Source organism: Schistocerca serialis, chromosome 4 (assembly GCF_023864345.2).
Source record: "Schistocerca serialis cubense isolate TAMUIC-IGC-003099 chromosome 4, iqSchSeri2.2, whole genome shotgun sequence".
In the NCBI taxonomy this organism is placed as follows: domain Eukaryota; kingdom Metazoa; phylum Arthropoda; class Insecta; order Orthoptera; family Acrididae; genus Schistocerca; species Schistocerca serialis.
Window position 1 is genome coordinate 812,256,681 of NC_064641.1, and position 144,179 is coordinate 812,400,859.

Consider the following 144,179-nt stretch of genomic DNA (forward strand, 5'->3'; position numbering starts at 1 on the left):
ATTATACAAGTGACTGTCTATCATATGCGACATTTTAAAGGATATGATTTTTAAATTACGGATTACTTAACATTTACTCCTTATTTCGCTTTGTATATCGAGCAATAATAATAATTTAGTCCTTCCCATATACAAAACTTCCCCACGTTCACCTTTCAAGTCCTAAACCTGTACATTACCGATGACATGATGCAAACCAAGAATCAGGATAACATTGTAACTGAAGTCATTTCCACAACAGCCAGTATGTATTCTATACCATTTATTCATTGCTATCATGAATCGAATCTTCTAAAACTTCCTTCATCTCTTAATTTTCTAGTATTGAAATGGAGATACTTAACAAACGTTCTGAAGAATGCAGATGCACTAACTCTGTAATCACATACAAATTAGCTAGCACAATGTTGTAACTTTTTTCTGTTTCCTCTTCCAGCGTTATAGCAAAAGTATCTTCATGAAATACAGCTGAGCTAACTATGACACCGCCAGAGTGAATTTTATACCAAAAGTATGATAGAAAATTAGGCCAGCTTTCTCTAAAGCTTTGTTAATGTTACATTCACCCATCCACACGTTACCAACATCAGGTGTTTATTGTCTCTCCACTGCCTAAAGCAACTGCTGATGGTTCTCTACTGATACTGTCTTCGATGAGGTGAATAATTTCTTATGTTTATAAGGTTAAGCCGTTGTTCATTTACACATCAAACCTCCAGGCTGATATCGTGTACCATTGACTGTAGATACTGTGACTGATGTTTTGAACTGTTTTTGTAGGGAAGACTGTAGTTATGAACAAATAGGTGACAACTGTAGTATCTGAAATTTCCCTAAAGTATTATGGCTTAATGATCTGGCATTAAAATATCATTCAACATCGACAATGAATGGACTGGACATTTAATTATTTGTTTCTAGTCTTTATCGGGTGGTAAATCCAAATATGATACTTAAAAAAATATATCACCCACCATTTCTTCAAATTTTACAGTTAAATTTATAAAATTAAGCGATTTTTAAATATTTTAACACCTTTTATATAGTCAAAATAATTTGAAAAGGAGGTGAAATGAATGTAGATGTCGTTGGTAGCACTGCTAAAAAACATCTGCTGGCAAAAAGAGGTCGATTCAATTTTTTTGTTAACAGATAGTGTTTTTTTTACTGTCAACCTAACCTCACTTTCCCATTTCCTGTACATGTGTTCAGTACAATGACTAATTGTGGTTGTCTGCTGACAGCTTTTGTTGTATTTGTGATAAAGTTATGATTAAAAAACACCAAAGAAACGTTACAGACTTTGTGAAAAATGTTTACCCATCATACTTTGGATCTGAACATAGTGATCAAGAAAAATCTTGGGTGCCACATAAGGTATGTCAGGTGTGTGTTGAAGATCTGATAAAGTGTCCTTTACAGTTCCTATGATATGGAGAGAGCCTAGAAATTATTCTGATGATTGCTACTTTTGCAGTGTTTATATTGCTGGTCATAATTCGAAAAACAAGAAGGAAATAAGCTACCCTAACCTTTTATCTGCCATCTGACCAGTAGGGCTTGGTGTAGATATGCCGGTTACTGAACTACCAGATGATTTAAATTCTATTCCAAAAGAAGTATTTTCTGGTGTAAATGAACCAGATGATGATGAATTGCATTGTTATACAGAAAGTCTAGAGCCCAGACTGTTTACTCAGAACAAGCTTAACGATTTGGTTAGCGAATTGCCTGGCTTTAGATTAAAAGAAAAGAACTTATTGGCAGTTGGAACCAGTGTATACGTGTATAGAAAGAGAGGGCAGCAATTTACCAAGTTTTTCGACAAGAAGGTTATTTAGTGTACTGCTCAGACATTCCTGGTCAGATGGATAAGTTTCGTTTTGAATACAAAAAGGAAGACTGGAGGCTGTTTATTGATTCATCCAAAACTAGTTTAAATGCTATTTTATTACACAATGGTAACATGTATGCATCTATACTTTTTGGACATTCTGTACATATGAAAGACAGCTATGAAAACCTAGAAATAGTGCTAAATAGACTATTCTGCTTATGGATGGATGATATGTGGCGATCTAAAGGTAACATGCATGCTCCTTGGTCAGCAAGGTGGCTTTACCATCTTTCCATGTTTCTTGTGTGAATGAGACAGTAGGGCTAGGGATCAACACTGGTGCAGAAAGAACTGGCCTGTGAGGGTGTCTTTAAAACTAGGTGAGAAGAACATTCTACACAAAAATCCTGTAGACCCAAAAAACCTACTCCTACCACCTCTACATATAATATTAGGCCTAATGAAACAGTTTGTAAAGGCTTTGCCTTAAGATGAACCATGTTGTAAGTATCTCTGCCAAACGTTTCCCCACCTTTCAGCGCTAAATTAAAAGATGGCGCCTTTGTCGGACCTGACATTAGAAAATTCATGTTTGATATTAACTTAGAATCCACAGCGACCTTAAATGAGAAAAAGCATGGATGTCATTCATGCAAGTCATCACAAAGTTTTTGCGACATGAAAAAGACCGAGAATGGTTTCTATTATAGCTACAATGGTTAAGAAGTTTAAAGCTTTAGGATGTTTAATGAGCCGCAAAGTTCACATTTTGAACTGTCAACTTGATTACTTCCCGGACTATATGGGAGATGTTACTGAGGAGCAAGGAGAGGGTTTTCACCAGGACATTAAAGTGATGGAGAAATGCTACCGAGGTCGCTGGAACACCAAATGATGGGTGACTACTTTTGGTCACTTCACCGAGGAGTTCAGCAAGCGACTGGTCGTAGAAAAAGCAAAAAAGGAAGTTTCAAAGAGAAAAGAGAAAGAACATACAAACCAATTCCAGCTGACAAGTAAAACCTCTATTAACACATATCACTGTTATAAGTAGCTTACTGTAAATACAAACCACGCTTATGTTGTAACAAAGCGTTTCATTAATTTCCCAGTTTACCGTATAGCATAGGATTTTTTGTACTATATAATCAAAAGCACATTCCTGTAAAACTATGGGTGTTACAAAGAAACTAAGGCTACATTTGGATTCAGCTCATAAACGTCTATTAAGATTAGCTATCAAAGTAAAAAAAGCTTTTTAAAAAAAATTTCGTCGGCCTGTGGTAATTATTGGTTGATGATAAAGTGGCCAATCGTGCCATAGGTTAGTCGTCATACATATCGACACTTGGTCCAGTCTCACTAGTGTACAGAAAAAAAATCTGGCGCTCTCCTGATAATTTACAGTGCTAATCACTGGCATTTCGGGAATAAGTACAAATTTTACAAGCAACGTCTAAATGTAAGATCAAGAGTGGTGGCAAATTGGATACAAAAATCGAGAAAACATACCATACAGCCCATGCGATTTCCTTCTTTTTTTCCTTTTTTCGATTAAGATGACTGCCACGATATTTCCCATCGTTAACTTAAGTTCGATATTATTACCCCTACTTACCTGTGTAAGAAAGTTATCCGCCTTTCACTACTCCGTTGTCAGGAGACACAAAACCCGGACCACCGGTGTCATGTCTTCAGACATATAGTGTTATGTAGACTAAATATGTTTGTCAGGTACTTCTAACATATGCACATGACGGGAGAGACACTGGAGCTCAAATAATTTTGTCCATAATGAACGACATTACTTCGTAATGGTATATTATATTACACATTCACCAATCATTTTGAAAGAAAACGTTTCAGTAAATACATTATATCATTTTGGTTCTTCCCAAGCATTATAAACAAAATTTTCTTCCTAAGACAACACGTGATTCTGTGTTCATAATACAGGGAAAATTTTGAGCTATGTTAAATAATGCAAAATTTTGCAATATTCTAGACTGAAACTGTTCTTGACTGATACTATTTATTTTCTGAAACTTGTAATTATTTCACTGCAGGAATATTTATTAGACGATATTACGAAGCATGTGTGCAGTGTGAAGAAATATTTCACGACATCTTTAATGAATGATGTGGCCCTATAGTCAACTGTCATCTCACGTTCTCCCATTATGATGGCGTAGTCTTCAGCTATGCTAACGAACAAGGAACAAGTTTGCACTTTTCTTTCAAAAAAGTTGTAAATGACGGAATAGTTTAACAAAATCTCAAAATAATTTTATGCCATGGCATACTGTGGAGCTGGTTTTGGCTTCCAGCTCCAGTACTTCTGTTCTTTGCCGAAGACGGCAGCATCCTGTAATGACTCTGGTAACCTCTGCAACGCCGATTCTGGAAGGAACGATATTGCAAACGCTGTCCCCAAGTTCAGAGCTGCGAGAATGGCGTAGGGCGTCCGTCTGTCACTCTGAAAAAGGAAAAGGGCATGAACGATGCAAATTAAATTTGTGAGTCAAAATAATTCTCATAACATGGTGCAGGAGGACAAGGTCAGCCACTGAAACACTCCTAATTTCGTAACGTCACTTTGGAGTTATATCAGAAGTGTCCACAGCACTATGTTCTTATCTTTAACAGTTTTTACGGTTTTTATATATTAAAATATGACAGTACAGAAATTCTACAACTAATTGTTCAGTGTAGCGGAATATAAGCAATTACGAACTTCTTGACTGACTAAGTGCGAGTGTCGGACCATGATTTGAAACTATTCACTTTTCTTCCCAAAGGAAATACACCGGGCTATGTCGCTGCACAGGTGTGCTTTTAAAATTGTGTTAGGATATGTTTCTGACCGAGACTGCACAAAAAGCAAGAGAGGTAATTTTTATGTTCATGCAAATTGTTTTACATATTCTGTGGAATAATAATTGAACTCTCACTAATATAAAACTAAACTTTGTCCGAAAAAGACTTCAAGGTCTAAGGGTGCCGACCGACCTCCGTGTCATCGTCAGATCACGGTTGTAACTGGATGCGAACATGGAGAGGCACGTGGTCAGCACACCGCTCTCCTGGTAGTTGTCACTTTTCATGACCGGAGCCGCCCCTCCCCCATCAAGTAGCTCCTCATTTGGCATCACAATGGCTCAGTGCACCCCGTTTACCAACAGCGCTCGGCAGACTGGATGGTCTCCCATCCTAGTTCAAGCCGAGCCCGATAGCGCCGACTGCGCTTGACTTCGGTGATCTGACGGATATCGACGTTAACAATGCGGCAGTACCTTTGGACACCACACAGTATGTACTCTGAGATTACTGCTATCCATTCTTGGCCACTCAAAATTTCTACGTTTACTTCTTACCTACTGTATCAATGAATGACACATACGTTTAAAACTCTAAGTCACACTAGAAATGTATTTGGTTTCAGAAAGATATTACACAAATTTTCGCAGTTATTGAGTGTGTCGAAGTAAAGACTATTGTATTTTTTGCCTATAGAGTATCTGCATCCCAACATGGATACGTTTCTGTCCTATACTACACAACACACGAAAAAGAAAATGACTTTGTAGTTTAGTCATAAAGTTGCTACAGAATTATTTGTGGCTTAGGTGTCACTGAAAATGTTCCACTATAATTGATATTCAGAATAGGTGAAACGTGCAAACTGGGAACGTGCCTATGACGCCCTGCATCTGCAAAGTACGTACTAAGATTGGTAACGAAAATGGAAAATCGTATAGTACACACGATTTTCTGACATTTATAGTAACTGTAGAGAAATAGCGAACACTGAAATTTACTTAGGTACCGTACATTGAAAATGTTTATTTTTTCTTTAGACATACACCTGCTATATGTATACTAATTACAAAACTGTAAAAACCGACGTGTCTGTCTGTTTCTCTATTAGAACGCACTAACTATAAAACTGGTAGGGGAAGTGATAATTAATTAAAACCGTCACCTGCCGACAGGTGTTGTTGATATACCTCGATGGGGACAGCTGAAAATGTGTGCCCGTGGCCGGGACTCGAACCCGGGATCTCCTGCTTACATCGCAGTCGCTCTATCCATCTGAGCCAGCGAGGACTCGTATGAATAGCGCGACTGCAGGAACTTATACCTTGCACGCTTCCCATGAGACCCACATTCCCTACTGTCCACAATCTACATACGTAATGTACCTAATATTTGCCCATCTACTCATTACTCGCTCGCGCTAGGTGTTCGTTAATTTCATTTTCCTGGTGATAGATGTTTACTTTGTTATATACGTTCGCATCTGATTTGCTTCAGCTTTTCCTCTCCTATTTTCCTTGCTCGTTTTATTTTTGTGTATCGCTCCAGTTCTGTCGTAAAATTTGTATACATGAACTATATATAGACATGAGCCTATACTATCCTTGCAATCAAATTGGAATTTTTCTTAGTGTGCTATTTAGAATATAAACTTTTTCATTCTCTTTCTACTTTAGATTCTGTACAAAAATTAAAAAATAAAAACAAATAAAAAAATTTGAAAAATTAGTAAAGTATATAAAGCTATATAAAAAACTGTTGATACGTATCGTGAGGGCTTGGTGATGATTTGTCGGAGGTGTTCTCGGTTTCTTTTCCTTTCACTTTTCATTTAATATTCTGTTATCATAATTAATTTTTCCTCCTATTTGCGGTTTATATTACATGATGATTTGAGTATGGTCCACTGAAGTTTCATGATACTACCAAGTCATGCTGACAATAAAAGAGAGAAAAAAAATAGCAGTAGTGACAGATACGACCGCTCGCGACAAGTGGGAAATAATAATAGTAGTAATAAAAAGTAAAGGTGGCGCAGTTGTTATTGTAACTGCCTAAGATTGAGGAGGTCTGAGGTCCGAGTCACGGTCCGGCACACATTCTTCCTCGTCGCCCGTGATTCCGCACATAATCCCGACGCATCTGTCCTTCCATTTCCTTTCCTTTCTCCTTCCCCCGCCTTCAGTTTACATAATGTGTATCACAGCTGCGGATCCCGCACGGTATTTGTTTTTTCGGACATTTGCGATGGAGGAGACACCACGCATCCATGTAAAACATTTTATGATGAACCGCGATGTTTAGTTCAACACTCTCAGAAGTCAAGTGTTTCCCTTTCTTATATCTCTCCATAAGAGTATACTCTAGAGACTGTTGTCTTCCAAGATGACAAATACTGTGTACACAACACTGCCAGCTCACGTTCCTAGTTTGAGAAACAATTAAAGAGCCTGTCACACGCTGAATGGCTCGCTACATCTCTGGGATCTTAATGTTGTAGAAAATTCTAAGGCTACTTCGTGCAGCTGGTGAAACGTAGAAGTGTATGTACCCTTACTTCAATCACTGGCTTCAACTATTTATGGCAGACCAGCAGACATACGTACATACCAAAGTATGGGCATTATGGAGAGTAGATGGAGTTGATAAGCGATTGAGGAGTGGCGGTATTAACTAATAAGAAATACGTCCTGGTTCCCGGGTTCGCACTTCGTTACTGCTTAAATTCTAAATAAAAATCCGAACTATTGGTGACTGAAGACTTACGGCATAATAATTCACCTTCATTCTGAAATCTGCCTTGTCAAAGAGGGCGGAGGAGCGAGCAGACTTTCAGGGCATTCTCATGCCCTTGGTTGGGATATTATACCTAAATGAAGAAGACTATGGAAACCACTGCATTACAGTATATACAATGTGTATCCACAGGATTTAAAAAGTGTCATGATGATCTCTCCATTGGCAAAAGATTTCGCACTACTCTTCCATTCATATCTCGGGGAGGACACAGCGAAGGTAGAGGTGACCATGAGAAAAACCAATGAAAGATTAACTTTCTGCGAATCATGGCTTGGAATATCAGATGTTTGAACGTGTTACAGAAGCCTCAAACTGGATATAGTGTGATCAATGGAGTCAGGCGACTATAGGGAAATATGAATAGCAGCGTAAAATGGTAAGACAAGAGTAAAATTCGTTATGAAAATGAAGTAGTGCCGAGAGTGAGTTACTGTGATAGAGCTGTTCTCGTAAGCAACAACAGCGTACCAACACCGACAACAATTGTTCAATTATACACGACGACGTCGCAAGCAGAAGATGTAGTGATGGAGAAAGTACATATATCAAAAGATTTTTGCACTACTCCGTTTTCCAGAGATCCTGAAGACAGACGTTGACTGTGGACATTGTATCACAGACCCAGTCCCTTTGACCGTTCAGAGATGTCACTAAACCTGCCCAAAGATGTAAACAACCATGTATGACCAGCGCCAATTAGACGTAGGGGGTCCGACAGACGATTAGTTCCACGCATTCCACCAGGAAAGAGGTACACGGCTCGTGTTGTTTGTAGTTCTAACATGCCTAGAGGGTCAATATCGTAGTTCGATCGCGTCCGCATTGTTACTTTCTGACTGGAAGGATTCTCAACAAGGGAAGTGTCCAGGCGTCTCGGAGTGAGCGAAATCGATGTTGCTCGGACATGGAGGAGATACAGAGAGACAGTAACAGACAATTACACGCCTCGCTCAGGCCGCCCAAGGGCTACTACTACAGTTGATGACCGCTACCTAAGGATTATGGCTCGGAGGAACCCTGACAGCAACGCCACTATGTTGAAGAATGATTTTCGTGTAGCCACAGGACGTCGTGCTACTACTCAAACTGTGCGCAACAGGCTGAATGATGCGCAACGTCACTCCCGACGTCCATGGCGAGGTCCATCTTTGCCACCGCGACACCATACAGGGCTGTACATACGGGCTCAACAACATGCCGAATGGACCGCTCACGATTGGCATAACCTCTTCACCGATAATTGTTGCATTGCCTTCAACCAGACAATCGTCGGAGACGTGTCTGAAGGCAACCCGGTCAGGCTGAACGCCTTAGATACACTGTCCAGTGATTGCAGCAAGGTGGAGGTTCCCTGCTGTTTTGGGATGTCATTATGTCGGGTCAACGTACACCGCTGGTCGTCATGGAAGGCGCTGTAACGGCTGTACGATACGTGAATGTCATTTTCCGACCGATAGTGCGACCATATAGGCAGCCTATGGGCATCACATTCTTCATGGAAGACATTTCGCGCCCCAAACGTACACATGTTGTGAGTGAGTTCCTTCAGTATAACGACATCGCTCGATTAGAGTGACCAGAATGTTTTCCAGACATGAACGCTGTCGAACATGCCTGGGATAGATTGAAAAGGGATGTTTGGGGACGACGTGACCCACCAACCACTCTGAGGGATCTACGCTGAATCGCCGTTGAGGAGTGGGACCATCTGGACCAACAGTGCCTTGACGAACTTGGGGACATTGTGCCACGACGAATACAGGTATGTTGAATGCAAGAGGACACGCTACTGGGTATTAGAGGTACCGGTGTGTACAGCAATCTGGACCACCACATCTGAAGGACTCACTGTGTGGTGGCACAAAATGCAATGTGTGGTTTTTCATGAGCAATTAAAAGGGCTGAAATGATGTTTATGTTTCTCTATTCCAATTTTTTGTATAGGTTACGGAACTCTCGGAAAAGAGGGGATGCAAAACTTTTTCTGATTTGTGTATATAAGGATAATGAAAGGGTTACTCTTTACATAAAGGGGGATAAAATGCAAGTCATAGGGCACTGGAATGAGTTTGTATGGGAAGGACGAGAAGAAAGACTTGCGGGAGAATATGGACTTTGTAATTAGAATGACAGAAGAAAAAGCCTAATAAAATTCTACAAAAAATATTAACTAGTAATAGAATCTACTAGTAATAGCGAATAATGTGTTCAAGAATAGCAAGAGGCGAAGATAAACTTGGAAAAGTCTGGAGGATACGGAAAGATTTAGGTTAGGTTACATCATGGCCAAGCAGAGATTCTAGAATCAGATATTCGATTGCAAGGCGTACCTGGGATCAGATACTGCAGTGGTTCCCGTCCTTTCTGCCAACATTGCTCTGATTTCAACCAGATATAAAATTGAACCCCATCCTCTACCCCAACTCTCCTCCCCTAACCCCACCAACCTCAGCATAAGGCCTAAATAAGCTTAAGAATGAAAACATATTTCTTCGACCAGTTATGTTTTTAAAATGATGAAAAATAAATAACATTTTGTTTTTTTAGCTGTTTTTTTAAACATGAATTAATACAGATCAACGACACAGTTGGAAATGCTTATTTCTAATAATCCTTTCTCATACGACGATGAAGCAATTCAGAATGAATCGTCAGTGCTACCAACAACTCCTTTTCGGAAAGGGAAGATAACTACCAACGTTGAAGGTAGACACTTTTTACAAAACATGAGTCCCCTGTACCACTCCTCTTCTTACTGACACTTGCTTCACCCAAACCACACATACTCATTTAAAATCAACCAAATTGAAATGTATGTACTATATATGTCATTTGTGAATCACGTGATATCAGGATTCCATACTTCTTAATTGTGCAGAAAAATCTTCATGCTGCGAAAGTATTTTGTCTGACCATTGCCACTAATAATAATAATAATAATAGTAAGGAAGTGTAAGCGCTACTGCAGTATAGTTGCCATTACATAGATTGAGGTGACAAAAGTGATGCGACACAACCTAATATCCTGTCGGACATCCTTTTGCCTTAGTGCAGCAACTCGACGAGATATGGACCCAACAAGCCGTGCGTCCCTTGGAGATATATTGAGCCATATTGGTTCTAAAGCTGTCCACAATAGCGAAAGTGTTGCTGGTGCAGGTTGTGCACGAACTGAGATCTCGATTATATACCATAAATGTTCAATGGGATTCTTGTTGGGCGATTCGCATGTGAAAATCCTTCGCTGGAATTGTCCTGAATGTTCTTGGAACCAACCGCGAACGGTTGTGGCCTGATGAAATGGGGCATTGACATCCATAAATATTCCACCGTTGTTCAGGGACATGAAGGCCAAACTTCCTTGCCGCAGTGGTAACACCGGTTCCCGTCAGATCACCGAAGTTAAGCGCTGTCGGGCTGGGCTCGCACTTGTATGGGTGACCATCTGGTCTTCCTGGTGCTGTTGGCAAGCGCGGTGCACTCAGCCTTGTGAGGCGAACTGAGTAGTTACTTAATTGAGAAGTAGCGGCTCCGGTCTCTGAAACTGACATACGACCGAGAGAGCGGTGTGCTGACCACATGCCCCTCCATATCCGCATCCAGTGACGCTTGTGAGCTGAAAATGGTCTTTAGATAGCCGAACACAACCATTTCCAATAAATGTTCGGTCCAGTAGGACCAAAGGAACCAGCCCATTTCACGTAAACACAACATACATCAGCTGGCACAGTGCCTTAATGACAACCTGAGTCCATGGTTTCGTGGGGTCTGCGCCAGACTCAAAACCTACGATCAGATCTTACCAACTAAAATCGAGGCTCATCTCTCCAGACCAAGGTTTTTCAGTAGTCCATAGTCCAACAATTCTGGTCGCTAACCATAGCCGACTAATATATGAAGATGGTTTCTGTTCTATCGGACATGTCTGAAAGAACAGGTACCATTGATGATCTTGCAGCTCTCGAAGAGTGAAATTACAATGAAATTAAACGATTGGCTGCTTATAGACGTTGATAAATATCAACAGTGACGGTTGAAAATGTGTGCTCCAACCGGGACTCGAACCTAGACGCCCTACTTACATGTCAGACGCTCTATCCGACTGAGTCATCGGGGATACAGAATAGTACGACTGCACGGACTTATCGGTGCCACGCTCCGTGAGGTCCACTTTCCAACTTACTGTCCACACACTACATTTGTAGTGCCCCTGCCCATTACACTCATTACTAGCGCCAGTCAATCTACATTTGAGCAGAATATCCCGGATTCGAGTCCCAGTCGGGGCACACATTTTCAACTGTCGCCGTTGATATTTATCAACGTCTGTAAGCGGTCAGTGGCCGGGATTTCATTGTAATTTCATAACTGATTAACGTCAAATTTCCCGCACTGTCCTAACGGATACTTCTGCGGTTATTTCACGCACTAACGCTTGTCCGTCAGTGAAACTCTACACAAGCCACACTGCTCTCGGTTTTAAGTGAAGGCTGTCGGTTATTTGTCTGTGGTGAGAGGTAACGCCAGTAGTTTGGCATTGTCGTCACGCTCTTGACACTGTCGATCTCGGAATAATGAATTCCCTGACGATTTCCGAAATGGAATGTCCCACGCGTCTAGCACTAACTACCATTCAACGTTCAAAATTTGTTAACTCTCTTCGTGCGGTGATAAAGACGGCGGAAACCTTTTCGCATGAATCATATGAGTACCAACGACAGCTCTACCATTCCACTACCCTTTTACACCTTGTGTACGCGATACTACAGCCATGTGTGTATGCGCATCTCGCTATCCCATGATTTCGGCATCTCAGTACAGTTTCTCTTGTGGTGTCACTTAGTTCTTTTATCGTCGCGAAGTGCATAATGAAGAAACTTCTGGTGTGTTCTGGGAACTATCAACAACTCTGAAAAAGCATTTTACTAAGATATTCCTGTATACGTGATGTACTGCACAAAGAACAATGTATTGCTTAGTGGGTGCGCTACGTGAAGGAAATGTCGTTCATAAATTCGTTTGATAAGGTGTAACGTCCGGCACACGGTGTCCTATGTTAAAGTAGGTATTTTAAAATTAATTATAATTACTGATAATTTATGTACTCAATATTACAGTCTTACGAAACAGTGATAATAGTAATGGTCTTTAAAGATTATTCAGCTTCGCGAATGAGACGTAGTTGAGCCGTTATGTTTTCACTTCTCAGACAACCCTTAGGTGGTTGTTACCCCCAGGTTGAGGACCGCTGAGATAGAGGCTCAGATCATAATTTTGTAGTGATGAAGAGTAGGCTAAAATTTAAGACATAACTAAAAGAAATAAATGTCCGAAGAAGAAGAATACGGGTGTATTAACCGATTAAGAGATACGCTAGAAATTCTTTGAGGCTATAGATACTGCGATAATGAATAGCTCAACAGACATTTCACCTGAAAAAAAATCAACATCTCTAAAAAGGGAAGTCACAAAAGTTGGAAAGAAAAACAAAGGTACAAGTACAATAGCTGTGACGTAACCAAGGAAAACTGAAGAAACACGTCAAATTTTCGTTTAAGGAAGGAAGTACAAAAATTTTAAGGGGAAGTCGGTAATACAGAAACACAAATCACTTAGGAATGAAAGGAATGAAGGAAATGCGAAGTACTAAGAAACTAAGGCGAAACAGTTGCACGAGCTATGTGAAGAAATTTAAGAAGGTAAGATTCTCGGTAGAACTAACTCAGCGTGCAGAGAAATCAAAACGATGTTTTCCGAACTTAAAATCAATGGCGATAAGACGAATAGTGCAATGGGAACTTCACTGTTAAATGCAGAGTAGAAAGCGGATAGAAGGAAACAGTACATTGTAGGTTAGTATGAGAGGGAGGAGTTGTCTGATGACTTGATGGAAGAAGAGACAATAGTTGACAGGCGAGATATAGGGGATCCAGCATTGGAATCTGAATTTAAAAGATCTTTGGACGACTTAAGATGAAATAAGGCAGGTATATCTAAAATCAGAGGGAGTGGTGGCAACAAAATGTCTATTCGCGTCGGTGGGTAGAATTTATGTGAGTGATGATGTACCATCAGAGTTTCGGTAAAGCATCAGCCACACAATTCCGAAGACAGCATGATCCAACAAGTTCAAGAATTATCGCACAGTCAGCTTAACAGCTTATGCAACCAAGTTGCTGAGGAGATAGTATACACAACAACGGACTGTTACATGAATATCTGTTTGACTTGAGGAGATGTGATGGCACCAAGGAGGCAGTTCTCACTTCCTAAAATGGCCTATAAATTCATCCAATTTAACGCAAGATCGCCTTTCGATATTATCTGCTCGAAACTAAAGTAGACATTTGTGCCATCACTGAAATACAGTTAAAACCAAACGAACTGTTCGCATACCTGGGATACTCTGTTACCAGTCGCAATAGAGATGATGCCTACGGCGATGCAGCGTCTTTGGTATTCACTTTTCTGCTGTTAATATTGGTACACACCATGATACATTACAAATCGTGGGTATGGGCACACGGATCAAATAGTGGTATACAGAAAGTGGCCTCGAAATATCTGTTAACAAGTTTGCTGTAATTACCTGTCCTTGCCAGACTATACCACTTCTCCAACTCTTACCAGAGTAGAGAAATGTCTGTTGAGCTATTCATTATTGCAATATCTATAGCCTCAAAGAATTTCTAGCGTATCTCTTAATCGGTTAATACACCCGTATTCTTCTTCTTCGGACATTTATTTCTTTTACTTATATCTTAAATTTTAGCCTACTCTTCATCAGTACTAAATTATGATCTGAGCCTCTATCTCAGCGGTCCTGAACCCTACCAGAGTAGGACAGGAATAGATATGTGACCTTGATCGGCGGACAGCGATAACTTTACACTGGTCCCTTGTGGTTACGGAAACATATGCTACAGATCAGGGACACACAGCACACCGCATGATCTAGACACTGTTTCTGTTCTTGTTGTGGTCTTCAGTCCTGAGACTGGTTTCATGCTGCTCTCCATCATATTCTATCCTGTGCAAGCTTCTTCATATCCCAGAACCTACTGCAACCTACATCCTGTATCTGTTTAGTGTATTCATCTCTTGGTTTCAAAAATGGTTTCAAATGGCTCTGAGCACTATGGGACTTAACTTCTGAGGTCATCAGTCCCCTAGAACTTTGAACTACTTAAACCTAACTAACCTAAGGACATCACATAAATAGCGGTTGCGCGGTTCCAGACTGTAGCGCCTAGAATGACTCGGCCACTCCGGCCGGCTCATCTCTTGGTCTCCCTCTACGATTTTTACCCTCCACGCTGCCCTACAATACTAAATTGGAGATCCTTTGATGCCTCAGAACATGTCCTACCAACCGATCCCTTCTTCTAGTCAAGTTGTCCCACAATCTTCTCTTCTCCCCAATCCTATTTAATACCTCCTCATTAGTTATGTGATCTACCCATCTAATCTTCAGCATCTTCTGTAGCACCACATTTCAAAAGCTTGTATTCTCTTCTTGTTCAAACTAGTTATTGTCCATGTTTCACTTCCATACATGGCTACACTCCATTCAAATACTTTCAGGAACGACTTCCTGACCCCTAAATCTATACTCGATGTTAACAAATTTCTGTTCTTCAGAAACGCTTTCCTTGCCATTGCCCATCTACATTTTATATTTTATATCCTCTCTACTTGGACTATCATCAGTTATTTTGCTCCCCAAATAGCAAACCTCCTTTACTGATGTGTCTCATTTCCTAATCTAATTCCTTCAGCATCACTCGACTTGCTTTTGTTCATGTTCATCTTATATCCTCCTTTCAAGACACTATCCATTCCGTTCAACTGCTCTTCTAAGTCATTTGCTGTCTCTGACAGAATTACAATGTCATCGGTGAACCTCAACGTTTTTATTTCTTCTCCAAGGACTTTAATACTTACTCAGAATTTTTCTTTTGTTTCCTTTACTGCTTGCTCAATATACAGATTGAATAACATCTGGGACAGGCTACAACCCTGTCTTACTCCTTTCCCAACCGCTGCTTCTTTTCATGCCTCTCGACTCTTATAACTGCCATCTGGTTTCTGTCCAAATTGTAAATAGCCCTTCGCTCCCTGTATTTTGCCCCTGCCACCTTTAGAATTTGAAAGAGAGTATTCGAGTTAACATTGTCAAAAGCTTTCTCTAAGTCTACAAATGCTAGAAATGTAGGTTTGCCTTTCCTCAATCTATTTTCTAAGATAAGTCGTAGGGTCAGTATTGCCTCACGTGTTCCGACATTTCTGCGGAATCCAAAATGATCATCGCCGAGGTCGGTTTCTACCAGTTTTTCCATTCGTCTGTAAAGAATTCGCGTTAGTGTTTTCAGCTGTGACTTATTAAACTGATATTTCGGTAATTTTCACATCTGTCAACACCTGCTTTCTTTGGGATTGGGATTATTAAATTTTTCTTGAAGTCTGAGGGTGTTTCGCCTGTCTCAAACATCTTCCTCACCAGATGGTAGAGTTTGCTCAGGATTGGCTCTCCCAAGGCTGTCAGTAGCTCTGCTCGAATGTTGTCTACTCCCGGGGCCTTGTTTCGACTCAGGTCTTTCAGTGCTCTATCAAACTCTTCACACAGTATCGTATGTCCCATTTCATCCTCATCTACATCCTCTTCCATTTCCGTAATATTTTCCTCAAGTACATCGCCCTTGTATAGACCCTCTATATACTCCTTCCACCTTTCTGCCTGTCCTTCTTTGCTTAGAACTGTGTTTCCATCTGAGCTCTTGATATTCATACAAGTGGTTCTCTTTTCTCCAAAGGTCTCTTTAATTTTCCTGTAGGCAGTATCTATTGTACCCCAGTCACATAAGCCTCTGCATCCTTACCTATGTCCTCTAGCCATCCCTGCTTAGCCATTTTGCACTTCCTGTCAATCTCATTTTTGAGACGTTTGTATTTCTTTTTGCCTGCTTCATTTACTGCATTTTTATATTTTCTCCTTTCATCCATTAAATTCAATATTTCTCCAGTTACCCAAGGATTTCTACTAGCCCTCGTCTTTTTACCTACTTGATCCTCTGCTGCCTTTACTACTTCATCTCTCAAAGCTACCCATTCTTCTTCTACTGTAATTCTTTCCCCCATTCCTGTCAATTGTTCCCTTATGCTCTCCCTGAACCTCAGTACAGCCTCTGGTTTAGTCAGATTATTCAGGTCCCATCTCCTTATATTCCCACATATTTGCTGTTTCGTCAGTTTTAATGTACAGTTCATAACCAATAGATTGTGGTCAGATTCCACATCTGTCCCTGGATATGTCTTACAATTTAAAACCTGGTTCCTAAATCTCTGTCTTACCATTATATAATCTATCTGAAACCTGTCAGTTTCTTCAGTTTCTCCTGTCAGTTTCTTCCATGCATACAACCTTTTTTTATGATTCTTGAACCAAGTGTTACCTATGATTAAGATACGCTCTGTGCAAAATTCTACCAGGTGGCTTCCTCTTTCATTTCTTAGCCCCAATCCATATTCACCTACTACGTTTCCTTCTCCCCCTTTTCCTACAACAGAATTCCAGTCTCCCATGACTATTAAATTTTCGTCTCCCTTTTACCTCTCTGAATAACTTATTTCATCATACATTTCATCAATTTCTTCGTCATCTGCAGAGCTAGCTGGCATATAAACTTGTACTACTGTAGTAGGCGTGGGCTTCGTGTCTATCTTGGCCACAATAAGGCATTCACTATGCTGTTTGTAGTATTGACCCGCACTAATATTTTTTTATTCATTATTAAACCGACGCCTGCATTACCCCTATTTGATTTTGTATTTATAACCCTGTATTCGCCTGACCAAAAGTTTTGTTCCTCCTGCCACCTGACTTCAATAATTCCTGCTATGTCTAACTTTAACCTATCCCATTCCCTTTTTAAATTTTCTAACCTATCTGCTCGATTAAGGGATCCGACATTCCACGCTCCGATCCGTAGAACGCCAGTTTTCTTTCTCCTGATAACGACGTCCTCCTGAGTAGTCCCCGCCCGGAGATCCGAATGGGGGGCTATTTTACCTCCGGAATATTTTACCCAAGAGGACGCCATCATCATTTAATCAAACAGTAAAGCTGCATGCCCTCGGGAAAAATTACGGCTGTAGTTTCCCCTTGCTTTCAGTCGTTCGCAGTACCAGCACAGCAAGGCCGTTTTGGTTAGTGTTAAAAGGCCAGATCAGTCAATCATCCAGACTGTTGCCCCTGCACCTACTGAAAAGGCTGCTGCCACTCTTCAGGAACCACACGTTTGTCTGGCCTCTCAAGAGATACCCCTCCGTTGTGGTTGCACCTACGGTACGGCTATCTGTATCGCTGAGGCAGGCAAGCCTTCCCACCAACGGCAAGGTCCATGGTTCTTGAGGGTGGGGGGGGGGGGGGGCGGTTGCCTAGACACTATGCGGTACAAATCATTACGTATAGTTTCTGGGGCTGTCACGTCAGTATAGTTACTGGTGCGTTCACGTCAATCCTAACGAGCACATTATTGCCTGAAGGGAAAGTAGCATCGTTCATGCAACGATGAATATTTCTTTGCAAAATTCTTCCTGCATTTCTTTCTCAATGAATGCGGGCCTTTAACAAAGAATTCTGAGAATTGTCATCCTACTCTGTGAGCTAACAATATTGGATAAATAAGCAACTGTCACCTGTCGCAGCTGAATACATGGCGATGCAAGCATTAAACCATAGGGTGTACAAAAGTCTACAACAGATCATACGAAACGTCGAGTCCGCAGATTGATACCAGTGACGCTTTAACGTTTTAGAGCGAAGACCCAACTAACGGAACAGCTATGGACTTCCTATCTCACTATCACGGTGCGTGGCATGGTATATGCAGATGGGTCCAAACTAGATGACGGTGCTGTTAGTGTCTATTGTGTACAATGAAGCAAACGGCGAAGTCCATACAGGCAGAATACGCTCTCCACTATTATGTCAGTCGAGATGGTTGCCGTGTTGGAGGTCCTGCTCTTCGCACAGACGACCACACATGACACAGTAGTCATAGTCTGTGATAGTATGTCAGACCTGCAACTGGCTAGACACCATTATAATAGTTCTTCCAGACGCACAGTAGCAAGATCTATCAATGTTGTGTTGCGGGTGTAGTGGAACGATCACAACATCTTGATAGTATTGATAAAACGCCACTTAGTTGCATCAGTTGCCGACGTTGTGTTTGGAGTGCAGTGAAATGATGGCAACATCCTGATGCTATGGGTGAAAGACCACTCTGGGATAAATGGTAATGAACAAGTGGACGCCCTAGCAAAGCATGAATCCCGATACGGAGCTACTAAATATTGCAGAGATGATACCCATGCACAGAAAGCGGTTATCATAAGATTGGAAAGAGGACTGGTCGAGGGCACCTAAAATCAGTGGCAGTCACAGTGCACTAATTCATCCCACTATTCCAAGAGCACCATAGAGTTAGACAAAAGATCAAGAAATTTCACGACAGTTATAACACTGCTGAAATTTAACCATTGAAAGGTCAACAAACACTACTATCGCCCAAAATTCAACGCCAAACCTCTAGGTGTTTGCGGAGAGCCTAAGGATCCAAATCATATAATCCTACATGTCCTCGGAACACGTTCCACACAATTGTAATTAGAATGCCAGGGGAAGACCAATGGTCAATTAAGTGACCGTATTCCCATGTGCTCCTCAGCAGGGTATGGAACGATTAGCTTCTACATTAATCGGAATGGTCACTTCACAAATATTCCTCTGACATACGGGCCCTGCGTGACGTACTAAACTAACAGTTTTAATCGTTGAACACCGAGTCAAAGCTCTTCAGAAACTTTTATATAGTGATGCAGCTTAGAAGTCGTTAAGCAGAAGTCTATGACCATTAATACAACTTCCTGAGTCGAGCTCGTGAGAAGGCTTAATGCGTAACGGTTGTTCAGAGTCTGTAAAACAGTTTCTCCTAACAATTTGCAACTCACTTAATAAAACGGAAAATTATAACTTGGAGTGCACGTGCTTGCACCGTCCTTGATATGTTAGGACATGTGCAGGTCACACGGCTAACGAGACGTTGTTGGGAGCGGGTCTCTCTTTCTGATAGCAATATTGGTCGCTGGGCCTCATTATGAAACAATAAAGTAACAGTTGTTACTAAGGTGAAGCATGGTATTCGTGGAAATCAGATACTAAACTTTCTATCTCAGTGTGTCATCTCATATGAGGACTACGTAGCAAAAGATAAGAAAGTGGAAAGGGAATGCCAAGTCAATTTAGCGGAACAATTCAGGATCATGAAAGGAAGTCCACTATCATAGGATTGCCAAATATTTTCAACAATGTAGCCAATTATGAGCTGTTCTGCGGGTAGTTACGTAGAAAATTGCTTGTCGTGTTTGCCTTCCAAGGAATCTTTGAGGGGAGGCTCGAGCAACGTTGGTTCTTATGCAGAATTATCACTGATTCGTTCTGGTGTAGCCTTTCAGGCTATCTGTTAGTATATTTAGGACAATCAATCAAATTTGGTCTCGAATTCATCGTTTCTGATGATTTCTATCGTGCTGTTTACTCACGTGTCATTTAATTCTGCCACAGGGACCGCAAAGCTAATGATATTAGTTTGCGCAGATGCTGCTTACGGCGTGTGAAATGTTGACGTGCACAATTTTTCGTCACAGTTACACGTTCCACAAGGAAGAGATTAATTAAACGCTTACACTGTTTGCAACGGAAACTGATTTCAAACTAATAAACGTTAATTGCAAATCATCCTTGCCCCACATGTCAGGAAACTGTGCACCTCGAAATCGACTGTGTCCTCGTGAACTCTTATGCCACACCGAAACTGAATTTCACAACTACCACAATAACATAAAGGAATATAGGTTGGGGTGGAAGTACCACAAGGTCATAAAGGAATATTGGTTGCAATGGAAGCAATAAAGAAGGCTGTTTACTAATTATTCCATGTGACGCATAAGCAATTCATTTGAGCAATCTGAAGAGAACAAACTGAAAATTATATTCGATAACCCTGAAACGAAACTGTACATACGGGAAGTTTTCCAAACTGCACCTTAGTGCGTTTTTCATACATAAATCTGTACTAAGTAGCGTGCCCAATGCTTTCGTATCTCTTCCCTCTCCTTTTGTCCCTAAATCATGAATAGGTCCAAACCTTTGCCAATGACTGTTTTTTTGAATATTTACAGTAACTTAATTGAGCGTTGTTGATTGGTATTCGTAAAGCAGGCGGGATACCTGGTCCCGCAGGGTACTGGCTGAAATTGCCAGAAGGCTTACGAACTGGATGCAAATACAAAATTCACAAATAAAACACGCACTTGATTACCTGAAATTTCCATGTTAGCTGCGTAAAGAAAACTGAAAAGAAATACTAATTTATTCACTGCCATAAAGCATTCTAACTTCATTACAACAAAACATGGTCTTCCATTTACAATTGTAACACTATAGACAGCAGGTTAGTCAATGGTAAACCTATTCTTCGTCCCAAATTCATTGCTGTCTATAACAGTTGCTGCGTTTGTACATATTCTGCTGTTGAATAATATACTTAGACGACAATTTATCCGTCGTCACATTGTAAAATCAACACAAATCGATGCAGAGTTCTGCTTGCGTCACCGGACTTGTCATCTTCCCCTCCCGCCGCAGGTTCGAGTCCTCCCTTGGGCATGGATATGTGTGTTGTTCTTAGCATAAGTTAGTTTAAATAGTGTGTAAGTAAGTCTAGGGACCGAAGACATCAGCAGTTTCGTCCCTTAGCAATTCACACACATTTTATCGTGTCATCTTTCTCACGGTATTGCCCTGAAAACGAGGCACCAATGTAAAAGTGCGTATTGTGCATAGCGAAACGTCGAACGTTCCTCTCTTCCAGATTCACGGGTGATACGCATCGTGATCGAATAGTGACTGAGAAACTGTTGGTAATGAGCAATTTATAACAACGAACGATAGTAAAAATAATAAAGTGACTTTGAATAAAATTTGTTGCAAGGTTCACGATTAAATATGAAAATCTACAAAAAATGTGTGACCCTGAAGTTGGTGGAACAGACAGGTTTTCTCAGCATTTTCTTACTGAACCCTATTCTGACTCTTTGCATGGTAAAACAAAAAAAAAAAAAAAAAAAAAACAGGAGCTGTACACTTCGGTAGTCCAGCGAGAGCTTAACCAGAAAACTCATGAGACGAGCATGGCCTCATGTAGTAAATATGACACTGCTTCGTTTGGGCCTCTGCCATTGGTCTGGTGGTACTTAATATTGACATTTCACATCATGAAACACACAATTAGTTGAAATTATCAGTGGTTCGACGTTCGTAAGATGGAAAGATTAATCTGACGATTTCGGCGTCATATAAAGGCAATAGCTACTCAGATTACTTCGTCAGTATGAAAAGAGAATATTAAGAGAGTCTAGCACGGTCACTCAGCTACAAGACCGAATGATAATAAACGACCCCGACTTGCCAGACATCGTTACCAGTATTTCCAAGTCTCAGATGAAGTAGCAATATGAAGAACTTCCTGGAGAGCTCACAACGTCCTCACTGCCAACTACAGTCTGCTCCAGCCAGCCGTCAGTGGAGTTGTTCTTCGAGACACCGACCTAAAGCTGATGAACAATACGAACTTGTACTTAAGGTCAAAAAACAGTGACATACTACGGACCACTGACCTCAAATGGACCATTTCTATGTCCGGTCTTGCCTCAGACACGCTTATATTATCAATTATATTACCAAAATATGTAGATAGTAGGGATAACAGACAAATACATCGGTGCAACTGGGTGTTTCAAAAAGAATGTTCGTATTACAATGTCTAAACTCTCGATCGCTACGCCTGCGCTCAGCTGTTGGAGAAACGAATACATAGTCTAGTTTATATTAATATCCGCTATACGTCAGGTGTCTTCTGTTTTGCTTGGTAATCGTCATATGTTTAAAATGGTACTACCCAGCAGAAATCATTTTGTGTTCTCGAGTTTGCGAAGAGCAATTCCGTGATTACAGTGCAAAGATGTTTCAAGTTGAGGTAGCCAATTCATCATCCCAATGGGTGGAACATTCTTAGATTAGTATCGACGGTTTCTAGATAAAGGACGTTAATGTACAGGAAAGAGTTCTGGCAACCCTCGTGTTCCTGAAGAAAATGTTTCAAGAATTCTAATTGCTTTCCAACGCAGTCCTTCAAAATCAACTCGTCGTGCCAGTCTGGAGTTAGAATTGCCTACAACAATAATTTGGCGTGTTTTAAGACGTGGGTTGGTTATGAAGCCGTACAACTTACAGCTGTCAGAAGCTCTGGGTCCTAATGTCAAACGAAAACGTGTGGCATTTTATAATGAGATTCTTGATGCTATTGACAATGATGACACTTTCGCACAACGCATCGTGCTCACCGATGAAGTGACTTTTCATATTAGTGGTCAGGTAAACAAACACAATGTTCGAATTTGGGGCCTACAGAAGCCACATGCAGCCACTGAACATGTACGAGATTCGCCCAAAGTCAATGTGTTTTGTGCGATATCCCGATCATTTGTATACGGCCCATTCTTATTTCATGGAAACACAGTTAACGGTCAGCAGTATCTCGCCATGTTACAAAACGGTTGTTTCCGAGGCTGCACGAAGACAACTTCATTTTTCAAGAAGACGGTGCAACCCCTCACTGGAGTCGCTACATGAGTGAATATCGGAATGAAACTCTACCGAATCGTTGGATTGGTCGTCAAGGAGCTGGCGACTTAGCATGCCTCAGCTGGGCTCCACGGTCACCGGTTCTGATACCCTCTGACTTCTTCCTGTGGGGTTTCGTTAAAGTCAATATTGATGTACCACCACTCTCACAGAACCTGGAAGAGTTGAAGAACCGGATCTGTACTGCCATTACATCAGTGACGAAGGATATGCTTGCCCGACTATATGAGGAATTTCAGTATCGATGTGATATTGTTCGTGTCGCTGATGCAGGACATTTTGAACATCTGTAATCTGAACTTGAGAGGTTCGTAAATATGTGTGTAATGTTTATATTCGTATGTCTTAAAGTTTAATAAATACACTCCTGGAAATTGAAATAAGAACACCGTGAATTCATTGTCCCAGGAAGGGGAAACTTTATTGACACATTCCTGGGGTCAGATACATCACATGATCACACTGACAGAACCACAGGCACATAGACACAGGCAACAGAGCATGCACAATGTCGGCACTAGTACAGTGTATATCCACCTTTCGCAGCAATGCAGGCTGCTATTCTCCCATGGAGACGATCGTAGAGATGCTGGATGTAGTCCTGTGGAACGGCTTGCCATGCCATTTCCACCTGGCGCCTCAGTTGGACCAGCGTTCGTGCTGGACGTGCAGACCGCGTGAGACGACGCTTCATCCAGTCCAAAACATGCTCAATGGGGGACAGATCCGGAGATCTTGCTGGCCAGGGTAATTGACGAATACCTTCTAGAGCACATTGGGTGGCACGGGATACATGCGGACGTGCATTGACCTGTTGGAACAGCAAGTTCCCTTGCCGGTCTAGGAATGGTAGAACGTTGGGTTCGATGACGGTTTGGATGTACCGTGTCCCCTCGACGATCACCAGTGGTGTACGGCCAGTGTAGGAGATCGCTCCCCACACCATGATGCCGGGTGTTGGCCCTGTGTGCCTCGGTCGTATGCAGTCCTGATTGTGGCGCTCACCTGCACGGCGCCAAACACGCGTACGACCATCATTGGCACCAAGGCAGAAGCGACTCTCATCGCTGAAGACGACACGTCTCCATTCGTCCCTCCATTCACGCCTGTCGCGACACCACTGGAGGCGGGCTGCACGATGTTGGTGCGTGAGCGGAAGACGGCCTAACGGTGTGCGGGATCGTAGCCCAGCTTCATGGAGACGGTTGCGAATGGTCCTCGCCGATACCCCAGGAGCAACAGTGTCCCTAATTTGCTGGGAAGTGGCGGTGCGGTCCCCTACGGCACTGCGTAGGATCCTACGGTCTTGGCGTGCATCCGTGCGTCGCTGCGGTCCGGTCCCAGGTCGACGGGCACGTGCACCTTCCTCCGACCACTGGCGACAACATCGATGTACTGTGGAGACCTCACGCCCCACGTGTTGAGCAATTCGGTGGTATGTCCACCCGGCCTCCCACATGCCCACTATACGCCCTCGCTCAAAGTCCGTCAACTGCACATACGGTTCACGTCCACGCTGTCGCGGCATGCTACCAGTGTTAAAGACTGCGATGGAGCTCCGTATGCCACGGCAAACTGGCTGACACTGACGGCGGCGGTGCACAAATGCTGCGCAGCTAGCGCCATTCGACGGCCAACACCGCGGTTCCTGGTGTGTCCGCTGTGCCGTGGGTGTGATCATTGCTTGTACAGCCCTCTCGCAGTGTCCGTAGCAAGTATGGTGGGTCTGACACACCAGTGTCAATGTGTTCTTTGTTCCATTTCCAGGAGTGTATATGCATTGGAAATAGGTATGGACTTTTTGAAACACCCTGTATACCAAATGGTGGGTTCCGAGGGGGAAAAAATGAAAATACGACTGCTGAAGCAGAAAAAAGCTGAAGTGAGTTGTGCACACTCATATGTTCTCCATCTCCATATAAATCATAGATAATGAACACTAACAAGCTTCCTCCATGCATCTGTAAATTTTCTCTTCTTGTATGATACCGAGATGATGAACAAAATTCAGTTTCAGGTGACTGACATTCCGTAAAACATGTTCAGAGACTTTTTTGTCATGTAACTTGGTATCCGCGGGGCAGCTGACCAAGGCTACTAGAGTGATGTTTCCAAGAGATATATGACACGGACGTTTAAGATTCATCACTTATTTGTGACTGTTAGCAATCCCGAAAATGTAGCAGTGAAAGGAAGTGAGAATATACAGCTTCTTCACCAAAAGCAGCTACCGTTTTAGGAAGTGAGCACTTTACAATTATACGGACAAGGTACTGCTGCTGCGAACACTCTCTCAATGGCATTATCGCACCTGAGGAAGATACCTTGCAGCGTAAAATATGAGAGCAGGGCTATCTTATAGATGGAACGCCTTTCTTGTAAAATAAATACACTCCTGGAAATGGAAAAACGAACACATTGACACCGGTGTGTCAGACCCACCATACTTGCTCCGGACACTGCGAGAGGGCTGTACAAGCAATGATCACACGCACGGCACAGCGGACACACCAGGAACCGCGGTGTTGGCCGTCGAATGGCGCTAGCTGCGCAGCATTTGTGCACCGCCGCCGTCAGTGTCAGCCAGTTTGCCGTGGCATACGGAGCTCCATCGCAGTCTCTAACACTGGTAGCATGCCGCGACAGCGTGGACGTGAACCGTATGTGCAGTTGACGGACTTTGAGCGAGGGCGTATAGTGGGCATGTGGGAGGCCGGGTGGACGTACCGCCGAATTGCTCAACACGTGGGGCGTGAGGTCTCCACAGTACATCGATGTTGTCGCCAGTGGTCGGAGGAAGGTGCACGTGCCCGTCGTGTCGTATTCAGCGATGAGAGTCGCTTCTGCCTTGGTGCCAATGATGGTCGTACGTGTGTTTGGAGCCGTGCAGGTGAGCGCCACAATCAGGACTGCATACGACCGAGGCACACAGGGCCAACACCCGGCATCATGGTGTGGGGAGCGATCTCCTACACTGGCCGTACACCATTGGTGATCGTCGAGGGGACACTGAATAGTGCACGGTACATCCAAACCGTCATCGAACCCATCGTTCTACCATTCCTAGACTGGCAAGGGAACTTGCTGTTCCAACAGGACAACGCACGTCCGCATGTATCCCGTGCCACCCAACGTGCTCTAGAAGGAGTAAGTCAACTACCCTGGCCAGCAAGATCTCCGGATCTGTCCCCCATTGAGCATGTTTGGGACTGGATGAAGCGTCGTCTCACGCGGTCTGCACGTCCTGCACGAACGCTGGTCCAACTGGGCGCCAGGTGGAAATGGCATGGCAAGCCGTTCCACAGGACTACATCCAGCATCTCTACGATCGTCTCCATGGGAGAATAGCAGCCTGCATTGCTGCGAAAGGTGGATATACACTGTACTAGTGCCGACATTGTGCATGCTCTGTTGCCTGTGTCTATGTGCCTGTGGTTCTGTCAGTGTGATCATGTGATGTATCTGACCCAAGGAATGTGTCAATAAAGTTTCCCCTTCCTGGGACAATGAATTCACGGTGTTCTTATTTCAATTTCCAGGAGTGTAGTTTAATAACCCAGTGTAGTATCTTGAGTCAGAATATTTCATCGAGTAGATAGCAAAATGTGAACCAGAGCCGCAAACCACTGTCACGTTCGGATCCGAGCAAGGATGATTCTAGCAAGAAAAATGTGTTTTGATGCCACTGTCATAGTCAGAACTTGGTAAAACCTCAGGAATTTTTTGGCAACTCTGTTGTCATAATGACGATTTGCGTGTGTGGGAATGATTAATCCAACTAAATTAACTTGAACTTTCCCTTGTTATATTAATGAAATATTCGGAAAAATTCTGACTTAGGATATGACCCTGAGTTAGTTTAGTAAGCATTTTTGGTTCTGAGGAGGTCGTTTTAGTCATACGCTACACCTGTCTTCATCTATCGCGTTGCGAGGTATATACTTGAGCCATCATTACGGGATTGAGACACCGTTTATTGCAGCAGTGCCTCGTGTGCTCAGTTCCTGCATCGGTAGCTTCTTTGGAAATTATTCCGAATTTTGGTGAAAAAGTCTCCCCACGTTCTATCGCTCCTGATTTAATTGTGCTTCTATGTCTCACGATTCAAATGAGGAATTTTAACCCTGCATGTCATATGCCTCCTGACAACAGCGCAAGAGTATACACAGACATCTAGTTCACGAATACCGCGTTACATCACTAGCAGAAGAGGACAAACTCTCTGAATACAAACTAAAGAAAGGTCAGTGACACGAATCTGAAATTTGTTCGTTATCTCGGTATCAGAAAAGACGGGAAAAACTACAGAAGCAATGAACAATTTAGTAAGTAGGCAGTATGTAAGGTAGATCTCGAGATGAATAACATATGAAAGCACACAACTCACATTTGACAATTACTTCGTTTTTGTTTGTGCTTCAGTAGTCGTACAACCAATCTGCTCCTTAGAATCCGAAATTTGATTTAATACTTTCTGACGTCGATATTAGTCTATTAAATATAGTATCTCCTCATTTCGGTGATATTCTTGATGTTGCACTTGAGTTTGATACAACACATGACGTAAATATGGTCCATTCGAGGTCAATGGTGTTATTCATTTATTTACTTTTTTTTTAGTCCGTCATCTATATAAAAGAAGAGACCTGACCTTGACATGAATTTCCATGACTAATGAACAAAATATATTAACATAATTGAAAACGTGTTATTAGTGAATAAGAGTTATTCTATTTAAGATAGAAAAGACCTACATAGAATAACAAAATTAAAACAAAAATAATGAAAGCTAGAAGAAAGTCTGCATACTACCATTTGGCAATCCGACGCACTGATATCAGAAGGTACACGTTACTGGTCTATTACAGCATGCAGCATTGGTAGATCACAAATTTCGTAATTTATAATTCTGGACTACACTACTACAAAACTGTACTACATGGCACAACTCTACACCACGTTACTACACCCGGTATTAGACAAGGTGTATCTCGCGTTCGTCAGGACAGTTGGGGCGTGCTGAAGTGCCATTCAGGGCTTACAGGCCTGCGCTGCTGTGCCACCAAAGGCTTAGAGAGTGGGGTCTCAGGAAATCTTACCTGGCTCTCCGTCAGGGTCTTTACCTCCCTGCTTCCAAAGCTTCTTGTAGATGGGTATGCTGCCCTGGCGAATCCCGTTATCATGAAGTAACGCCTCTTTCTGGTTGTCTCTCAGACATGTAAGTTTGCAGTTCGTAAGCTGATATAATAGCTGTGAGAGAGTACAGCTTGCGCCTCAATTCCTCATACCTTATTATATTACAGTCTGTTGCATTTCTAAATGCGCTCCGGTCATGGTCGATAACATCTTCTCTAATGGAACACTCCCTGGCGATGTCATTCGAACTACCGATCGCTCCACATTCACAAGTGCAGTATTGACAGTATCCCGACAGGTAGTATACAGCTCCATTCGTTGGATGGAAGTATGTCATTCTTATTCTTCCCTTTATATTAGGAAGGAACTGGTAAGTTCTTCTCCCCGTTTCGGTCCTATTCCAGATCTCTTGCAATTCTATGTCAATGCATGCTTTTCTTTCCTTATTCAATACGGCTCTTATGCCCAGTATCTCTTTTACCTTATCATACTCTCGCTTTTTGAGCCAATGTTGTGCACCTCTCTTTCTCACTGCCAGGTCTGGAGAAAGCAAGCGTAATATCACCAGCAGCGCCTCAGTCGATTTTCTATAGGCGCATGTCAGGCGCAGGCTTGTAATCCTCTCTGCTCGCCGTAGAGCTTGTGCTGTCACTACCTTTATGGCTCTGAGCCCAAACTCTCGACACGTAGCCCACAATAGCAAGCAAGATAGCGTTGTGGTACGTTCGCATTGCACTTACTGGCAGCTAAAAGCTTTTTCGGCCAATTGTTGCTATGTTATTGGTAATTTTAATGTCTTCTTGTGGATGGAAGATTTGCTTGATGTTAATTCCAAGTTACCTATAAACTGTTTTCTTTTCATAGGTTGGTCATTTATTCTGATTGTGGACTTTCTCATTCTTGATAATGTTCCTTGTAGTAACATATAAACTGTTGCGTGCGCTGCTATCGTTAGTTTGTTCTGAATGCTCCCAGTCATTCACTCCTTCAAGAACTGCCCTAGTATTTTCCTCTAATTTAGCTCTTGTTTTAGCAGATTAATCAGTACATCATCTGCGTAGGCGATAGAGACTCTGGTGATTGTTTATTTTGAAGCTGATTCATTAACGGTCAGTATCCCAGAATTCCGGTCCAAAGACAGGGCCCTGTGGGCAACATTTTGTAACGCCTTCCGCAATTTTCTTTCCATGCACCTGCATGTCTGTGCAGTAATTTCGGAGGCTCTTATACAAAGGCATCCGACAGTCCATCTGTTTCAGTCTTTGGAAGAAGGGAGGCCAATCCAAGTTATCAAATGCCGCAGCTATATCAATCATTATGAGTGTGACATACTTGTCGTCTGAGGTATTCATAATATTCATTGCGTGCATTTAGCGTCCCTGGAGAATCCCCTTGTTTTGAAATCATACTGCAAGTGTCTCATCCCTACTAACTGTCTGTGGTTCGTCAGAGACTTTTTCTCTTTTTTGGGTAGAGTATTTATCAATCAGATACTCCTGTAAGATCTCTAGTGTCTTGGGTCTTTGTCTTCCCCTTCTTTAGTGTAATAATATTCGAAATTGTCCTGTTTCAAGACACCTGACCTTGCAAAAGATATAGCAACATTGTTATATATAACAGAATTTGCTTCACAAACTAATACAACATTTCGGCCAGCATCTATGAAGTCCTGGTGCTTTCCTCTTCTTTAAAATTTCGTAGCTGCCAGTCTTACTTCCTCCTGGGCAAATAGGATAACAACACAGTTATTCACCTGCTCGTTTAGTAATACAGAGCGAAGATGCTAATGGAAGTCCGTATCTTCCATCGTTATATCGTCTGGAAACAATGTTCTGAGTAGCTACTGTACAGATGTTTTCAAGTCTGTTGTCCTCGTGAAGTCGGATCATATCAGGATTGATAATACAGTGTGTAATCGAACCCTATTTGTTGTATGTCTGTGTGGAAAGCACCTAACATCTATTACCATTTGGTACTTAACGTATGCGTCACATTTTTGTATTCTTGTTTCGTGAATCTGTCCTTAATATGGTTGTTTGACTTCTCGATAGAAAATCTTTGTCATCCTATTTCCCCTGAAGATCTTTGGTAGTATTTCCACGCCTGCCTTGCTCTACGTCTTAAGGACTGTCTGCGGGACTACAGAGAATTTTAAATCCTTGTGACTTCCTAACAAATGTTGGGATCGCTCTATCTTAGCCATTTCCAGCGTCCGCACAATTTGTCCGCTTTGGAGTCAACATCAAATCCGCCACCTAGAAATGTATCATTCAGTCTGCGTTTAAGTTCCCAATGTACACTGTGTGGACTGTGTAGTCGCTTGATTAGGATCTACATCTACACACATACTTCGCAATACACCATACGGCGCGTGGCGGAGGGTACCTCGTACCACAACTAGCATCTTCTCTCCCAGTCAGTGTCCATGTAATTTTCTGCGTTTATAATTGTGAAGTAAATGAGATTATGTTCACGTGCTGTAAGTCCATTGCTAACATTTCATTTTCAATGTGGTTACTGACTTTAGAGTCTGAGAGTGTGATATCTATATTTGTTGCCACACGTGCGCGATTTTGGACAGCAGGTGGGTTGAGTGCCCTATTCATGACAAGCTAGCCAATTTTTTATATAATGTCCTAAAGGCAGAGTCTGCTATGCCTCAATGTTGATTTTGCGTCCATTACGAAAAGTATCTGTCGTGTCGACCCAGTAATGCCGTTGTTTTTAAGTTTTCTATGTGTCGTTTGATAATATTGATACTCACTTAAAATTTTCCTAAAGCAGTCATTATTTCTATTATCACCGCCTGTTCGTCACAAAGCTGATGTATCTCTGTCACTGTTATGTGGCACCACAATAACGGTCATTAGATGCCGACCTAATGGCATGTAGGTTAATGACTGATTTCTGGAATATGGCTACTGTATGACTAGTATGTCTAGGTCCTACTCTTATAACACTTACCTACGTTGTTGCATCACCATAGTACTGCGCATCGCATTTCTCTGGCCGATTTTAATAATTTGTCTCTGTTCCATTGACGCTCGGTTTCGATTTGAATGTAAGTGAATGGCACGGGAACCTCGTGAGCTCATAGCTAATGATACCAGTGTAAGCTTTAATCACATCTAATTTAGCCATGTGTTATCACTAATTCCCTGTATAGGTGCTCAATATCGTCTTCTGTCTCCCCTTAAAGACAACATCAAGTAGAGTCTGAAGATCCTTCGGTTTTGTAGGAAAGTAGTTGACACCGAGCTGAATATGATCAACTTATTTTAAGACGGAAATTTATGGTACAGCCTTTTGGACGACACTGCACAACCAGTTGTCTTATTGTTATGGCTAACACATGAAAATCCTCTAATTTAGCCAGGCTTTACGTTTTCGCAGGTTTTGTGTACAGGCTGCAGGTTTGGCCATGAACTTCTTTCATTTTTCATGTCATGTCCATCACTGTTTGTATCCCTATCGTAATTCCTGTTGCCATTTGTAGATTTTTTCATCTGTTTATTATCATCATCTTCCTGTATAGTCTGTACGTCTTATCACACTCCACTACTCCAATGTGTTGCGTGCTGTCACGCCTTGAATTTATTGCACTTAAAATTTTTCTCAATTTGATATTATGACCTTCTTTAAGTCTCCCTTGCATAGAGGTAGGCATGCGGTCCATTTCTTGTTTTCCATTCCTTTTAGTCATTTCCAGATACTTCACTCCTTGTCCCCACTATTGTTACCAATGACCTTTTTTTGTCCATCACTTTATCACCCTTGTCTACACTATCGGTCACTTTTTCGGTTTGTGTCGCTATATCTGTTCTTGTTCTGAACGTCACACTGGACAACCGAATTTTGACTCTTTCTACATATCACTTTGTTTTTGATGGAGGTTTCTCTTTCTTACAAGATGACATGGAACTTTATAATCCATTCGATCAGTGGGCTCTGATTTAATCGTTTTCTTCCTGGACAGTGCCTGATCTTCCACGACTGTCGACGTGATATTTGCTGTGTCTGTAATTACGCTGTGGTTTTCTGTGATGCTCTCCAGTCGAATACAAAATAGTTCAGAATCCATATGCGGTTCCTCGAATTCCCCGCTCTAAGAGCGTTTGCCACGTCACACAGTTTTTACCTCGTTGACTGAATGATTTCTTCCATTTCGCACATGGAATGCACACTGAAGCTCGCTATGTACTTATACAGTTCTCTTTTTAGATGGTCCCACTCTCCACAATGAGAGCATGTCATTTTTTTCCTTACAGTACTTTGCCATGTGCCCAGAGTTGTCACACTTACGGTATTTGCTGATGCAACACTGTCCTTCATAGTGGTTGGTCGAAATCCGACCTATATTTTTTTCCGCGTAATCAATTGTTCTCTGACTTTTGGATTTACTCCAGTGCATAATTTAATCTGATCCCGTGTCCTGTTTTAAAACTGTTATGTTTTTTTCTAAGAACTGCTATCTATAATTGCCTCCAAGTTTTTTTCGTACAGTAACTCTGTTAACTGACTTTCCAGCAAGGTAAGTGGGACGTCATGTACTATCATTTTCGCCCCACGCTTCCTATGTGGCTCGCATATGATTCATTGATTGAGCTCCGAATTTTTTTTTCAGCTTCCTGATTTCCTCTTCTGTTTCTGATTCAGATCAGACTACCTTGTTTCCTGTATTCATTATCCTGATTGTTATCTTTTCTTTCTTCTGGTCAATTATCGCTGTCACACGGGTCTACATTTCTTTTGGATCTTACTCGTTCTTCGATTTGATGGCAGTCTTCTACCTTCCTAGGATTGTGTGGTCTCAATCCTTTATTCTGAGGCGACCGCCTGAACGTGTGGAGTAGTGGCTGCCACACCAATGGATGAATGGACCGTCTTGTTTTTGGATTCTTCCCTAAGCTTGCCTTTTCCTTTCTCTAAATATTTTATACTCCCTGTCCGCTTTGCGTGTGATATTCCCCAGCGAGTTAGCTGGTATGTCAACTAGTCCGCAGCTCGTGGTCGTGCGGTAGCGTTCTCTCTTCCCACACCCGGGTTCCCGGGTTCGATTCCCGGCGGGGTTAGGGATTTTCTCTGCCTCGTGATGACTGGTTGTTGTGTGATGTCCTTAGGTTAGTTAGGTTTAAGTAGTTCTAAGTTCTAAGGGACTGATGACCATAGATGTTAAGTCCCACAGTGCTCAGAGCCATTTGAACCATTTGGTAATTCAACTGTAGTAGTTCTGCGGCAGTAACCTATACGCTTACGCGGAATTCCTCATCAGAATATTGTATTATCTTCTGAGTGTACATTATTTATTTCAGAGTGCTCTCAAGATTTTGCGGAGGGCTTTGTTGCACTCTATGAATCACTCTTTGCCTCATCCATGATTCATAATGAGTGGATGAGTTACGTCGCCCCTACTGTGCTGTTACTGACGTGTACGTAGAGACGATGTTGCTGCTGACGCCTCTGCTGCCTCCGAGTCGCCAACGTCACTCTCCTTCTCCGCCGCCGAAGACGAGACCTCCGGTGACTGGCGGTGTGGCAGCCGGTGGCGGAGTTGCTGCTGATGTGACCTGCGCTCCACTTGGCCTGGACGCTGACTTTTCGCAATCTGACGTGGCCCCAGCCGCAGAGTCTTTATACCTCTCTTATTATCACCGTAACGTCAGCACGGATTATACACGACGAAACTGATGCCATTACATGCACTCGCTAACCGAAAGCGAAGGTTAGTCTATTCGGTTATCCAACACAAATGCGCAATACAAACCGAGCGGATCTTACCAGGAGGTCAGTGGTGTGTGGTACCTTCCTCTTCCATCACCTTTCGGACAAGGCTGTATTGTATACATTTTCAGCTTTTATGTAATAAGCTTTAGCCGCAAAGCCGAGCAGGGTAAGTAAGCATACCATCTACATCTACGTGGTTGATCTGCAATTCACACTTAAGTCCCTGGCAGTGGGTTCATCGAACAATTTTCATATTACTTGTCTGCATTCCACTCTCGAATGGCGCGTGGGAAAAATGAACACCTAAATCTTTCCGATCTAGCTCTGATTTCTCTTATTTTATTATGATGATCATTTCTCCCTACGTAGGTGGGTGTCAACAAAATATTTTCGCATTCGGAAGAGAATGTTGGTGATTGAAATTTCGTGAATAGATCTCGTCACAAAGAAAACCGCCTTTGTTTCAGTAACTGCCACCACAACTCGCATGTACATATCAGTAACACTCTCACCCCTATTGCGCGATAACACGAAACGAGAGGCCCTTCTTTGCTCTTTTTCGATGTCCTCCGTCAATCCCACTTGGTAAGGATCCACTCTGCGCAGCAATATTCCACTAGAGGACGGACAAGTGTAATGTAGGCTGTCTCTTGGTGGCTCTGTCGCATCTTCTAAGTGTTCTGCCTATAAAGCGCAGCCTTCCCCACAATATTATCTATGTGGTCTTTCCAATTTAAGTTGCTCGTAATTTTAATTCCTAGGTATTTAGTCGAATTGACAGCCCTTATATTTGTGCGGTTTATCGTATACCGAAAATTTATCCGATTTCCTTTAGTACCCATGTGGATGACCTAGCACTTTTCTTTGTTTAGTGCCAAGCCACCTTTTCGCACCATATAGAAATTCTCTCTAGATAGTTTTGTAATTGTAATTGATCGTCTGATGATTTTAGTACACGCTAAATTACAGCTTCATCTACAAACGATCTAAGGGGGCTCCTCAGATTATCACCTAGATCATTGATGTAAATTAGGAAAAGCAGAGGGCCTACGACACTACCTTGCGGAACGCCAGATATCGCTTCGGTTCTGTTCGTTGATTAACCGTCTATCACTACGAACTGTGACCTCTCTGAGAGGATATCACGAATCCAGTCATTCTACTGAGGCGATACTCCATATGCACCTAATTCGGTTAATAGTCGCTTGGGAGGAACAGTATCAAAAGACTTCTGGAAACCTAGGAACATGGAATCGATCTGAGATCCCTTGTCGACAGCACTCATTACTTCATGGGAATAAAGAGCTAGCTGTGTAGCACAAGAACGATATTTTCTGAGTCCGTGTTGGTTATGCATCAACAAGTCATTTTCTTCAACGTGATTCATAATGTTTGAGTACAGTATATGCTCCAAAATCATACTGCAAGTTGATGTCAGTGATATGAGTCTGTAATTAAATGGATTACTCTTATTTCCTTTCTTGAACATTGGTGTGACCCGTGCTACTTTCCAGTCTTTAGGAACAGACCATTCGTCAAGACAGCGGTTGTATATGATTGCTAAGGAAGACGCTATGTTTTGGCATAGTCTGAAAGGAACCTGATTTGTATACCATCAGGACCGGAAGACACGTTTCTTAAGTGATTGAGTTATTACGAAACACCTAAGATATCTACTTTCTATCATTCAATGGTGTAATCGTCTGTCGATACGATGTCTTACATTAGATCGGCGTCTGGTAGCGCATCATCACTGACGGCTGGCTGGAGCACTCTGTAGATATTAGTAAGGACATTGTCATTCCTCCATGAAGTTCTTAATATTTCTGGTGCAGTCGTCACTTGGAAACACTGCTGAGGATTTTTGAAACCACATGGTCGTTCAGTTACTTTCCGGGACATCCTGGTAGAGCCTCGCAACATTATCTTTTCATCCAGACGAATCACTTATTCATCACCGAATAAGTGATTGCATATATATGACATCGAAATCCTCAGTTTAATTGTCCGGTATTAGATTCTTCCACTGTTAAATTTCAACTGCTTTTGTATTTAGTTAACAGCAACCAGATCGATGGCAGACAGCTGAACGAAGCAGTGTAATGTTTGCTACATAGAGTCATGCTTGTCATGTGATCTAAGACAAGGATAGCTGTTGGTTCATATCTCGTTGGGCCACCAATTTGTGTCGCTTCAATATTTTTTTACTGTACTAAGAATCAGTATGGAATTCAGTAAAAACATCCCAAGAGAAACTTTGTATTCGGCCAATGGAAGGATGAGCCTCTTATCTTAGTAAGCACATTTCGTCGTCAACCTTCCGCAGTAACGCAAGAAACGCCATTTAGATTAATTTGCTATTGTTAATATTTTTTGTTCAATGGTTCATCGCAACAGTTCAACAGCTATGCAATCACTATCTCGTATCGATGCAAGCGACCAGTGAATCTGGGAGGGTGGAATATTGGATGTGCCCGCATCTCGTGGTCGTGCGGAAGCGTTCTCGCTTCCCACGCCCTGGTCCCCGGGTTCGATTCCCGGCGGGGTCAGGGATTTTCTCTGCCTCGTGATGGCTGGGTGTTGTGTGCTGTCCTTAGGTTAGTTAGGTTAAGTAGTTCTAAGTTCTAGGGGACTTATGACCACAGCAGTTGAGTCCCATAGTGCTCAGAGCCATTTGAACCAATATTGGATGATTTGCCTTACGGAACATACAAATTTATCTCGGCTTCTCGTGTTCAGCACAATGTGATAAGCGCAAAAGAAAGGACGACCGCGAGTTCGGCGATGCAAGCAGAACTAGGCAATGCTTTCTGTTGATACAACACCGTGACGGGAGATAAATTTTCGTTGTAATTCATTACTCAATAAGCGAATTTGTGGTATGGACCCTGCCCCAACAACAGATAGCTATGAATTAGTAACCATGACCATTTTTTTTCCATCGGTTCAGTAGTTGGTTATAGTGTTAGAGTTGTAAATGGGAGACTGTTCGAATGAGTTATGCCAATGGATACAGAAGGATTTCTTCTCGCTTTTATTAATGTAGCTACGAAAATTAACATGGAAATTCCCAGTTATCAAGTGACTGTTTAATTTTTCACTTTTGATTTCGAATACAGTTCGTAGGCCTTCGTCTAACCTCGATCTAATACCTCGTGTGAGTAGCAATAGTGGTCTGCTATACGAATACCAAGGAACAACAATGAAAAGAGTCACTGGAAAATAATCTAAGGAATCGTCAGCGATAACTGGCAAGAGCTTTTCAAATATTCGGCAAACCTCTGATAGTACATTTACTTCCTCGTGTTGTTCTGAATTGTTAAGTTAAATTCATCTGGCAGTGCCTTTCCGCTTTGATGACTTTTCCTATGTACTCCTCACGAAATTTGATATCTGACCTCCAGGAATGCCATACTTCAACTGTTACTTTAGAGGTTCATTATGAGGCGAAGGGACCAATATTCCCATCAGAGAGGGCGTCTCGACGTGCACTCCCAAGTTCTAATTGATCGTATTATTTAATGGAACTGCAAATTGCTGGAAGATACTCTCTAACAGAATCTGAACAAAATCTTCACACATTAAGCCTTTTCACCATCCAAACTCATTGAGCTCTGTTAATGGTCATGGATGGCGGCTTCAGTAGCTATAAGTCACGTCACTACAGAAATGCCTATAAAAAGCTTAGACTCGACCAACACCGACACGAATGTGGGTTTTGTTCGTCACGTAGCCCGAAAGTCAGAGGAATAGTGATGAAGAGAAGATAGCTATTAACACAGCAGCGCTGCGCTAGAACTATATAATAGTAATTAGGCATCCCTGTATCCGTTTGCTGACAGCTGTGATGGCAACGTCCCTCCACTCTGGGTGGTTACAGAAAAGGCAATTTTGTAGGTTTACATCTAACTATATACCTTAAATATCATTAGACTAGTTTCAAAAACGCCATGAACCCATAAATAGATCAGAAAATGTGCAGTGTGTCTACTGTGCTACAGAACAAGCACTGCAATGTATTTATACAATTTATCACACAGATTTACAGTAAAGAATCAAATAATGACATAAAACCCATTACACTACACATACTCACTGCGGACTGGCGAAAACATGCGAAATCCGGAAGAAAACGTGCGTGAAGAATCGCTTCTAAAACAAAAATTAACGAGATCTACGGTATTAACGACGACATTAATTAACATATTTATGTATTCTGATTGGACCATAATATACGGAAACAATTTTTAGCTATATGAATGTCTTCCATATTAGTGTAATACGCGTTCTCCGCATTAAGACAGGTCGTCTGCCTCCGTTGCCAATGAGAATGAAATGCAAGTCGCAGACATTTTATAAGGGGAATCTATCAACAACAGTAAAGTATTTTATACTATCCAGACCGATGATTCGACACAGGGCGAAGGATCGCATCGCCTCTGTTGCAGACACTACCGCTTCCGAGCTAATAGGTTCCAGAAATCTCTGGTGGATGTGGCGGTCAACGCAGACAGCCTGCCAAGAAATAATTTCCAAACATTTTTTAGGTTTCAACTGTTGTTACCGGCGTGACAGATTGTAAAATACACTGTATCTGTGCTACCATTTTACTCATGACCTCGGTAATGTCTCATTCATTTTTATAAGACTAAAAATTGTGACCGAGAGCTCATTTGTTTCAATTCGAAGAGAAGAGTTCTTCCAGACAGTGCCACAGCCAACGATGTTGCCATACTGTGCAGACAACCGGATTTAAAGAGTATTATCTTCACGGTCGTGCTGTTTTCCTGAGGTCCCGATGGGCGCTGACTGAAGCTCTTTGGCGACCGGCCGCCGACCAGGTTTTATTTCAAAGAGTCTACATACTTAGTGGATATAATTTACTTGCTGTGAATTTCATTATCTCTTATTCTACTAGATCAGCAGTTTATTTAAATGAAAGCGAATAGGTTAGCGTTAACATTGTGCAACAGTCCGTTAGAGCTCTTGGGCTGCCGGAACACAATGTCGTCTAGGTGTACTTCATGAATCTCCACAAAACGAATGGAACATCGTATGCTTCTGTTTTGGGAGGGGGATCATCAGTTTCAAAAATGGTTCAAATGGCTCTGAGCACTATGTGACTTAACTTCTGAGGTCGCCAGTCGCCTAGAACCTAGAACTAATTAAACCTAACTAACCTAAGGATATCACACACATCCACGCCCGAGGCCGGATTCGAACCTGCGACCGTAGCAGTCACTCGGATCCAGACTGTAGCGCCTAGAACCACACGGCGATCATCAGTTTCCTGACTGGTTTGATGAGGCCCATCCAACTTCCTCTTCTGTACCAACCTCTTCAGCACAGCACTTGCATGCTGCACCCTCAGCTGTTTGCTGAATACGCTCCAATCTCTAGCAACCCCTACACTTCTTACCTCTTACAGTTCCCTCCAGTTCTCTAATGTGTTCAACACACGCCCTAAAAATCTGCCCCTTCTTCCTGTCAGTATTCTCCGTTTTTCCTGTCCTCTCCAATACTGCTGAATACTTCCTCGTTTCTCGTCATATGAGTCCACCTAATTTTCAACATCTTTCTACAGTACGATATTTCAAACGCTTCATTGTCTTCTTCTCCTGTTCTCTGCAGTCCATACTTCGCTTCTTTAGAATGATGCCACGCTGACTTCCACTCGCAGAAATTTCTTCCTCAAATTAAGGCTACAGTGTGATAGAGGTGGCCTTCCTTTGGAAAGAAATGCTCTCTTTGCTTGTTCTGAACCACTTTTACGTCATCCTTGCTTTGTTTGTCATACATTATTTCGAACACAAAGTGCATTTCGTCAGCTTCTGGGTCCCTAATGTTGATGCTAATTTTATGACTTATCTTGTATCTGATAGCCATAATTATTTTCGTGTTTCTTCTGTTCACCCTAATACACAATCTGTTTTTTATAAACTGTTCATTCCACTCAGTATTTCATCTAATAAATCTACACTCTCACTGCAGATGCGAGTCTCATCATCAAATCTTATCGTTGACGTTCCTTCATCCTGTATTTTAATAACACTCCAGAATCTCCATGCCACACACCTTTTTCAGTTCAGTTACTTCGACCTCGGTATTCCATTCTTATTGTTGCGTTATGGTTCATACTGCTACTGTGTATTTCGTTTATTTCCCTATAGCTCAGATTTTCTGAGAAGTTCGAACACATTGCACTGTTTTACATTGTGGAGCGGTTTCTCTAGGTCGGAAAATTCTAGTTCTTGTATCCATTATCGAGAGCGAAGCCATAAGTTCCTCTATGGTACCTTTACAATTCTTAAGGCCAAAATGGTGGCCATCTAAGAGACGCTTTTTCTAGTCTCTAGCGACTATTCAACGGATCTGGGCTGGCGTTTTCTGAGAAGGACAGCCTGGCGGTGTGACCGAGCGGTTCTAGGAGCTACAGTCTGGAACCACGCGTCCGCTACGGTCGCAGGTTCGAATCCTGCCTCAGGCATGGTTGTGTGTGGTGTCCATAGGTTAGTTAGGTTTAAGTAGTTCTAAGTTCTAGGGGATTGATGACCTCAGCAGGTAAGTCCCATAGTGCTCAGAGCCATTTGAACCATTTGAGACGGACTGATTTTCTTCAATAATCCATAATTTTTAGATACAAGGATTAGACGGTTTATGTCCTCACCGAGTTCCTTTTCGTCTGATATCATAAGACAAGATGTAGAATAATACACCAAGGGGACAAATTACACTGGAGGAGATACAAGGAGCATTAATACAGATGACGAATAGAAAACTGGGTGGGCACGATAATATGAATGCAGGACTCATCAGATGTGCAGGACTTCTGTTATAAATGAGGCTGTTGCATTTATTACAATAACGTAGGAAATGATGTGTGATAACCGCTTCTTGTAGCGTGGAAGAAGTATTATTCTATAAATGAAGATCTATATACAATATATGATCAAAAGTATCCAGACATCCCCAGAAACATACATTTGTCATATTAGGTGCATTGTGCTGGCACCTACTACCAGGAACTCCATACGACCTCAGTATTCCATAGGCATCGAGAGATGGTAGAAAGAGGCGCTCCGCGGATATTACGGACTTCGGACGTGGTCAGGTGATTGAGTGTCACATGTGTCATACTTCTGTACGCGAGATTTCCACACTCCCAAAAAGTCCCTAGGTCCACTGTTGGAGACGCGATTGTGAAGTGGAAACGTGAAGGAACACGTACAGCACGAAAGCGTACAGGCAGACGTCGTCTGTTGACTGACAGAGACCGCCGACAGTTCCCAAAGGGTCGTAATTTGTAATGGACAGACATCTATCCAGACCATCACACACTAATCCCAAACTGCATCAGGATCCACTGTAAGTTCTATGACAGTTAGGTGGGAGGTGAGAAAACTTGGATCTCATTGTCCTGCTCATAAGCCACACATCACGCTGGTGAATGTCAAACGATGCCTCACTTGCTGTAAGGAACGCAAACATTGGAGGACTGAACAGTGCACAAGCGTTGTGTGGAGTGACGAATCACGGCACACAATGTGGCGATCCGATGTCAGGGTATGGGTAGGGCGAATGCCCGGTCAACGTCATCTGCTAGCATGTGTAGTGCCATAGTAAAATTTTTAGGTGGTGGTCTTATGGTGTGGTCGTGTTTTTCTTGTAGGGGGCTTGCACCCGTTGTTGTTTTGCGTGGCACTATCACAGCACAGGCCTACATGGATGTTTTAAGCACGTTCTTGCTTCCCACTGTTGACGAGCAATTCGGGGATGGCGATTGTATCTTTCAACACGATCGAACACCCGTTCATAATGCACTGCCTATGGTGGAGAGGTTATATGACAATAACGTCACTGTAATGGACTGGCCTGCACAGAGTCCTGACCTGTATCCTATAGAACCCCTTTGGGATGTTTTGGAACGCCGAATTCGTGCCAGGCCTCACCGACCGACATCGATACCTCTCCTCAGTGTTGCAGTCCATGGAGAATTGCCTGCCATTCCCCAAAAAACATTCGAGCACCTGATTGAACGTATGCTTGCGGGAGTGGAAACTGTCATCATGGCTAAGGGTGGGCCAACACCATATTGAATTCCAGCATTACCGATGGAGGGCGCCACGAATTTGTAAGTCATTTTCAGCCAGGTGTCCCGATACCTTAGGTCGCATAGTGTATGCTTGTGAAAACTGTAGAAGTCACCTGAAGACTAGCTGTGAATTATATGCAAAAATAATTAATAATATACCGACAATAATAGCTGACGCCCTGTTACTAGGTGAGCAAAAGGACTATCTTGCTGCGGCTACAATATTTCTGTACACAGAGAGTAATTTGGTTTGTATTTGTAGATTGTGAGCAAAGTGAAGAGGCATGTACTATAGAATATAATGGAAAGAAGAAGTTGTGCTAGGTGACGAAAATGTTCTCCTTCAATAAAGAAATTTTAATTATTACAGGCAAAGAGAGAACAGACCAACAGTGGTTAAAATATTAGTACGAGATGGGTGCAATCTCTCACCCACCTTATTTTATATATACCTTGACGACTCTATTAGGCAATGGAACCAAGAAGTTTTGTGAGAAATGAAATTAATTTTTAAGGCACACATTCAAATACTGTACTCTTTGCCCATGACCAAATAATTCTGCGAAAGTTAGGTGATACTTTTCAATTTGCTCTAAACCGCCTTGACTTAATACGCAAACTCTGTACATCGGAAATTTCGCAAAATATAAGCAAGGTGGCAGATTTTACAGAAAAATGCCCAGTACTTTCTAACATAATGCTAAATGGAAAATAAGTTGAACAGGTATCTCAATTTTAGTTATTCTGCTATTATATAATTCATGAATATGATAATGATAACTACAATAACTTAAACAAAACTGAAAACTGAAGTGATATGTTGCACTATTCATAGCACATTTGCCCATATGCAGCGAAGCCACAGAGACAAGATTCTAAAAAATATTAGCAATACCTATGCTCACATACGGGAGTGAGAGCTGGACATTAACTAAGAAAGAACAAGTAAGGATACATTCAGCTTAAGAGAAATTTTCAAGGAAAGTGAGAGGATGTTCTGTGAGAGAGCAAGTAAGGGATTTTCAAATAAGGAAACAATGACATATATTTTGCTTGGATGAAAAAATATAATACGAGATAACAAAATGGCTGAAGCGTGTACAAAGAATGGAGCATACAACATACTCAGATATGTAATGGACCAGTAACTAAAGGAAAGATATACGAAGATGTCCGCTAGGGTAGTTCTTGTGCAGACAAAACAGGCTGTAAGCTACCTCCTTCAACTGAGGAAGAAGAGAAAAAGAAGATCGTTTTAGCTCTAAATAATGCTGCAATGAACCGAGAGGGGTAGCGCAATCGTTAGCACACTCACCTCGCATTCGGGATGACGATGGTTCAAAGCCGCGTCCGGTCATCCAGATTTAGGTTTTCCATGGTCTCCCTAAATCGCTTAAGGTAAATGCTGGGATGCTTCCTTTGAAAGGGCACTGCCGATTTCCTTCCCTAATCCGAGTTTGTTCTCCGTCTCTAATGGCCCCGTTGTCAACGGGACGTTAAACAATAATCTCCTCCTCGTCCTCCGCTGCAAAGAACATGATAACGGTGCACCAAATAAAGAAATCCAAACTCTTGTACATGGCTGCACGTTCAGAGATCGTGAATAGTTACAATTGAAAAAAAATCATCCCTCGGTCACTATTTTTAACAAATTAACCTGGTTTCGACAATGCTAGGAGTGTCTTCCTCAGAATTTAAAACAAAGAATGGTCTATATTCTGTAACATGATCACAGAATTACGACTAAAAATGTATGATAGAGTATAAGTACGGAATCGCGTTGAAAGACTGGCAGTACTTGCACCAGCCCTTAGTGGCTCACCATCACAGTTTTCATTATCTTATATATCTTTATGACTAATGCCCTTTTGGCATATTTATTATTTTATAAATGACATATAAGTACCGCCAGTCTTTCACGACGATTCCGTACTTATACTCTATCATACATTTTTAGTCGTAATTCTGTGACCATGTTACAGAATATAGACCATTCTTTGTTTTAAATTCTGAGGATGACATTCCTAGCAATGTCGAAACCAGGTTAGTTTGTTAAAAATAATGACCGAGGGCTGATTTTCTTTCCGTTGCATATAGAAATCCGCTGTGTTCCAAAATGCAGCCATACGAATAAACCCAAGATCACGCCAGAGCCTACACGGTTAGTATCCCATGGTTAAAACTGTTGAGATTTTATCGTCAGTGATTCTGAGGAAATGCCGGCGTGTATGAACAACGTGAATGGGTTAGCATTGAGCAGTGCGTTGAAACGGGTACTTACTACGAAGAGGCTGTATTGGAGTATGCCCCGAATCACACAGCCAAATTTTCTGACGTTGTTCACTACTATTTTACAGTGTTCTCTTATATGGGTACCGTAGTCTCCGGCGGCTAACTGCAGAGTGAGAATGAAACTATTATTTCATCAGTTTGTTATCTTCCTTTCCTTTGTTCCTGTGCAAATATCTGCACAACAAAGATTAAGCCTATAATACACAGTCGGTCGTACATCAACGCACAAGTTATAATGAAACTCTTAAAGTAACGGGAAAATACTATGACGTGACTCCATAGCTGCTGGGAAAGTTCAGCATAGCGTCATGGTTCCGCTCTTCCATTGTGTTGTTTGACGTAATTCTGGAAGTACTCACTGGCAAACTCTTAATTAGTAAACCTATCCATACTCATGTGCATGACTGTTAATCTGAAGCCAATTCCACCAGAAAAACAAACCCGTGACAGAACTGAACAATACTGAATGAGAGGTTACGGACGAAATGTGAAGTGGGCGTTTCTGTTCCTAATATCATCTAGTATGAGTAAACGGAACAAGTTTGTTTCCAAACAAGTCAAGCAGCGCATATTGCCGATATTTTCAGTGTTCCGCTGATCTTACCAGTGGAATGCACATACAGAGTTTAAGGGCATTTCAAACGACATGCTGTTACTTTGTGACGGAGCCAACCTTATACCGAATATTCACAAAGTTTCCAAGCATACACCTTGATGGAAACTAAGCCCCAGCGTTTGACGTCGTTGGATCACATGTAATCGTTGTTTGTAGTGAACAAGAATACATCAGTAATGTCATAGTAGCTCAAGTACTTCTCTGACAGTCAGTGGCTTTTTGACGAACTCAGTGGTGGATATCACCGAAACAGCGGGCGATGTCCTAGAATTAAAGCTGCGAGGGTACTGAGAACATTTCCTACTGCCTAAGAAACAGTTCGATGGCTTCTTGCTCTAATGTATGTTCCTTCCAGGTTGGTGCACCGCGTTAGATCGTATGCGTTATGGTCTTTATTATAAACTCGTCATTGTTTCTCTACCAGGTCACGATATAATGAAGAGGTTCCCCTAAAGAACTGCGGCAGTGGTAAGATAGGCGGAATGGTGAGAGCGAATATCTGGCATCATATATATATATATATATATATATATATATATATATATATATATATATATATATATATATTACATTTAATTTACCTAAGATTCTGTGGTGATGAAACGTAGGTGATATGGGCCTTTCATTTAATCTTGACCTGTTATTGGAGGAACGCACGTGTTTTCTGATATCTCTAGAAAACAGCGGCCGGATTGTTGGCAGTGTAGTAATGGAGAGGGCATAGAGGCTTGGTAGGCACAAGAAATAAGCTTTCGTGGCTGAGATATTTCCGTCGAATTCCCGTAGCGTCTTATGATCCACTGTTTCGTCATTCTTGTTGATACGTTCCTGTGGCAACTGACTACCACTGTAGCAGGTAGGTCGAAAACCTATAAGTATGCTACAAGTGTGAGAAGAGAAGTATGCGAGTTCTTTAAAAATGAGATTGATATGCAGTAAGCATGGTGTTCGTGAAATAGTTGCTCAGGAAAACCTGATCCAATATTCTATGGTTGAAACGTTTGTGTTGTTATTACTCTCATTTCCTTTTCTTTACTGTCCTTTCCTCTGCGAACCACTTTTCTCCTGCTGTCTGTGTTGCTAGGCTATTGACAACTGACAACATTTGGAGGTCACTCATGTAACAGACATTGAAAATAGGGGTATAGATGCCACGCTCGTTTCGCTTCACTTACCATGAGGGCCACGTATGGCAAACCAGACATGACGACCCCAGCTGCGGTCCACTCGACACAGGCAGCGATCTGTCGCAGACACGTGGGGTGCACCTCAACACTCTGTAGGTTGGCCATGGCGATTGTGCCCGTCGTGAAGAACTGCGTTACTACCACCATCACCGTGATGGCCAGTCCAATGATGCCAGCTGAATCAAAACATGCATCACAGCAGCTACGAGAAATGGTTAATGAGAGAAGGGCACACATACACGCACACGCACACGCACACGAACACGCACACGCTCTCTGTACCTCATACGTTACTGCACGTTCTGTCAACTTAGCGGCCAAACGTTATGTGAAGGGCTGTCCGATTTGCGTATTTACCGTTTATGACATACGAATGTTGCGTATGATATGACCATAGGCTCAGCCTGTTACAGATGGGTGTGTAGTGATCACGTTAGTTAACCTACCTTTGACTATGGGATTACAATTGGTGCGAGACGCGTTGTTCATACTATATGAAATACTGGACATGAATTAAAGCATCAAAAGGTCGGGCTGTTTGCTATGTATCTTCAGTATCGCATAGACAATGTTTCCATACATGTAAACCGCCGTACAGGACCACCACAAGTGTCTGACGAACGTATATCATGTTGGATAAGAATGCAGAGTCCCGCTGAGATAACAGTGCTTAAAATATTCTCCGCTTTCCAACCGCGTTTACATACCACGAACGTTCGATCGAGTACTCCTTAGCCACTGACAAGTGAAATGACTGCTAATTGGCTTCTGGTACCCCCTTACCCACTCCACCTGCCGGTTGTAGCGTCATTGCTGCCCACGTAATCTCTGTATATTGGTACAAGCTGACTCTTCGTTGGATGCGCCCGGTTCAACTTGACGATCGCTGTATCACACTCAGCACAGAGCTGTAGCCCTCTGTCACTACTGATTGCGTCCCTCCTTCCCTACTGAGCGTGTAGTGATTTTTACTTCTGTGGGTTTCTTATTTACACTGTTCCAGCGGCCATTAGAGTAAGCCATGATAGAAGATTCGTTACGTTTGATCTGCTGACCATTTACAAGAGCATACTCAATTAAACAGAATTTTTGGGGGTTCCATTTGCAATAAAACCTGTATCGTGTTGTTCTACAATGCGAAATGTTTGTAAAACGTAAAACTGGGCACACTCATAAGGCGTTTTGTATAACTTAGTGGCTATGTGAACTGCTGCATCTATTACTGGTCTCACTTATTGCGGAATTTTTGACAGTAGTCTGGAGATCGATTTTACTTTGTGTCTTCCCAGCAGATCGCTTGTCTTACTCGTCTCAGAGCCGCAGGACTTTAAAAAGTCAATCTCATTATCGTTGTCCTCCTCTGTAGTCTTATGAGGATTCTCACTGTGATATCATTTAATTTTTCTGATGACTTTTGAAGCCATTGTACCGGAAGACTTTGTGTAGGTAGCTGAATTAGTCAGGAACACCTCCTACAAGAGGCAATATTAAATAGCATTCACTAGGATACTGAAGAAACCGCTATGCATTAACATGTATTCAGAAATGGAGACGTGTTCACAAGTGTTATAGATAGTAAAGAAAGATGAAACAGAGCATATGTTTTCAGACGAAGAATACATAAAAAAAGAGAGGGAGAGAGAGAGGAAAGTTGGAGCAATGGAATGTAAAAACCAGTGTCAGTAAATGTTCGCTATCCTTTCAAGAAATTATAGCTTGGGATCTTTAAGATACAGAGAATTGTGGTTTGTTGCAAAACGTATAGAAGCAGTTTTTAAAGCTATTTCTCGTACGCCAGGACTTCAGATTTGCCTCACTCGTCGGTCGCATAAATCAAGGTGGTGTAGATGACAGTATTGCAGCATCAAGAGTTGTGGGTACTTATTGATTTGCTTAAGTATGTAGCAAAGTATTTTGTACACGCGATCGTTAACGTAGATTGGCAAAAGATCTCTAATAGCATGAATTGCGCAGACCTCAGGGGCCATGCAATGGGGCCGTTTACCCCTCACAGGCTGATGTAGAACAATACTAACTAAGGCGTTGCTTGTGATGTTAGGTTTGCCACATCTGGACCTAGAACTAAGGAAGAGAGCTACACAATTTCAGTGATAAGATACAGGAAATACTGGGCACAAGAGCCGTATCTAAGATGGCAATGAAAGCACACATTAATAGAGAATGGCGAGGAATCAGGTATAGGGCAGACACACGGATGAGAAACTACTTGTGCCTTCCTAACTCAAATGGTAACAGCGGAAGGGGTATGGTAAGGTGCCAAGCCACTTTATAAACCTACCTTAAAAACACGTTTATTGTTTGTCTCGTGAAAACTTTTAAACACTTGAAAACTGGGGGGACAGTTCAGAAAACTATAAAGAACTCTGGTAACAAGCATTAAGAGACATTTCCTATTTTATAACTTCGACTGCTGAAAGTAGAATAATACTGACAATAAAATATATGTACAAAGAATCCCAAGAATTTTCAAGTATGACATTTTCCCCATAAAAAGAATAATTTCAGCTCACGATTTACAAACAGCTGGCTCAAGAAACTAATCAAGACCATCAGTTTAACAAAAGATAAAATTTTTACGAGTCCATTTACAATTTTGGTGGGTGGGGGGGAACGCGTAAAGGGTTTATGCGCCACAATATTCGTATTAGTTTTAGAAATGGTAGGTCCTTAAGTGCACTAGCCTGTCTTCCTTGTTACAACAGTCCGGCTCCTAGTGCTTCTGCTTAGTATAACTTACGATACCTGTAACATAAACCTACTAGCACCATTCATATACAACGAGTCTTAGCGTTTAGTTAAGATGTTCAATAACGGAAGAAACATAAGTAAACCTACTTCCCCGCCATCCCCCCCCCCCCCCCCACACACACACAGAAATATTGCAATGAAAAGCAAATACAGGTATTTGAATCATCCTTGGCATTAAGTGACATGAACACATTTAATTTTCACCTTTAGTTTAACTGTTTGTAAATTAAACCAATAGATGATTGCTTCCTCTCATACTAACTCAACAAACTAACAATCAAAATGATTCCACACACTGCAACTAAGAAGTAACTATTTGACCAATAAAAGAGCAAGACCACTTGACTTTATGAAAGAATCCAGCAACAGTAGCAACGCAAACAGTTCGAACCAGTTACATGTATTCCACACGCACTCAGTATGTCGACAGTTAGTGGACTAACATATCTTTGGTATACGAGAAGCAACAGGCACAGCCCACTTAACCGTACTAGAATTGTAAACTAATGAGTGATCATCCACACAGCCAATCTTTACATAATGCCTGAGTAAACAAAAACTCCCTTTGAAGCACAAGATACGTAAAGTACAGCAAACAGGAACAACAGCACACGGCAGTTCTTTATATATGAACACCGCGCTAAATTACAGCCAACTGAAGTTACGACTTTTCTTAACGGGTAAAAGAAACTAGAACAGTAAAACGTGGAAAATTATTAACATCAAATCACTTAGACCAAGGTCCGCCCCTAATCGCTGAGTGGTCAGCGCTGCGGAATGCAATACCAATCGGCCCGAGTTCGATTCTCAGCAGGGTCGGAGATTTTTTCTGTTCAGGGACTTGGTGTTATGTTGTCCTTATCATCAATTCATCCCAATCGACACGCAAGTCGCCGAAGGGGTGTCAACTAGAAAGACTTTTACGAGGCAAACGGTTTACCCGACGGGATGGCCTAGCCACACCGCACTTCCAGTTTACTTAGACCAACCAGCTGTTCCGTAACATATACACTCAGCAGTGCAATCCGGTCCCAGAATAGTATACAATAGCGGAACTGTACTCGTACTTCTTCTGTAACCAGTCTGTGGAGCACCCTAATACTCTAAACAGCCGTTTGGCCACCAAACCCACAAAACTAATAAACGGTCTTCACTGTTTGTGAACACGAGGTGAAATTGGTCACTCAGACACCAGGGCTCTCATCAGGGTCGTACTGTGCGACCAGGCCGGCTTCGGACAATCACAGCGGACAACACGCCCCTCACTGCACCGTGCGCTCTCTCTCTCTCTCTCTCTCTCTCTCTCTTTATCTCTCTCTCTGCCAGCAGGCGCGTGACGTGCCACGTTCCGTAGTATCTTCGCATCACAGCGGAATCAAACTTGAAGGCCTCGAGAATTACCTTCTTTTTGTGATATGTTGAAGTACTGCGTCACCGCTGGATCTCGGTCTTGCTGTCTTGGTGCAAAGGTAAAATCGTTTTATGCTACAATAATGCCATGGCAAGGACATAATTGGAGTGCATGTTCAAGGTGTGGTGGTGTGACTTGAAGTCCCCTAACATCCTTTGACGGCTAAAGTTCAAGATGCAGGCAGTAGGAAACACAGCTACATTTGGTACCGATATTAGTGGTGTGTATTTAAAATTCAAATGGCTCCAAACACTATGGGACTTAACATCTGAGGTCACCAGTCTCATAGCCTTAGAACTACTAGTACCTAACTAACCTAAGGACATCACACACATCTATGGCCGAGGCTGGATTCGAACCTACGACCGAAGCAGCAGCGCGGCTCTGGACTGAAGCGCCTAGAACCGCTCGGCCACAACGGCTGGCGAGTCGTGTGTGATGGTCGACACATGCCGTGTGGTCGTGTGAAGACTGACACTCATTAGTGTACTTAACCGGGCTATCATTAGCCATGGTCAGAATCAGATTCCTCAAGGATGGTCAGAAGAGCAGGATAGCGGTACCAGTGCCCGGGGGTCGTGGTGCCAATGTCATCGAGAGCATCGACACGCAGCATGCGCTTAGGTAGCCTTACAGTCAAAGACTCTCAGTCCAGCGTCTCTGGTCGGAAGACTAAGCCACGGGCGACCATCGATATCCAGACAGGACTACTCTGTTGAGAAGCCAACGCTCACCGCAGAGTAACATAAAAGATAGAACAAGAATGACAGACTTCCCTCCGACAAAGAGCGCTATACACTTCCTGTAGGGTCATGGTCGTTATCCCAGCTACTTAACAAAAATACGACAGCACACCATACACACTTGTGTATGTGAAGCAAACGGCCGCTGGGAAAGTGCTATTACACAAGATGTTACAAACTAATACAGCAGGTCTGTAATATAATAAAGAATGAGGAAATGTGGCCCAAGCTGAACTTGGAGACATATAAAATATTAGCTTCTGATCTATAAGTGAACATGGCAGGGAGGCAACCAAGAACAGAGTATACTTTATGACAACGAGACGCGCCACGTTGGAACATTCAGCTAAAACAAGTCTCTGGAAGCAGTGAGGGAATGAGCCATGTAGAGGAAGAACTTCGTGAGGCCATGACAAACATCTCCACATCACTGCGCCTTATGTGGCAATGCAGTATTGCAGCGTTGAATCCTGAGCTAACTCTCAGTGCGCCTGGGGCTAAACATTTAGACAGAGATCCAGCTACATTGTGATACAAGATACAGTAGTGTAGTGTAGTGTTGTTTAGTACTGTAGTCCAGAACAGTGTAATGGACCACTAGCCAATAACTTCAGGATTCCGGAAAAGCAGATAGTTGTGCGCCAGATAGCCAAATGGTAGCGTGTAGAGCTTTTCATTTCTCTTGGTTTTTTTATGACATTTCATTATGTAGATATTCTATGTAGATTTTTTCCATCTTAAATACCAGAACGTTTAGTTACTACTAAGACATCTGAAACTAATTAAATCTTAGATGATACATTCTAAAGGTGGCAGGGGTAAAATACAGGGAGCGAAAGGCTATTTACAATTTGTACAGAAACCAGATGGCAGTTATAAGAGTCGAGGGACATGAAAGGGAAGCAGTGGTTGGGAAGGGAGTAATACAGGGTTGTAGCCTCACCCCGATATTATTCAATCTGTATATTGAGCAAGCAGTAAAGGAAACAAAAGAAAAATTCGGAGTAGGTATTAAAATCCATGGAGAAGAAATAAAAACTTTGAGGTTCGCCGATGACATTGTAATTCTGTCAGAGACAGCAAAGGACTTGGAAGAACAGTTGAACGGAATGGACAGTGTCTTGAAAGGAGGATATTAGATGAACATCAACAAAAGCAAAACTAGGATAATGGAATGTAGTCGAATGAAATCGGGGGATGCTGAGGGAATTAGATTAGGAAATGAGACGCTTAAAGTAGTAAATGAGTTTTGCAATTTGGGGAACAAAATAACTTATGATGGTCGAAATAGAGAGGATATAAAATGTAGACTGGCAATGGCAAGGAAAGCGTTTCTGAAGAAGAGAAATTTGTTAACATCGAGTATAGATTTAAGTGTCAGGAAGTCATTCCTGAAAGCATTTGTATGGAGTGTAGCCATGTATGGAAGTGAAACATGGACGATAGATAGTTTGGACAAGAAGAGAATAGAAGCTTTCGAAATGTGGTGCTACAGAAGAATGCTGAAGATTAGATGGATAGATCACATAACTAATGAGGAAGTATTGAATAGGACTGGGGAGAAGAGAAGTTTGTGGCACAACTTGACCAGAAGAAGGGATCGGTTGGTAGGACATGTTCTGAGGCATCAAGGGGCAAAAATCGTAGAGGGAGACCAAGAGATGAATACACTAAGCAGATTCAGAAGGATGTAGGTTGCAGTAAGTACTGGGAGATGAAGAAACTTGCACAGGATAGAGTAGCATGGAGAGCTGCATCAAACAGTCTCAGGACTGAAGACCACAACAACAACAACAATGATACATTCACACCAATTCATGTGCAGCATTCAGTCTGTTCTGGTTCAAATGGCTCTGAGCACTATGTGACTTAACTTCTGAGGTCATCAGTCGCCTAGAACTTAGAAATAATTAAACCCAAATAACCTAAGGACATCACACACATCCATGCCCGAGGCAGGATTAGAACCTGCGACCGCAGCGGTCACGCGGTTCCAGACTGAAGCGCCTTTAACCGCACGGCCACACCGGCCGGCAGTCTGTTCTTTTATGTAAATAGCAGACTAAAAGAAAATAGCGAATAAAGTGAAAAAGAAATAACTAGGCCACAGTCAGCTGACATTTATTAAAACGCGGGGCATCAACTCCTGCTTTGGCACCAAGGAAGGTCGTGCTGACGAGGTATAAGCAGAAGTGAAATGTGGCATGAGCTCTTTATCAGTGTTGCACGAGAAGAGTGGTATACTGGATGGGCTTGGAAAAAATTCGAGGTGCTGACGACTGTGTCTGGTTCTGTTTCAGTGTTTGTGTGTCACTGTTCTATTGTCATTAAAATGGGACCACTGCAATGCCTATTACTGTTATCGGAAATAAGATCCAGTAAAAGAATCTAGGCAAACTATGCCCCAGAGCGTACTTTACTTTTGTCGATTGTGCGCAACTGATTTATTTCCGGATACATAATAGCAGGCCTTATTTGAATTACAGCTCCGAGTTATATGGTCCTTTTGTCAGTATAAGAGGAGGCTGTTTCCATCTGGTCTAATCGTCTCATATCTATTGTCTATTTTTGATCAGTAGAATTTATATTAGTTTGGGGTTCTACTGTCTACTCAATTATTTTGCTTTGTTTTTCATTATTTACACTTCTTTTAGTGGGAGAGTAGCTTATTGCTGTCAGTGTTCTGTGTTATTGTAAAGTTACATCTTCCTAAGGAGCAAGAACTTCACGCAGTTAGAATGTTATGTTATATATTAAGTTCATTTGAATTTATTATCTCAGAGGAAAACTTTGTCTGTTGTAGGTTTAACGTTTGGAACAATGGGCAAGGTTTCATTTCAGATAATTTATCGTTTCTGTGGACCTGCATACAGGCACGATTATTGTAGGTTTATTTTTTGGTCTGGGATCTGGTCATCTTTCTTGTACATCAATTTTTCCCATCCTCTCAGATTTGTTGAATTATGTTTAAAAATTTGTTGAGCAACTACTCCCACACAAACCTTAGCCACTTTTCACAGCTACCATTTTCTGTGCCACAACTACAAGACTAAACATCATTGTAGAATACCATTGTTATTACATAGGATGTGCCAGAGTGTCACCAAAATATGTGAAATTTCAATACATTTTGAAATGAAGACATAACTGGGATATTTGCTTAGTTAATAAAATATAACTTGAGTTCTAACTCATGCTCAGACCGAAATGTCAGAAGGTATTCATTTCGTCACTTTCTTTCCACACTGATGTCTGTATCAGTACAGGAAATCGGATTATAAGTACGGCTTCATTTTATTTTAGTGAAAATGTAGACTGACATGTTAACATTTAGTGAACAACATATATCTACTACCATCCGATATTTGAGCTTTTCCTACTGGCCTGATTGTGGTACAGTCAATCAATTTCATCTATATCACTTTCATTAATGAGAGCAAAAATTCAGTGATGGATACATTCCGAAAGCAGTGTGGGGTGCAACGAATAAGACGCTGCTTTGCACTGAATTCTTACCTTGAATTTGTGTTGGTTACAGGTTTCTGCACAGGCGCTTTTTGACACCAGGACCAGGACTAACAGAATCGCAGTTATCAACATATCGTATTGAATAAGATTAAGTTATTTTAAATTAAGTACGGTATTATGAGACGCTAATGAGTGGCTTCAACGGTTACTCAAGAACAGCCAAGTGACAGGAAGGGAACGCAGAATGTCATACACCGTGAGAGAAATACTGCACTACAGAACAGAGCATCCAGAGGAAATTTTACTTGACTAGAAGAAGGGCTCGGTTGGTAGGACATGTTCTCAGACATCAAGGGATCACCAATTTGGTATTGGATGGCAGCGTGGAGAGTAAAAATCGTTCAAGGAGACCAAGAGATGAATACATTAAGCAGATTCACAAGGATGTGGGTTGCAGCAGGTACTGGGAGATGAAGAAGCTTGCACAGGATAGAGTAGCGTAGAGAGCTGCATCAAACAAGTTTCAGGACTGGAGACCACAACAATAACACGGCTTACCCCTCAGCACACAGAAGGTGGCTGCGCAGGTGACCCCTGCCAGCAGAGCGCAGCCCACAGCGGTCCAGCGGCGGCCGAAGCGCGCCGCACACACGTGGACGGCGCACACAGAGGGCAGCTGGACCGCGCCCTGCGCCACCACCGTCAGGAAGGGATTAATGCCCACACCACCAGCCAGCAACACCAGCGAGAACCGCGTCAGTACGTGCGCAGATCTGCTCGAAGCAGTAAATAGTTTGAGGTAAAAAGTAAGTCATCTGCATGCTCTCCGGGTCATAACTTTCATATCCAGCTATCATGTGGACAGTTTGAATTGTGTAAAAAATTTTCTGGGTCACTTGTGTGTACTTGACTGTCTTTTACACTAAAGATAAGAAGATGATGGAGAGTTTGACCAGAATTTTTGTTTCTCATTTTCGGACATTTATCTCATTATAAAATTAGCTATTTTCTGAATAAAATGATGATATATATCACTTATAAACTCACATGGGAAGTATTTTATTTTATTTAAATATAATCTACACCGGTTGATAATGTTACAGTTTTTACCTGCATCACTTCAAGATCTAATAAAATTGGTAATTTTTTATGTAGAAGATTATTGATTTATAAAGGTCATAACCAGAAGAGGATGGGCACCAGGTTTAGGAAGCTGAAACAAAGTTTGAGAGACAAGAAACTTTCTGATGGTAAAACCATAAGAGGCAGGCTGACAAACAAAGTGACTGATGAACTACAGCTGTATTATTGGGTGGCCATTAGACATAATACTGAGGATTTGTTGAAAATGAAGCAGGCAGTATGGGCTACCTACCTCCACAGACTGTCAACTGATGAAAAACCAGTACACCACCTTTGCCCCCCTAGACCTGTTTCATGGCACAATTATGGCAATGCCCAGTACTCAGACAGTTCATACAGCAAAAAACATTCCATCACATCAGCAGTCAAGAATATCATAAAACCTATTTACAGAGACCTGGCATAACCTCAATTACTGAAGAATTGACTGCATGGTAAGACTCAAAATTCCAATGATTCGTTCAAGAATTTTATATGTACTCGTTTACCAAAATATGGTTTTATAGGAATGAGGGTCACTGATGCTGTTATTTGCTTTTAATGATGGCAACAGTGGTACTGTGAAAGTGCTACAGCATATGGGAGTTAATCCTGGAGCAAACTGCACCAGAGATCTGGTTCGCTTTGGTAACGCAGAGAATGCCGTACAGTTGGCCACTAAGGTGTACAGAAAGAAGAAAAAACTTGGAAAAAGATCAAGAGGAGATGTGCAGTATTGCGCATGGTGCTTCTGAGTGACTGAAAATAAAATAATTAAGTATATATTAAGCGAATTACAGTCTTTGGAAACTTTAGAAGCCATTCCCCAAAATTTACATTCTCTGTTGCATTTTTCCCTAAATGTCAGAAACCACTTCGACTATAGTACTCAAATTTTCAGGGCGTCATATATATACTGAGTATACTGAACTAAAAGAAGAACTTAATATTACATATAATTAAAATTATTTACAATAACGTACAAAAAAGTATACAAAATTTTAACCGTGTAATTTCCGAATGCAGTGGCTGAAATGCAATTGTTGTAGTTCAGTAGACTCAGAACATACTGTTTAACTTCCTGTAAATGTTTAAATTCAGTGGCTACAGTGGTTCCTGAAATGCAGGGAAGCCAAGTCACTAAATTTAACATTGTCAAGATAGGGCGCTCCAACTCACCTTAATTTTCTTAGTACCAGTGAAGATAGATGTAATTCTCATCTCTAAAATATCATTATTATTTTACACAGGGGTGATAAAAGTCACGAGATACCTCCTAATAATGTGTTAGACTTCCTTTCCCCGACGTAGGGCAGCAGTTCAACGTGTCAGCTCGTTGGAAATCCCACGCAGAAATTTTGAGCAATGTTGTCATTATAGCCGTCCATAATTGCAAAGATGTTCTCGGTGCAGGATTTTGTGCACAACGTCACCTCCATATTATGTCCCACAATGTTCGATGCGATTCATGTCGAGTGATCTGGGTGGAAATATAATTTGCTCTAATTATCCAGAATCTTGTTCAAACCAATCACGAGCAATTTATGACCGGTGACAAGGATGAGTAGAAAACTCCATCGTTGTTTGGGAACATGAAGTCCATGAATAGCAGCAGATGCTGTGCAAGTACCCAAACTTAATCATTTACGGGAAATGATAGGTTCACTTGGACGAGAGGATTCAGTAAATCTCATGTAAACAGAGCCCTCAGCATTATGAAGCCACCAGCAGGTTGCGCAAGGCCTTGTTGACATACTGGGTCAGTGGCTTCGTGGGCTCTGCGTCAAACTCGAGCCCTATCATCAGCTCCTACGAACCGAAATCGGGACTCATCTGACCAGGCTACGATTTTCTAGTCGACTTGGGTCCAACTGACAAGGTCACAAGCCCAGGAAAGGCGCTGCAGGTGATGTGGTGGTGTTAGCAAAGGCACTCTTGACAGTCGTATGCTGCCATAGCCTATTAACGATAGATTTCGCCAAACTCACCTAACGAATAAGTTCGTTCCACGTCCCAGATCGGTTTCCGTGTTTCTTCCACACAGTTTTGCTTCCCCTATACCAGTGACAGCTCTGCGCAAACGCTGCTGCTCTCTGACGATAGGTGTGTGGTGTCACCGCCAGACACCACACTTGCTAGGTGGTAGCTTAAATCGCCCGCGATCCATTTAGTACATGTCGGACCCGCGTGTCGCCACTGTGTGATCGCAGACCGAGCGCCACCACAAGGCAGGTCTAGAGATACGGACTAGCACTCGCCCCAGTTGTACGACGACTTTGCTAGCGACTACACTGACGAAGCCTTTCTCTCATTTGCCGAGAGACAGTTAGAATAGCCTTCAGCTAAGTCCATGGCTACGACCTAGCAAGGCGCCATTAGCCTTACATAGTTTGATAGTTGTCATATGAAATGTCTCATCCGGAATGCTGTATTCACAACAAGGATAAAAGTTAAGTATTCGAGGAGCTGCATACTTTTCTTATTAGCATTCAATACTTATCCTGTTCCAGAATTCACGCCCGTCTGCGTTAGATAGCTTCCATTTCGGCCTCCTCTATCTACAAGGTGTTGGCACATTTACCAACACATCAAGGTGAACATCGTCAGCCATTGCATTGCAGGTGGTGAGAGACAGTGCATGAAATTTGAAATTCTCGACACACTCTTGACAATGGAGACCACGGAATATTGAATTCCCTAGCAATTTCTGATATGTGATTCGAAATGTTATGTCCCATGCGTCTAGCTCCAACTACCATTCCATGTTCAGAGTCTGTTAACTCCGGTCGTGCGAGTGTAATTCCGTCGGAAAGCTTTGCATATGAATCACGTGAGTACTACAAATGACACATCAAGAAATGCACAGCACTTTTATACCTTGTATACGCGATGCTACCGCCACCTCTATATGTACATTTCGTTTTACCGTAACTCACCTCACTGTATTCCTATTTATTTTCCAGTGTCTATTCTTCATTCCCAGCATATGCAACTGTGTCTTATGTAGAACGAGCTATGGCGTTGTCTGAGAGCAAAAACTGCTGAGACAGCAAACCGCGCAACTATGTCTTGACAGTCTGCAACAAACCTGCCACGAGATTTCCATAGTACGCACTTGTGATGGTGTGCCCCTTATGAGCATAATCTGTTACCATCAGATCATGACATTCCCAAAAACACACAACGTTACTTTATGGTGCGTACACTCGAGGCCAGTGAAGGCCAACAAACGACAGAGCCAGGATTCTGCAGAATGTTAATTGCTTGTGGATTGGCCTTCGGCTTCTCATCCTCACCAAATCAATGTCTTGGGGTCAAGGATTCAGCCGTGTGGAATCGCAGATGGCTCTGATAACTTGTCGACATAGCTCCCGTTTTGTTAATGTTACAAAGCAGCGTTTTAAATTCAATTTCACCTGCCGGTGTTATGAGGGAATACTAAGCTATAGCAGTCGTTGCATGCGCGGCATTTATTTTACTGCAAGAAGATGATCACCAGAAGAAACGACACTGGTGGACGAACTCTCTTTTAAAAAGTAGGGAGCAGTGTGGTGGGTCAAAATTAATGTCTACCTGAACGCCGATTCGTAATTGGGCCATTTCATAACTTTTTTTCCGGCGGGAAGCTACAGATTTCGATTTGTGATAGGATTGTCTAGATCCTAAAATTTCCAAAAGTGACACCTGTTTTAGGAGAGATGCACCTGGTGCACAAACGTTAATGGCCACACCAAGTTTTGTTTCTTTCTCTTTGTCGTTCAAGGCAAAAAAAAAAAAGTCAATAAAAACAGAATGTTCTTTTTAACGTCCTATATACACTCCTGGAAATGGAAAAAAGAACACATTGACACCGGTGCGTCAGACCCACCATACTTGCTCCGGACACTGCGAGAGGGCTGTACAAGCAATGATCACAGCGGACACACAAGGACACACAAGGAACCGCGGTGTTGGCCGTCGAATGGCGCTAGCTGCGCAGCATTTGTGCACCGCCGCCGTCAGTGTCAGCCAGTTTACCGTGGCATACGGATTTCCATCCCAGTCTTTAACTCTGGTAGCATGCCGCGACAGCGTGGACGTGAACCGTATGTGCAGTTGACGGACTTTGAGCGAGGGCGTATAGTGGGCATGCGGGAGGCCGGGTGGACGTACCGCCGAATTGCTCAACACGTGGGACGTGAGGTCTCCACAGCACATCGATGTTGTCGCCAGTGGTCGGCGGAAGGTGCACGTGCCCGTCGACCTGGGACCGGACCGCAGCGACGCACGGATGCACGCCAAGACTGTAGAATCCTACGCAGTGCCGTAGGGGACCGCACCGCCACTTCCCAGCAAATTAGGGACACTGTTGATCCTGGGGTATCGGCGAGGACCATTCGCAACCGTCTCCATGAAGCTGGGCTACGGTCCCGCACACCGTTAGGCCGTCTTCCGCTCACGCCCCAACATCGTGCAGCCCGCCTCCAGTGGTGTCGCGACAGGCGTGAATGGAGGGACGAATGGAGACGTGTCGTCTTCAGCGATGAGAGTCGCTTCTGCCTTGGTGCCAATGATGGTCGTATGCGTGTTTGGCGCCGTGCAGGTGAGCGCCACAATCAGGACTGCATACGACCGAGGCACACAGGGCCAACACCCGGCATCATGGTGTGGGGAGCGATCTCCTATACTGGCCGTACACCACTGGTGATCGTCGAGGGGACACTGAATAGTGCACGGTACATCCAAACCGTCATCGAACCCATCGTTCTACCATTCCTAGACCGGCAAGGGAACTTGCTGTTCCAACAGGACAATGCACGTCCGCATGTATCCCGTGCCACCCAACGTGCTCTAGAAGGTGTAAGTCAACTACCCTGGCCAGCAAGATCTCCGGATCTGTCCCCCATTGAGCATGTTTGGGACTGGATAAAGCGTCGTCTCACGCGGTCTGCACGTCCAGCACGAACGCTGGTCCAACTCAGGGCCAGGTGGAAATGGCATGGCAAGCCGTTCCACAGGACTACATCCAGCATCTGTACGATCGTCTCCATGGGAGAATAGCAGCCTGCATTGCTGCGAAAGGTGGATATACACTGTACTAGTGCCGACATTGTGCATGCTCTGTTGCCTGTGTCTATGTGCCTGTGGGTCTGTCAGTGTGATCATGTGATGTATCTGACCCCAGGAATGTGTCAATAAAGTTTCCCCTTCCTGGGACAATGAATTCACGGTGATTTTATTTCAATTTCCATGAGTGTATTTCTTTCTTACAGATCACTTGCTCCCCTCAAAGCGTTCAATATTTTCCATTTCTTTTGATAATAACTGTTCGTAGGGCCAGTTTACGTGACAGTTCATAATAAAGCTGTATTAGTTTTAACGCTCTCTCCATATTCCAGGCCATACTTCATTAATTTTGAACACACGGTACGTACACTCTTATCCATAGCCGGCATTGCCTTCACAGTAAACAGAAACGCTTTAAATAAAGTTTTTCAGGACAGGCACGAACCGAACTGAATATGTTTTATTGGGCAATTTCGCTCTGTAATTTAACAGTCAACTACTGTAGCTTGACACATAAATTGTAGAGTTTATGATGATTCTCTTGTAAAATTAAAGAGCCAAATCGTGGAATAAATAATAATAAGTGCATAGAGCCGAACGTGGCTCGTGTTCCCTCCAATTATGCATTTTACACCCTGTTTCTAACGTACTTCCACCTCACTGCGTTTATTTAAATATCCCGGTCACTGCGTTGTTGCTTTGCCTGACCGTCAGCGGCGTTAGCAGTGCGTACCGATATATCCTCTCTCGCGGTATCTGTGCTTGCCTGCTATGACTTCCCGCTCTTTGCTGTCGTAGGGGAGTTCGTCGCGAGTTCGGGTCTGCCAGTCGGTTGGGGACGCGTCGGGAGCCCAGTCCGAACCTGCCAGTCGGGGAGTTGTAATGCGGCACTAGTGCAGTCGGGTTGGAGCAGCAGTGAGCTCTACATCGACATGGCTCGCCCGACCATTGCCGCCACACACCACTTGAGCCGTGCCACGGCCTTGGTGGATCGTCTTAATTACTGTTGTGTATCGTTCAGCTCTTCGTGCAAGTGTTTGTCAGGTTGTGTGTGTAGTTGGCGTTATGTCTACTATCAACGATTTTAAATGTTGTCGGCATTCTGAGTGGAGTCGGTCGGTTGTTGCGAACGAGGGAATTTATTTCCGCGCGATGCAGCCGCCTGGGGCCGTTGGCAGTCCTAGCGCAGTGTCAGAGCGTGTGTCGAGCTGTCCGATCTCTACGAGCCTCATGGTTCACCGACCCAGGACGTCAATGTTGAGTAGTGGTTTCAATTACCCAAGCCACGTCTATTCATGTTGTGGTGGTTCGCTTCGGTGGTTTACTGTTGGGGAGGTTTTTCAGTGAGCAATACTGAATGGTTCTACTGCTGAGATTTAGCCGCCATGCGGTGCAATTAACTATTCTGGTCGACTATGATTTAAGTGCACCAGTCGAATATTCTGTCTTGTGGCCGTTAGTGTACTGGTTACCTGCCATGGGCACTGACGTAAATTCTGGCAGTGTTCTTCTGAGGCAAGGTAACTATTACCGTCTTTAAAATTCAAGTGTACCAGCGGAATTCTCTGCCTAGAGGCCATTGGTGTTCCCGTTACCTGCCCTGGCCACTAAAGTAATTTCAGGCAGCGTTCTTTCGTCACCTGTTGTCGCTGTCCAACATGGTGTGTAATATCGACAGCTAATACATACTCCATTGTGGATTTTCACGTTTGTAATATTGCCGGTTTGAGTTCTCATGTACTGATTGACGGGAAGCAACTCGTGTCGGCCGGTCTGTGGCCTTCCCCTGGGTTGGTTCCGACGCATCAAGTATAGTTGGGCTGACCATCTGTCTCACCTAAGTGAACGGGGGCAGACCGACCTCCCTGGAAGCCTTGTGAGTGCCACCGGTGTTCAATTATCTGTTGTCAGCTATTTTAAATTTTAGGCTTATGGTTATCTGTTTGTTTTCTTAAAATTTTGCAAAATTAATTTTTAAATTTATCTTTCACGCTTAAATATTGCGGTCTTCTGCCTTAAGGGTCCATGGTAATATTTTCTGAAGTTTTGGAATTTAATTGTGGCCCTTAACCATTTGTATTGCATTTAGCGTATGTTGTGTTTTGAATTATTTTATTGCTATCTTAACTAGATTTTTATCTTGTTAAGATTTGTTTTTGGAGGTCTTCAGCCGTAAAAGAGTTGCATTCGGCAAAGATTCGGCTATGTGCCGTTTTGGTTGTAAAGCTTATTGAATTACAATAAATTACAATTAGAAGCAGAAACTGACCTCAATCCTTGGCCCTTTCCACAATCCTATTACCTGTTCTGCCCAGCGGGTTTAGCGGGCGGTATCACTGTGTGGAACAGTGCTGGGCCCATAACCCAGAGGTCCGTGGATCGAAACCACGCTCTGCTACCAATCAAGGCGTACAACCCATGTCCCATTACTACCTAATGAGCAAAATACTAGAGATAGAGAGAGATAGGAACTGTCGATGACATGCCTCGCTCTGGCCGCCCAAGCGCTACATCTACAGTGGTTGACCGCTACCTACGGATTATGGCTCGGAAGAACCCTGACAGCAACGCCACCATATTGAATAATGCTTTTCGTGCAGCACAGGACGTCGTGTTACGACTCAAACTGTGCTCAATAAGCTGTATGACACGCAACGTCACTTCCGACGTCCATGGCGAGGTCAATCTTTGCAACCAAGACACCATGCAGCGCGGTACAGATTGGCCCAACATCATGCCGAATGGACAGCTCAGTATTGGCATTATGTTTCCTCACCGAAGAGTATCGCATATGCCTTCAACCAAACAATCGTCGGAGACGTGTTTGGAGGCATCCTGGTCAGGCTGAACGTCTTAGACACACCGTCCAGCGAACGCAGCAAGGTGGAGGTTCTCTGCTGTTTTGGTGTGGCACTATGTGGGGTCGACGCACGCCGCTGGTGGTCATGCGAGGCGCCGAACGGTTGTACGATACTTCAATGCCATCCTCCGACCGATATCGGAAGCATATTGGCGAGGCATTCGTCTTCATGGAGGACAGTTCGCCCCCCCCCCACTCACCCCCACCACCCTCCGCGCACATCTTGTGAATGACTTCCTTCAGGAGTACGACATCACTCGACTAGAGTGGCCAGCGTGATCTCCAGACATGAACCAAATGGAACATGAATAGAATAGATTGAAAAGGGCTGTTTATGAACGACGTGACCCACCAACCACTCTGAGGGATCTACGCCGAATCGACGTTGAGGAATGGGACAATCTGGACCAAAAGTGCCTTGCTGAACTTGTGGATAGTATGCCACAATGGATACAGGCAAGCATCAATGCAAGAGGACGTGCTACTGGGTATTAGAGGTGCCGGTGTGTACAGCAATGTGGACCACCACCTCTGAAGGTGTAGCTGTATTGTGGTACAACATGCACTGTGTGGTTTTCATGAGCAATAAAAAGGGCGAAAATGATGTTTATGTTGATCTCTGTTCCAATTCTCTATACAAGTTCCGGAACTCTCGGAACCGAGGTAATGTAAAACGTTTTTTGGTATGTATGTATTGCCCCTCGCCAAAAGCCTTAAAGACAAAACTAAAATTATTTGGGTCGACAAGGGAATAGCGTCTTTGATTAGTCGTCAAAATGCCCTGTATTCCGCGTTCGACAACCACCACCCCTTAAATTTTGATTAATAATCAGCACTGGCGACTGAAGACTCCCGGCATATGAACTCATCCTCATTCTGCTAATGGTTTTCCCAAAGAGGACGGTGGAGCATACACAGGTTTAGGGGAACTATCTTCTCCGTGCTATCGGAAACTACACCTACAGGGTAGAAGAGTCATCAATGATCAACGGCATGACGACGTAAACAGGTATTGAAACCACTGCCTTAAAGACATATAGCGTGTATCCAGAGGCCATGAGGCCTGTAATTGAAAAAAGTGTACTGATGATACCTCCATTGGCAAACGACTCCAGAACAGTCCCTCATTCGGACCTCCGGGTGGTGACTTCCAAGGGAGAGGTGACCATGAGAAAATATTGAATAACCAACGAAAGGATACGAGACGGGGTGTGGAGCGTCGGAAGTTTGAACATGTTAGGGAAGCTAGAAGATCTGAAAAGGCAAATGGAAATGCTTAATCTAGACATTGTAGCGGTCAGTGAAGTGACGTGGGAAGATGACAAGGATTTCTGGTCAGATGAGTATAGGGTAATATGGACAGCAGCAGAAAATGGTATAACGAGAGTAGGGTTCGTTATGAATAGGAAGGTAGGACAGAGAGAGTGTTACTGTGAACAATTCAGTTATAGGGTTGTTCTTATCAGAATAGACAGCAAACCAATACCGACAACGATAGTTCAGGTATACATGGCGACGTCGCTATCTGAAGATGAAGAGATGGATAAAGTGTATGCGGATACTGAAACGGTAATACAGTTTGTAAAGAGAGATGAAAATCTAATAGTCATGGGAGACTGGAATGCATTTGTAGGGGAAGGAGTAGAAGAAAACGTTACAGGAGAATATGGGCATGAGACAAGGAATGAGGGAGGAGAAAGACTAATTGAGTTCTGTAATATATTGCTACTCGTAATAGTGAATACTGTGTTCAACATCCTTAAGAAAAGGTGTTATGCATGGGAGAAGCCGGGTGATTCTGTTAGATTTCAGATAGATTACATCATGGTCAACACTGGACTCGCATTCGGGAGGACGACGGTTCAATCTCTCGTCCGGCCATCCTGATTTAGTTTTTCAGTGATTTCCCTAAATCGCTCCAGGCAAATGACTTCCTTTGTAAGGGCACGGCCGACTTCCTTCCCTAATCCGATGAGACCGATGACCTCGGTGTTCCGTCTCTTCCCCCAATCAGCAAAACCCAACATCATGGTCAGACAGAGATTCCGATATCAGATACTGTATGGTATGGAGTACCCAGGTGTTGATATAGACTCAGATCACAATATAGTAGTGACGAAGAGTAGGCTGAAGTTTGATTGATTAGTCAGGAAGAATCAGTACGCAAGGAAGTGGGATACAGAAGGACTAAACACTGACGAGATACGCCTTAAGTTAGCTAAGGATATAGATACATCAATAAGGAACTGTTCAGCAGTCAGTGCAGTTGAAGAGGAATGAACATCTCTAAATCTACTATCACAGAAGTTGGAAAGGATAACATATGTGCAAACAAGGTAACTGCGAAAAAATCATGGGTATTGGAAGAAATATTCACTTGGTCGATGAAAGAAGAAAGTAAAGAATTGTTCAGGGAAATTCAGGAATTCAGGAATACAAGTCGCTGAGGAATGAAAAAAGAAGGAAGTGCAGGGAATCCAAGCGAAATGACTATATGAGAGATGTGACTGAGCATACAGAAAAGCATATAGCAAAGGCCAAACAAATATCGGTGAAATTAAAAGGAAGGGTGCTAACGTTAAGATTGCTACGGGAATTCCACTGTTGATTGCAAAGGTGAGAGGGCATGGGTGGAAAAAGTACATTGAAGGTCTCTGTGATGGGGAAGATTTTTGTGATGTGATAGAAGAAGAACCAGAATTCGATTTAGAAGAGATAGAGGATCCAGTATTGGAATCAGAATTTAAAAGAGATGGGAGGATTTACGATCAAATAAGACAGAAGGGATAGATAGTATTCCGTGAGAATTTCTAAAATCATTGGGTAAAATGGCAACAAAACAATTTTTCACGTAGGTATGTAGAATGTATGACACTGGCGACATACCTTCTGACTTATGGAAAACATCATACCCACATTCTCGATACTGCAAGAGCTGACAAGAGCCACAATTATCGCTCTATCAGCTTAACACCTCATGCACCCAAGATGCTAACAAAAATAATACACAGAAGGATAGAGAAGAAAACTTAAGGTTGGTTAAATGACCATCAGTTTGACTTCAGGTAAGGTAAAGGCAGCAGAGATGCAGTTCTGATGTCGCCGTTGATGATGGAAGCAACATTACAGACAAACCAAGTCATGTTCACAGGATTTGTCCACATAAAAAAGCATTCGACAACGTAATATGGTGCAAGATGTTCGGAATTCTGAAAAATATAGGGGTAAGCTATAGGGAGAGACAGGTAATACACAATATGTACAAGACCCAAAACGGAATAACAAGAATGGACAACCGAGAACGATGTGCTCGGATTGAAAAGGGTGTAAGAAAACGATGTGGTCTTTCGTCCCTACTGTTCAGTCTGTACATCGAAGAAGCAATGATGGAAATAAAAGGAAGGTTGAGGAGTTGAATCAAAAATAAAGTTGAAAGGATGTTAATCCGTGGTGAATGTGAAGAGGAATTGCATGATCTGCTGAATGGAATGAGCAGTCTAATGAGTACAGAATATGGATTGAGAGTAAATACAAGGAAGACATAAGCAATGAGAGGTAGTAGATATGAGAACAGGTAGAAACAGCATCAGGGTCGATGATCACGGATTAGATGAAGTTAAGGAATTCTGCTACCTAGGCAGAAAAATAACCAATTACAGAGGGAGTAAGAACGACATCAGAAGCAGAATAGCAATGGAAAAAAGGGCATTCCCAGTCTAGAGGGTTTACTATTGTCAAACACAGGTTTGAGGAAAACTTCTGAGAATGTGGTTAGGAGTGCGGTATTGTGTGGTAGTGAAATATAGACTGTGGGAAAACCGAACAGAAGAGAATCGATGTTGTGCTACAGACGAATGTTGAAAACTATTTGGACTGATAAGGTAAGAAATGAGGAGCTTCGGAGCAGAATCGGAAAGGAAAAGAATCTGTGGAAAACACTGACAAGGAGAAGAGATAGAATGATGAGATGTCTGTTAAGACATATGAGAATATGTTCAATGGCACTAGAGGCGGCTGTATAGGGGGAAAACTGTAGACGAAGGCAGAGATAGGGACACATCCTGCAAATAAATGGGGACGTGGGTTGCAACTGCTATTCTGACATGAAGAGCCTGTCAGGAGGAGAACGTTCGTGGCGGCCCGCATTAACCGGTCGTGAGTCTGCTGGCTGAAAAAATAAGGGGGCAGAGGTGATCAGCAATCATTCTTCCCGCACAGTATCTGTGACTAAAACAGAAGGTAGGAAAATGACAGCCTAAACTACACACACAAAGGTGCTTGCGCAGTACAGATGTAGACGTGTCTTACTTCTTGTCTGGATATGTTCGCTCACACATGGCAGTCTTATTTGTTTACACTACTTAATCTGGTGAGGACAACATTTCGGGTAGATTACATCTCACGACGGCATATGTCTGCACCTCGATGTGTATCACGTTTACCATGTGCTGAGGGAAGTTGTGTTGCGCTTGAGACAGGCTCCAAAGCTGTAATTACGGTAGGCATTAAAATTTTATTACCCTGAAATGCAGGGAATGTTCGCACAGAGAAACTTAAGAATGACTTCGGTCCGAAAGAAATAAAGGGCGGTTCTTAATTGTTGATGTAGCTCCCCATTCATGTCGATGTACTTAAGTTCAGTATGTTCAGTTGTCCCTCATTCTCTCTTCATTTCACGATGACATTAAAGCAAACAAAGCAAGTTGGTGTAACATCACTCTCTTAGCAATCTCCAAATTACATTAAAAGTGATTGTTCGATGCATGAACTGAACACTCCTATAGAGCTCTCTGTTGCACATCTTGCAAATTGTGACAAGTAGAATTGTGTGGTTTCATCAAAACACCTCGTAATATTTCATTCTGGCTCAATTTTAGGGAAACTGATTACACGTACCGTATTATTTTCCACTACAATGAATTTGTGTTAGCGGCTCAACCTCTGTTTAAACAGCAAGAGGAGAAAACTGTCAACGATACCCCTGTGACGTTCTGCATTTACAATGATTCGTCAAATAAGTTCTTTGGCCGCCTTTTTCCCGTCCTCACATACCTTGCAGTGATGAGCAGCATCGTATTCTTGAAGACGTTCCAGCTGGAGAAGAGGCTGAGGAAGCCCTTCCTATCTTTCTGGGCCTTGGCCACGGTCCGCATCACCCGTGGACCGAACGGAGGCAGCTGTCCACCGTTGGTGGTGGCGATGCGGCGCAACTGCCTCAGGGCGTCCTCCTCGCGACCTCTACACGTCAGCCACCGCGGTGACTCCGGGAACCACCTGCGAGCACGAGAGTCAGTCACCTGAAAATTTTCTCCATGAAATAGATCGTAAAGTCTCGGTCTTAGGTTGCGAAAGAAGTTGTGAGTACAGTCGGTGATAAGGAATAGGAGGTAATCAATAGTCACACCCAGAACAGTCATCCCTATCGATCAGTTTTCATATCGATATTTTACAGTAGAAGGTATAATTTTATCACCTTACCGTCCGTCGTAGCAGTATATCTCTGCAGGACAACATGAATTTTCATTAGACTCAAACCAACGGTACACAGTGATTCTTGAGTTCCTCCCGGCGTATTTGAAAATCAAAATATCCATGGGTGTACTGCCGGTCTGCAGTGTCCAACGGGCACAATATTTCGGCGATCATACATGTCGCCATCATCAGGTGAACTGACGGACTGAGCTCCTGTGAACGTGCCGGCACGGAGATCCGTACGCTAAGGGTGCTCAGAGGGAACTGGGTTCGGTCGCGGCGGCGGCCGATTTAAGTACCCTCCGCACGCGGCGCGCTCCCTCCGCTGTCCGCGCCCCGCGTCACGGTCGTGCGGTGGAACAGATTAAGACGGCGTCTGAGATGACGTCGGTGTGAAGGCTCAGTCCGCCGTGGTCGTCACAACTATACGTTTGCTCGATTTTCTCTTGATGAACCCAATCACTAGTTCCCAAGCCTTGCTAAGATTATAGCCACAGTCACGGTTTATGAGGTCGTCATTGGTGCGAATTTCGATGGCCTCTCTAACAACGCTGTCCCAGTATCTCGACGTCTGTACCAGAATCCTCGTGCGTTCATATTCCATAGCGTGATTTTCCGACAAACAATGTTCAGCGACTGCCGACTTGCTCGGATACATCAGTCGAGTGTGCCTCTGGTGTTCACGGCATCGATCCTCGACGGTACGCATCGTCTGACCAATATACCTCTTGCCACATTGACACGGAATCTGGTACACGCCGGCCTTCCTCAAACCGAGCTCATCTTTGGCGCTCCCCACCAGTGCACGAGTTTTATTCGGAGGACAAAACACAGTCCCGACCCGGTGTTTCTTCAAAATGCGGGCGATTTTCCCCGAGAGTGCGCCTGTGTATGGTATAAACGCAGTGCCTACCTCCTCCCTCGTGATTTCATGCATCTCAACAGGTTGTGCTGTAGTGGTTGGGTGGAGAGCATGTTGAATATGCCACTGTGAGTACCAATTTTTTCGAAATACGGTTCTCAGATGTTCCAATTCCTGGGGAAGACTCTCTGCGTCAGAGATAGTGCGCGCCCTATATACTAGAGTTTTATGTACCCCATTCCTCTGTGACGGGTGGTGGCAGCTGTCTGCGTGCAAATGCAGATCAGTGTGCGTTGTCGTCCGATACACCCCATGACCTAGGGTGCCGTCAGCCCTTCTCTTGGGGTGTATGGAGTTTAGATTTTGGACAGTGTAGACCGGCAGTACACCCGTGGATATTTTGATTATCAATGGTACACACTTTGCTAAAGGACGTAAGATACAGTGATTGCAATACCATGAAGGAGATGTGTGACATAAATGAAAGTTGGCTGATGCGTTTCTACATCTGAAAAAAAAGATATCTACTCAAATTTGGCCTCAGTCTCCTAGTAGCGGCGCTAGTAGTGCCACTACGAGGATGAAAATACACGTCATAACAGTCGTGAGTGTTAGCTTTGAGACTGGCCGATGTGAGTTGATGTTATTAAAAAATGCCTTTAGTGCGACAAAGATGACGTTATGAACATCCCACTGAGCTTTAACGACGTCGCGTAACAGGACTACGGGACGCTGGACGTTCCTTCTGCGATACTGCAGAAAGACTTGTGAGGAACGTAGCCACTGTACATGACTGCTGGCAGGGGAAGTTATGGTAATGTAAGGTCGGGAGGAGGCCGGGTCCTGGAGAGTCGCGTGGTTCTACGGAGAGCTCGGAATTTCGTTTTCGGCGTGGGGCTCTGGCGCATCGTACTGCAACGTCAGCAGCGATTTGACCAGCAGTTGACACCACAGTGACACAACGAACTGTTACATGTCGCCTACTTCAAGGACAGCTCCAAGACAGGCGCCCTGTAGCGTGCATTCCATTGACGCCAAGTCACCACCATCTGAGACTTCAGTGGTATAAAGCGAAAGAAAGACATCATTGGAGGCAGGGTAGAGGACTGTAATGTTTTCTGATTAAAGCATCTTTTGCCTTGGTTCTAGTGAGGGGCGTCAATTAATCACAAGGATGCCAGTTGAGGGCATGCCACCAACCTGACTGCATGCTGGGCACACTGGACTACACGTGGCATTATGGCCTGTGGTGCTATTTAGTATGGCAGCAGGAGCACTCTTCTAGTTATCTCACACAACCTGACTGCTACTCTGTGTGCAAGTTTGGAGACTGCACTTGTTCTGCTGCTATTCGTTAAAAGCATTCCAGGCGGTGTCCCCCAACAAAATAATGCTCACCTGCATACTACTGTTGTAACCCATCACCTTTCTACACGTTGCCTTGGCGTGTCGACTAACATATCTGCCTCCAGCAGAGCGCATATGGGGCATCATCGAATAACAACTCTAACATCATCCACGATCAGCATCAACAGTCTCTGTATTGATCGACCATATGCAACGGGCATGGATCTCCACCCCACAAACTGACATCTGGTAACCGTAGAAGGCAATGCATGCGCGTTTCTTTTCTTGCATTAAGCATTCTGGCTGTTAAACCGTTTTTTAACGTACCAAAATTTCACATTTGGAATAGGTTATCGCGCTTGCGTTAATTGTGATTTGGAATGTTAATCCCTTAAATAAGGTAACTAGAAAAATGTGTTCGTGATATTTTATTACTCTAAGTAACCACTTTTTTGTTTGCTATTTTTTCCGTTCCCCTAATTTAGAATGGCCGCATCAACTGCTGAGCTAACACGTATCGCTAATTCAAAATGTATGTGTTACACTGCAATTCAAGTCACCGCATTGTTCTCTCACACAACTTTTACACATCTACATCTACATACATAATCTTCAAGCCACCAGATTATGCATGGCGGAGGGTGCGTTGTACCACTTCTAATCATTAGCTTTCATGTTCCACTCGCAAACGACTGTCCATATACTTCCTTTGTGAAGATACCGGCAATAAGGGTTCCCTTTCCCCCGCTGATAAGGGAAACTGGAGAAAGTACGAATGGTATAGACCGCCGTTTTCCCTCGCAACATTTGCAAGTGAAACAGCGAAGGGACTGACTGGGAGTGGTACTGGGTACCCTCCCCTGCACCGTGTGGTAGCTTTCAGATGATGCATCTAGATGTAGACGAACAGAGGAAGTGTGACAGAGCAATTGTACCAATAAATAATGTTGTAGTTCTGTCAATAAATTAGCGAATACAGAATGTGGTACCGCGGAAGAAAAATATTAAAATTTTTTGATACTGTTTGAAAGAAAACAAAAACGTAAGCTTCCCAACAAATCTCCTAAATTCACTCAAAGCTTCCAGAGCGCCCTTGTAAAAAAATTCTGTACAACCTGACACAACCGACAAATTGTACACGGAAAAGAAGAAGGATAGTCAGTAGCCACAACACGAATTGACCTTGATTTAACTGCCGTGCCATTCAGCATTAAAAGCCGGCCGCGGTGGCCGTGCGGTTCTAGGCGCTTCAGCCCGGAACCACGAAACTGCTACGGTCGCAGGTTCGAATCCTGCCTCGGGCATGGATGTGTGTGATGTCCTCCGGTTAGTTAGGTTTAAGTATTTCTTAGTTCTAGGGGACTAATGACCTCAGATGTTAAGTCCCATAGTGCTCAGAGCCATTTGAACCATCAGCATTAAATGGTGTTATATTCCGATGCCATCAACAGATATCAAGGTAAAACTTTCCATTGTTGCGAAGTAAATTAAAAAGCATAGTGTTCTCGCATGGACAACTATACGCAGCGTGTTCATGTGATGGACAATTGTAAAAATTATTCATCTGTTCTCCAGAAAGGAAAATACGAAGTATCGTTTGTAAGAACACACAATGAAAATGTTTGGTGCTATTCGAATGAGATTAATGTCACGTTCTTTCGCGACAAAGAAAAGAAATGGAAGAAATTACAGAGCGCGACAGATCCTTTTGGGCTAAAATTTTGCTGAAAGATTTCTACGTTGCCATTGTCAAACACACTTGTTGAAAATAGCGAACACTACGAAATCAAATATTTTCTAACGTTAACAGCCATCTCTGTATTCAATACTGCTATATACGCCTCAGTGTATTGAAAATAGTAGTTTCTTTTTTTCTTTCGTCGCTAGAAAGTTATCAAGGGCACTACATGTTATCTGTAGGACATATACAGGGACAAATTACACTTTAGTAATACTGTTAATAATTAATGAGACATAAGAGATGTGTATGACGAAACCTTGAAGTTTCGTAACGGAATGTGATACTGAAAAATGGAACTGCAAATATATAATCCTTACTATAAAGCGTATTTAGAATACACTGGTTTCCTTAATATTTCTGCGGTTCATAATACCTGAAAAATAAAATCAGTGCGAAGAAAAGCGCTGCAGTACAATACATAGAGTAGTTCCAGTTGCTCAGACCCCAACGTAAGAAGCCAGCTGCCATAACGCCAGCCCCCAAGCAACAGCTAGAGAAATAGTTCAGGGTCGTGCGATGTCTGATATCTGTCAGTTCCAAGCCTGGAACACAAAGAAACTACATGGAATTTTATTTGAATTTACTGTCATGTAATGAAGTGTTAGCATCCGAAAACCAAACGGTTTTCACAAATCATATATTTACATCTAAATCTATATCCATTCTCCACAAGTCATCTTACAGTGTCTGGCCGATAGGGAGGGAGAGGGGGGGGGGGGGGGCGAGGAGTGAGGAGGAAAGATGACTTCGTGTTCCGCAGCACTCCCCATTCTCTTCTGAATGTTGTGAGGGATGCGAAATACTTTCTAAGCCTACGGGTTCGCTAGTTATATGTAGGAAGACGCAGTATACTAGTTGCCCATTCAAGGGACGTATACACTCTGAACTGTAACAGTGAACTGTTAGCTGTTGGGTATAAACTATCCTGTGTCGTCTAACACCGTAGTTGGATATCTGCGTGATGCGTTTGTGCTTACTAAACGAACATATGACGAAAGGCGCAGCTCTTCTTTATATCGTCTGTATTCACTCTATCACTGCTGTCTGGTAACTGTCCAAGACAGAGTAGCAAAACTTAGGGATAGGTGGAACAAGGGCTTTTCAAGCAGTCTCCATCAAATTCGGCTATTCACTGAAATTCTGTTTGGCATCAGCCTTTCAAGTGGTTAGTTTTATTGTATTTTTACCTTATTTATTTAACGTGATCTGTTTTGGGCCATCAGGATATCACAAATACAATATCATTTTTATGTCATAGTTACCAAAGAACTGTTATATGGTAAATAATATTAAAATTACGTGAATATCTATAGTGTCAATATGAGTAAACAATAAAGTTAATACTGGTAGTACGTCTACTACGGGTGCTGCTGCACACTAACAGTTATAATAATAATGAAAAGCATAATAATCATAATAATAGTAGTAATAACAACAACAATAATGACAATAGTAGCAGTAATGTTAGTGGAAGACACTAGAATCCTCTGTAGTTGGTCTGCGGAAAGTAACATTTAGGAGAGTGCATCTCCTAAGAATACTGGGACATGAAGAAGGTAAGGTTGCAAAGTAGGATGTACAGGGATCGGTGGTAATCGTTATTGTAGCTTTAATAGCTATGTCATTATCAGTCTTCTGAAAGTGGGGATGTCATTCGGTTGTCCAGCATAATACGGGAAGTCATTGCAGTTTCAGGTCCCTGCTACTGAGAAAGACTTCAAGATTTTAGCTGAGGGTTGGAGTGAAAGATAATTTACTTTGCTGTTTCTGCCTTGGTAATCAGAGAAGAGCATTAAGGTCGAGGAGATATATAAGACTGTAGATAACACAGAGTGTATGGAAACCTCTCGTTTGCATGCAGCCAAGGTAGCAGTGCATGTGATGGTGAATTGTGATTATAAAGTCGAACCACAGATATAACGAAAGCACACACTTGTAACTAGTTCCAGGTTCCGCGTGTGTTTCTGAGATAGAACTTGCTGTCTTCAAGTTTATTGGTTTTGCACGTAAGTAAAACTTGAGATCATCAGCGTGCATGTGGTATTTGCGAAGGCGTTGACACACAATTGACATACAATAAAAGGCTGTACTATCTTATGCCGGAACGTGGGGGACGAGTGTCGTTCTCTGTCTCTACTGTGACGTAATGGTGCCCGACATGATGCGTTGCTGGAGAGAAGTCAGCTATGATCGAAACTATTGCACTGCGCTTTGCGAGAAATCTTGGCCGCCTGTTTCATCTGCGGTCTAGGGATAGGGTGTCTGATTGCTAATCAAAACGTAATCGGTTCTGGATTCGAACACCGCTGCCGCTCGTATTTTGAATAAAAATTAGCACTGGCTGTCGAAGGCTTAAGCATAAGAAACGACCCTCATTCTGCCAACGGTCATGTCAAAGGGGGAGGAGGAGTGGAGAGAGGTTCAGGGTACTCTCCTGCCCATGGGGTGGGAAACGGCCCTAAATGCTGAAGAATTAGCAATGAACATCGACACTGAGACCATGTAAACCACTGCATTACAGTCACATAATGTGTATTCGCAGGACATGTGACCTGAAATTTAGAAAAGTGTCATGATGATCTCTCCACTGGTGAAAGATTCCGGAATCGTCCAACATTTGTATCTCTGGGAGGAGACTGCCAGGGAGGAGGCAGTCATGAGAAAAAGATTGAATAACCGACTAAAATATAACATACTCCAAGTCGGGACATGGAATGTCAGATGCTTGAACGTGTTAGAGAATCTAGAAAATCTGAAAAGGGAAATGCAGAAGGCTCTATCTAGATACAGTATGGGTCAGTGAAACGAAATTTTAAGTCTATATATATTTCTGGTCAGATGAATATAGAGTAATATCAACTGCGTCAGAAAATGACATAATGGCAACAGGAATCGTGATGAATAGTATGGTAAGGCAGAGAGTGTGCTGCTGTGAACAGTCCAGTGGTAGGGTTGTTGTGATCAGAACCGGCAGCAAACCAACACGGACTGCGACAGTTCAGGTATACATGCAGCCGTCGAGAGCTGAAGATGAAGAGATAGGGAAAGTATATGAGGATACTGAATGGGTAGTTAAGTACGCAAGGGGAGATGAAAATGTAATGGTAATGACAACGGGAATGCTGTTGTAGAGGAAGGAGTATGAGAAAAAGTCACGGGAGAAAATGGGCTTGGTACTAGGAATGTGAGAAGATTAATGAAGATCTGTAACAAATCTCAGCTAGGAACAGTGAATACTGTGTTTAAGAATCGCAATAGGGGGATGTTTTTTTGTTTTGTTTTTGTAGCTTAAATTACAGTGGAACTCTCTGTTACAGATTGGTGTAGAGGTAAGATGTTTTATCTAACAATGATGTCAATTGAGGGCACGTTGAATGTGTGGGGGTGGAAGTTCAAGGTGCAGGCAATAAGTATCACAGCTACATTAGGTACTGTTATAGCTAGCGTATGATGGTCGATACATATCTAGTGTTCGTATCAACACTGACAGTTCAGTAGCGGCCGTAACAGGGCTATCGTTAGCCATGGCCTGAAGCTGATTACTCGAGGATGGTGATAGGAACAGGGTCGCAGTGCCAGAGCCGGGGAATTGTGGTGCCAATGTTCCGTAAGCCAGCGAGCGTGTCGCGCAGGGCATCCCCTCTGTTAGTAGTGATGAAGAATAGGCTGAACCTTAAGAGCCTGATCAGAAAGAATCAATACCCAACTAAGTGGGATACGGAAACAGTACGGAATAAGAGATAGTGGAATAGTTTAGTAGGCAGTTGAAGACGAATGGACACCTGTAATAATGAGAAATGTGCCGTATGGGCAGTGGTGCCACTTGCAGCTCGGGTTCGTGTCCGACGCCAAAAGAGGACGCGGCTGTTCGCTGGTAGTACTCTCGCTGGCGCGAGCAAGGTGGTGCGCGAGACGTGGAATGACGCGAGGAGAGCAGTGAGACGATGCGCCTCGACCTCGGTTACCGTGGCGCCTTGGACGAACTCAGAATTTTCATGTTTCACAGCAACTGGTTTGGAGCATAATTTGTGGATTCTGTGGCCAAGATGTTATTATATTCAAGAGATTAGGATATGCCACTATGGATGCTGTTTCTGATACTGAAAATTGGCCGTGGTCGTGGTGTCACAGTAAAACACTTGTAGTGCTAATTGTGCTTCCAATGAACTGGCCTTGTGGGTTACTATGGAAATGAATACCTTTCAACATTTTAGCTGCAAGTTATTTACTCAAGTTTGATACAGGTATCATTTTATTGCCCTATGTTGTTTCGCATGCATTAAAGCAGACGTGCGTGAGAGACCTATTATTGGCGGGAGAAACAAGAGCCAAGAGAAGAGATTGACGTCGTATGGAACTATTTGACTCCGTAGCAACACACTTTGCTTTATTTCATTAATACTTGGGAGTATGGTCTCTGTCAGCATGATTTCATAGTGCTGTGCAGTTGGTCCAGTGTATAGCGTTTAGAGATAGTATGCAGGAGGTCGAGGGTTTTATTGAGAGTAGAGGTGTATTTCTTATTATATATAATTTCCATTCTGCCATATAACACCGTTTCTTAAGCCACACATATCAGATATTTACGGGTACAGTGTTTTGTAACGGTGAGCGTAACAAAAACGGGGTCAGACAAGTCAGAAATAGACAGCTGGAATGAATGACATAAAGCAGAATACCTACAGAAACCATATTAGTTACGAGATGATAACGATGATTGCACAGTTATATAATTCACCATCTTCTAGTCATTTATACCATACTTCCGCACCGATGTGACACATTAGTAACCAGTGAGAAAAATTATTTCCCTATTAATGACCGAATGACGTTTACAAATAAACACATTGTCCTCAGAGCATATGCTCAAAGTGACTCCCCCACACACCCAACCTTTCACATTCCTCGAAACGAGGTATCGTACGGTTCTGGACGGTTGCATTCACAGATACAAGAGCAACATGAACATATGTTATCAGTTCTTCTGCATGTGTCGGCTGAGTGGGCCACACGTGCCCCTTCAAGCGCTCCCACTATATCCCCCGGATTTAGGTCACGTGAATGCGGAGGATATACAGGTCGACCTCTTCGTCCAAGCTGTTTCCCTGGAAACGTTCTGTGTAAAAACAGTCGCACGTTAATTCCAAAGGGTGGAGGTACACCATCATGTTGGTAGCATAACCTGTGCCAAACATGAGGTGCAACATATTTCAGTGGGTCAGGCAAGTAGTTTGACAGAAACGCATGATACCTCAGTGCAGTCAAACGGTCAGGAAACAGGCAAGGACCCAACTCTTGTCTCCCAATTTTCCGTCCTAGAAGTTAATGTCAAGGGGAACTTGATATCCACGGTCATAGTGACGTGCATATTGAAGGTACCCTCATGAGTGAATGCTGCGTCATCCGATCATATTAAAGGGTTCATGATGTCGTTGTTGGCCTCCTGTTGTTGTTGGAACCAGTCACAGAACTCCATCGGCAAACAGCACTCCTTCGATGGAGGTGTTGTTTTAAAGCATAATAATAGTGGTGCGCACCATACTCGTGCAGCATGTCAGCGACCGTCCATTGCGAGACACGCAGGTGTCTTGATACGCTACGTGTAATTCCCTGGGGTTCTTGGTGTATGGCCTGCATAGTAAGTGTCTGAGTAGTAGGATTATGGCGAGTCAGTGGGCAACCTCTGACACGCGATGGTGAATGGAGAGACTTAGCTTCGGATGATGAAACAATTTTTATCTGGATGAGGTCGAACAGGAACTCTAGCAACATATTCACGAACAGCAACATCAGCCCGGTTCTCAGAGTCACCAATTACCAAAACCATATTCACATGTTCACCGTTTGTGTATTGCACACAACTGCCACGATGTTTTAGAACACAAGACGGAAATACAGTATGTATACTAATGTACATGGAGTCTACCACGGGTGCTTTACTCCGCAAGCAACTAGTCCTCGCCTGGTGAACACCGCATAAAGTATAAACACGTCATTAGTGAAACAGACTGCTCCACTTAACGTGCGTCACCAATCTTGCAGCATTTGCTCTGGATGATTCATCCCAACTCAGCTAATTGCGAAAGGTTCGTATCAACTTACACAGTTTACGTAATGATAACGGACGTGATATTTCCACATTTCCATTGATAATAATAATAATAATAATATCGCATGAGGTACTTATTAAGCAGTATGCGCTTATCACCCTAAATTCTGAAATGGGTAATTAGTGGATCCGTGGTGATAATATACATAAATTATAACAGATTTCGAAAATAATATGCAAAGTGCGTTGCTAGCCCTATTGGTGCGGTAACGCCCTTACGAAATGAAATGGTCCTGAACGTGGACGGAATAACAGTGGAAATTATTAATGAGAGGGTGCACAGAAAACCAGACAGTGATGCGAAATAGTTCAAGTCCATGACGTGCAAAAGGCGTCTTTAAAAGCTGACCAAAGAAAATAATTGTATTTACATTTCCATGTTCACAGCAGTTATTTGCAAATGTTCTGCAGAAGATCCACAGTAATCATAGTATGAAGATTAAGACTCCAGATACCGTACCACGCAGCCTACATTTAATAAATAAAAGCAAATACGCCTAGACTCGCAATCGAATCCACGGCGTCCTGCATGCTAAGCCAAAACACTATCCACTGCTCTAACTGTGCAACACTAATTTCCTCTGCTGTCAGTGTAATTACCATATCTGTGATTACAATGTTGTCAGACTGCTAAACTTTATCGTCCATTTACTGCGGGAAATATGCACAGAGCGAATTTTATGAGAGACACTTTTGTATAGCTAGTATGTGAGGAATCACGCAGCGAAGTCCGAGTGCGCAAATTTTTCTACACTCTGTATATGTCTACTTACAAGATTTATTTTTATTCAATGCTAATGATACTGTTTCTCTTGAAGGACTAATTTTATGCACCACAATTAAATTCTGTTCTGCCTTTTACGTAGGTCTCTTAACAGTATCATTGAAAAGAAAAACCGAGTGAATCACTCTAGCAATGATGAGCTGTTGCTTTGTCACGTTTTGTAGTATTGTTACGATTAATTATACAGAGTTCGCCAAGTCATTTCAGAGAAGACTTTGTGTAAATTTTCTTATTGCCAGCTGGTGATGTTACATGAAACACCAGTTTATATTTAATAGTTGGAATACTTTCTTATTTAACGTTTGCGTATGTCGAGGAACCTAAGGGCTGCTACTGTGTCGTTTAATATATATGTGTTTGCTGTTGGGGTTATGTGTAACTTTTGTTAATGAACGATTAGGTACAAAGAAGGTAACTACGAAGAAACCAACGGTAAGACAAAAAAAATGCATCAGTTGATCTATGAAAGAAGTACAAAAATTTTCAGGGAAATTCAGGAATACAGTAAAAAGTCACATAGGAGCGAAGTACATGGGAAGACCCGTTCATGGGATTTGTCGGCCTGGAAACAGCATTTGACAATGCCAAACGGAAAAAGGTATTCGTAATTCTGTGGAAAATAGGTGCAAACTGTAGGGAGAGACGGGTGACACACTACATAGACAAGAGCCAAGAGATCATAATAAGAGTGGAAGACGAAGAACGAAATGCTCCGATTGAAAAGGGTGTAAGACAAGGATGTAGTATTTCGCCTCCTACTTTTCAGCCTATACATCGGAGAAGCAATGATGGAAATAAAAGAAAGGTCCAAGAGTGGAATCTAAATTCTGGTTGAAAGGATATCAATGATACAATTGCCTGATGACATTGGAATCTTTAGTGAAAGCGAAGAGGAATTACACGATCTGCTGAATGGAATGAAGAGTCTAACGAGTACAGAATATTGATTCAAAGTAAATCGAAGAAAGACGAAAGTAATGTGAAGGAGCAGGAATGTGAAGTGCGAGAGACTTGAAATCAGGAAGAAGGTGGAGTTAAGAAATTCTGCTACTTAGGCGGCAAAATAACCAGTGACAGACGGAACAAGGAGGACATCAAAATCAGACTAGCACTGGCAAAAAGTACATTACTGACCAAGGTAAGTCTACTAGTATCAAACATGGGCCTCAATTTGAGGAAGAAATACCTGATAACGTACGTTTGGAGAACAGCTCTGTGTGGTAGTGGAATGTGGACTGTGGAAAAATCGCAACAGTAGGGAATCGAAGCACTTGAGATGTGGTGCTACAGACAAATGCTGAAAATTAGGTTGAGTCATAAGGTAAGGAATAAGGAGCCTCTGTGCTGAATTGGAGAGGAAAAGAATATACAGAAAACACTGACAAAATGAAGGGAAAGGATGACAGGATATCTGTTAAGACATCAGGGAGCAAACTTCCGTGGTACTGTAACAAGCTGTAGAAGGTACAAAAAGAAAAAAAAAAAGAAATTGACAAGTCAAACGTCGAAGTCGAAAATGTCAAAGGCTTTGCTGATGTCAAAGAAGCATACATCTTCGGCCACCTTCACTAAGCTGTTCTTGTTTCCAAGATTGTCTGTGCTTACGTAGTTTGTTAGTTGGTCGTGGAGTACATATTCTAAGGCCTTTGACAGTGCAGGAAGAATGCAAATACATCGGTAATCAGAGGTTGCAGCGGCTACGTCCTCTTTAGGTAATGGGTTAACTAGCCCCTGTTTCAAGGCTTGAGGGAAAAATAACTTATACTGCAAGTGTGAATTGAAGTCACGTATGAGGTATGCAACCTTTATGATTAATGTAGCTGCTCTGAGGTTCATGAGCTGCTTAATTATTTACTTCCACTGTGAAGGTTTTCATCTTACTTTTCCGGTCATTGGAGAAATATATTCATCATACGACTGAGTACTTTGTTAGTCAAATCATTACTGTTTCGTTATGTGCCGTAGAAGGGTGGTTCAGTTGCTAGTTCAGATAGTGCGTTCCAAGTTTCAGTATGTAGTCAGTAATAGTTTCTTTCTGGGGCATTATAGCGAGTACCCCACTAAATTATTCATAAGCAGATATTTTACGTGTAGATATTTGAGCGGTAGGACTTTCTCTGTTTGTGGCTATCGTGGAAAATATATCTATAAGTGTGTGACTACTGTTCGTATGCTGGGTAGGAGTAAGCGAAGTAGTGACACATTTCAGCAAGAAAGCGTCCGCTTCAGTTTACATAGGAAGGACTTCTGTACAGAAAATTTATTTAGTGTCACAAGCTATATGCATTTGCTCGTATGACGATTCGAGACTTGATAACAGTTTTGAAGCAGCCAGCAGACAGACTTAACTTAGGATGTTTGTAGAGGACAATTATCAGGTAATTTTTGTTAAGGGACTTGATCGCAGTGAAGATATACTCCACCTGTTTATCTTTATTATTGTTGGATGTTTGTAGCACAGTACGTTATAAATCAGAGCGTATGTACACACCTGCTCCGTCTCCTCGCCTGTTACATCTGTTGTGTCTTATAAAGATGTAGGCATCTAGATATACCGAAATTGTGCAAATACTTGGCTTCAGCTACGTCTCCGACAGAACTATTACACGGATGTGTATATCTTTTCACATACAACGGACCTCGTTCAGATGCAACATGGAGCTAGGTGTGTTCAGGTGAAGAGCGTGCGAGGATGCCAGTGTTGGACACTTGCGGCTTTGGGTGAGTGCTGGTGACGGAACAAAGCAAAAGGGAAAGTGCTAAGGTGAGGGAAAGAAAGTTCCTGGAAGTGGTAGTGGTAGGTATCTTGAGGAAAGAGGGAGATTTTGTGGACAAGAGCACTGGAGTTTTCAGCAGTCATTAATCAATAGGTGACAGGAAAAGAAACAATAAAGAGAGCTGAAGTAACCTTTGCGTAACAGTACTGGAAGCAAGACAAACGGATAAAAACAAAGTGCTATATTAATAGTACTAATGATGAGTAACACGATATTACGGTAATTGATTGCATGGAGTAAGACTAAATTGCTACAGTAATTACGAAATTAAATAAGCAGTAAAAACCAGGAATTATTAATAAAGGATAAGAAAACAGCGAATACACTAGTTACATTATTGTTAACTATAGCCTAAAACAACAATATAAACACACAAACTACTCGTAGCAAGACCTGACATGATGTTAGCTCCTAAAGCAAAGACTTTCGAATAATTTGCATTGAAAATTGATCTTTCTACATTTTCGGCCATCGTCATTATTCTGCCATTAATTAGTCTTCATTCTCACTGTTATTCTCTAGAGTCCCGAACAATCGGGGACTATTGTGTCTTTAATATTGTTCAAGTTCGTGAGATTTGTCGGTCGATACGTTTCGAATCATGATGCCTTATTCTCAGTTTCTTTTAATGATATGTCCTGATTACGGATTTCAATTGCATTCGGATCCAGAGTTTTCTGTATTTTCCCCGTCACTGCTGCAGTGACAGCCTCATTGATTGTCTGAAAAACAAGCCAAAGTGTGTCCTGTGCTTGTAGAGCGACGCTAGCCTGAGCGTTGATGATTACGGTGACGTCAGAAAAAGCCCGTCTAAGCAGACGCAAATCGCGGTGTCAGCTCGACCCCCAGTGTTGTCAGTGGCCGATCCATTGGCAATGTTGCAGGTTACTCGATGATTTTACATTTTAAGAGCAGATTCAAGTAGTTCAAGGTGTTCAAAAAGAGTGTCGAATACTTTTAGATGTAGTAGTACTCACTAAAACAAAAACGAATAGGTCCAATAAACGTGGATCTGGAAACCCATACTTTCTGAGAAAAACACTTGTTCATAGGAAGGGCTCCTCGAGGATTTGTTCCGGATATTAGCTCCGTCATATGTGTCGGTAGGGTGTTACGATGTCTTACTCATAGGACTCTACCTACCATTAAGAGGTCTGCAGTCAGCTGTGTGGTTCGAGTCCTGTTTGTGTGCCACATCGTATAATATTGTCAATCCTGGGTACGCATCATAGTGTTTAACCTCCTTACTAAGGCGGATTCACTTATTTCTTCACTTTTATTGCACTGTTTGTACGTACAAACAGCGTAATACATTTACAGTTTTTCTCTTCCACCATCTGTTACTAAACGGAAGCTAACTAGTCGTCAAGTGAAATGATGGATCCGATAATCCGCTACGGTTTAGGAAATGGACTTAGCCTGCGAGCCTGTGCCCTCTACGCTGAAAAAGTCCGTTGCACAGAGAGCCCTCTGATGAGTTGTTTAGCAGACTTTCCAGGATCTAAAAGACACGTGTACCTTTTCACCTCGGAAGACTGACAGTTTAACGCCCCGCACAGTGCGCCCGTCTGAAATACAGGAGCACGTGCCATGTTCGGTGGGAGAAACCCTTGGCACCAGTGTGCGACGAATAACAGCAGCAGAAGGTGTGTCTTACTTTCTTGTGTTGTGGGGTACTTCGTGAACAACTAATGTACCAATATGGCCGTAGGTCGACAGGATCATCATGGCAGACGGCGGTTCTGCCAATGGCTGCTGCAGAACTGTGCGCTGATTGACTGTTAACATCCCATATTTTATTTACCGATGGAGCCGGGTTAACAAGACATAGCGTTGTGAATCTCCATAACAAGTATGTATGGGCGGATGTGAATCCCCCAACCAATTCAGCAAAAAAGGGCACCAACACTGAGTCTCAGTCGACGTATGGAAAGGCGTATTTGGCGGTAGATTAATAGGGCCATACGTGCTACCACGAAGGTTAAGTGGGGCGCATTATCTGGGCTTTCGCATTAATGTATTGCCTGTCTTGTTGGAGGCGGTGTCATCTTCAGTGTCACGCTCTAATTATAAGCTATTTCGGTATAAGAAAAATAACATCACTAAAATACTTACTCAAAAAATAAAACTTAAAAGATAAATCTTAAAATTTGAGTCATATCAACGCACACCACCACACTATCATCAGAATGTGCGCACAAACATCTGACTCAGATATTTCGGGACTACTTGATTGTTCGATGAGAGAGGGGGAGGGGGCACTCCTTGACCTGCTCGATTTCCCATAGATTTTGGTTATGGGGACACTCGAAGGAATTGATCTACGCCACCCCAATCAACGATGTCCGAACATTACAGCGTCCCGTCTCCAACGCGATCCAACAGGTACAACAACAACCGTGTACACTTTAAATAGTGCGTCATTCCTTACCTCGGAGGGCATGGATAGATGAAGGTAAAACAATTCAAAAAATCGCTCTGAGCACTATGGGACTTAACATCTGAGGTCATCAGTGCCCAAGAACTTAGAACTACTTAAACCTAACTAACCTAAGGACATCACACATATCCATGCCCGAAGCAGGGTTCGAACCTGTGACCGTAGCTGTCGCGCAGTTCCAGATTGAAGCGCCTAGAACCGCTCGGCCACACACACCGGCGGGTGCCTGTAATACCACGATAACTCACTTAAATGTTGATAACCTGCCATTGTAGCAGCGGTAACGGATCTAACAACTGCACCAGACACTTGTTGTCTTAGATAGGCGTTGCCGACCGCAGTGCCGTATTCTGCCTGTTTACATATCTCTGTATTTGAATACGCGTGTCTATACCAGTTTCTTTGGCGCTTCAGTGTACATGGAGAAATATCAGCACATTCTTCCTGAAGAGCCGACACCACAGATGACGGTGATGCTGGACAATGGGATCTGGAGCGAGTCGACGTTCTGTCTCATCCCTAAGGTGCTCCATTGCGTCCAGGTCGGAAATCCGGGCATGTCAGTCCGGTACAGGAATGTTATTGTTCAGAGATAGTTGACTCAGAGACGCTGCTTAATGACAGGTTGCAACGTCATGCTGATATCTCCGATGTGTTCCTCTAACGTGCGCAGAACACTGTGGTGTAAAATGTTCTTATATCTTTCTCCATTACAGTTTTCTAAGCATAATGTGTGGACCCACTGTGTTACACGCTCTCCTCCGTACTTCGCTCTTGGCATTATATATGGTAACAGGTAACGTTCCCCAGGCATTTCCCAAACCCAAATAATTACATCAGATTTGCACAAGCTGCAGAGTGATTAGTGGTCCCAAATCACTCGTTTCCAGTCATCCGCTGTCCTGTGGCGTCACTCATTACAGTACATTAAGCTCAGCTTGGCACTGACTACAGAAATGTTTTAGTTATGAGGAGGAGCTTGACCACTGTACCCACTATTCACTGTGTTAGCTGGGCTTCTGGTAGCACAGTGGTAATAAATAGGGATGACTGAGCATTTTCGACATTTTTTTATATTCCCAAATAAGGCATTCTGTAGAGTTATAAACGCGGAAGCTGACATATGTCAAAATAGTTGGCAGTTATACAGCATTTATTATTGTCTGGTACGTAAACGATTTATTGATTTTTCAGAAGAAAATATTTCAATCTTACCACCGTAAATTGAGTAGCTACGGCATTCCGATCGAAAATATCTTATTTTTGTAATAGGAGCGTTTTAAGTCAGCTACTCCCTGGTTTTACCTGGCTTGTTTCCTATCCTGATATTCTACTCCGTTTGGAAGGCCCTTCAAATTTTCTAGGATACACTGACGAGTAAAGCATTGAACTGAGTGAGAGACTCCACGCACGTGGACGTCACGACCAAAACATAGGCTGTTCGATTTCGTTGCCTTTTAATGTGCTGATTCAATGGCATGTAACTCCATTTATTGATACTTATCCTCAAACTGATAGAAGCCGACCTCGGGGAAGATCAGTTTGGATTTCGTAGAAATGTTGGAACTCGTGAGGCAATACTGACCCTACGACTTATCTTAGAAGAAAGATTAAGGAAAGGCAAACCTACGTTTCTAGCATTTGTAGACTTAGAGAAAGCTTTTGACAATGTTGATTGGAATACTCTCTTTCAAATTCTGAAGGTGGCAGGGGTAAAATACAGGGAGTGAAAGGCTATTCAGAATTTGTACAGAAAGCAGATGGCAGTTATAAGTCGAGGGGTATGAAAGGGAAGCAGTGGTTGGGAAGGGAGTGAGACAGGGTTGTAGCCTATCCCCGACGTTATTCAATCTGTATATTGATCAAGCTATAAAGGAAACGAAAGAAAAGTTTGGAGTAGGTATTAAAATCCATGGGGAAGAAATAAAAACTATGAGGTTAGCCGATGACATTGCAATTCTGTCGGAGACAGCTAAGGACTTGGAAGAGCAGTTGAACGGAATGGATAGTGTCTTGAAAGGAGGATATAAGATGAACATCAACAAAAGCAAAACGAGGATAATGGAATGTGGTCGAATTAAGTCGGGTGATGCTGAAGGAATTAGATTAGGAAATGAGACACTTAAAGTAGTAAAGGAGTTTTGCTATTTGGGAAGCAAAATAACTGATAATGGTTGAAGTAGAGAGGATATAATATGTAGACTGGCAAAGGCAAGGAAAGTGTTTCTGAAGAAGAAAAATTTGTTAACATCGAGTATAGATTTAAATGTCAGGAAGTCGTTTCTGAAAGTATTTGTATGGAGTGTAGCCATGTATGGAAGTGAAACGTGGACTATAAATAGTTTAGACAAGAAAAGAATAGAAGCTTTCGAAATGTAGTGCTACAGAAGAATGCTGAGGATTAGATGGGTAGAACACATAACTAATGAGGAGGTATTGAATAGAATTGGAGAGAAGAGGGCTTTGTGGCACAACTTGACTATAAGAAGGGATCGGTTGGTAGGACATGTTCTGAAACATCGAGGGATCACCAATTTAGTATTGGAGGGCGGCGTGGAGGGTAAAAATCATAGAGGGAGACCACGAGATGTATACACTAAGCAGATTCAGAAGGATATAGGCTGCAGTAGGGACTGGGAGATAAAGATGCTTGCACAGTATAGTGTAGCATGGAGAGCTGCATCAAACCAGTCTCAGGACTGAAGACCACAACAACAATAACATCATCCTCAAATGTGTCCGCCTCGATAGCTGAGTGGTCAGCGCGGCCGTCTATCACGCCAAGGGGCTTGGGTTCGATTCCCAGCTTGGTCGGAGATTGTCTCCGTTCAGGGACTGGGTATTGTGTTGACCTCATTATCATTTCACCATCATCAGAGGAAGGCTACAAGAAACCACCACTGGGAGCACTTCCCTAGACGCTCACGCGGTGGACCTCCCTGATGCGGCTTCCGCCATGACAAGACCTGCCTAAAGGCATCCTCAAACATCTCCCATAAATTTTAAGATACCATTACGGTGATTTTTTGTTGTTACTTCTATCTCTTGAAGTTCTGCGCACAGTGAGTATGTTACACCTTAGTGTTAAAACTTTAATCTAATGACACCAGCTGCGTATGTTGATGCACTTACCAACAGACAAGGCGGACTCATGCATGGGTCCTGAAGCTGCTGATACGAGGGACTCTGCCAGGATGAACAGCATCTGGATGTCCGGCGTGAGGACCAGCAGCAGTCTGCTGATCATGTGAGCAGCCAGGCAGAGGAATTGCAGCAGTCGTCGTCCGTACCTACAGTCGTAAACGAAAATGAGCAACGATGGCCAGTGTCGGGGGAGTCAATTTCGTACTTATTAAGACGCTCATACTGTGACTACTTATCCCTTCAAGAGATTCAGTGAAGCTAACATACTATTCTGCTGTTCTGTCACGATGTATCACACTGGGAGCAGCTCCATTGACGATTAAGGATTCCATCTATGGAGGAAGAGTCATACTTTAGAGTTATAGATGCCTAATAATCTCCGCAACTTGCCTTAGTTAGCAAGTATCTGCGGGACACTAATGTTTCCCGTCACCATTCTCCTTGAAGAGGGTACCTAAGTCGCTGATGGCCAGTGGGTCCGCGATAAGTAAGTTTCTGCTGAACGTGCTCTGATATTTGGTCAGCTATTGCGAATAGAGAATTAATACACTCCTGGAAATGGAAAAAAGAACACATTGACACCGGTGTGTCAGACCCACCATACTTGCTCCGGACACTGCGGGAGGGCTGTACAAACAATGATCACACGCACGGCACAGCGGACACACCAGGAACCGCGGTGTTGGCCGTCGAATGGCGCTAGCTGCGCAGCATTTGTGCACCGCCGCCGTCAGTGTCAGCCAGTTTGCCGTGGCATACGGAGCTCCATCGCAGTCTTTAACACTGGTAGCATGCCGCGACAGCGTGGACGTGAACCGTACGTGCAGTTGACGGACTTTGAGCGAGGGCGTATAGTGGGCACGCGGGAGGCCGGGTGGACGTACCGCCGAATTGCTCAACACGTGGGGCGTGAGGTCTCCACAGTACATCGATGTTGTCGCCAGTGCTCGGCGGAAGGTGCACGTGCCCGTCGACCTGGGACCGTACCGCAGCGACGCACGGATGCACGCCAAGACCGTACGATCCTACCCAGTGCCGTAGGGGACCGCACCGCCACTTCCCAGCAAATTAGGGACAGTGTTGCTCCTGGGATATCGGCGAGGACCATTCGCAACCGTCTTCATGAAGCTGGGCTACGGTCCCGCACACCGTTAGGCCGTCTTCCGCTCACGCCCCAACATCGTGCAGCCCGCCTCCAGTGGTGTCGCGACAGGCGTGAATGGAGGGACGAATGGAGACGTGTCGTCTTCAGCGATGAGAGCCGCTTCTGCCTTGGTGCCAATGATGGTCGTATGCGTGTTTGGCGCCGTGCAGGTGAGCGCCACAATCAGGACTGCATACGACCGAGGCACACAGGGCCACCACCCGGCATCATGGTGTGGGGAGCGATCTCCTACACTGGCCGTACACCACTGGTGATCGTCGAGGGGACACTGAATAGTGCACGGTACATCCAAACCGTCATCAAACCCATCGTTCTACCATTCTTAGACCGGCAAGGGAACTTGCTGTTCCAACAGGACAATGCACGTCCGCGTGTATCCCGTGCCACCCAACGTGCTCTAGAAGGTGTAAGTCAACTACTCTGGCCAGCAAGATCTCCGGATCTGTCCCCCATTGAGCATGTTTGGGACTGGATGAAGCGTCGTCTCACGCGGTCTGCACGTCCAGCACGAACGCTGGTCCAACTGAGGCGCCAGGTGGAAATGGCATGGCAAGCCGTTCCACAGGACTACATCCAGCATCTCTACGATCGTCTCCATGGGAGAATAGCAGCCTGCATTGCTGCGAAAGGTGGATATACACTGTACTAGTGCCGACATTGTGCATGCTCTGTTGCCTGTGTCTATGTGCCTGTGGTTCTGTCAGTGAGATCATGTGATGTATCTGACCCCAGGAATGTGTCAATAAAGTTTCCCCTTCCTGGGACAATGAATTCACGGTGTTCTTTTTTCAATTTCGAGGAGTGTATGTAAAAACTGTGTAGCTGAATCAAGATTAAAGTGAGTAGTAACTGTGAGGTTACATAATTTGACTCATTAAATTCAGAAATTAACCCTTGAGCGTTATTGTTGCGCAATATTCTGTATCCTCCTCATCTTTAAGCGAGCAAGCATTTGTACAGTTACTTTCCTTACAACATTTATGTTAATCAAATAGGAGAGAAAGATGTTACTTGAGGTAGATGAGACCCAATAAATGTCTAAGTATTTGTTTTAAATGATTAATGGAAAATCTCATATAAGATGTGAAACAAATACTAACAAAGAGATAGAGGGGCTGGCCAGTACTGACCTCAGCTCAGTACAGCCGATAGATACACATAAAACAGAACTGAAAATTTACATTCCTAGCTTTCGGAACTTTGTTCCTTCATCAGGGAGGAGAGAGGGGAAAAAGGGAAGAAGGGAAAGTGGATTCAGTTACTCACAACCCAGGTTATGAAGCAACAGGGAAAGGTAAACAGGGAGGGTAGCAAGGATGGAGGCATGGTTGTCAGAGGGAAGCCAACGATATTCTACTGTAAGTACTGTGCCAGCTTCAAACCAAAGAGGATGCATACAGAAGTAAAGTATAAAGATAAACACAACTATGTAGGATGAAAAGATGCGTGAATGGCTAAAGAGGAAAGGGAAATAGGAGAAGACTGAAGAGTGAATGGGAGTGAGGTTGTTTAACGTAGGTTCAGTCCAGGGGGATGGCGGGATGAAAGGATGTGTTGGAGTGCAAGTTCCCATCTCCGCAGTTCAGAGGGACTGGTGTTGGGTGGGAGAAGCCAAATGGCACATACGGTGTAGCAGGTTCCTAGGTCCCTAGAATTATGCTGGAGGGCATGCTCCGCTACTGGGTTTTGGGCATCTCCTAGGCGGACAGTTCGTCAGTGTCCGTTCATGCGCTCAGCCAGTTTGGTTGTTGTCATGCCGATGTAAAAGGCTGTGCAGTGCAGGCATGTCAGTTGATAAATGACATGTGTAGTTTCACACGTAGCCCTGCCTTGAATTGTGTATGTTTTACCAGTAGCGGGGCTGGAGTAGGTGGTTGTGGGCGGATGCATGGGGCAGGTTTTGCAGCGGGGTCGGTTACAGGGGTAGGAACCGCTGGGTAGAGAAGGTATTCTGGGAATATTGTAGGGTTTAACAAGGATGTTACGGAGGTTAGGGGGGCGACGAAAGGCAACTCTGGGTGGTGTGGGGAGAATTTTGGCAAGGGATGATCTCATTTCAGGGGTTGACTTGAGAAAGTCATATCCCTGGCGGAGTAATTTGTTGATGTTTTCGAGGCCAGGATAATATTGGGTGACAAGGGGGATGCTTCTGTGTGGTCTGGGGGTAGGAACATTGTTGTTGGATGGGGAGGAATGTATTGCTCGGGAAATCTGTTTGTGGACAAGGTCTGCAGGATAGTTGCGGGAGAGGAAAGCACTGGTCAGGTTATTGGTGTAGTTGTTGAGGGATTCGTCACTGGAGCAGATACGTTTGCCACGAATACCTAGGCTGTAGGGAAGGGAGCGTTTGATGTGGAAAGGATGGCAGCTATCAAAGTGAAGGTACTGTTGTTTGTTTGTGGGTTTGATATGGACAGAGGTGTGGATGTGAGCTTCAACAAGATGAAGGTCAACATCCAGGAAGGTGGCTTGGGTTTTGGAGAAGGACCAGGTGAAATTCAGATTCGAAAAGAAGTTGAGGTTATTAAGGAAATTAAGGAGTGTTTCTTCACGATGAGTCCAGACCACGAAGATGTCATCTATGAACCTATACCAGGCCAGGGGAAGCAGCTGTTGGGTCTTCAGGAAAGCCTCCTCCATGCGGCCCATGAAGGGGTTGGCATAGGAGGGAGCCATCCTGGTTCCCATGGCCGTTCCCCTGATTTGTTTGTAGGTCTGGCCTTCAAAAGTGAAGTAATTATGGGTGAGGATGAAGTTGGTAAGTGTGATAAGGAACGAGGTTTTTGGAAGATCTTCGGGTGGGCGTTGGGAGAGGTAGTGCTCAAGGGCAGAGAGACCATGGGTATGTGGGATGTTTGTGTAAAGGGATGTAGCATCTACGGTGACAAGAAAGGTTTCAGGTGGGAGAGGAGTGGGAATGAATTTGAGGCGTTCTAGGAAGTGGTTTGTGTCCTTGATGCAGGATGGGAGTCTGCGGGTGATAGGTTGTAGGTGCTAGTCTACCAGAGCTGAGATACGTTCGGTTGGGGATTTGAAGCCTGCTACAATGGGACGGCCAGGATGGTTCTCTTTGTGGATTTTGGGTAATAGGTAGAAGGTAGGGGTACGTGGATCATAGCCAACAAACCTAGCCTAGCCACCCTACTCAATCTCCCCATCCCAGCACATAGCCCACACAGACCCAATCTCAACTATAACCACAGTCAAATGCCACATATCACCAGTCCCAATTCAGTCCTAAACCTCTCATCCAGATCCCTCTCTCCTTCAGAGACATCTGTTCTATCAAAAGGCTTAACCTTTAGCCCCACACCTAAATTCAACCACACTGCCCTGGTTAAAGATCTCCTCTCATTCACCTGGAACTTCAACTGGAAATATCACTTCACTACCCAAACACAGCCCCCAAGTACTAGACCCAGTGTTGAACCCTGTCTAGAACAGTTCCGACTGCCTTCTCAAAGGGATCCTCCTCCCCTCCCCCAAAACCATCCCTTGCAGACATATCAGGAATTCCTCACATCCAGTGTTGCCTCCCAGTCCTTCTTGAAGAACATCCCGACAACCCCCAACATCACCCCAGCTGAATCCCATGCCATTAAAGAGCTGAAAATAGACCACTCTATTGTCATCCTCCCGGCGGATAAAGGCTCCACAACTGTAGTACCTGACCGTGTGGAGTATGTGGCAGAAGGACTGCGTCAACTGACACCTCAACCTACAAAGCTGTTACCCAGGATCCCATTCCCTCCATCCAGACTGAGCTGCAAAAAATCCTAAAAATCCAAGGTCCCTCACAAGGCCTCACAACGGCTTCCATAGACTTACTCACTCCACCTGAGCCACGTACCCCTACCTTCTACCTATTACCCAAAATCCACAAAGAGAACCATCCTGGCCGTCCCATTGTAGCAGGCTTCAAATCCCCAACCGAACGTATCTCAGCTCTGGTAGACTAGCACCTACAACCTATCACCCGCAGACTCCCATCCTACATCAAGGACACAAACCACTTCCTAGAACGCCTCAAATTCATTCCCACTCCTCTCCCACCTGAAACCTTTCTTGTCACCGTAGATGCTACATCCCTTTACACAAACATCCCACATACCCATGGTCTCTCTGCCCTTGAGCACTACCTCTCCCAACGCCCACCCGAAGATCTTCCAAAAACCTCGTTCCTTATCACACTTACCAACTTCATCCTGACCCATAATTACTTCACTTTTGTAGGCCAGACCTACAAACAAATCAGGGGAACGGCCATGGGAACCAGGATGGCTCCCTCCTATGCCAACCTCTTCATGGGCTGCATGGAGGAGGCTTTTCTGAAGACCCAACAGCTGCTTCCCCTGGCCTGGTATAGGTTTATAGATGACATCTTTCTGGTCTGGACTCATGGTGAAGAAACACTCCTTAATTTCCTCCATAACTTCAACTCCATTTCGAATCTGAATTTCACCTGGTCCTTCTCCAAAACCCAAGCCACCTTCCTGGATGTTGACCTTCATCTTGTTGAAGCTCACATCCACACCTCTGTCCATATCAAACCCACAAACAAACAACAGTACCTTCACTTTGATAGCTGCCATCCTTTCCACATCAAACGCTCCCTTCCCTACAGCCTAGGTATTCGTGGCAAACGTATCTGCTCCAGTGACGAATCCCTCAACAACTACACCAATAACCTGACCAGTGCTTTCCTCTCCCGCAACTATCCTGCAGACCTTGTCCACAAACAGATTTCCCGAGCAATACATTCCTCCCCGTCCAACAACAATGTTCCTACCCCCTGACCACACAGAAGCATCCCCCTTGTCACCCAATATTATCCTGGCCTCGAAAACATCAACAAATTACTCCGCCAGGGATATGACTTTCTCAAGTCAACCCCTGAAATGAGATCATCCCTTGCCAAAATTCTCCCCACACCACCCAGAGTTGCCTTTCGTCGCCCCCCTAACCTCCGTAACATCCTTGTTAAACCCTACAATATTCCCAGACTACCTTCTCTACCCAGCGGTTCCTACCCCTGTAACCGACCCCGCTGCAAAACCTGCCCCATGCATCCGCCCACAACCACCTACTCCAGCCCCGCTACTGGTAAAACATACACAATTCAAGGCAGGGCTACGTGTGAAACTACACATGTCATTTATCAACTGACATGCCTGCACTGCACAGCCTTTTACATCGGCATGACAACAACCAAACTGGCTGAGCGCATGAACGGACACTGACGAACTGTCCGCCTAGGAGATGCCCAAAACCCAGTAGCGGAGCATGCCCTCCAGCATAATTCTAGGGACCTAGGAACCTGCTACACCGTATGTGCCATTTGGCTTCTCCCACCCAACACCAGTCCCTCTGAACTGCGGAGATGGGAACTTGCACTCCAACACATCCTTTCATCCCGCCATCCCCCTGGACTGAACCTACGTTAAACAACCTCACTCCCATTCACTCTTCAGTCTTCTCCTATTTCCCTTTCCTCTTTAGCCATTCACACATCTTTTCATCCTACATAGTTGTGTTTATCTTTATACTTTACTTCTGTATGCATCCTCTTTGGTTTGAAGCTGGCACAGTACTTACAGTAGAATATCTTTGGCTTCCCTCTGACAACCATGCCTCCATCCTTGCTACCCTCCCTGTTTACCTTTCCCTGTTGCTTCATAACCTGGGTTGTGAGTAACTGAATCCACTTTCCCTTCTTCCCTTTTTTCCCCTCCCTCCTCCCTGATGAAGGAACAAAGTTCCGAAAGCTAGGAATGTAAATTTTCAGTTCTATTTTATGTGTATCTATCGGCTGTACTGAGCTAAGTACTGGCCAGCGCCTCTATCTCTTTGTTAGTATAAGTATTTGTTTTATGTTACGTTATTTGTTTGAGGTACTTCGCGGGTGGTGTGCGTCGGATGCAGTTCCTCAGTAGACGTCCCTACTTTGCAGCAGGTGCTACATGGATCTAACAACGCTATACAGAGAGCCTGAGATGACCTGATAGTTCTATCTCATAAGACTCGTCAGTGGAAATGAAATACAGCTACTTCGTTGAAAGAAGAAGAATGAACTATCTAAAAGCGTATGGTCTGGTTCCAGCTTCGCACTAGATCATATACGTGCACTCAGTTATGTAATAACAGTTAATCGGTACTCACAACTGCTACACGTCATCTCTAGATAATATTAACAGGAGATAATTAATTAACTGCGATTAATTGAATTTTGAGTGGCATAATTGTTTCCACTGTTGATTTTATAACCGCGTTGCGAGGCAAATCTGCCCAGACTTTAATAATTCTATACTACGTTGTTATGAGAAGTTGTGCTACAATAGAGGCTACAGTAGACTGGTCAAGGCTGAGCAAGTGTAGAATATAAAAATAGGTGAAGACTTGTGATCATTTCCGTATTAAACATAGAACGGCAAAGTGCAGTAACAGTTTCCTCTCTAAGTTAGTTGGCTATTTAATAGCGGCACTGATGAGTCGTAATTCGGTTGTGTGCGAGTCACATTGTTCAGAAATAGAGGAAAGCTTATGTAAAACACAAAGGCGTGTGTTTCAATGCGTCACTACTTGAATATTAAACAGTTTTCAAATTATATTGTTACATTCAAGGAATATGTTTTGTGATTCCGTGATGAAGGGACAAACTTTCATGAATGATGGAGAAGGAAACTGACCAGCCAGAACATTATGACCAATTACCTAATCGCCGGTATGCCCACCTCTGACATGGATAACAGCGACGACGCGTCATGGCACGGAAGCACTGTGGTGGTAAGTTCCTATGGGACCAAACTGCTGAGCTGATCTGTACCCTAGGCTTACAAACTACTTAATCTAACTTAAACTAACTCTACGCTAAGAACAACACATACACCCATGCCCGAGGCAGAACTCGAACCTCCGACGGGGGTAGCCGCGCGAACCGTGACAAGGAGCCCAGCCACACGGCTACACCACGTGGCAAACAATGAGGCCACCACATACGTATGCACAAGTAACCTAATTCCTGTAAATTCCGGGTAGCTATGATGATGCCACGTTCGTCCATATCCACGATGTGTTCGATCTAGTCCAGATCTAGCGAGTTGGAACTCGCTGCTGTGTTCCTCGAACAACACGATCTCGCTCTTGGCCTTGTGACATGGCGTTTTATCTTGCTGAAAATTGCCTCTGCCATGTGGCAACATGACATGGTGTACATGGTCTGTAACCGAAGTACGATACTCCTTGGCCGTCGTGGTCCCTTGCACGAGCTCCACTGGCCCCATGGATTTCCACATGAAGATCCCTTGAGCATAATGGAGCCGCCACCAGTTTGTCTTCGTCCCTTAGTACAGGTGTCAAGGAGCTGTTCTCCTGCAAGTCAACTGATTCGTGCTCTCCCATCGGCATGATGAAATATCGGCGTTCATCAGACCATGCAACGCTCTACCACTGCACCAACGTCCAGTACCGATGGTTACGTACCCATTTCAGTCTCATCTGCCGATGTCCTAGTGGTAACATTGGCACATGCATGGATCCTTAGCTATGGGAACCCATAGTTCGGAGTGTTTGATACAGTGTGTGTTCAGACATACTTGTACTGTCGCCAGCATTATAATCTGATGTTAATTCCGCAACAGTCAGCTGACTGTCTTGTTTTATAAGACTGCCCAGCATACGACTTCCGACATCTGTAACGGCGGGTGGTCTCCCAACACCACGACGTCTGGACACAATTTCACCTTGGTTTCGGGCATGGATGTGTGTGATGCCTTAGGTTAGTTAGGTTAATTTATTCTCTTTCGTTTTCGTTCCCCATCCCTCCTGCTTTAATTATTAATTATTTATTATTTACATATTTTACACCCACATTGGATCACATTTATGTCTTAATACTAGTTGTTGGTTAGGCTTTCCTTTTCTGCTCCCAAAGATTTTTCATCCTTTCCCACCTGGCAGCCCTTTCTTAATCAGTTATGGTGTACTTTTTGCGCGTAGATGTCCTTAGTTTAAATATTGTGTCACTGCGTTTCAGGATCATCTTCTCTTCTCTGCCTTCAATTTGTTGCATTGTCAATCGTACCTCAACTACATAATCTTGAACCTCTTTGAACAAGTTGTTCTTGGTCTTTCTTTTCCAAAAGTAGGTGAACAGTGGTTTCAGTAGCCTGGTGTCTGGTGGTCTGTGAATGTGGTAGGAAAAAGCAAACGTCCCTATTCGCATTTTGCCAATCATTGTCTCAGTTTCTCGCTATATAGCTACGTTAGGTAATAGTCGACACTGACCCTCTACTTGGTATTTTTTGTTTACAATTGTTCTAAGGATTCTTCTGTCTGGCTTCTGTAGTTTGTCAGTGATTGATTTGGTGTTCATACTGATCAGTATTTCAATAGCATAGGTTGCTACAGGTTTAACAGCATTGTAGTAGTGTCTTGAGTTTTGCATTTATCCAGAGACACTTCTTCTTGTATGTTGGCCAGGTGATGCGTTGTGCTTGTTTCAGTTTAGTTGTTCTGCGTCCTACTGTCATTATCTCGTTTGAATTCCAACTTCTAACCTCCCCAAGAATTTGAATTTATTTACAATTTTAATTTGTTTGTTATCATTCGGTGTTTCCACCTTGAAGGATGACATCATTTCGGTCTTTTCAAATGAGATCCGTAGTCCGAGTTTTGCTGCCATTTTCTCGAGTTCTTCAGTTTCGTGTTTAGCCTCTTCCACGCTATTTGCGAGCAGCTTTAGATCATCAGTAAACTCCAGGCAATTAATCTTGATATATCTGCAATCTTGATGTTTGGCTGGCATTTTTTTTTCACTTTCGCATGATTCTCTCCAGTGCACAGTTAAATGGTAGTGGGGAGAGACCATCCTGCTGTCAAAGTCCCGTCCGGATTTCAAATGATTCATATAGCTAGTCTTTTGATTTAGTATTCTTAAGGGTGAGTCTAATAAGATTAATGAGTTTCTAGTGCAATTAAAATCACGCGAGGATTTTAAGTAGTGATTCACGATTGGTATTGTCATACGCTTTCTTGAAGTCAGCAAAAGTGTTGACCAAATCCTGATTTCCCACTCTTTGATGCTTCATGATTCACTAAATGTTGATAATTTGATCTGGAAAGCTTCTTCCAGGACGAAATCCACTTTGATATTCACTAAGTTCTTGGTCGAGTTGTTCCTGAATTCTTGAAAAGATAGTTCGAGACAAGATCTTATATGTGACATCAAGCAGCGAAATCCCCCGATAGTTGTTTGGATACGATCTATCACCCTTTCTGAGTATTGGGTGGATTATAGCTGTATTCCACTCTTCTGATTCTTTTTCCGGAATTCCAGATGTCTACCATGTGCTTATGGAGGTTCTGAAGTGTTTGTTTATTTGCGTTCTTCCTCAGCTCTGCGACCAGTTGATTCTCCCCTGCTGCTTTGTAGCTCTTGAGCCACCTAGTTGCTTCGATCGCTTCACTGACATCTGGTGGTGTAATTTTCTCTTCATGTGTTTTGTTTTTGTGTTTAGCCATACTTTGAAGTTATTAATGTGCGCTAGTTTCCCATTTTCATCTTTCGCCGTGAGTGTGGGTGGATTACTCTTTGACTGATATTTTCCGAATGTCCTATGTCACTTTTTTTATGTTGTTTGAATGATTACACCTATGATTTTTAGGATTTCTTTTTGATTGTCTCTCTGACTCTTCTGTTTTCCTTGGCAGATTGTCTTCTGGCAATGGCTAGCTTTTCTCGAGATTTTTCAGTTTTCCTTTGCTAGTCATTCATCCATGCTTTGTGCCTTTTCTGTATTTCTTTACCACATTCTTCATTCCACCAGGTGTGTTTCTTTCTTTTTCTGACAGGAGAAATCTCTTCGGCAATGTTTTTCCGTTTATCAATAATCATTCCCAGTTCGTCAATTGGAAGTGTTTTGGATCTCTCTGTATACAACGTAGACGCATTTAGTGTGAGGGCGCAACAGTGGAATACGTGGTTCCAGCGGCGCCTCCGATAGAGTATTTAAGCGCCTGCCTCTCGCTCAGCCAGTGGGTCTTATAGTTGCTTGAGTCTTGACATAGCGCCTCGACAACAGACTGCGTGTTTACCGTTCTTTGTTTTCATTACTAGTGGACGTCTTGGCTTCGTTTGGTTGTCTCTGTCACTCCGTTGCTTCTTGTGTGTTGTCGTCGTAAGGTCTATCTCCATCGTCCGTCGTTGTTTCGTGTCTGTCCTTTCCGTTCGTTTGTTTGTTCGAGCGCCCTCTCTGTTTGGTCCCCCGCGCTTTCTCGGCCACCCCACGACCGTTCTGGTCGCGGTTACATCAGGTTACAACATCTTTGGTGACGAGGTAAACGGTGGTAGTTGCTAGCATTGAGGCAAAGTTGGTCTTTCTTCTGGAGCAACAGCAGCAGCTCATGCTGCAGCAGCAGCCCCAGTTTGACATCTTACAACAGTCGCTGCAGTTGCTAAAGGACAAAGTCGGTGCCCGGGACGCGTTACCAAAACAGCTTCCAAGCTCTCGGGTGTCCAATGCTTTCCCACGTCCGCCGCCGTTTCCACCCTTTAATGACGCTAAAGAGGTCTGGGAAACCTACTTACATAGGCTGAAACAATATTTCACGGCTTTCAACTCACGGTTCTTGCAGCGGTCGTTGTTTTTGTCTTGGGCCTTACCAGACACGTTCTTTCTCACCGTTGTCCGATCCTGTGGCTCTATCTTTCCAGGAGATATGCCTTTAGCTGACAAACTATTCTTCCCAACTCTACCATGCAGTCGCCTCTCGGCTGGAGTTTCACCAGTGCCATAAACAGCATGGTCAATCGTATAGTTCCTAGGTCACGGATTTCCAGGGTCTCACCCGTCGATGCGATTTTACATGCACCAATCAGCAGTGTAAAGCTTCGTCTTTGACCATTCTTGTTTCTGAGTCTATGAACTGGCCATTTACCAACAATAGAGCAATCTTTTCTTTCTTTCCCACTTTTACCATTGAAATCTCCAAGCAGGATATTAATATGGCTGTCGCTAATGTCTGATATCATTTGGTCCAGTTTTTCCCAAAGTATTTCCGTTCATTCCTTATCTTTCACGCTTTTGTCATTTGTTGCGGGCATTGCCATTAATCAGTCTATATATTTTGTTAAGTATTTTGATTGATAAGGTTGTCATTCTTGGAGAGTTCGACTAGAAGTCTTCCACTGAGTCTAATATAATATTATGAACCAGAAATCTGATTAGAAATTGCGGGATACATTTAATTACTCCTTTCCTTGGAGTTACTTTATAGAGACGGTATGCCCCGTATTCAAATTGGTCCTGAACTACATTTCGAAGTCGCTGAAGCGCTGTTAGTAAAATTTTGTGTTGAATCATTACGTCTGTTAAGCGTTTCAGTTCACCAGTTTTCACTATTGAATTTGTGTTTAATGTTGCAAAGAAAGAGATTTTTACGGGTTTTCTGAGTTTAAATTTCTGTATGCCTTTTGTCTGTTGGGCTGCCAGGTGCTCCGACTCACCACAATCTTTTAAGTGACACCCCACCGTATCCGAGTAGTGTCTTTTCTCGGATCCCCGATGCTGTGTCTCCAAGACGGTGGATTCTTTCGTTGGAAGACTCTCCATTTGGGCTGATTGTCTGATCAACGATCAGTGCTCTGACCGTGGTCAGGATTTACGATTCAAGAATGATGTAATCTGGAAAAGTGATAAATGAAATATGGGGGGTTTATGAATCATATTGTGGAGTCTGTTTGGTCTGTGAGAGCTATCTGAATTCGTTCAAGTCCGTCAGCCAGGCTGGTTAGGACCCCCCTTATTCGCCACCTGGACCCCGCCACATCGGAATATCACCTCTTCACCAGCAACGACAGCGTAGTAGGTCCATGGTGCTGCTTTAATTTACAGAATAAATGGATAGCCATCCGCCAGAGATGCGAAGGAGACAAGCAGACATCGAAAATCGACTGACAACGATCGGGATGACAATCGATGGAGAATGGCACCAGCAGCGCTCCAGCTCAACCTCCGCCAAGAAAACGGCGGAATAGAATAGGACGTGGCCCGCTCCCTGAGCTTAAACTGACTCAGGTGGACACGAGATTTGCGACCCGATACGAGCGCCGTGACCTCAAATTATTCAAGTGCGTCAGCAAGGCTGGTTAGGACCCCCCTATTCGCCAACTGGGCCCCGCCAGAGAGTTGATACTCCGACGTGGCTATTTAACTGCGGCGAGCGAGCTCTGCTGGGGTTTTTGCGTCCGGGTATCAGCTGTGTGAGCAACAGTGACGTGTGGCGCTGGGGAGTGACCGAGCCCGTACGACGGAGGAGCGTGGGCAGCTCTTGCGGTGTATTTCGCCGTTCGAATTCAGATCTGCTGTCGATGGTCACTGGGATTTACTGGAGGTTTGAAAAACAGATTTCCTTCCCGTCTGTTACATGTTACTCAGAAGTGAAGTAACTGGAGTCGTCGGATTGTTTCTTGGTGGATTCTGTTCATGTTAATTGAGTACCAGAGTGCATTGAAAACTATCATTGTTGTTTCAGTTATTTGTCACTGTACTTGGTCTGGGCGCCTATTACGTTGATGGTATTTAAGGGAGTGCTAGCTACGCACAACAGATAGTCATGAAGCCGTTCCTAGTGAGTAGCTAGAAGTCATACCAAATAGTACGTAAGTCAGTTCCTGACGTTCAAGAACGAGCTGAAATAATTTTCCTATTTCCGGCTCCTATGTTATTACTTTATTTCGTTGTTCTAGAGAACTGGCTAATCAAATTTTAAAAGCCGTTACTGGGCAAGTGCTCATCTAGGTTAATCAGACTTGGATTCATTGGTGCCGTGTATAATTAAAGGTTTATTTATAACCAGGTGGGGAGATATGTTTGTAAATCTGATGCGCCAGAATGTTGTCTTCCGCTGATGTGTTTATGTTTCAGATAATTGGCAGTGGTCGACGCGAGCAAACTCCGATGCGGGCGTCGCGGTGGAAGAGGGAAATTTAAGGACCTTTATCGGTGTCTCTGGCTACGTTGTTAGTGTCCTCCAATTCCATCTTTCCGGTGGAGCGTTGTGGTTTTCTGGAAGCTTAATTGTACCCCAAAGTTGAATATAGCTCCATATATCCTTCTCGGCCGTGAATCTCCTCTATCTGGTAGCACCTTTCAGTGTGTAAAAGTTTTAATGGCTCCATGTCAAGACTACTTAATACTCTATTATTATATTCTGGCCATGAAAAGGTATGTGAACCTCGTACCTTTGAGTGATACTAAAGAGAAGCTTAGTCGAGTGCATTAATCTGATAATACTTTAATTTTTTATAATTGATTAAACTCAGCCCATGGAAACAGTTTTAGAAATTGATGTGGAAGCCCGTTCCTATGTAAGTCATGAAGTATTCAGTTATATCAGTTACATTTTATTAGTGGGGTTTTATTAACATTATTTTAATTAGTGAAAATAGCTTGAGTAAATTTTGAAAGATCTGGGTCTGTCACATCTAAATGAATTAATGTTTCAATCTGAGTACTGCTGCTGGTTCTGCAGGCCAGGTGCCTTTTATTATAAGTGTGCTACTCTTGGTTTCATTAATAGCATGTTTTTGTAATAAAGGAGTGTTTGGCAACTACAAACTGGTTATGTGTTTAATTTGGAGTGTCGAAACGAATGACTCAACAGTGTCTACTAAACTTTATCCTGATAAGCGCATGACGGTCGGGCACCTTATGTTGAGTCTGAAGCCAAACAGATGCTGAAATATTTCCTAATGGACATTTACCGAACGGCAAGGCTTTCTAATGGATGACATGGACATCTTAAGGGGGGCAGGCTCTTTTGAGAAAATTTCGTTTCATTGTGGAAGACTGAACAGCGTTACAACACCTGTTTCGGGAGATAGTGTGCTTCATCACGATGAGGACAATAATGGCAGCAGTATCAGAGAAGTAGCAGAAAATGAGAACGACAGTCGTGTGACTAGCATGGAAAGTGTTAAAGATAACATCTCCTTTATTAATACTATCTTAAGAAAATACAAAGTCTTACTGATATAGATTATCAATCCAGAAAAGATTTTTCCACTTGTTTACTGGGGATATGTGCTCAAGACCAGTTAACTAATAAGTACGCTTCATCCAAAAATTTACACAACAGAAGACTGAAAGGAAAACATCACCTTACAACTTAGCTAGAAAACTGAAAAGACAGAAACGGAGCGAACATCAAACAACAGGAAAAGTGTCTCAAAATAATAAAACAGAAATTATTGACCACACATACGTCTCAGTATTTCTGCCTCTTTTTACGTTCTCTGTCTATTCCCTAGAATTTTCCCCAATGTTAGTTAATACCGTGCAGACTCGTAACTTGTCATCTGGATATGGTTTATCTACATTTTAATTTATTTATGTTAATTATAAGTGCAGACTCGTTCTTTCACTGAGGAGCTATGCTCCTCTGTTTGGGCCTACGGAACTAAACATAATAAAAGTAAGTAAAATGACTTAGTAAGAAGTTTTTTCCGGTTATTAGAGTAGCGTTTTGATCTGAGACTGACAAATGTATTGCAGTAAACTATATTTTACTTTCATCTAATTATTATTTTATATACAACTTACATTAAAACAAATTCTTTCGTCATTCATTCCTCAGGCAAACATAAATACAGGCACACATAAAACAGCGAATATCATTGATAACCCACACCCACCAAGTGATTACGTTATAAAGGCAAAATAAATAAGACGACTATAATCTCGTAGACTGATTGCTTACATAACGCCTATGTATCCGAATAGCAGGCTCAGAGCCACTCCAATGTTTTGTGCGTAGAACAAGACGTCGTTGGCGTACTTCTGGTTCTCGCAGACCCTGTTCATCTGAGAAGGGACAGTCAGAGAGAACCACGTGTCTTCGTAATCCCAGCCATGCTGACACTTGACGGGTTCTGAACTGTTCCAGTTGACACCATCACTCTGGTTGTACATCAGGCACTTGCTGAATGAATTGCCTGTCCTGTGTGAGGTCAGATATTTTTTAATCAAGTAGCGTAGGAGGCTCTAAACAACACAGCAATCAAAGCAAAATAGCTAACATGAAATTTTAGTGAATGGCAATTCAAGTATAAAATTTCTAAACAAATATTTCCTGCGAATCAAGCAATTTACTAGTATGAACTATGAGCTAACTGACAGAATCCATACACACACACACACACACACACACACACACACACACATATATATATATATATATATATATATATATATATATATATATATGAACCTTTTAATTCGTACGAACTGTTTACTTGGCATCATTCTATTGGAGTTGGTATGCCGTTGTCTTCCTCGGACAGTAGAGATGACTTAAACCAACCTAACTATAGTGGACCGACACTTAAACGTGGGTAATGAACCACGATGGTACTCGTCATTTTTTCGTTAATGTATTGTCATAGTTGAAAGACGTGACTGAGGACCAGCTGTAATGAAATTTGAACCCTGTTGTGATTTTGTGATAGATGCTGTTCTTTGTAAGATTATCTGAGTATCCGCCGATCAAGAATCATATACAACATATCAATATAGTGCCATATGAACTGGCTTAATGTTTATTAATTTTCTCTAAAGTCCGACGTTGCTTCAAACAGTGATGTACAGAATAGATGACTTTTATCATTTTCCTTTCACGGAGAGTAAAGTTTCTCAACGACTAATAGTGCAGTGTAGCACTGTGCACTTCTTGCTTTGGACACGAAGGCGAGAGGGAGCCGGCTACAGATTTGTGAATTCGATTGCGTGTTTACTGCGGAATGTTATTTAGGTTTATGTGAAATGTCATCCAAACTGTAAGTAACATGTCTTCCTCGAGGAGAGAAACTTCAAAATTTGGTTCTGAAATTGATGTTATATGATGTAAAGCTCCTTAATAATGAAGTGTCGTGTCCTCAAATTAAATACGCTGGGAACTACGGGTGTACTAAATGTACTCATTACCAAGGATTTGAGCGAATAGTCGGCAACACTGTTGATTGTTCAAAATTTAATCATACTGATGGTTCTGTTAGCACAGAATTACTAACTACTCATTTCTTGTCTTGCGACCAGCGGAAGTCTGTAATTTGTTATAGCCATTCTGTCAGTAATGTGTTGTTCGAAGTGGTAGCTTAAACGAGATAGTTTAAGATGTCAGAGAAGGATGGTCTGAAAGTGTCTGCTATGAATTGTTCAATGGCAACCGAAAAGCTAAAGTACATTACCCCTTAATGTGACCGTATGCGGTTATATTGCATATTTTTTGCGTGGAAACCAATATCCCACAAGCAATACTGATGATTATCTGAGGGAAAAGAGTGGCTATAGACTTCTTGTACAATTTCCTATCGAAAATACTTAACCAGGACCAACTGTTGGTAAGGTTGACTGACTGCACATTAGATACATTAGAGACTAGTCGTAGGAGGCATGTGAATGAAGATGTTACAGAAGCTGTTACTGAAGAGCCAGGGAGGGGAACAGAGGATCAAAATTCTGACAATTAACCAATCGATGAGCATACTATCACTGATAACACACAAAATGAGGCACATCAGAATGCACGTATGAAAGTGGAAGGGCGTGAAGGAACTGCAGCAAGCGTTCATGAAAGAGAAGAAAATTTAAGAAACATTAGAACTTAGTATTCTGAAATTGCAGAAAACGCATGTGACGGTGACCGATGTAATCACCAGACTGTAAATATTCTTCGAAGATGGATCCAATAAGGAAACCTCTTTTACTTTGCGACAGTCTTCAACCGCTTCATTGCAAACATAGGAAACAACAACACTATTTCGTTCAAAACAGACAAGGCAAAAATCGTGAAAGTTGACAAACGAAATGATACCGTCTGTATCGAATATCAGAAAACATAAAAGGAGGAGTAAGATGAAGCCGTGCGTTTTTTGTGTTGCATGCCAAAACTCAATGAGATGCAACAAGCGGCTGCGAAGCAAAACGTTGCATCCTTTAGAATAGAAAATTTAGACCCTGCCTAACAAATCAGTTCATATAAGGACGTCGATAGAGTTTTTACGATGGTATCTTGGATATCACCATCTCAAACAAATGGTAAGCCTTAGCGGAAGTTCTTAAATACTCATAATTTCGATGTTGCATTCCTGCAGGAAGCAGTATTTAGTAGAAACAACATAAATATGACATAAAACGTTTCGCAGGTGACTGTCTACGGTTCTTAAAATTTTTTCTAAAGCATATTTGTGCCGTCAGCTGTACAGTTGTACGTACATATAGTCTCTACCTACAGTTATTACAAGTAACTTTAGTGAAACAGCGTATAACAATGGTAAAAAATACATTTCTGTCAAATATGACCCAATCTAGTGTAGAACTTACGTAACTGTCGTAGGGGTCTGTCTGAACACAGTCGATGTAAACGTTCGGTATCTTACGGCAATTGCAGAAATGGGACAGTCATGTACATTTTCAATTTTGATCCATTGATGTATGCTGTTTTTCTCGTATGAAGATTGTTGTAATAGTGAAACCGTTAGAGAAGAAACATGCAATTGTACAGTTGATGGCATAAGTATCCTTTTCCCTATTTAACATTAATGCTATTCATAATAAGAATAGTAGCAGTAGTAGTAATTGTGAAACACGGATGTGGGTAACTAAAATTTCAGCTTGGCCAGCTGAAGACAGTCGAGGGTAGCAGTACACCATCACTTTGAATCCCAAATATCATGACACGTAGTCATCAAACCGTAATATAGAAGAACAAGTTGATGAAACGAAAATACGATATAAATAAATAACTGAATGTGGAAAAAGTAAATGTAATGCTGTAGGATAGTAATGTGAACCATTATTAATACAGTAGCGAGCTTTCGAGAAACATCGTTTCTCATGTCTAAAGTGAAGCCTATACAATGAAATTATACGACGTCATTATTCCATTATTACACTGTTACACTTATTCTCAAGGGAGTCAGCAAGATTGTGACACGTAACAAAAGAATATCCCGGGAGAAACTGATGCTCCTCCATTCTTAATGTCCCTTATAGCAAATCAACAAGCGTAATTTGTAAAATTGATGCCGGACGCGGTGGTCTCGCGGTTCTAGGCGCTCAGTCCGCAACCGCGGGACTGCTACGGTCGCAGGTTCGAATCCTGCCTCGGGCATGGATGTGTGTGATGTCCTTAGGTTAGTTAGGTTTAAGTAGTTCTAAGTTCTAGGGGACTGATGACCACAGATGTTAAGTCCCATAGTACTCAGAGCCATTTTGTAAAATTGATGAATGGTAACAATGCATTGCGTAAGGATTTATAAAAGAAAAGACAGTGTAACAGAAAGAGAATACGTATAAGTTGAAGCAACCAATAGTAAGTGTTTCAAAGGAGCGGTTAACCAGTTTTAGTGGAAGTGCGAATACAGAGCATAAAGTCTACTAGCAACGACGTTAAGGGGGAGCCTTCCTGAACTGTGTACTCAGTTAAATGGTGAGTTAGATGGAGAGTTAATAACAGCCTGCCTAATGTTGAAGAGAGACTTACTATTACTGGGGGAGGGAAGAGTCAATTTAAGCTTTTGATTGATGAACTAATAAAGTTAGAAAATGATTTTTAAAATTTAGGGGAAGAATGTGAAAGGAATAAAACAAATTTGTCAAAAAAACTGGAGGTCGTAACTGATGAGGAGGAGGTTACGCGCACCCAAACACCAATTTCAAGTCGTGCTACATTACAACTCGGCATACAAAAGAGTTTCAGAGTGATTATGGTAAGTATTGAGGAAGAAGTTAAGTGAACATTTTAGGTTAATGATGGTGGTCTTTACATTCTTGAGGAATTATCACGTTTTGATAACAGTGCAATCTCTCAAAAAGGTCCAAGTATATAAAAATTCAACAAACGGCATTCATCCTCAGACTTGATTGCAGCAATCTGATCTTCTACCAAGGAGGTCTCGTAGTTGTAAGATTGAATTTGTATGTTGTTATTAGGATGGTGAAATGTATTGCAGAAGTGTGCCTCACCTCATACGTGTGAAACACTTGAAGAATCTGGACATATATTAACACAAGCACGCTGATGTAAGGCAGAATTAGATGATGAAAAGCACAGTAGACTAATTACGGAAAATCTTAGCCAACCTGGTTTTACAAATCCTGCTCACTTTTATGGGTGTATTATTTTGAGGTGCAGTTGCTATAGTACTACTGAAATGATTCGCATTTCTGTTATGAAATCCCGTTTATGTGGCTGCTTTAAACGATTCTTGCTGGACGGTGTAAAGATAATCTCTACGAGTGTCAAAGCTTATTACAGGAGCTTTGATATGGCAGTTGACGTGGAGAGAATGATAATTACCAGAATGCTAATCATGTTTTGCTCTTTATCCAGGGTAATAGGGATATGAAAAATATGTGTATGTGCAATCTGATTTGTGTAAGTGGCGACTTGGGAAAATAGATGGAGTAATCAGAAACAAGAAAGAGACAGAAATGAGAGCTGTATTTTTAGGAAGGAGAGAAGTGATTGGGACGCTCAGAAAGAATGGCACGTTAAGCCTCCTTTACTGTTGCAGTACATAGTGTGATATATAAGGTGTTTGTAATGCTATGAAGCACATTTTGAAGTGAATCTCACCTAGGAATTGTGAAATTCCTCCACTCCTCCAGTGATAGATTGGCACTTTCCCTGCCAGGAACGTGGCACCAGTGGTCAGGCGTCTGCATTGCGAGATAGAAAACATTTATACTCAACATACTGAGAAACGGACCGACGCAATTGAAGACGATGTTGAGCCTCATCTGAAATATTCCTCTCGACCCGATGGAGTCTAGCACTTCCTCAAATGCTCTGTTCGTTGCTACTTCCCCGTTTCCCTGTAAGCAAACAGCACTTATATAGACTCACAATAATGTATTAGTACTTCTTTATTGGTTGTATATTTATCAGTATTATAATGTGTTAATAAATCTAATCTTATGAAGAAAGATTCAAAGGCTTATGACAAATATGTTTCAAACTTTGCCTCCATTCCCTCTTCAAGCACTAGAGAGAGGTGAGTTTGCTCTGATCGTTTTAAAAGACGCCTGTTCTATTAGTAAAAATTAAAATCTTCCTCCTTCTTACCTGTTAAGCCGTGCTTGGCTCTTGTTCGTGCCGTATCTCATTTGACATCCTGTTTCTACTGTACTACCACCTCGTTATGTTAATTTCAAGAACTGGTGTCACTGAGTTGCCGCATTGCCTGCCCGTGAGCGGCAGCAACGCCGCTTCTCGATATGAGCCCTGGCGTATTATCTTTGCTCACTGCTACTACTTTCAGGTTGTCGTGTGTTTGAAGTTACTTGGGATCTGCCAGTGAGTTGGGAGGCACTAGCAGTGCAGTTAGGACCTGGCAACGTTTGGCTTAGGACGCGGAAGAAGTTAAGTCGGGGCGGGGCTGCAGTGAGGTACGGACAGCCATGACCCGCCCGACGATTGCCAATACATATCACTTGAGTGCGGACCACCTTGATTGGCCGTCGGTCGGTCGTCTTGTCAGACGACGTGTATGTTGGCCGGCGATTGTTTATGGGTTGCCAGCGTGTGACGACTCGTGATTCGTCCTTGTTATTGCACAGTCGCTGCCGTTATTATCGTCTAGTCCATCGTCCAAGTTTTCGTGGAACTGTGTGTAGCTTGTGATGTGGACTGCTCCATTATTTTAGTGCTGTCTCGGGGGCTGATGTGTGGCAGTCGGTTGGTTGGCGTAGAGCAGTGAGGAATTGTCGGGGGGGGGGGGGGGGGGGGGCTCGTAGTTTCACCGGGGCCCACTGGGTGGTCTCTACGCGGTGCCGGAGAGTGTGACGCTGTTCCCATTGCTATAAAGTTCGTCGCTCACCGACCCAGGATATCAAAGTTGAGTGGTGGTTTCATTGCCGAAGCCAGACTGCTCACAATCTGCCGTTGGCTTTAATGGTTGGCTGTTGGAGGTACTCCTGCGAGCAACAGCGAGTGTTCGAGTAGGCGAAAGTTTGGCCACCATCCCTTGGAGTTTAACTGTATTTTGGTTATTTGAAGTCCAAATTCACCAGCGGAATTTTCTGCCCTCTGGCCGTTAGCGTTCCGCTTACCTGCCCTGGCCGCTGGCGTAAAATTCAGGCAGAGTCCTCTCATCACCGTTTTGTCGCTGTCCAACACGTGTGTGTTGTTTTGACAGCTTATGCATACTTGGTTGTGGGCGGCTACGCCTTTTACGTTTTGGCTTTGGAGTTCCTCGTGCACTGGTCAAGTGGAAGGCAAGTCGTGTTGTCGGTGGGTCTGTTGACTGTCTCCTGGTTGGGTTGCCGGCAGATCGGATATAGTTGGGCCGACCACCTGTCTCACTTAAGCGAACGCTAATATTTCAAGTGCATACCGACCCACGGAAACTTCTGAGGGCCACAGACTGTAGTGTCTTTTCTTATTGGTGTTTGACTGTGTATTTTAATGCCTTATAGCCGATGGAAAAATGTGAAGACTTCGAAAAAGATATGATTGTCGGAAGGAAAGATTCAGCATACAGGAAAGTCAAAACAACATTTGGTGAAATTAAAAGCACCGGTGGTAACACTAAGAGCGCAACGGGAATTCCACTGTTAAATGCAGAGGAGAGGGCAGATAGGTGGAAAGAATACATTGAAAGCCTCTATGAGGGTGAAGATTTGTCTGATGTGATAGAAGAAGAAACAGGAGTCGATTTAGAAGAGATAGGGGGTCCAGTATTAGAATCGGAATTTAAAAGGGCTTTGGAGGACTTACGGTCAAATAAGACAGAAGGGATAGATAACATTCCATCAGAATTTCTAAAATCATTAGGGGAAGTGGCAACAAAACGACTATTCACGTTGGCGTGTAGAATATATTAGTCTGGCGACATACCATCTGACTTTCGGAAAAGCACCATCCACACAATTCCGAAGACGGCAAGAGCTGACAAGTGCGAGAATCATCGCACAATCAGCTTAACAGCTCATGCATCGAAGCTGCTTACAAGAATAATATACAGAAGAATGGAAAAGAAAATTGAGATTGCGCTAGGTGACGATCAGTTTGGCATTAGGAAAAGTAAAGGGACGAGAGAGGCAATTCTGACGTTACGGCTAATAATGGAAGCAAGGCTAAAGAAAAATCAAGACACTTTCATAGGATTTGTCGACCTGGAAAAAGCGTTCGACAATATGAAATGCTGCAAGCTGTAAGAGATTCTGAAAACAGTAGGGGTAAGCTATAGGGAGAGACGGGTCATATACAATATGTACAACAACCAAGAGGGAATAATAAGAGTGGACGATCAAGAAATAAGTGCTCGTATTAAGAAGGGTGTAAGACAAGGCTGTAGCCTTTCGCCCCTACTCTTAAATCTGTACATCGAGGAAGCAATGATGGAAATAAAAGAAAGGTGCAGGAGGGGAATTAAAATATAAGGTGAAAGGATATCAATGATACGATTCGCTGATGACATTGCTATCCTGAGTAAAAATGAAGAAGAATTAAATGATTTGCTGAACGGAATGAACAGTCATAGAGTACACAGTATGGTTTGAGAGTAAATCGGAGAAAGACGAAGGTAATGAGAAGTAGTAGAAATGAGAAGTCAATGAAGTTAAGGAATTCTGCTACCTAGGCAGTAAAATAACCAATGACGGACGGAGCAAGGAGGACATCAAAAGCAGACTCGCTATGGCAAAAAATGCGTTTCTGGCCAAGAGAAGTCTACTAATATCAAATACCGGCCTTAATTTGAGGAAAAAGTTTCTGAGGATGTACGTCTGGAGTACAGCATTGTATGGTAGTGAAACATGGACTGTGGGAAAACCGGAACAGAAGAGAATCGAGGCATTTGAGATGTGGTGCTATAGACGAATGTTGAAAATAAGGTTGACTGATAAGGTAAGAAATGAGGAGGTTCTATGCAGAATCGGAGAGGAAAGGAATATGTGGAAAACACTGATAAGGAGATGGGACAGGATGATTGGACATCTGCTAAGACATGAGGGAATGACTTCCATGATACTAGAGGGAGCTATAGAGGGCAAAAACTGTAGAGGAAGACAGAGATTGGAATACATCAAGCAAATAATTGAGGACGTAGGTTGGAAGTGCTTCTCTGAGATGAAGAGGTTAGCACAGGAAAGGAATTCGTGGCGGGCCGCATCAAACCAGTCAGTAGACTGATAACCAAAAAAAAAAAAAAAAAAAAAAAAAAAGCCGATGGTTTGGATCTGTATGCTTTAAGTTGGGTTTTAAATATTGGGCCTTCAGCTGCTTTAAAATTGAAAGTCCTTCCTTGTCAAGTCTTGCATTGTTTGGGCCTTCAGCCTCATTTAAAGCATTTTTTGGACAAAGCTTGGGGCTTCTGCCTTTCGAAAATGCATTGTAGTTGTGTTTTACAATAATGGGCCTTCAACTGCTATAAAATTTAAATTGCTTACTTGTTAAATCTTAGATGGATTGGGATTTCAGCCTGTCTAAAATATTATTTAAACATAAAGCCTAGGGCCTTCTGCCTACTAAAAACTGTTTTACTTGTTTTAAGTAATCGGCCTTCAGCCGTTTTTAAATTAAAGTACTTGTCTTTCAAGTATCAGTCTGCGTGGGGCCTTCAGCCTACTTGAAGATAAGGCCTTCTGCCATGTGTTTTTATTTTAATAAATTTTACCGGCAGTCTTAAATCATGGACCTTCATCCGTCTTTAATATAAACTTGTTTGCTTTTCAAGTGTTAGATTTGTTGGGCCTTCAGGCAAGTTATAGAACTTACTTACGTGGGGCCTTCTGCCTTCTAAATATTCTGAGTCTGAATTTTAAGTTGATGGACTTCAGCCGTTTTTAAATGTAAGTGGTTGGGCCCTTAAGGCATAAGATAGCGTGGCCTATTCAGCCTTTAACTAAGTTCAAAATTTTTGCTTCGTTGTTTGGACAACTAAATAAAGCTATAAGTTTGAGTGTAACTGACATCCCCCCTTTGGCCCCTTTCCGCAATTGCAACTACCTGCTGTGCGCTGTGGACTTAAGCACGGCGTTTCACCAGTCTCAAAGCCGTTACAGTAAATGACCAGTAATTACTGCACTAACACTAAGCTTCGCCTTTTGTCTCACACGTCTGTCAATATTGTGCAGATCGTTATATAAAGCCACATAAATCTAACATCAATATCAGTATCTGCAGTGATGTACGTTTAAAATATCGGGAAATGCTCCAGTTAGCAACTTTCCTATTTATCTTACATTTATATTCGTTCAGCTGCATGCCAACCTAACACATGAAGTACGTAAGTAAATTTGGAACCCCGCGTACGTATTAAAAATCGCAACTGACTCTTCGATTTGCTCATCTCGTCGTAGAAATTATCATTTATAATTACAACTTCTGAATTTTCAGTCAAAATATAATCTCCAAATAGTTTACTTGAAGTAGTGGACATATTTTTGCCTTCACAATATTCAATACGTCTGCATTTAAATAACGACACATCCCAACCAGTTTGCATTTTATCCCGTACAGCTCTTAAGCATTGCAGAGGCCCTTCGTGGTGGGTGTTAAGGAACTGAAACAGGCGCGCAAGCATGTTTGCGTACTCTCGTTGTAATCTATATGGGAACACATTGCAAAACACAAAATGTATTAGCCACAAAGACATTGCATTCCGACACAGGAGTGAAATGTGACGCCGTTGCCCAGGTGACACCAATGGCGAGCTGGCTGTTCAGCTGCTAAAGAGCCCCTGTTGCCACACCATGAGTAAACCGTACCATGTGGTGTCACGCATTAGAAGCATCAGCGTTCGTTAGCTGCTGTTGTAAAGTCATGCTCTTCGTCGTTGAAGCGATCTGTAGTCGTTAGGTTCTGTGAACAAGTGTTTTCTGCTTACATTGCATTCATAATAACAGTGCAGCACATATGAATACGAGATTTGAAATAAAGGTGTCGTGCAAGGACCCGTACAGAGGCTGGGAAAATAACGCTCTACTACAAAATTTTCCTCGGAATGCAATAGCAACGGACAAAACGCCACGAAACTTTGTTGTGCTGCATAAAGCGCAATGCAGTGGGTGAAAGCGGATGTTTTCTCTGGATACAACCGAAATGGTCCTTGAGATATCGGAACCTGTAGTGTTGTGCAAGCCAACACTTCACGCTACCAGGTCGACGAACTGACTAACGGTAAAGGGCATGAGTTTAATAAGGATTCCTATGTATAATGCTCATTTAAATCCGCCCGAGAATATATAGACCCAAGTGAGAAGTAAAGTGTCAAAGAACAAGAAGTTTACACTCGCTCAAATTGAAATGCTCACAAAAGAAGCCATTGCAAAAGTTACAGGACAGGACTGGTCTCGAGTTGTCGGCCATACCATGTTGAGTTGAGAAGACATTGATTCATGAAGACTGTGACGAGTTTTGACAAATACGTAACTTTCCTTTTTGCTGTGTTAAAATGTACTTCCTTTGTTACCATACAGCAGCGTTTAGAAATATTCATCTCACTAACATTGTAGTGCAGCAGAAATTGCAGCAGAACACTGATATAGTGTATTATTAAACGAACAACTGAATTCAAGTCAGGTCTATAGTTCATGATACTGCCCATTCTCAGCACAAAAATAAGCTCGTGACTTGTTCATCTCTATTGTTACGAAACCTACAGCAGTTCTCGTTTCTCCAGCTTTCGATGATCATCAATAATTACATTATTTTACTGAAAAAATATGTAGTCGCTTGAATATCGTGGAAGATAAGGAAGATGGGCATATTAATCACACGGCAAAACACTCTCGTCTTTGCGCGCTATCATTGTGAATATCCCGTTTCGATATCTCAAATCATTAATGACAGACGAGGAATTTATAAATATTTCATACCAACTATTTCAGTTACGCACGAGTTCGCGACGGAGAGCATTACAGAAACTCCATTTTCTCGAGATTGAAAATAGACAGCGACATCGTTACAAGTATAAAGAATAGTTCAATATGTATGTAATCTAACATGCACCAAACACAACTTCACAGCGACACATATTTTTCACTGCAAACCTGAGAAGATCTTGCAGTGGTTTATCTACTATGGAAATACACAATTAATATGACATTTACGAAATGTTTGGCGGCTCATCATGAAGGTGACGAATTCATTTATAAGAAAGATCGCAGACAGGCCGGCTTGCTTGTCAAACAGTCAAGCGAGACGAGTAGGCCTGGCATTCTATTGTGGTCGCCTGCTGACAGGCCCAGCACACACTGTTAACTACGCTTCCCTCTGTTGGCCCCGTACTGAACTGTCAAAAGCCGAAACTTACTTTAAACGCACTACAAACACTTTCCACGGCTGAAGTGTACTTTTCATAAAATGCCTGTCAAAAAAAAAAAAAAAAAAAAAAAAAATCAAGCATACAGCAGACATGGTCGGATGTCAATGCAATTTTGTACACATACATACCATCGACACATATGTGAATGATTAGAGTTGAAATACTAAGCGGCAAGTAAGAAACCCAACAGAGAAGCATTGGCGCTTGAGCCGTGTGTGGCTCATGCTCGTGCCACCTCTATTTCACATTCAGATTTTTTTTTTCGTGTTGGCACTTCTTTATGTTACTTTCAATTTCTGTTGTCACTGAGTTGCTGCTTTGTCTGCACTTCAGTGGCAGCAGCAGCACCTATCGATATAGCCCACGCACTGCTTTTACTTCCTGGTTGTCGTCTGTCGTGGAGTCAGTTGCAACGTGCCAGGAGGGCAGTTCGGGCCTGCCAGTCGGGGAGTTGGAACGCGGCACTAGTTCAGTGAGTTTGGAGCAACAGTGAGGCCTGGATGTCCATGGCTTGCCCGACTGTTGCCACCTCGCATCACTTCAGCTGAGGATGGTCGTCATGGATTGTCGGTCGGTCGTCCTAGGGACGACGTGAATTGGCTCGCCAATGGGTTGGCTGAGCGTGTGTATCGTCTCCCGATTTGTTTTCGTAATTGTACAGCCACTACCGAGTGTCGTTCAAGTCTTCGTGCACGTGTTTGTCAAATTGTGTGTGTAGTTGATGTTATTTCCACTGACAACTTATTTTAAATGTTGTCGGCGTAATGGTAGTGAGTCGGTCGGTTAGAGCGGATCAGCAAGCAAGTCTCCGCGCAGCGCAGTTAGCCGGGCCCAAAATGGCGGTCTCTGTGCAGTGTCGGGGAGTGTGGGGGCTGTTCCGAGTGCTACGAGGTTCGTGGCTCACCGACCCAGGACATGATAGTTCAGTGGTGATTTAATTACCGAAGCCACGTCTGTTCACGTTGTCCCCTTGATTGGTGGTTCGCTGTTGGCGGTATTCCTGGGAGCAACAGCGAGTGTTCGAGTTGGCGAAGATTTAGCCGCCGTGTGGTGGAATTAACTATATTTGTCGGTTTGAAATTCAAGTGCACCCGCTGAATTTTCTGTCTTGTGGCCATTAGTGCTCCGGTAACCTGCCTTGGTCGCTGACGTGAGTTCAGGCAGTGTCCTCATCTGTTGTCGCTGTCCAGCATGGTGTATAGTTTTTGACACCTTAATGTAGTTTTGGTTGTGGGCTGCAATGTCTGTAACGTTTTGGCTTTGGAATCTTCGTATACTGGTCGATGGTTAGCAAGGCGTCTTGTCGGTGTGTCCTTGACTGTCTCTAGGTTGTGTTGCTGGTGGATCGAGTATAGTTGAGCAAACTTTTTGTCTCACCTAAGCGAACGTTAAGATTTCAAGGGCAGACCGAGCTCCCTGGAAACTTCTGAGCGCCGAGGCCTATACTGCCTTTCTTGTTAGCATTTAACTGTGTATTTTTAATGGCTCATAGCCGATGGTGGGAGTTTGCATGCTTGTTCAATATGGTTCAAATGGCTCTGAGCACTATGGGACTTAACATCTGAGGTCATCAGTCCCCTAGAACTTAGAACTACTTAAACCTAACTAACCTAAGGACATCACACACATCCATGCCCGAAGCAGGATTCGAACCTGCGACCATAGCAGTCGCGCGGTTCCGGTGTGAAGCGCCTAGAGCCGCTCGGCCACCGCGCCGGCTGTATGCTTGTAATTGTGATTTAAAATCAAAGGCCTTCAGCCGTTTTAAAAGAAAGTTTTTCTAAATTGGGCAAGTCTTACATTGTCTGAAGATAATGCTTGGGCCTTCTACTGTTGAGAATTTATTGTATTATTTTAAAGCATCGGCCTCCAGCCGCTTTAAGTTTTAAGGGTCCTACCTATCAAATAACACCTTTTGGAAGATAAAGCTGCGGGCCTTCTGCCTGTTGAAAATTTACTGTAGTTGTCTGCTTTTTTAAAATCATGGGCCCCCAGCCGCTTATGTTTTATGGTTCTTGCTTAAGAGTATTACATTCTCTCAGGATAAAGCTGCCTCTTGAAAATTTATCGTAATTGTATTGTTCTTAAAATGATGGGCCTTCAGACGCTTTAAAATTTCGGATTCTCACTTATCAAGTCTTACATAATTTGAGCTTAAATACTGTTTAAGGTTTAAACCTTTGGGCCTTCTGCTTTGGAAAATTGGTTGCAGTTTTTTTTTTTTTTTAAAGAAAGGCCTTTAGCCGTTTTGGAGTAAGATTTCTTATTGGTCATAAAGCTTCGGCCTCCTGCCTATTGAAAGGTTATTGTAGTTATGCTGTTTTAAATTTATCGGCCTTCAGCCGCTATTAAAAAACTTAATCCATCTGACTAGTCAAGTTTTACATCGCTTGACCTTAAATACTATTTAAAGTTAAAGCCTAGAATCTTCTGTATTAAAAAAGTAGTTATAGCAGTTGTATTTAATTCATGGGCTTTCAGCCGTTTTAGAATTAAAGACGTTTTCAGTCAATAGTCAAGCTTAGAAGTTGCACCGTAATGTTTGGACAACTAAATAAAGTGTTATGTATGGAGTGTAACTGACAGCCGCTCATTCTGGCCACCTTCCACAATTACTAGTTCTTGTCCTGTCCGGCGGGCTTAGCAGGACTTCTTAAGTGCGTTAATAGGGTGAGATGTTGAGTTATCTCTGTGAAATACATGGATGTGTCGCGTACTTATGTGAGACAGTGTGTTTTGTTTGGGAGCCATATTGTGGTCTCGAGTTAGGCTGGTTAAACTGTGCAATATCCAGATTTTTGGAGTAGTTCACTGTGAGAGTAGTCTGACGTTGGACTGCATGGGAATGCGAGGGCTGGCACACTCGTTCTGTAGGTCTAGATAGACCACGTCTGACTACAAGGGAAGATCGCCCTTTTGTACACTGAGCACTATGTTACCCGTTCCGATCTGCACCACCGAAAACAGGTTGCTTACTTCCTTCAACATTCTGTATCACCCCGGACCACTGGTCGGACTAGGCAGTTACCGCCACATGAGTAGGCCACAGATAACACCACAAGGCAGACGTCTGTGTCTGGATTTGTCCCGTGACGGGGATACGTTCTGGTATGATTTTTTTTTTTCTAGTAATTTAATTGAAAGCTTTGTTGCTTTGGTAAAAATAAAATTGGTTCTTTTTGTCGTGACAGAATAAATTACTATTAATCACACCAGATTTGTCGGAGAACAGCAGCAACATGTGTAATTGACCCAGCTTTAAGAAATTCGATTACCTTTTAGCGGAAAATTCGTGCGGTACTCTCCGACGTTAGAAAAGTCGTGGTGTTCCGTTCGGAGCAGGAGGCGGCTGTCTTTTCTCCTTCGCGATATCGAAAATTACTAAAAAAAATGAACAGAAATTTTTTTTCGGAGGAAGATCGCGCGGAGAAACAGACGGAAGTTACATGAAAGAAACCTAAGGGACCAACTAATTGGATTTGTACGAACATATAAACGGAACTGAAAGAACTTGGAATAAATACTATAACGATGTCGTCACGACAGCCTCCTGTCCCGACAGAACACACGCTGGATCATAAGCTGCATAAATCTTTTAAACAGAAAAGATTATCACAAGTATAATTAATAAAAATAAAGTTGAGAGATTTTCTTTGAAATTAAATAAACTTCAAGGCTTCAAGTATTATATTATGAAACGGAAACTTACATTAACATGGCCACCCATTGTGGCGGTGGAGCGCATTTTCATGATACACATTCTCGCTTATTTGTGGCTACATATATTTTTCAATCACTTAAACTCTTAAATTTACAATAAAATGATTATATCAGTATGGAGCACAATACTTTTGCATCCGACTCGCAACACATTCACAGAAGAACAGCTAGAGAGCGGCGCGGCTCCCTGAAGAAGTAAAAACTGGCAATTGTTATTTTGAAACATAGGTGCATCGGTTTTTTTTTTACTGATCGATAGCAGCGTACAACAATTTATAGCTATCGTGATATTCTGCGCTTTTCAGGAGCGCGGCAAAGATATCTGGTTACAACATTCATTGGTATATGTTAGAAGTTCGCACATACTCCCGCAAATACAGAAAAAAACATTTACATGTTAAAAATCGCAGTGATAGAGGCTGTAATGTCACAACGTGGATGTGCTTATGGTTGGCATCGTGTTCTGATCAGCGACGAATCATCTTTCTAGGCTAAAACTGGGAAGAAGTTCCAGTCTTGCAATGGTATAGAGAGGCACAGCGGTGGTACTCTTGTGGTCATAGCGTGGCGAACCAACTGGTATGACTTCAGGTCACGACTGGTAGTGACCGAGACAACTCTGAAGGAACAGCTGTTCGTCATGAACATAGTCGTTTGTTAACTATCAAACGACCGTACCTTGGTGACATTTTTCCACAGAGCAACGCTCATTCACACTTGATAAGTGTGTGAAATGTCAGCGTGATGTGAGGTACTCCCGAGGCCAGCAAGATCTCCAGATCTGTCCCCGATAGAACATCTGTGGGACGAGCTCGGACGTCCTTTCCATCCCAGGCTCAGTCTACAGGATATCAAAAACCAGTTACAATAACTGTGTGCCAGCTTACCTTAGCAGGTGATTCAAAGGCTTACTGACAACGTTACCCCACATATCCCTGCACGCGTCCAGGTCAGATTACGTGCAACTACACAGTAACAAGAGGGAGCACCTACCAAATTTCCAACCTTTTAGCCCCTAGTGGTAGTTTCACTGTCCTTCCTCTTTCCGTAGATGTTCACGACAGTAGCTGATGAACACTCGACAAGCTTTGCGTTTTAGAGACACTCGTTGACAAGATCTGGGCAATAATAATCTCCTTGTAGTCAAAAACTCTTATCTCAATGAATTTCCCCATTTGCAGAGCATATCTTCTCTAGTGTGACTACAGTCTTTGTCCGCTAAGCTTACATACTTTTGTTATCGTGTCACGCCACCGAATGGGCACCATACTGCATCCAGACTCATACTGTATTGGCTGATCGGTGTATGTGTGACTGGAAATGGAGACGTCACTCTTGTCATCTGTACTGTAGGAGGGATGCATATAGTTATAGGCTAATATCACTAATGTGCATGTGTTCCAGGACCGTAAAACATAATCTAAGCTCAGAAAATATGATGTTCCTACAAGAAAACTAGCTTCTCTCAGAATACAGATACGGAATCAGAAAAATAAAACTACTCACGTGAACCACAGATTGCCTTATACCTACACGACATCTTGCAAACAATATATTCAGGTAAGCATCTATATTATTTCGTTCTCCAAGTTTTGTAAAGTGCACTACAATGTATGAAATCGTTGTCTGGTAAGTAAGATTCGATCATACGGAGCATCTTCGCAGGTATGTGATTGGCTGCAGGCATGTTTCCTTAACAGAAAGAAGTACGTTTCACTTGGCTGCGAATATCCCACAGAAACGGTAGTAGCGTTGGGTGTACCAAAATTGAACTTAGTATGCCCACATTTTTTTCAGTAAGCGATTTATCAGTCTGGATCATCAACACAATAACACTGTGATTATTCGTTAAAATCTCAGCATTAAAATTAGCCGTTATTACGTAACAAATGCTATGATAATGTGTATAATCTTTTTTTAGAGCTTCAAATGTTATTATCTTTCATGAAGGCTGATCAGCTAAGGGGCGGCCGAAGGAATCTGTGCCTTTGTACAAAAAGCTGACGCATCCGGACGAAGATTTTACTGAGCCGATGTCTGCGCACAATATGAAAGTGCTTCCCTTAGATGCTATGGCTTACGTTTATATAAAGATGAAAAACTATCAAAATGTTAAGTGAAGTTGTGGATGTCCACTTCTGACATAGACCCCCTTGATAACTTGTGCATATTAAATTAATTCAAATTATACATTAGTTGGAAGTAGCGTGCACGTAGTGCTGCGAAATAAGATGGTTTGTACCTTCTGAACCGAAGTTAAAAATGTTTATTGATTAATTATTTAGGAATATTCTGAACCGAATGTATTTGTCCGAAGACGTGTTTAACGACCATAGTCCGAAGTAATTAATCTGGATAAAAGTTAGAAACTATTACATTGCCAATGGAAAGTGATAGTTAAGCTCTGACTTCGCAGCCTCACGAAATATTGATGTAAACTGTGTACACTGAAATATTTTGAAAACATGTGGACGACATACAGTATGTCACTGAAAAATTCATAGTTTTCGTATTCAGGAGGTAAAATTACCACGAATTACGCAGGTAATATATTATGGTTTCTTGAGAGTTACTAACACCTAACCAGAGATATCTGCGATCGCTAATCTTGGGGTTGAAGGTGATCATTGGCCGGCACAGCAGCGGCATTCAATAGATAGAGAGACTCTTTGAATCAGGTTACAGAAGTCCAGTGTGAAAAATAATTTTTTGAAGCATAAATAATATTCAGTACCGGCAGTTCGACTGCTGGGGCGGAAAAGAACTTTTCTAAATAACAATATTACAAACATTCGGTTAGATATACGAGGTATAAACTTACTATTACCAAATATGCAGCAACCAGTCGCAAAATCATGTTTCATTTATTCACTTTTGCAAATAGATTGCAACTGATCAACAGCCATCATCGGTGCTTTCAATCAATATGTATTTAGGGCACATATTCGTTGAAAGCACCGCTGATGGCTGTTAATCAGTTGAAATCGATTTGCAAAAGTGAATAAATAAAACATGATTTAGCGACTGGTTGCTGCATATTTGGTAATTTTATGGTTTACGGTCGCTACACGACTTGGGAACCACATGGAGCCCACCATTCATAAGGTATAAACTGTCAAAATTATACAGACCGTACAGCTGGGTGTGCTTGACAAAAAGTCTAGTCAAATTTCAAAATTTGTGGTAAGATCCTATAGGACGAAACTGCTGAGGTCATCGGTCCCAAAGCTTTACACACTACTTAATCTAACTTGTTGTAACTCACACTAAGGACAAAACACACACCCATGCCCGTGGGGTGGGGGACTTGAAACTCCGACGAGAGAAGCCGCGCGAACCGCGACAAGGCGCTTTACAACACGCGGCTACTCAAGGCGGCAGTCTAATGAAACATCGTTATATCACATTTTGTATTTTTGTATTCCTAAAAAATGGTTCAAATGGCTCTGAGCACTTTGGGACTTAACATCAGTGGTCATCAGTCCCCTAGAACTTAGAACTACTTAAACCTAACTAACCTAAGGACATCACACACAATGTTGTATCCCTAAAAAACAGATATTTGTAGTGGTGATAGTAGAAGAGTATGTTTAAGTTATTAGCTAACCGTACGCGTTCTTGCTTATGTAATACATTCATCGACACACTGGTCAGAGAAAGGCATCGGAAGAACCAGAGCAATGTAAACATTGAACGTGTATAACAACGAGGCGAGGCCATCTGGTGCTGCTGAGACAAGCAATGTAAACAGTCACTGGGTTGTCAAAAAAGTGTCATTTGTTTTACGTTAGCAATGATTTAAGTACCACCAGACGTTTTCTCTTTCACAGAATTACCGTAACGAAAGTCGTGGGAATAAAGGAAAGCTAACACCATATAAAATGTGTTACCTTAATACCAAGCCAACCAAATGTCACATAATTCATTGTGCATTAATTACAATCAAAATTTTCCTGTTTTCTTTTACTACAAAACCACAAAGAAAACTGAATTGAGATTATTTTCCTTTTTTTACCCTAACGAAAGTGAAACCGACATTACTTTCTTTCTTCATAAGGCAATACTACATGTGTTCGATCCGAATTTACGGCAATCCAGTTTCACCGCACTAGTTCACACATACACCTTTGTCTTGAATATACTGGCAACATCGAAAATAGTCTGCGTAAGTTTGTCCACGTTATTTACTTGAAGAGTAGAAATGAATTCCTTCATATGGCACCATAAATAAAAATCCGATCGACTTAAAACAAGGAGAATCAATGCTGGCCGTCGACGTGTGCCAAAGCTTCCTATATTTCGTTCTGGGAATCGTCTATTCAAAATTCTTCATACTCTGTGATCATCGTGGATGAATTACATGTTACGATGTACGGCTAACGCAATATCTTCAAATAAACCTGATAGCAGTGTATCCTCTAGGAATGTTCGATAATTGTTACCAGTCAATCGCGCAGGTAAATCATGACGCCCCATAATGTAATCATCGATTATACCACCCCATACATATAAGGAAATGCGGTGGTACAAATGTGCTGTTACTACTTGCCGCTGATTGTTCACACTTCACGTGTGCACGTTATGGAATCTAGCTGTTCCAACCTTAGTGAAAGGCACTTCATCCGTGATGAGTATTTCCTAAATCCTGCTGAACCCTTAGCAACAAAAATCACTGGAGGAATTTCGTCGTGGATGGAAATTTTGCTCTTCCAACGGTTGTACGCATTAAAAGTGGTAAGGCTACAGATGGCCCTCTTTCAAAGTGGGATGACCGACAGTGTGCGATGCACCCACTTGGCGGGCTCAAATGACTCTGAGCGCTATAGGACTTAACATCTGAAGTCATCAGTCCCTGGAACTTAGAACAACTTATATCTAACTAACCTAAGTACTTCACACACATCCATACCCGAGGCAGGATCCGAACCTGCGACAGTAGCAGCAGCGCGGTTTCAGACTGAAGCGTCTAGAACCGCTCGGCCACTCCGGCCGGCCACACTTGGCGGGTGACGCTTCTAGTACTCTCACAAGGGAACCTCCCCGTCGCATCCCCCTCAGATTTAGTTATAAGTTTGCACAGTGGATAGGCCTTGAAAAACTGAACACAGATCAGTTGAGAAAACAGGAAGAAGTTGTGTGGAACTGTGAAAAAATAAGCAAAATATACAAACTGAGTAGTCCATGCGCATGATAGGCAACATCAAGGATAATCAGAACTCAGGAGCGCCCTGGTCACGTGGTTAGCGTGAGCAGCTGCAGAACGAGAGGTCCTTCGTTCAAGTCTTCCCACGAGTGAAAAGTTTTCGTTCTTTATTTTCGCAAAATTATGATCTTTCCGTTCGTTCATTGACGTCTCTGTTCACTGTAATAAGTTTAGTGTCTGTGTTTTGCGAACGCACCGCAAAACCGTGCGATTAGTAGACGAGAGGATGTGCCTCTCCAATGGGAACCGAAAAATGTGATCGCAAGGTCATAGGTCAATCGATTTCTCCACAGGAAAAGACGTCTGATATATTCTATACGACACTGGTGACGGCATGTGCATCACATGACAGGAATATGTTGTCGACCCACCTTACTTGTACACTTGGCGAATGGGTAGAGAGATTCTTCTAACTTGCCCGATTCAGGTTTTCATGTGAATGTGATAATCACTCCCAAAAAAGCGATGAAAAAATAAGAGTTTGTCACATTAACTGCAACACATGAATCCAACAGTTTCACAGTCGCACAGTTTTCCCTGTGCTCTGTCAAAACATTTGTTTTTAACGTTTTCAAATTTTTCCGTTTGTAGAGCGTCAAATCCTGCATACGTCCAAGCAATTCTGAAGAGGTCCTGGAATTTTGGAGAGCGAAGTTGATTATGTGGGAGTGCCTGTACTTTGATAATTGACACACGATAACGTAAACAATACTGCTCTGTGTACCTGTGCAGCTTCGCAAATTAATTGTCTGAAAATAAAAAATTAAACCTATCACTCGAGGGAAGACTTGAGCCAAGGACCTCTCGATCCGCCGTTGCTCACGCTAACGACGGAACGACGGCGCTCTGTAGCTCATATTATCCTTGTTTTTACCTATCTTGCACATGGACTACTCAGTGTGTATTTTTGCTTATTTTTTTCGTAGTTCCACACAATTTCTTCCTGTTTTCTCGATTGATCTGTGTTCAGTTTTTCAAGGCCTATCCACTGTGGCAAGTTGTAACTAAATCTGAGGGGGGTGCGATGGGGAGGTTCCCTTGTCAGTAGGATCTACGTGGATGCGGTCCAGAAATTTTTCCTCAGGTTCCACAGTACGTTCTTCGTGTTATGTGCATTTGTCCTGTGCGCGTGGCAGTATACAGCCAAGATCTCTAATAGTATGCAAATTAATTGCGTACTGGAATGCTATATATCATGACGATTTATCTAATTATAAAATGAAAGCATATCAGAACAGACAATACATCTCGCACACAGAAGTAAATGTAAGAAGTCAAAGATAGCTAATGTACTTAATCACGAATGAACTGAAAAATAATCGTGTAAAACCAGAGAATTATGATCAGACAAACCTTTGGTTAACAGAAATAAATGTCGATCATGCAGGCAGCCTTCTGTGTGGGAAGTGTTTTCGATTACTTCGTACAGCTGTCCTCGCGATAAATATCGCTTAGTTCAGCGATAGGATATCTCCTGTACATCCTAGTGATATCTGAGTTGCAGCAACGTCTGCACAGGTCACTCGATGACTATCGACGATCGACGTATTACAATGGCTCAGCCCCCCACGCTGCAGTTGTGAATATGTCGGCGACTCACGCTCACGTCATTACGCGCATCGGTAGATAACAGGAACCGATTGCGTACATAGTGGCACCTGGGGAGGAGGCGGAAAAGGCACCCCGTCGAGTCTTTATATTTTCCCCAGTGCACTGTGCAGAATGTTTACGCAAGTCTTGTGTAATCCGGGTGCACTGTCGAGTCTCAACTTTTCCAAAATATTGTCCCGGGATGAACTGTATTTATTTTGCTTTCTGGAAAAACCGTAGGAAACGGATACACGTGTTACTGAACTTTTAAATAAATTACTTGTTCCAATCCATTTGTGGCATACAGCAAACTAGTACTTAACAGTATTTGTTAAAAACAGTCTTGGTTGCTATTTTAGTTTTTCTATTTTTCAACGACGCGTTTCGTCTTATTTTGGTATCTTCAGCTTATCTTTTCTAGATGGACGCGGGAGGCACCAAGATCTGCATAACTCGTTCCCGTTCACAGGAGCGATAACAGAGACACGCTGTGGCGCATTATGCTTACTACCTGAGCCCCCTTCTTACTCTGTGACTCGCTCCTGTGAACGGGAACGCGTTATGCAGATCTTGGTGCCTCTCGCGTCCATCTAGAAAATATAACCTGCAGATGCCTATATAAATAAAAAACAAAAATTGCAACCAAGATTGTTTTTAACCAATCAATTACTTGCATTCTACTAACAGGATTTTTTGGCGTCTTGTATCATTTACATGATGCTTATGGTTAGGAGCAATCCCTGGAAAGAAAGCAGCAGTATTTAGTTTTGTCTTCTAATCACGTAGGGTGCGCTCGGACAGAAGAGTACGTAAGGTACTGTTCCATAATATCCCTACAGAAAATCGCGATTAATATTGTGCTCCCACTGGGACAGGACACTGCGAACACCGCGTTCGGTATATTTTGGAGGCAATATGACCCTCAAAGGGCCGCACGGCATGTGTGTGAGCCCCATCGACAGAGTCGCTAACCTCTCTCTTCCTGTTTTCAGTCTGTTTTCCGCGAACTGCTCTGGTTCGATGGTATTCTTGGCTGTTGTTTCCACGTTGTTGCTACGGACGACTGTTATGGTAGCTTGCTTTGAAGTTACTTTTTCATGGCCATTCACGCAAAGAGCTGAAATAATGCTGGCAAGGTTGAGAGTTGTATTTTGCAGCTAGGCATAGTATATGCCTGCAGCATTGCCATATCTGTAAATGAGCCTTTGCTTGTGCTCAAACTTAACTTACATTGTCCACTGAGGCAGTTAACTATCGATGCATGTTGTAAAGTATCGATTTTTCATTAGTTTATCCGTACGTTAGGTATACTGATTATATCAGACATTCGTTTATTTCAATGTGTTCAGATTTTCTGATGTATCTAGAATTTCCTCCAGTTCAATTCTTACTCCAATGGAATGCTTGTACATCAGGCTGTCCACACCAGGACAACTGAACTCAGTTGTTTTGAATTGCGTCAAAATTATCATAGATTTTACTGAAGCTTCTACCAATTTAATTCCTTTGTGATTTATGAAATTCCTGTCTAATGATCCATCTGCCTATGTGCCATTATATTCACTTTCTAAACTGGAAACAGTTTCAACCACGAATTTTGATCAGTATTTCAGTATTCTGCTTTCAGCAATAATGTTGGTGGATGTCAAAAGAAGCTTCAATAAGCACAAAAATTTACAAAACTGCAGAAAAAAAGTTGAGTTAACATAAGCACAAACCGGCCGGAGTGGCAGAGCGGTTCTAGGCGCTACAGTCGGGAACCGCGTGACCGCTACGGTCGCAGGTTCGAATCCTTCCTCGGTCGTGGATGTGTGTGATGCCATTAGGTTAGTTACGTTTGAGTAGTTCTAAGTTCTAGGGAACTGATGAACTCAGAAATTAAGTCCCATTGTGCTCAGAGCAATTTGAACCATAAGCATAAGCTCTTACAAGACTGTAATCAGCAATAACCTTTTCCTGTTTTTTACGTGCTATATTAACTCCGTCCCTACAGGCCTCGGAAGGCGCAGCTGAACCGTTCGACCACCGTGTCATCCTCAGCCGATCGGTGTTAACTGGATGTGGATATGGGGGGCATGTGGTCAGCACACCGCTCTTGTGGTCTGATCATTTCTTGTCAGTTCGTATTTCTCAACAAAGTAACTCCTCACCGGCCTCAAAAGGACTTGCCAACAGAACTTGACAGACCCAGCCGGTCACCCATCCAAGTGCTAGCCAATCCCGACAGCGCTGATCTTCAAATGTTCAAATGAGTGTGCTATGTCATGGGACTTAACTGCTAAGCCGGTCACCCATCCAAGTGCTAGCCAATCCCGACAGCGCTGATCTTCAAATGTTCAAATGAGTGTGCAATGTCATGGGACTTAACTGCTAAGCCGGTCACCCATCCAAGTGCTAGCCATTCCCGACAGCGCTTATCTTCAAATGTTCAAATGAGCGTGCAATGTCATGGGACTTAACTGCTAAGGTCATCAGTCCCTAAGCTTACACACTACTTAACCGAAATTATCCTAAGGACAAAAACACACACCCATGCCCGAGGGAGGACTCGAACCTCCGCCGGGACCAGCCGCACAGTCCATGACTGCAGCGCCTCAGACCGCTCGGCTAATACCGCGCGGCGCTTATCTTCAGTAATCTGACGATAACCTGTCTGACCACTGCGAAAAGACCAATGACCATATGCCTTACAGTTTGCCAGGTAATGAGTGGAATGAAAACTCCAAGACAGCCTGCTGCCTATCAGATTATGTTTAACGTTGTTGCTGTACACCTTGTACATTAATAAATACGATAAGCTGCACGGAAGGATTCCTGGCTGGAAATCAGAAAAAAGGTCCACCGAACATGTGTTTGGAACTGGATGTGTGAATGCAATATCAACAAATCGTTGAGGAACACAGCAGGAATCTGCATCCCATCCACGTCACAAGAGATGTTCAGGGTGGCCTCCAGCTGCTGCAGGTGGTACTTAGAGTGACGGTTGTCATGCAGGATACACATAATCATACTTTGGCTAACACCTTGTTGGGGGGCTACTTGTCTAGAGCTTGTACTGAAGTTCGTATCAATGTCCCCTAGATACAGTCCACCACCTCCCTGCACGTTCGTCTGTCTGAAAGGTTTCATAATCACCTAAACGCCAAAAAATGTGTGGAAATGTGTGAAGTGTTTGGTGTCTGTGTGGGTACTTGCTTTGGTATAGCCGCGCTGCCTCTCGCCCGTACACAAACACCAACTCTGATTGTTTCCAACGCGAATACCCGACCACTTTCTGCGGGCAGTAAGGTGTGTCACTCACGTAGATGGTAACACACGATGAACACAAGGCACGTGGTCAGAATAACTGTTATTCGGAGGCGCCATCTACGGTGGCAACTGTGCTTTTATCGTCACATATTCAGGGGACCTTTTTTACTGCATTCTCAACTTGTTGGTTTTATTATTGTGCACCCTGTATATCAGGTTATGTGTGGAAACGTGCTAACCATTCAGACGGAGTCATGCATGCTCATTACACATGACACACAACGAAGGTCGATTATATGTTCTCCAGCCGGCCGCGGTGACCGAGCGGTTCTAGGTGCTTCAGTCCGGAACCACGCGGCTGCTACGGTCGCATCCTGCCTCGGGTATGGATGTGTGGTACCCTTAGGTTAGTTAGGTTTACGTAGTTCTACGTCTAGGGGACTGATGACCTCAGATGTTAAATCCCATAGTGCTTAGAGCCATTTGAGCCATATGTTCTGCGACTAGATCGTAAAATTGTTAGGAATTACAGCGATCAAAGATTCCAGTCGTGTACTCATTTACACCTCCGTTTCATTTCGCAGCACCTTGTAAGCATTTCACACACTTAGATACGTGTGTAACACGTGGTAAAACTGATGTACCGGTGACACTGGAGTTGTTTACAGGAAAATATCGCAGTTAAATGATCGTAAGGAATTGTGGAATGACTTCGACAGAAGTTGTACCTGATTTAACTAATGGCAGCTCTTTATAAAGATGGATAAGTGTAACATAACGCCTATGACGAAAAGAAAGAACAGTATAGTTAAGTGGTGATCATCTTCAGCTCGTCTCATTGTATGAGTAAATTGGAGTAAAACTAGGAAGTGGTATGAAATGAAATGGAAACGGTAAATCAAAATTAGGGCAAAGAATAGAAGAGATAGATTCGTGCGAACGTTTGCTTCGAATTTATGCTGAACCCGTAAAGAGAATTGCATCCATGAAGCTAGTGAAACCACTCCTAGAATATTGTTCTCTTGTTTGGAGTCGTTGTCAAGTAGTCACAGGAACAGTCGTTGCGGTACTGTCTGTATGAAAGCATAACAGAAATTATTCATAGCGCAAGTGGGATTCCATGGAACAAAACCTATGTTGCTCCCTCAAAACTCTGTTGCACGGATTAGCAGAATATTTATATCATTTTGACTGTGCTGTTGTTATGTCACCAACGTATGTCTGTTGTAGGGATAGTGAGGAAAAGATACGAAGGATCATGTCGCTTACAGACATATTACGCAGTCACTCTTCCCTCACCCAGTATACGAATAGAGTAGGAAATGAAGCTGAAAATAACAGAATCATGTTTATGTTTATCTTTATGTTGACCTGTAGATGTAGATAAGGTTGAAATGGTTCAAATGGCTCTGAGCACTGTGGGACTTAAGTTCTGAGGTCATCAGTCCCCTAGAACTTAGAACTACTTAAACCTAACTAACCGAAGGACATCACACACATCGATGCCCGAGGCAGGATTCGAACCTGCGACCGTAGCGGTCGCGCGGTTGCAGATTGTAGCGCCTACAACCGCTTGTGTAGATAAGGCTATAACAATTTGCACCCTGTGTACACTCAGATTACCAGCGAATTCAGGAATGTATTTGTCCTGCTAGTTCTACTACAACTAGCTGTTGTCCACGCCTCTGCTCATATATCTCTTGTTTTGTTATAATGAGAAATGGCGAATAAATAAGCTATTGCACATGCAATAACTTCAGCTCCCCTCGCGTGTCTGCCTGTTGGGGTAAGCACAGATTGTGCTGTGGCAGTGGGGAGGCGCGGGTGGGTAGCAGCGCTTTGATATTCCTCGTTCTATTGACGCAGCTGCAGATTACATAGTGTGCACATTATGTAAGAAATTTATCAACCTGTTAACATTATTTTGTGTTCACTGATATAGAAAAAGATGATCCATTCCAAACTTCACCCTCTTGGGAGTCGATTTTTTCTTTTACTTTCCAAACTAGCCTATGTTCTTCCTGATGTTTCAAGCTATCTCCACAGAGATTTTCATCGAAATAGATTCAGTGGTTGAGTCGTGAAAACATAACATAGGACGATACTTTCCCATTTAGAAATATTACTTTGGAGATACGTAATAAACGCGATGGGAACCGTATAGGCATTGTGTTCTTTACGTCGAATCATACAGCGCAGAAGATATCTATCAATAAAAGAAGTTTTACTAACATCGCAAAGTTCAAATTCCAAGCCTACATATTTGTACCTATTTGGTGCAATATTCTTCAAATCGGTAACTATCTTGTATTGTATACTTTCGAAAGTAGTCTGTGTTCTCTCACTGGGTTCAACCTATCTCCGCACCAAACTACATAGAAATCGGCTCGGTAGTTTAGTCGTGAAATGGTATCAGACAGAGTTGCTTTTCCGTTACAGTGTTCGTGAGGATTCTGACAATAAGTAACAGTTAATCACTGGAAATCCTTCTTGGAACTCGAGATTTAAAGCCCAGAGGTATACGTAAATAAAGGAAATACACATAATTTTTTTATATTAATGTTTGTTGATACCGGCATCTCGTGCTGCTCGACGCAGAGAGAACCACTCACAGTCGCCAAAGAGGAAGAAAAATCAGAAAGGCACGACTGCGGCACGACTCGTACGCATACCTAGTGGTGTAGCAGCTAAAATGAGGGAACTTTATCTCTTCAGAAACTTACAACCTTGCATGAAGAAGATAACAAATAGTTTATGATATTGCGGGTGGAAGTAAGTGACTAGATGATACTGCATGAATGAATAAGGTGTGTGATTTACTGAAGGATAATTAAGATAGCAAATGTATAACGTATGGACCTGTAGCTAGTGAGCAACGGTTGAGAAAGTTTTTTGAACGATATTGCTTCTATCTTCCAGAGGTCTCCACAGAGGAAATTTAGTAGTCTCTTAAAAGATATTTTCCAGTTAATTTAATACAGTTTCAACAAAATACTCTGAACCAAATACAAATAGACATTAAATTTAAAAAAATGGGCTTTAAAGAACACGACCATTAAGTGTATAGATTTAAGAAAGCTATTACAATTATCCAAGCACTTTCGTAATAAACAATTAATTAAGCAATTAATTCACATCTTTAAAATACTTGATTACTGGCAAAATTGATAGACAAGAGGTTTCAAAGAAAATAGCAATTGTAATCAGCGCCTCTGCAGCGAGCGTAACGAGTTAAGATAACAAAGATGCTTACTCTGAAATTATGTTGTGTCTGCCTTACAAGTTACGAAATCCGCCATCCCCAATGAGGTAGTTCACTATGTCATAAAGAGAGGCATGTCACACACTTGCTTTGCACTTGAATCCCCGAATAACGTAACCACTCAATGGGTATTAAAACATGAAAAGCGTGCTAAGAATAATTACTATTTAAACTGTACATGTCAGTACACTATACTTGATAAACCGAGGGTACAAACATCATGACTTCATGTAACGTCAATGCCTAGTTCGCTCTTGTTTTACTTTAATAGACTTCAGCAATGTAAACAGATTACAAACTGGTTTCATCACAAGAAAGCTACTTAGTGTTCAACAGAAATACTTGTAATATCGGAAAAGCGTGAACGGGGCAGTAAAATTTAAACAGTTCTCCTACAGAGCAGAATACACTGGGCCAGATTAACAAATGAAGGTTCACCAGATTCAACACAATCCTTCTTCACGGATGAGAGCGCTGCAAATCACCAGCGAGTATGTCTCCGCGAACTGCCCCCAAATTCCGACCCTTGCCTTGCACAAATCTTCAATGCAAGCGATGCAAGACGCTGTGGGACGAAACTGGTGGATGACACCATTCCCCAATAAGCAACTGGTACAATTCCTCCACTACAGTGCGAGGCGCCTCTGTCGTCTTTCACACCAGTCAGCGCAACGAACTAGACCTGCAGTGGAAAATCGCTCTCTCACTCTGATGTGCAGCATTAATTCCACACTTTTCCCCTTTACCTATCTCCTATGGGGTCGCGGCGAAGACCAACTTACCTTGACCAGCAACACGATTTTTGTCTCATTATGTATCGATGGAAGCCAATCGATGGTTCGATCTCCCAATCCTATTATGATGCCTGGGAGAGATCATCAATACAGACGCCTTTTACGTATGACGTTCTTCCATTTTCAACTTGTCTTAAATGAACTCTTTTTATCATCCCCACAGCCGTGCATTACACCCAAAAGGTGATTGGTGTGACGACCTCGAAAACTTAATAGTAACCAACAATATACAGCAGGCCTTCTTTGGTCATGGGAACTTTCATTCAAAGTAAGTCTCCGAATTTCACCGAGGCAATATGCCTAGTCTGGTTGTAATGTGGAGCCCCTCTCCAGTGTGGAAGCCGAATGTTTCTGAGTGAACTGGACCACTTTTTCTATTTCAGCTTCAGTGATCTTCAGGAACGCATAATTCTTCCTCATATTCGTTAATGTAGAACTAAACTGATACATGAACTTCAAACTTGATGGAATGTTCTTGTGGGTCTGATGGACAGCCGAATTCATGGTGAAGATCTATCTCACGTCGTTCCCAGCATTTTGTTGGATACGATTAGTCTAAATTTTAAATTATGATTGACCGCTCTGCAAATGGGCAATAGAAAATGGTGGTAATATGCATATCGCGTTGCCAATACAAAATTTGTGGAACTCTGTAGAAGTAAATGTAGTGGCGTCGTCAAACACCGGCGTGTTTGGTGGACTAATTATTCTCCTATTGGGGGACATTAGGAGAAAATGGCTAAAAGTGTCTGCCACGACCAAGATTTCCACGAAAAAGTGTAATCCATTACCGTTTAACCCATTACCGCCCAATTCATTTTTAGTTAATATACGTTCTGTATTTTTGGAAAACTGTCTCTCAGCAACCCAATTCATGGAAATATGAAGAAAGTTTGTTCAGTTGTTGCCAAAATCCGAAATACTTGAACGTTCTAATTTGAAGACGTTGTGGCCTTGGCTGCTGTTTGGTCATTGCACTCCTAGCTATGGTAAATGACAATTTACGAAAGTTTTAATACAAAAATTCTCCAAAACTGATATTTCGTTAAGGCCTGATACTACTTTTGTGAATGGATTCCTTACAGAGCGTGATATTACACTTCTAACAGAATGTTCTCGCTCTCCTTGGCAATTCTCATCCAAACATCGTCTTTGCTTTTCATGCTTCTGGATGATGTGCATCTTCTGGTGACACCGTAGGTGAGATGAGTTTCATCGGTCTTTCCTTAGCACACCGCATTTCAAGATCTTTCTTCAGATATCTTCTTGCATTCTGTCTTCTGAATTTTTTCAGTGAAAGAGGATTTCCTCCATTGCATCTCTTGAACGCCAAGTATGCATTCATAAGTCATATTTACCATCCTCGAAAAAAGGCACCGCTACGCCTTTTTACCACGCACTGCAATGGTATGTTTCTCTATCAGGCGGCCGTGAAGTTCGAAACGTCCCACGAAATTCTTGTATATGTTAAATGCATGTGGTTGTGGAACACAGACCTTTTCTTTTTGGGATGAATTCCATCGTCAGACTTTGACAGTAGAAATCACAGTGCGGTAGGAATGGTACAAATGGCTCTGAGCACTATGGGACTCAACTGCTGAGGTCATTAGTCCCCTAGAACTTAGAACTAGTTACACCTAACTAACCTAAGGACATCACAAACATCCATGCCCGAGGCAGGATTCGAATCTGCGACCGTAGCGGTCTTGCGGTTCCAGACTGCAGCGCCTTTAATCGCCTGGCCACTTCGGCCGGCAGTGCGGTAGGAAGCACAGTGTCGAAATTAGTTTCTAGTGTAACACACTTATTTCGTTTTATGATCAGAACATCTTTCCCTATGTCAAATCGTAACTCAGATGTCCCCCTTCCTTATTCTGTTTTCTCCTGTATTTCACTTTGCACATAATCCTAATTCCTTCAGGTCGACCAGCAGGTCATGACTAGTACAGTAATTGTCAAAAAGTTCTTTGTAGCTGTCCGGCTCATTAATAATACAGAATATTTTTAAAGCTACTTTAAGTAAGTGGTAGATTTGTATTGTCATCGTTCTGGCCGTTCCCAAAATACAGTTAGAAATATAACAGTAACCATCAGTATCGATTAAGGCTCAAAATATGTATCCAAAGCACATGAGCTTCAGCCTGGTAATTTGATTTATAGACTGATGTACGTAATATCTCACAATGATTTCATCGACTGCCAGGTTTTCCTGAATGATTCCGCATTTGTTATAATTTTTTACCAGAGCCCCTCCTAATGGTTTTATTTTGAAAGGTTTGTCACTCATGTTTCATTGGCCTTTCTATTATCATTGAAATCTATTAGAGATTTCACTTCAAGATACCCGTTACGACTAATCGCATCTTTGACTATTTGAACACCGAGGTCGTCGTCCTCAGACCGATAATCACTTTCACTGGACAGTACATGATAGCCAGTAAATATCAAGAATTACTCGAATTTCATCAGATAAAACTGAAATATTCATTTGGTTTTTATACTCCACAGCGCATTTCTCAGTTTCCTCTACAATATGGCTTATAACTTCTTCTGAAAAGAATTTTTCAAAAACCTGCTGGGGATTCCGACCATCAGGTCATCTGACAGACGAGATTTCTTCTCTATGGCAGGAAATGAATATTTCAGAGGATGATCATACCATTTAGCTTCGTTTTCACTGTCACTTTTGTCTCTCTGATGTAATATTACAGTTGTACCGGCACTATCGCTATACACAAATACATCACTAAAGGGTCATCTTCAATATTTTCCACGTCGGTCTGCTCATGTGCATCTGGAGGTAGAGCAACTATATCTGCTTCTACTTTTGGATGATAAGTGTTACACTGCCTCTTCAACAGTTTTAAAAACATAACGAGCCACGAAAAAAGGAATCCAAAACGACCGGAAATCTTAACATTTACCGCGGAAAGACCCAGCTGTACAACTGACCCTTAGTAGTGTGGCGATGTGGCAAGAATGTTCTTTCTAAATTTTATTTTCTTGAATACACGGAGAAGAAAATATGTAATCTTTCGTACATTTTATTCTTGTTAGTCTTTTATTTCCACTCTGGCTAGTAAGTATAAAAATAAAATAAACGTGTGGCATAGGTGGCCAGGAGGGCTCATCCGAGGAAGTTCAGCCGCCGAGTGCTAGACTTATTTCAGTCACGCTAGATTGGGCGACCCAGAATGCCGGTGACGAGGATCAAATGATGATGAGGATAACACAACACCCAGTCTACGACCGAAGAATATCTCCAACCCGGCCGGAAATCGAACCTGGGCCCGCTACGTGGCAGGCAAACACGTTACCACTCAGATAAACAGGCTGACTAATGAAGTATACCAACTCTGATCTTTCGCACACCAAATCAACCATACAAACAACAAGCTTTTCTGAGTGAAAGTTTTTTATTTGTAGATGCGACGAGGATTGCCGTAGCAGGGACGTCACGTACCCTATGCACGCATTAAAAAAATCAACTTAGAACGTGTTCAAAAATGTTCTAAGATCAACAGGGATGCGTTTCAAAAACATATGAATAATCGATAGACCAGCATGAGCTGCATGCTAGGTGCTTTGTAAAGCAATTTTTTTTTTCTCCAAGGAAACGAATTTCGCGCTCCCTTGATATTGACGACCGGGAGCAGATACCACCCCCCCCATCCTTCCACCCCCCACCTCAAGATCAGGAACTGTTGCAGTGTCTGTCCACTGGGTGGGAATATTCAGTTCTGCGGCAAAGCTGTTGAGTTTACTGAGGAACTGACTCTTCGGTGTAGGTTGGCTTCGTCCTCTCACTTCGTTATCGCCGTCACTGAAAGCATCATTAAAACGCTACACTTCAGACACACTCATCACAGAGTCAACATAGAGTCGCACTTGGAACACTCAATTCACGCTTCGCAGAGAATATATGCCCAACCCACTAGTGTTTCTTTAGGTTTTTGGAGTCAGGTTGTAGGGATAGTCTGAGATAGTTGCCACCTGTTCATAGCACAGTATTTCTGTAGCTTGCATTGTATTGTATTGTATGGAACTGGGGACCTAGAAACGACGAAGAGGCTTCGTCCCCGCCATAGCCCGCATGTGGTACACAACCCCAAAACAGGCCACAGCCGTCCACTCACCCCACCGCGCGCCACACCGAACCCATTATTCATTGCGCGGTTTGACCCCCAGTGAACCCCCCCACCCGCGAACTTCCCACACCAGACGAGTGTAACCCCAATGTTTGCGTGGTAGGTTAATTATGGCGTACGTGTGTGTTGGCGCAGCTATCGCCGACTGAGGCGCAATAAGGGGACCTGCCCGAATTCACCGAGGCAGATGGAAAACCACCTTAAAAACCATCCACAGACCTGGCACACCCGTCCTCAGCACTAAACCGCCGGGCGGATTCGTGCCGGGGACCGGCACGCCTAAGCGCCAGGAAAGGAGTGCATGAGACAGCACGGCTAACCGGGTAGGCATTTCTGTAGCTTATTAGACAGTATGTCATTACAACTTTTTCGATTATTTAATATGTAAAATTATACAATGATTTAATATATAAAATCATTGAAGGAGTTCTGTGAAGGGGAAGAATAAGCAAATGAATTTCGCCCAACAGTCGCTGGTCCGTCTCCTAGCATCAACTGCCATTAGTCGTTAGTGAGCAAGCTTACGAAGATGATGGCTAGAGCGCTTGTGGTAGTTGGACTTACGTGCGTTGCAGGAGTTTTTCTGCCCATTGCGGGCCCCTTTCGCCCGAAAGGTGCTGTTGTGTCTCTTTCGGAGCAATTAAATCTGATCAGCATTTCTGTAGAAATGAAACCAAAGCAGAACGACGCAACCCAAGGAGAAGTCGCTTATTAAGACAGAGGTACAAAGCAAGAATAAGAAGCAAATTTTCGAACAACAATCATGGGGCGTATTCAACGAAAATTGAAAAGTCTCTGCCTTTAAACTATCTTCACATATTTATTTATTTTCTACTTCGACTAATGGAGGATAGGTTGTAGTAACAGTTGCGCAATGCATTTTAGTTCATAGGAGAAGCAGTGCTTGTCGCTGGTATTCTGTGCTACTTATATAGTTTCGAAGCAGTCGTGTGTCCGATATTAGGGCTGTGATGAATATGAATAGTTGTTAATTTAAGACTCACTACAGATAATCTCCGTGTTTTATTCGCGCAGGCCCCGAAAAGCAGTTAAGACTGGCCCCTATGAATATGTATTTCTCTAAAAAACTCTAATCCCTATGCTGCGAGAACGGGTGCTAGCCGTTCGGAGAACTGTAAGATCCTAAGACAGAGACCTCGTAGTGAAATACCTTGTTGAAACTGTTCAACAGTCTCTACTGTCTGTGCTGGAGTCTATCCAGTGGTGCAAGGACAAGACGTTGTGGCCAACACCACAATGTTACTACGGTGTATACCACGTTGTAGTAGTGCTGATCGCTCGTCTTTTTTTCTCTAAATGATTGATATCATTTATTAAAGTGCAACGTTAAATTTGTTTACTTGCTGTTGTTATTTTGTGTTATTTATTCTGAACCACATTGGGCTCTATAACCATCTTTGGGTTTTCAAACGAAAGGCAAAATCCTTCAAGAGCCAGAAACTATAGTATTTTCAGTTTCTTGGGTTCATATATTGTTTTATGTTATGTTTCGCGTTATTAAACACTATGCATAAGAACTACCCGACTTTCAATCATATAAACTACTTTTGGGATGTTACATAAATATATTATGTACATAAGTTGTAATATAAGTACATTTTTTATTTTGTATTTATTCCTAGAGGTGATTATATAAAATGTCATAATTCCTCTGTTCCGCTAGGTTCCATGTAAACAGACATCCTTGCAGGAACTCGAAAAAGTTATTCACGTTAACGTTTTCATAAATGATCATATCTAGAGTTGAATTGCGTTTTATTTTTAGAAATGAGATAAAGGTGACGCCGACACAGATAAAAGCTACAAACGCGTAACCGAATGTGAGGACGCACAATATGTTTACAGAGACAACCTACAACCTCAAAATTTGCCATCCGCCACGTAACACATGATTTACAAAACCTTAGAAAAAAAACAGAAAGAGTCTCCATCTCTACGATCAATTCAGTGAAACAGAAATATCTATTTTTGAAAAAAATGTCACTGTTTACTGCCGACTGTTAAGCTGGAGACATACTGTTTGCTGTATCTCTCTCTCTCTCTGTCTTTGTCTATCTATCTGCTCTTTCTCTGTCTGAAACTAAAATAAAGTGTCATTCGTTATTCATTCAAACAGAGTGGTTCAAGATACATGGTAACCCAAGAATTTAATACGTATGTAGGTATAACCGTTTCTTTTCTGCCGTGAGTACAACACGCAGTTGCGGACAAAGAAATATATTGCCACATACATACGTGTTTAAAGATTTTTGATCACATCGTCAAAAATTACATGTAATCATTTATCTCATTAATACAAAACTCTGCAGAAGTTAAGTGGAGATACTTTGCAAAGTGAAGGGCGTGCATGCTTCGCATTGTTCATTAAATTATCGCACAGGTTCCTACGAATATAATGGTGTTTTTACACATTTGTGTATTCCTTAGTTCTGTCAAGGATTTCTCTTACAATCAGTCCAGTTTCTCTGACAGAGTATTTCGAATAATTTTTCTTCAAAATTTCATAAATTCCCTAAACCAACGATATACTTTATCCCTAGATGCCCATATAAGTTTAAGGAACGTTTCTCTTACGTCTCAACAGTCACTACACATATAACTTCCCCTACTCAATTACTCTCAAATCCTAAAGCTCGCGAAGGGTCATCCACGGCGTTACCCGTAACAATGGTTTCGGTAGTGAAATAAATCTAACCATAAATCCGGTGACGGTACGACTGAAGCGTCTGTTAACTTGAACTGAAAGCCACTACAGACGTGCTCATAACTCAGTATTGGGCTACCAAGATCTCCAAAACCTATTAGACGACGGCACGGTCAGGTCAAATATCCTCTCCACCGCATCTAGAGGAGATCACCGGTTCAGGATGGAGGAAACGAGCATGCCAGGTGCAAAGGTCAGCGCCTCTGGCTGACGTCAGTCTCCGTAGATAATGGCAGAATTTTCAAAACTCGAAAACTAGGATCTATCCCGCAGATTTCTGGCAAAATCACAGTAATAACTTCATCCTTTCCGACTACACCGTTTCTTTCAGGCAGTTGGTTTCATCTCAGTTACAAATGATCCTCTGATCTTTGTGTGTTAAATGTACTACAACACAGTCCGACTATGTAATATTTTAGCTGTGCTGTCTTTTGTGTTTGCCGCAGATAATGTGAAAATTCGTTATCGGCGTAAGTACTATTTTTGCTGAGTGAATGTAGTTCAAAAATGGTTCAAATGACTCTGAGTACTATGAGACATCTGAGGTCATCAGTCCCCTAGAACTACTTAAACCTAACCAACCTAAGGACATCACAGACATCCATGCCCGAGGCAGGATTCGAACCTGCGACCGTAGCGGTCGAGCAGTTCGAGACTGAAGCGCCTAGAACCGTTCGGTCACAATGGCCGGCTGAGGTAAACACCTGTTATGATTCTTCCAACTGGCAACACCTCTTCTGCATAGCTGTTACAGTTCACCTGCATACCGGTGATAGTATATCTCAAAATAATAGTTTCTTTCGAATCCACCAAATTGTAATCTATTCTAAAAACTCACCACAACCGGGCATGACAAAGATATTCATATTAACTCTCCCTCCCCCTCCTTGAACCAAACACAGCGTTGGTAGTGGAGCTTTTGTGCTTGAGAGATACAGATAGCCGTACCGTAGGTAGAAGCATAAGGGAGGGGTATCTGTTGAGATGTCAGACAAATATGTGGTTCTTGAAGAGGAGCAGCGGCCTTTCCAGTAGTTGCACAGGCCACAGTCAGGATGATTGACTAATCTGGCATTGTAACGTAAACCTAAACTGCCTCACTGTGTTGGTACTGGAAACGGCTAAATTCAAGGAGAGACTACAGCCATAATTCTTCCCGAGGGCATGCAGCTTTACTGCATGGTTAAATGATGATGTCATCCTCATTTGTGAAATATTCTGCAGGTAAAACAGTCCGCCATTTTGATTTGCTGGTAGGGGCCTATCAGGAGGTTATCGTCATCAGCAGAAACAAAGCTGCCGTTCTGTGGATGTAGGCGTAGCCTGTTACATCCCTTAATTGGGCAGGTAGGTTAGAAAATTTAAAAGGGGAAGTAATATGCTGAATGTAGGTATACTGATCAGCCAAAGCATTATGACCATCGGCCACAGCGATTTGAATGCCTCCTTACGGCATTGCAAGCAGCTGACGCAGTAAGAATCGTACGTAAGGGGAGCTGACACAGACGGGGTATCAGCCAAGCGAGGGTATGGGCTGCAATTTTGGAAATCCATTGAGACAAGTGACTTCGACAAATGTCAGATAGCTATTAGGCTGAGACTTAAGCTGAGACGAGCATCTGGAAAACAGTGTAGTTGGTAGAATGTTTACGTGCTACTGTCGTGAGCACCTACGGTAAGAAGAAGAAGGACAGTGAAACTACCACTAGATGCTAAATGATTGGCCGTCCAAGGCACTTCACAGAAAGTAGTGTCTGGTTCGTAAAGCAGGACATGTGCACGCACAAGTGTTTTGGAGCACACCATTTATCGTGCATTGTGGAACATGGAGCTCCGCAGTGACCACCCCTACGTGTTCACATGTCGACCTAACGTCATCGCAAGTTACGATTGCAGTGGACACGAAACCTTTTTGGGTTTCGACCATCTATCAATGGGAACGTGTCGGTTCTTCGGGTGAATCATATTTATGCTATTGATTGGCGACTCCATGGAGTGCTGTGTGCACAACGACCACATCTGTTAAATTAACAGGAAGGTCAGCGTTGGTCGTAATATTCTGCTATCAATAAAACATCAATGTTACGACCAAAGCTGGCCTTCCTTTTAATTTAACATTGATGCTACTTTAGGTTGCTAGTCGTCTCCACAAACGCCGTCATCGACGTAAACGGCGGCTCGAAGCTTGCGTGATGTTCCACGACCTATGCTTTATCTTTTTCAAAGGTTGATCGAATCCTACAGTTTGGGCTCAAATTTTTCCCACATTTGCAGCAAATGGTGGTCTGACTCGAAGAATTCAGCCTTAATTTTACATTTAAGATTGGCTCTGAGCACTATGGGACTTAACATCTATGGTCATCAGTCTTACATTTAAGACTTCTTGGTGTTGCTCCTGGATACAGTACTGTGGTCAATATGGAATTATCTAAGTGTTTACTTGGGGGGAAACTCATCTCGGTTTTTTGTTGGATTCTAGAATTGTGGGAGATAGCTCATAGCAACTATTGTACAAAATACGAAATACTACTTCATTGCGTGAATAAATAAAATGATTTTCATAACTTGATATAATCATTTACCACAGGAGAGCTTCATAGTTTGTAACTGTCATTAATTAGTAAAGAATCACTTGATGCACTAATTAATAAACCACTCTCTTGACGTAAAGTTATTCAACATTTACAAAAGTACATTTCTATCTGAGGGATGAACAACTCGACGATGCTGATTGCTTCAATAGAGGTCACAAACTGGACAGGGCGCTTCCATGCTCAAACGAGGGCGCTTCTGTATTAAAATTGAGGGCATGTCTTCTTCGGCCTTTCGTATTCGTCACTGTGGATTGCAGAGACACATAGCTTTCCATTTATCTTTGGTGTCTATGTGCGTTGCGGTCTTTGGTTTGGCCCCGCAATCCTTGGACGATAATACAGCTCCGATTACGCTGCAGGCGTTTCGCTGATAAGACTTTACACGTCATCTATACGATCCCTATCTCTCCCAATGTGATTTCCATATTTTTGGAGCCCTCAACGAAAACATTCGTGGCCATCGATTTGCTGCAAGAGAACAGGTAGTTATGATCCCGTGCGGTATACTAAACATTTTCTTTGATTTCAGAGTTAAACCCTTCTATTATGTTGTTAGTCGTAATGTCTCTCGAGTATGCTCCCACTCACTTGTTCTGTCACCTTGGCCGTCATTGATTGTAATTTGTCATTTGAGTCAAAACTGAGAATGCCAAAGGCATTGAATCGTGACGGTGAACTGCCAGACGAAAATATTTTAAAGAGTAGATGTAGAAGTCGATCATACTTCCGAAATTATCAAAACTTCGTTTCTAATGAAATAATATTTTCCGTGATTTGCTTTGACTGATATTCGCTCAGACATTTACGATGATCCTCACCTCCAGTTCCAAGAAAGCCGTACTTAATAGTCCTATTTCTATCGTCATACGATAAATTTGTACGTAGATCTTCTCCACTAATAAATGTTCCTTCGTAACGAGTGGTTGATATTTATTTAACACCTCATCCTGGCAACGTAATAGCAAGTGGCATCGTTAACTATCCTTCTTATTCTAATTCATAAGTAACCCTATCCTCGTCCCCAGTTCCTACACTA

At 42.7% G+C, this 144,179-nt stretch overlaps 1 protein-coding gene across 1 annotated transcript; it reads right to left on the bottom strand.

The window, feature by feature from the left end:
* Positions 1–4,124: 4,124 nt before the first annotated feature.
* Positions 4,125–104,498, bottom strand: LOC126474790 (solute carrier family 22 member 13-like). The gene is made up of 5 exons (XM_050102265.1): positions 104,287–104,498; positions 68,741–68,962; positions 55,219–55,433; positions 46,258–46,445; positions 4,125–4,313 (listed from the first exon to the last, which is right to left on the bottom strand). Exons 1-5 carry the CDS (start codon positions 104,496–104,498, stop codon positions 4,125–4,127), a joined length of 1,026 nt encoding a protein of 341 aa, XP_049958222.1.
* Between the last annotated feature and the right edge of the window lie 39,681 nt (positions 104,499–144,179).

Excerpts from the sequence above, each read along its gene's own strand:
- LOC126474790 (XM_050102265.1), bottom strand. The coding sequence starts at position 104,498 with ATGTACAACCAGAGTGATGGTGTCAACTGGAACAGTTCAGAACCCGTC. Across the intron at positions 68,963-104,286 it reads TTCGGATACATAGGCGTTAT|GTGGTTCCCGGAGTCACCGC; the intron begins GTAAGCAATCAG and ends TCGTGCTCGCAG. Across the intron at positions 46,446-55,218 it reads CACCTTCTGTGTGCTGAGGG|CTGGCATCATTGGACTGGCC; the intron begins GTAAGCCGTGTT and ends GTTTTGATTCAG.